This window comes from Apodemus sylvaticus, chromosome 8 (genome assembly GCF_947179515.1).
Source record: "Apodemus sylvaticus chromosome 8, mApoSyl1.1, whole genome shotgun sequence".
NCBI classification, from domain to species: Eukaryota; Metazoa; Chordata; class Mammalia; order Rodentia; family Muridae; genus Apodemus; species Apodemus sylvaticus.
In genome coordinates, this window is record NC_067479.1 from 57382009 (window position 1) to 57521076 (window position 139068).

At 50.2% G+C, this 139068-nt stretch overlaps 5 protein-coding genes and 1 long non-coding RNA gene across 73 annotated transcripts in view; 3 read left to right on the plus strand and 3 right to left on the minus strand.

The window, feature by feature from the left end:
- The first annotated feature begins 3382 nt into the window (after positions 1-3382).
- On the plus strand, positions 3383-8844 carry C8H8orf58 (chromosome 8 C8orf58 homolog). 4 transcript variants are annotated; one of them, XM_052191084.1, is made up of 7 exons: positions 3383-4373; positions 5848-6323; positions 6685-6825; positions 6918-7068; positions 7211-7326; positions 7552-7655; positions 8143-8844. In XM_052191084.1, the coding sequence occupies exons 1-7, from the start codon at positions 4325-4327 to the stop codon at positions 8249-8251; spliced, it is 1146 nt and encodes a 381-aa protein (XP_052047044.1). In that variant the 5' UTR covers positions 3383-4324; the 3' UTR covers positions 8252-8844. The 4 variants fall into 4 exon arrangements, with proteins under 4 accessions (XP_052047044.1, XP_052047047.1, XP_052047043.1 ...); XM_052191087.1 differs by having other exon boundaries at positions 3384-4373; positions 6966-7068; XM_052191083.1 differs by having other exon boundaries at positions 3387-4373; positions 7549-7655.
- A 688-nt stretch (positions 8845-9532) lies between these two features.
- Ccar2 (cell cycle and apoptosis regulator 2) lies at positions 9533-25568 on the plus strand. 4 transcript variants are annotated; one of them, XM_052191028.1, is made up of 21 exons: positions 9533-9756; positions 10621-10714; positions 10915-11006; positions 11372-11463; positions 11672-11786; positions 11949-12078; positions 12260-12356; positions 17945-18064; positions 19895-20117; positions 20193-20306; positions 20599-20762; positions 21162-21333; positions 21534-21761; positions 21868-22104; positions 22706-22850; positions 23190-23269; positions 23604-23750; positions 23868-23979; positions 24064-24252; positions 24369-24574; positions 24800-25568. In XM_052191028.1, exons 2-21 carry the CDS (start codon positions 10657-10659, stop codon positions 24842-24844), a joined length of 2766 nt encoding a protein of 921 aa, XP_052046988.1. In that variant the 5' UTR covers positions 9533-9756; positions 10621-10656; the 3' UTR covers positions 24845-25568. The 4 variants fall into 4 exon arrangements, with proteins under 4 accessions (XP_052046988.1, XP_052046990.1, XP_052046986.1 ...); XM_052191030.1 differs by having other exon boundaries at positions 9534-9756; positions 23187-23269; positions 24091-24252; XM_052191026.1 differs by having other exon boundaries at positions 9536-9756; positions 23187-23269.
- Positions 25569-25769: 201 nt separating this feature from the next.
- On the minus strand, positions 25770-65100 carry Bin3 (bridging integrator 3). Of its 50 annotated transcripts, XM_052191031.1 has the most exons (15): positions 64997-65100; positions 47211-47259; positions 41173-41213; positions 40798-40859; positions 36200-36336; positions 35648-35688; positions 30749-30890; positions 30464-30598; positions 27872-27955; positions 27702-27830; positions 27368-27494; positions 27282-27324; positions 26991-27117; positions 26780-26949; positions 25770-26652 (listed from the first exon to the last, which is right to left on the minus strand). In XM_052191031.1, the coding sequence occupies exons 1-15, from the start codon at positions 65002-65004 to the stop codon at positions 26463-26465; spliced, it is 1485 nt and encodes a 494-aa protein (XP_052046991.1). In that variant the 5' UTR covers positions 65005-65100; the 3' UTR covers positions 25770-26462. The 50 variants fall into 50 exon arrangements, with proteins under 50 accessions (XP_052046991.1, XP_052046992.1, XP_052046993.1 ...); XM_052191032.1 differs by lacking the exon at positions 27872-27955 and having other exon boundaries at positions 26780-27117; positions 27702-27744; positions 27788-27871; XM_052191033.1 differs by having other exon boundaries at positions 26780-27117; positions 27702-27744.
- Positions 26612-28521, plus strand: LOC127691348 (uncharacterized). 11 transcript variants are annotated; one of them, XR_007979244.1, is made up of 9 exons: positions 26826-26923; positions 27006-27091; positions 27133-27255; positions 27342-27511; positions 27553-27675; positions 27762-27888; positions 27971-28056; positions 28098-28138; positions 28266-28306. It is a non-coding gene; the product is annotated as an uncharacterized LOC127691348 (long non-coding RNA). The 11 variants fall into 11 exon arrangements; XR_007979248.1 differs by lacking the exons at positions 27971-28056; positions 28098-28138; positions 28266-28306 and adding an exon at positions 28436-28521 and having other exon boundaries at positions 27553-27634; positions 27762-27804; positions 27846-27929; XR_007979243.1 differs by lacking the exon at positions 28266-28306 and having other exon boundaries at positions 28098-28184.
- Positions 65101-83401: 18301 nt separating the features above from the next.
- On the minus strand, positions 83402-89069 carry Egr3 (early growth response 3). Of its 2 annotated transcripts, XM_052191089.1 has the most exons (3): positions 88398-88483; positions 87922-87974; positions 83402-87100 (listed from the first exon to the last, which is right to left on the minus strand). In XM_052191089.1, exons 2-3 carry the CDS (start codon positions 87959-87961, stop codon positions 86091-86093), a joined length of 1050 nt encoding a protein of 349 aa, XP_052047049.1. In that variant the 5' UTR covers positions 87962-87974; positions 88398-88483; the 3' UTR covers positions 83402-86090. The 2 variants fall into 2 exon arrangements, with proteins under 2 accessions (XP_052047049.1, XP_052047048.1); XM_052191088.1 differs by lacking the exon at positions 87922-87974 and having other exon boundaries at positions 88398-89069.
- A 16099-nt stretch (positions 89070-105168) lies between these two features.
- The window catches only part of Pebp4 (phosphatidylethanolamine binding protein 4), a 216183-nt gene continuing 182283 nt past the window's right edge, over positions 105169-139068 (minus strand). The window contains exons 4-6 of one of the 2 annotated variants that reach the window (XM_052191092.1): positions 118519-118564; positions 116026-116139; positions 105169-105479 (exon numbers count right to left, since the gene is read on the minus strand). In XM_052191092.1, coding sequence (XP_052047052.1) covers positions 105334-105479; positions 116026-116139; positions 118519-118564 — 306 coding nt within the window. In that variant the 3' untranslated portion in view covers positions 105169-105333. The remainder of the gene's footprint in view (positions 105480-116025; positions 116140-118518; positions 118565-139068) is intronic. The other variant, XM_052191091.1, reaches the window with a different exon arrangement.

Here is a 139068-nt window from a genome sequence, read left to right on the forward strand (position 1 = left end):
TTAGCACGCTCTGTCACTCACTTCTTCTAAGTTGGGGCTCTATGCTTCCTTAACTCTTCTGTAAAGGCACTCCTTTAAAAAAAATGGTTACTCATGTTTGGAGGGAGGGGATTTCTTCTCTGAAGCGGGGAGAGACACACAGAGGACCAGGGAAGAGCTTCCTGGCAAGACAGCCAAACATCCCATAAAACTAAACTGTGGGCAGAGCTGGACTGGGGCTCGACCCTCACTCAGTTGGATGTTACCAACCTCACTGATTACCAGTGTACCCAGATGGGCAGGACTGACAAGAAGGGGTCTCCAGTGATGGTATGGGCGTGGGTGGAGGAACTCGGTCCTTCAAGCTGCTTGCTCCATTTGGAACAGTGATCCATCAACCAAAGATAATCTTGGACCAGAGCTGAAGGGTGGCCTTGCTCAGGAAGGTCTACAGATGGAGTTCCAGGACAGCCAGGACTACACAGAGAAACCCTGTCTGAAAAACAGACAAACAAACAGACAGAACATCTTTGAGGAGCTGGTCTTCTCCTTTTACCACGGGTTCTGAGGATGGTACTGAGGCTGCCAGGCTTGTGTGGCAAAGTATTTTCAGCCAATGAAACCATCAGCTGGCCTATGAGAGGTCCTAGTCAAGTGTTTGTGCATGTGTATGTTAGACTGAGACAGTCCAATAGAGTACTCAATCCAAGGTACTACCCACCACCCACCCAGAGTTGGGTCTCAGGCAGGCTGGTCTGCTCATACTCACACCTTTTGATCTGCTGCTTTCATTGATTAGAAGGAAATACAACAGGTATGTGTCTGGTGTTCAACATCCTGCCCCGTGTGGAGTGCATTTGGACAGAGGGGGGGTAGGGAACAGTAGTCCTCTGCAGACCTTTAATTTTTGGTCTGATTTATCAGCCACCCTTAGGTTCAATCTCAGAAGATATTTCAGAACATCTTCAGGTGGCGGTGTGTGTCCACAGGGAATGGGACTCATGTGAACTTTACTTTCACCAGTGATCAAAGCTAGCTTTGGAGGGTGGGTTCCTGATGGCAGTCTTTGCTAACTGGCTTTGGGAAAGTAATCTTGGCAGAGACTGTGTTGCCTTCTTAGACACCTATGAATGTAATTTATACCTTGATTCAGTCACCTCACCTTTTGCCTGGATGCCTGCCTGAAGATGTGTTTGTATTTTTATAGAAAAGATCAAGGCTGGGCTGGCTGGGGAGTCTGGCTGAGCTGCTGGTTAGAAAACAGGAGTCTCTTTGGTGTCATCTAGTGTTCAGTGATCCCACTGCAGGGAAACTGCTCACAGGAAGAACTCATTGGCATTTGGGCTTCTGCACAGTGGGCAGGTAGAAGGATTAAACACCCCCTCCACACACACTTTCCTGTAGATAGCTGCCGTGGGGCTGGCATCATAAAACACAGTAGCTGTTAAGGCTGTCCCGGAACACACAAGGGGTTGCTCTGTGTATTCAAAGCTGTGGCCCTCTGAACGAGGACTGGTGCTGTGTCAAGAGCTGGGTGACTGCCAGTGACAACACTCAGCTTAGAGCAGTGGCAGCTGGGAAACCCGCACTAGGGTCGAATGGGATAGGAACTTCACCTGGAGTCTTTGGGATGCTTAAAAAAATCACTTGACACAGTGACAGGTTGGAAAGGGTGAGTTGGATTATTGGTATGGTTAGATCCGCACCTGCAACAAACCCATATGGGCTAAAATGCGCCACAAGGAGTGAAGGGGGACCCGGCAGGCTCTGGTTCGCCCTCACCCTCACCGTAAACCAGCAGCACATCCTTTCCGAGTCACTGTCTATTTCCTCCTGCGTTTTTAGAGAGTAAGTTCAAAAATGACAGATTTGTTAAGTGGCCTGAGCATCTAATGAGCCTCCCTTCAAAGAGCTGGGAGAGTGCTGCTCGAAGTCACACGGTTGGATAATGGTGGCTGAGGCTCTAGGGCAGTGGTTCTCAGCCTCCCGGATGAATGCTGCGGCCCTTTAACACAGTCCTTCATGTGTGGTAACCGCCAACCAAAAAATTATTCTCATTGCTACTTCATAACGGAAATTTTGCTACTTTTAGGAATCCTAACATGAATATTTGCAGGCTATCTGATGTGGGACCCCACAGCGGCAGAGACCCGCAGGTTGATGCTCTGGTGCATTCTGCATGTACTAGGGATGCTTGAGACATTGTGTCTGCATCCTCACAGCTCGGAGGCAAGTACTGCTGGCACCCACTCTACAGATGAAGGGACTGTGGACAGGGAGGACTTCTAGTTAGTAAGGGGAGGGAGTCAGGAAAGGAATCAGACCAGAGCCTGTTGTTTTGGGGTGCTTGATCTCCCTCCCTTCACTTGATGCTTTAAGGAAGCCAGCTTCTTGAATCTGGGGCTTCCCCGCTGGAGGCAGAATGACCACAGCCACGGAGGGACTGCCGGAAGCAGCCACAAACAGTAGGGCTGTGATGCTTCTTGCAGTTCACTCCAAGGGGGTGTGATTTTCCAGGTGGAGGTGGCTGAGAAAAGAGACCTAGGCAATGGTAGGTACTGCAGGGACATAACAGGCCTCTGGGTAAGGAAGGACTGGTTGGGTTCTGAGTTAGCTCCAATCAGGACATTAGATGCAGAAGGAAGTCTAGCCCACCACATCAGGTCCAGTTCCCATGAAGGCTGTGACAGCTCAGACCTGGCCCAGCCTTGCACAAAGGGGTGGGGCCCTATCTGGGAGGGAGTATGTGTTGGGGAGTGTACTTAGTGGGGTGTGTGTGGGTTCTTTGTGCTGAGACACTGCATTCCTGCTGGCCTGACTTCCTGTTTCTAGATGCATTCCTGCCCTAGTCACCACAGATACTGCTGCTTGGAATCTGGGCCCCACATTTTCTAAATTCAGGGAGAAATCAGGCAAAGGATACCCCTGTATTACTTCCCTACAGTTCCACCTTGGGGGCGGGAGTCGTCTGGCCTGGCTGGAAAGCGCTTGCTTCTCTGAGTCTTCTTGGACTTGGAGAAGGCAGTTCTGCGAGGCCCAGCATCCTGTTTCCCTCATTATATTTGAAGGACAGGCATGGGGGTAGGGTGGGGTGGGGCAGCTGGCAACCCTGGGAACTCACGCTGCAGGAAAAGGGCTTGACCTAAACGTCAAGGTTCTGAAGATGACAGAGGACTGCAACTCAGCTTTCATCTTGCAACGGGGGTGGGGGTGGGGCGAGGAGGTGAGGGGTGGGGCGAGGAGGTGAGGGGTGGGGAGTGGAGGGATGCGGTGGGGAGTGGGGGAGGTTGTTCTCAGTTTCCCAACTTCATAGTACTGAAATTTGGTTGTTGGTGGCTCTCTAACAAGGGATTTAGTTGAGAGTTTTTGAGGATGGAATCTAGGAAGAAGCAAGGAGAGGGGCCGAAGACTTCAGTGACTTCCCATCCCTCCTCTAGGCCACCCTTATTTGCCTCTCGGGCGATTGAGACCAGCTGAGATTTTCCAGTCCTTACTGGCTTCTGAAAGGGGATACTTCCCTAGAAGCCCCAGTACCATTATCTGGTCACCAGGTAGTTGGCCATCAGCTGCGACCTGGGCTCCTTCCTTTTTAGAGTGGGGTTGGGGTGGAACGGAACCGGACTAAGGGTGGTGGCTCCTAGGGTCAGGGAAACATTTAAACTTCTGCTTAGCCTCCAGGCTGTGGCTCACCTCTGGCCCACACCCTGCAGACCCAGCCAACCACACGCCTACAGCAGCACCCAGATAAGACAGAGGCTTGGGCTGGGTAAGGGGTTCTTAAGTAGCTCTGGACAGGGCTACAGAACCTGTTCCCCTTTCTGACAGGCTGAGGGACCTGCCCTCAAGTCATACAGCTGTGAGACCGGATGCAGTCCTAGTCTGCCTTCTTCCCTCCGCCAGCACTGTGGGGTTCCATTTCCTTCCGGGCTGTGCAGTGCAGCTCCGCACTAGTAAGGTTCCCAGCTGCAGTAGCAGGAAAACAGGCAACCAGAGCAGAGTGTGTGTGTCTCCGGACGGGGAGCGATGACCCCGCGCAGCCAGCCGGCTAGAGTCCTCGAGTGGGTACACTCTCCTCCAAGAGCACTTAATTGGGGCACTTCTGCTGCCAGGGCTGGGGATACGATGCCTAGGGAAAGCTGTCCCCAGACTGACGGGTGCCTGGGTCAGCGCCCTCCACCTGCTTGCCCTGCCCCGCCCAGGCCCACCCCCTGCGGGGAGTGTCCTGGAACCACGCCCATCTGGGCAGGGATGGGCTAGCAGAGCCGCTCAGGCGCAACTAGGGACTTGGGGGACGCCGGGGATCACTCCGGTGCTGCTGCAGCGGTTTCCACGTCTGGAACGCGCCATGCTGAGCCGGCGCCGCGTCTTTGCCGTGGAGCGACTTGGCGGCCGGGGTGAGTCGCGTTGCCTCCCACCCTGGGGACGTCTCCTATTCTCCAGCCCCGCTCAAGCGGCGTCCTCCGGCCGCGCCCCCTCGCTTCCTTGCTTTGAAGGAGTCGAGTGAATAGGCTTGGGACGCCATACACAGTGCAGATCCTCCGGCATTTGCAGGTCAATCACCCACCACCCACATTCTACTGGTCCGTGGCCTCCTTTCCCCCTAATTCCCATTGTGGAAGCTTCTTCTGAGGTTGGGTGACTTCGATATCCTTGCCCCAGCCAGCAGTCCTGCAAGCCCTTTGGTGGCCACAAACCCATTTCTCCGGGATGGTTGCCGACATAGGCTTCCTGGTACACTTCCTGATCCAGAGGGGACGGGCTGGCATCCTCTTCCCGCCAAAGCAGCTCAAGATTCTGACCGATTCCAGTAGACTACCCAGACCATAATAACCCCTGGCATAAAGGTGCTAATAAATGGATACTAGTCAAAGGGGCGAGGAGATTTGATTCGTGCCTATAATCCCAGCACTTGGGAGGCTGAGGCAGGATTCCCGGGCAGTTTAGGATTCAGAGTAAAACACTATTTCAAAAACAAAAGAAAAGTCAGTTTCCTTGTTTTACTTAAGTTTATATTTAAAGGTTTGTTGTTGTAGTTTAACATTTGGACTTTTGGCTGTTTTACCTGTATGGACTGGCCAAGGAAGTCAAAATAGGGGCTCAGACTCAGATCCCTTGGAACTGGAGTTAGGAACATCCATGTAGGTGCTGGGAACCCAGTGCCCACCCGACGCCTGTCTTCTGGAAAAGTAGTATTGTAAAATACTTAATCATCAAACCAACTCCAAAAACGTCCTCCATTTGTCACATGATCGTCTTTTCTTGCTTAAAAAGGCATTATCCTGTCTAAAGACATTAAAAAGACATGATTATAATTGCTATTGTTTTTGCTGCTGCTGCTGCTATTTCTGTTTTGCAGCGTGAGGACCCAGTGCCTTGCGCATGCTCTGAAAGCTCTCACAGTGTCACGTCCCAGCCCCCGCTGCTGTCATTTTTACCAGTGTCCTCATAAACTGCAGGAGGTACTTCATCCTGCTTCCTGGTGTGCCAGGGACTCCAGATAGCACTGCGTAGCCCATCCCTTTCCTTGATCTTTATCCCTCCCAGATCCGAGAAGTCCAAGGCACTCAGACTTGATCCTTTCAGGTGAACTTTAGTTAAGGGTCTATTAAGCTATCTGCATCACTGATTGTCATGACTTGCAAGGACTTTGCCTACCACATGCTCAAAGAGTAGGTTTCTGTCAGCTGTCAACAATTGTTATAAAAACCCTATCTAGACATCTTCCAAGCAAGGGTGGAACTTTATCCCAGTGGAGATGTGGATGTCCTGTGTCCTTGTTCACCACTGGTACAGGAATGCTGCCAGTTGCTAGGAATGCTGGGGGCGTTGAGGGCATCCTGCCCAGCTTGATACAGATTCTCCTTACAGATGGGGCCTTTGAAGACCTGGCACAAGGCTGTGTGGTGCCAGGAGTCACTTGCACATACAGACGGATACCAGACAAAACTCACGGGTGTTCATTGGACTTCAGGGAGGGACAGAATGAACTGAGAGGTCTGGAGAGACAGATGCCACTTCTGAAATTGGCTTCCCAGGACTCAGGCATGGAGATGGTGGTTGGGGACAGCTCCTTGGCTACCTTATCAGGACTTTCTCAAGATTCTCTAAACCTTGAGCCCATGGGGAGCCCTGAGCTGCCTCCTGCCCAGCTAGACCGACTGCTGGCCAGACAGAAGCTGGAACAGGTGCTGGAGAGATCTCGAGAGTTTCCCAGCTTGTCTGGGCGGCGTGGCCCCCTGCAGCTGCTGAACAGGCCTGTAGGTGGAGTGCCCGTCTTTGTAGGAGAACAGGAGTCCACGGAGGCAGACACTGAGTTAGAGGCTGGTCTGGAAGAAGCAAAGGAGGCGAGTATTCATCTTGGCTAAAGTGGAGTGAAGTGTGGTGGGGTGGAGAAAGTCCTGAGGTGTGGCTCGTGGGGACCCTTCCCCCCATTTTCCCTGGAGCTCTCTCGGGGTGGGGCGTTCCTTGCCCCTAATTGATGGTTGTGTCATTGCTTTTTGTCTCACCTCGCACCTGGCAGTATGTAGCCACCCCCACAGAGGCAGGCAGGTATGGGTGCTGTGCTCAGCTGGCCACGGGGGAAGCCAGCCAAGTGTGTCTTTCTTGGCTTGTCTGCTGTGTCCCATTTTGTTGGCACAGCCAGACTACCCAGAATAGGAGTTTTGGCTGGCTCTGAAGGGCTTCCTCCCGTAATGTGTCCCACAGGTTGGTAACATGGAGTCTGGAGCCTGTACCTGCCTTCCAGGTCAGGGATTGCGTTACCTGGAACACCTGTGCCTTGTGCTGGAGCAGATGGCGAGGCTCCAGCAGCTATACCTGCAGCTGCAGAGCCAGAGACCCTCTAGGGTGAGTGATGGACAGGGGCAGGTGGTCAGGTCAGTTAGGGAGGGAGGGAGGGGACGGGTGGAACCCCTGGAGCATGAATGCCTTCTGAACAGCCTCGGCTTTCGAGTGAGTCTCTGCTTGCACCATCTCGCCTGTCTCAGGAGCCTGAGGAGGAAGAACTGGCTCCAGCTCTTTCATCATCGCATATCCCAGACAATAAGGTCCAGGGGCACAGAGAAGAGCTGAGCCAGACGAAGGACCCAGGTAAGGGGCCATTGTGTCTTCCTCTGCATTCTGCTGCCTACGTGCCTGCCCAGGGTCCCATCAGCAGACCCCGGAACTGTAGCTTAGTGGGCTTGCTTCCTGCTTGTTTCTGGCCCCAGATGATGTAGTTCTCTTCTTTCAGAAGGTGCAGAGGCAGCTTCGTTCCCGGAGGTGGGGGTGATTGTCGCCAGCCCCTCCGGCCTGCCAGAGGCCTTGCTGGAACCAACCCACATCCTTCCTCCATCCCAGGGACACAAGGTAGTGATGGATCTATGTGGAGCGGGTGGTAGAATGGTGCAGGGTGGGGGAACATGGGGATGTGTAAGTGCTGCCCCCCCACCCCCAATCAGAGCTTTAGGGAAATGACAGGATTCCTGTTTGGAGCAGGTGATTTGCTCAGGCGTTGAAGTCCCTGGCAGCTTCGTTAGGGATGTGTAGACTGTGGATGCTTTGTATGAAGAGCCCTTATTCTCTCTTCAGCAGGATCTTTCCCACTGGGATAAGGTCAAGGTTCTGCTCAACCGCATCCGCTGGAGGAGCCCTCGACTTCCCGAGCCTCCTGTTCCCCCTGATAGTTCTAGACCCAGGTGAGTCTTGTGTCTGATTCGGGGAGCGACTGATGGTCCAGGATGTTGACATTGTCCTGTCTCGGCAGTTGTCGTCTTAGTCCCTGTGGAATTGGTGAGACAAAGTATAGGAGAGGCTCCAAGTAACAACAGTTAAGATGCCATTTGTTGGTGACGAGGGGAAGGCCTCAGGAGACTGGGGACAGTGGCTTTCCTGAAGCCACAGCCAGATTGTGGGCAGTATCTTCATCATCTTGTGTCAAGCCTCATCCCTTTTTTTTTTGGACTTGGTTTTTTCGAGACAGGGTTTCTCTGTGTAGCCCTGGCTGCCCTGGAACTCACTCTGTAGACCAGGCTGGCCTCGAACTCAGAAATATGCCTGCCTCTGCCTCCCAAGTGCTGGGATTACAGGCATGTGCCACCACCGCCCGGCTATGCCTGTTTTTTTGTTTGTTTGTTTTGTTTTGTTTTTCTTCTTCCAGTCTAACTTTCCTTCGCTTTTCTATAGGATGGAGTTCAGGACCCTCTCTGAAAGGACTCCGTGCCATTCCCAGCGGAAGACCTTTATTCCAACATTGGTGGTTAAGAAGCCACGAGTGAAAAATCTTTCTGTATGACGGCTTGGTGTGCCTGGTGACCTTGGGTGGACGGGATTTGCCAAGAAGTCCTTCACATTTTGGCTCACTGCTGCTTCTCTGCACTGCCAGGAAACGCTATTGGTGCTTGCTCCTCTTCAAGGTGAAGGCCGAGTCCTTCTCTAAGCATGGAGGCCAGGAGCCCTGGTTCCCCAAGAGGCCCTTGAGTGCAGCTCCAATGCTCTGCAAGGGCTCTTCCTCCTCGTCAGAAATCTCTGGGCTTAGGCAATGTGAACTGACTTATTTACCAGATGCTCACAGAGCATGTTTAGTATGGGAATGTGTCATCATGTTGCGGATGTATGTTTATACAGTCTTTGTCGGACTTTCGACTGCCCAGATTTAACCATTGGATGGAATCATTCGTCCAAAGGGTTGGTGTGTCGGGTGTCGCTGGGAGGATGGCACTCACCTGCATTCCACAATGAACAGTTACTGATGTGGATTTCTAATTTCTTCCTCATACCTGAGAAGGCAGCCCTAGGACGAAGAACAACACTGCCTCGGGTACCTTTGTAGTGAGTCACGGCTCTGGAGCACAGTCCTTGAAGGCTGAATGAGGAATTGGGGGGGGTCGGGGAGGAATCAAGAACATTGTGAGCAACAACAAATAACTTGCAAGGTCAACTCTAAGATGCCGTGTTCCATCCTGGAGTTGAGACCATCGCGACGTCTCTTAATTTCTGAGCCACAGCTTCCTACTTGGGATGATGCCTACCTTACCTACCTCATAAGCTTGTTAGGAGGATAAAGTAACATTAAATGTTCTCAATGTGTGCTGTGACTGTTAAGTGAACTGGAAAGGGTGTGCTGCTGGAGGAGTGGGGAGATGGGAGGCCAGAGGTTAAAGAAGGGGGGGTGGCCACTGTTAATAGTTGTGAAAATAGCCATATTTCTGGCAAGATTTTGGATAAGCCATTTCATTGAGATCAAAAGGCCATTTACATTTCATATTTGAGAGTTTGGGTACAGATTTCGGATATGCTTACCCCTTGCTGGTGGTGCAGTCAATAGAAGGGCAGGAATAGGGATGGGGGATGGGGTGGGTGGTCAGAATATCAGCTTTAGTCAGAATATCCCCTGGAAATGGACCTTGAGTAGGCATGCTTCTCCTCCAGCCAATAGAGGCGCTGCTTCCTTGCGTTGGAGGGAGGGGTCTAGTTCCAGTCATTTTGAGACCAGGAACCAATAGTTCGAGCCTACTTTTCTGATGGGACGCTTGAGAGTGGACACCACTGAGCTCAGCTTCCGAAGGCATTATCGGATCTGGGAAGGCGCACTTCCGTTCTACAGTTGGAGCGGGATGGCAGGCTGGTGTGGGGGAAGGGAGAGGTCGATGGAGAAGAGGGAGGTACCATATCCGGGAGAGTGGCAGCTTCCGACCAGTGGTCGCTCTTCCGGAGAGGCGTTTCCGGTGGTGGTGGCAGCAGCAGCTGCGGTGGTTCCGGGTGTCTTTGTCCCCCTGGTGTCGTGGCCCTGGCCCGCAGGTGGGTTGGGGGCCTCCCGCTGCGCCTCTGCCTCACGGTCTCCCTCGGGTGGCGAGGCCGTGGGGGTCCGAACAGCGAAGATGCGCCAGTCGTGGAAAGAGCCGAGCCCCCTCTGGACTGCAAGCTCCGTCTCCCTGGCAACGGCCTCGGCCCTGGGGGCGGGCGGGAGGAGGAGAAACCTCGCGCCGTGGTCCTCCCACGGTGGCCTCTCGGTGGCCCGGCCCGGAAGGCTCTGCGCAGGCGGCTGCGGAGGCCGGAGCCTAGGGTCGGGACCTAGGAGGAGGGATCGATCGGCGTGCAGGCCGCTTGGCGAGGGCCGGCTGGACAGCTCCTTTCCCACCAGCCGGTCCGAAAGGACGCCTGGCGGGCTTCCGGGGAGAGGGCCCGCATCACCAACCCGCTACTCGCACCTTTATTTTTTTGCCCCGGCCCTGCGTGGAGTGTTTTGGCGGATGTTTTTGAATGAATGAATGTCACCGGAGCTCTTCCAGCCCCTCACTCCGCCAGCCTTTCTAAGGGTGTCAGTGGCATAGTGAAAGGAGTGCTAAATTGTTGGGAGACCTGGGTGTGAGTCCCACTCTGTCACTACCTGGTTTTGTGGCCTTGGGCAAGTCTCCTGATCTCAAAGCTCCAGTTTCCTTGTCTATAAATCAGCATGTCACTAATACCCACCATTAGGCTATTGTGAGAACAAACTGGAGTAATGTAATTACCTATTTCATACCCTTTCCATCCCTCCATTTTAGGACTCACCTCTTCATTGTAAAAGCTTTACTTCATTAAGATTTTCTATTCCCCCACACCCCCGTAATAGATGGAAGTTTTCCATTCGAGCTGTTAACTTCTTTCTTTTTTTGATTGAAGGTTTCCCCCCAAGACCTTGAAAGGACAGTATTCCAAATGTCCCAGTTTAAGCGCCAGAGGATCAACCCACTTCCAGGGGGACGGAACTTCTCAGGTGCTTACCTCCTAACTGGTTTACACTCAGGATATGCTCTAGACTCAGTTTCCAAAAATATGGCTCTTGGGTGTTTCCTTAAATGTCTGAGTAGCAGGTTGGAGCCACCTAGACCTCTGGGTTTACAAGATCCTCTGACTATCTTCTAGTGCTTAGAGTAGTCGGTACAGTTCCTGGAGAGTGCTTCTCTGTCCCCATAGGCGCTGCTTCAACATCTCTTCTGGGCCCTCCTCCTGGTCTGCTTACTCCTCCTGTGGCCACAGACTTGTCCCAAAATGCCAGGCATCTTCAGGTATGTTGGGTGCCCTTTCTAGTGAGTTTCCCTTTGGGGCCACCCTGGTATGTTTGGATGTCTGGTGTGTGTTGTTTCTTGTGTTACAATGGCTATGTTTATTAGGTTGGTTTGGTTTTGTCCTGGTAATAGGCCAGTGTTGGGGAACTCAGACAACTCTTAGGTTGGGGAATCTTGAATATCTGGCTCCAGAGAGATCTTTTGGATGAACGTCAAGAATTAGCTTCTCTCCTCTTCATAGATAGGCCGTGCCCACTGTGTTTTTTTCTGTGTGAATTTTCCTCTAACATCATGAGGTCCTAGTGGCATAGCATGGTTTTGTTCAGGTTGCTCCGTCTTGCTTTTGACTTACCCTTCTCTTGCAGAGTGGGGAGAAGCAGCGCGTCTTCACTGGCATTGTTACCAGCTTGCATGACTACTTTGGGGTGGTAGATGAAGAAGTCTTTTTTCAGCTAAGGTAGGCTTGAGGCTAGTTTTTTTTTTCTGGGAGTGGTTGTGGCATTCAGTTCTGTCTCAGTGCTGGTGGGCCCCCTCTTTAAAGCCATTGCTTTGCTATTTTACTGCAAGGTATGAGAAATTTTGATGGAGAAGGTCTTCCTGGGGGCAGTCAGGAAAACTTGTTCAGGATGCCTCCTGATGGGGCCTCCTGGTTTGTGTGCTGACAGTGTGGTGAAGGGCCGACTACCCCAGCTGGGTGAGAAGGTGCTGGTGAAGGCTGCATATAACCCAGGCCAGGCAGTACCCTGGAATGCTGTCAAGGTGCAGACGCTCTCCAACCAGGTATTTCCCTCTTTAGCATGTCCTCTGCAATGGGAAGGAGAGGACGAAGACCTGTGGCCTGACTTCTGGGCACACTTCTTCTTTTTGTTGAGGGGTGGGATAGATGTCTTTTTATGGTATCAACCTTGGGATCCCCTGAACTTGCCTGCTGTTTTCCTTTAGCCCTTACTGAAGTCGCCAGCACCTCCCCTTCTTCATGTGGCAGCTCTGGGCCAGAAGCAAGGGATCCTGGGAGCTCAGCCCCAGCTGATCTTTCAGCCTCACCGAATTCCCCCACTTTTCCCTCAGAAGCGTGAGTACTGGTGGCATGCAAGTTGGGGTGTGGCTTTGTGGGGTAGTCTGGAGGAAAGGACTTGTTCCTTTCATATAGATGCTCTTAGAACAGAAGGGGGTACTTCTCTACACAGGAAGAGGAGGAGGAAGCTGGACGGGGTTTTAGGGCTTTTGAGTCACCGGCCATTTCCTTTCTTCAGCTCTGAGTCTCTTCCAGACATCCCACACACTTCACCTGAGCCACCTGAACAGATTTCCTGCTCGGGGTCCGCATGGAAGGCTGGACCAGGGCCGAAGGTAAGAGATGAACAGGCATTACACGTCCTTCCGGGGCCATGCTCCACCTTTGACACCTGTTGACACTAATAGCTCTTTCTGTGGGCAGAGTCTAGTCCCTTTTCTTTGAAAGACAGACACACTGAAACATACTTAACAAATATAGTAACTTTATACACTACCTCTGCAAAGCTGAGATAATACAGTTTATATTTCAAAATGTCACATTGACAGTTTTTGTTGTTTTGCTCTTTTGAGACAGCATCTCACTGTGTAGCACAGCCTGCCCTCTTGGAGATTCTCCTTCCTGCCTAGTGCTTGGCTGCACTTGCCCAGCTCAAATACTTTATTTTGAATCAAGTCTTATTTAGCTTAGGCTGGCCTTGAACTCAGAATGTAGCTAAGGTTGACTTTGAACTCCTGATCCTCCTCCTCCTACCTCCCAGTAAAGTGCTGGGTTCACAGGTGTGTGGCATCATACCTAGCTTGCTTATGCATTCATTTATTCATTCATTTCTTTGTTAAGCTTTCTGGTTTTGAGATACTTTGTGTGTGCATGTGTATGTGTGTGTGTGTGCTATGAATTTGTATCAAGGTTTGTGAAGAGCCAGGAGGTTGATGCTAAGTGTCTTCTGATGTACTCTGCTGGTTTTTGTTTGCTTTAGTCAGAGATTGAGTCTCACTGGAGCTTGCCATTTTGGCTATGTTGACTGGTCAGCAAGGTCTGGAGATCCTCCAGGCTGCCCCTTCCACGGCTGAGGTCACAGACTGTCAGCTGTGACATGGTGCTGGGATCCTTATTATAGCAAGCAACTTTTCTCACTGAGCCAGCTCCTCAGCCCCAGATAGTTAAAAAGTATATAATTTCCACTTTGTTTCTAGTATTTAACAGAGATACCAAGAATTGTTACAAGAAAATGGCAACATCAAAGAAGGGATTGGTGCAAAATGTTTTAGTTCCTAAGATGGCTTCTTTGTGTCTACTTTGTGTAACAGTGTTACAACACAGAGGCTACAATGTGTTCAGTAGATCGGGATTCCTCCTGGGCCAACACTGTTCTTGGCCTTACTGTGGGGGCAAGCATGGTCTATTCAGGTACTTGAAACATCCTGTGGTCCTTTATCATCTGCAAATTTGGGGAATTTCCAGGAGCATGCTCACTGAGTCTCACTTTCACATCTCCTTCGTGCTCACTGTCCTTGAGGGTGTTCGTTTGGCTTCTTAGAATAGAAAATTCAATATATGCAAAGGAAGTGGAAAAAGAAAACGAATCTTCAAGCCATTACCTGATTTCTACAAGCATCATTACCTGCCTTCTTTTTTATTCCTAGTCTACCTTTATCTCCTTGTAGCCTTGAACTTGTTTTGTTTTGGGTTTTTGATAAAAATCTTGAAGTGAAACTGAATTAGATTGAAATGTCAGAATCTTGATTATACATTTTTGATCTCATAGCATTCTACCTTTGTAAGATCACCGTAAAGTTCCCTTATGCTGTGATTTCTTTGAAATAACTACAGAAAGGGAACCACTGTTTCCCACATGCTGATAAGACCCAAGAAGCAGTTCAGTAGGAAACACTTGGAGTAAGCATGGCGTAACCTTAGGACGGTCGAGGGGAGGTGACGGAGCCAGGCCCCGTGCAGAAGCTAGTGCTTGTTCTCTGGGAAAGGCTGCTGTGGATCCCATGCAGATCAGCCTGGCGTTGTTCTCTACCCCTTCACGTCCGAACCCTCTGTTCCCGTCTTTCCTAAACTCATGCACAGCTTGCTCCTGTAACGCTTGCCTAGTGCATCTTCCTGGGCTTCTCCATTCTGTGAGCTTATGAAAGCCTCCAGGGCAGGAGCAGAGCAAGAACCTTGCGGGTTTATGTTAGCTGGGTGGAAACCATTGACTGTGGACCCGCTGCTTTCAGTTGAAATTCCAGTGGTGGCCACCAGTTGCATTTGATAGCTAGGCCCTGGTGCACTACCTGCAGTGTATTAGGCCAAGGTGCTTCAGGGTTACAGCTTTTAGAGAACATGTTGAGTAGGAAGAGGGGCATCAGGAATCAATTACTCTGAGGAAAATTTGCCAGTTTAGAAAGGATTTGACCACATGGGTGGCTCGCCCATTAGCTCAGCTTTGTGTTAAACTCCCAGCTCTGGGTGCAGAATAACATTGCCATCGGACTGCTTGTGAGCAGCTGAGGTCTTTAGACAGGCCAGGTTTCTGCTCCCACCACTAATGTGTTTCCTGCCAGCTCTGTGGGTCACAGGTGATTAGGAAGAATGTAAGGCCAGCCCAAGCTACTTAAGACCTTGTCTCAAAACAAAAGACTAACAGAATGGCAACATTGAAAGCTAGCCTTCTTTGATGTCCTATTGTTGAAGGTAAGAGTTTGGGAAGTGGGGGGCTGGAGAGATTAAGCGCACTGACTGCTTCCAAAGGTCCTGAGTTCAATTTCCAGCAACCACATGGTGGCATGCAACCATCTCTAATGAGATCTGGTGCCCTCTTCTGGCATACATGCAGGCAGAATGCTGTATACATAATAAATAAATCTTTAAAAAAAAGTTTGGGAAGTGGTTTTTGCACAGGAAAACCGTTCCTGTTGTACCTTCCTGTGAGAATGCTAGTTTCTGTCTAAATAGTACATGGTCTGTGATATTCAACATATTTGTGTCTGTTTAGACATTTCCCCACACTGTAGCATGATCTTCTTTAAAGGTTTATTCTCTCATACCTGTCACGTGTCTGAGCACACTTTGATTACATCCCTATTGGGTTCCTGTCCTCCTGCCCTGAACGTTCTCCCCCCCACACACTTATTTATTTATTTATTTATTTATTTATTTATTTATTTATTTAATAAATGCATGTGAGTACACTATCACTCTCTTCAGACACACCAGAAGGTGTCAGATTCCATTATAGATGGTTGTGAACCACCATGTGGTCACTGGGAATTGAACTCAGGACCTCTGGAAGAACAAACAGTGCTCTTACTGAGCCATCTCTCCAACCCCCCCCCCCCACTCCATCTCTTTTAAAAAAAAAAGAATATTCTACATTTTCCCTGACAGTCTCATGATGCATATATGTATCTCAATCATACTACTCCAGCCTCTCCCCTCCTCCCACCTCCTTAACATTACCTGCTTATCTTCACAGTCTTGTTTGGTTTTGTTTTAACCTACCGAGTTCCAGTAATGCTACCTGAATGCTACAGGTATGGGCCATCCACCGGAGCACAGGCCCTACTGGAGAACACCCCCACAGAAAAAGCGCTTCCTCTCCCAATTCTGCCTTCATGTCCTTTGCTTGGCTCACTGCATTACTTAGTTTGCTATTTAGGGCTGCTTACATGACCAGAGCGAGTGTTATTTACTGGAGCAAGCTCAGCCTACCAGCGGCTACACTACTGAAGACCAGGACTCTCCTGAAGCACCATCTTGGTGACGGCCTTAGGGATTAAATCATTATTACAGTCACTAAATTCAGTTGTCAGTGAGGATGCATGAACTCCATTCTATGACTTGGTAGTTTTGCTTTATACTGCTCCCCACACCCCAATTTCATGGAATAGCTTTTCAAGGGTAGAATTACTGCAGCAAAAGGTATTGTCTTCTTTTCCCCTCCTTTTTATCCAGTTAAAAATATTTATTTTTATTCTTTAAAAAATTTGAGTTGTGCACTGTGGCACACTCCTTTTTTTGTTTGTTTGTTTTGTTTTTTGTTTTTTTGTTTTTTGGATTGGTTTTTTTGAGACAGGGTTTCTCTGTATAGCCCTGGCTGTCCTGGAACTCACTCTGTAGACCAGGCTGGCCTCGAACTCAGAAATCTGCCTGCCTCTGCCTCCCAGAGTTCTGGGATTACAGGGCACACGCCTTTAATTTCAGCATTTAGGAGGCAGAAACAGGTGGGTCTCTGTGAGTTTGAAGTTAGCCTGGTCTACAAAGTAAGTTCCAGGACAGTCAAGGATACACATAGAAACCCTGTGTTGAGAAAACCAAAATAAAATAAAAATTATTTTAAGTCAGGATTGGTGGTGTATGTCTTTAATCCCAATACTTGGGAGCAGAGGCTACAGGATTGATGGCCATGAGTTCAAGGCTAGCCTGGGCTACATGGTGAATTTGAGACCAGCCTGGGCTACAGAGTAGAAGACTGTCTCAAAAATTCTAAAACATGGGCTGGAGAGATGGCTCAGCAGGGAAATGCACCTGTCACTAAACCTGATGACCTGAGTTTGATCCCTGGGACCCAATAAGTGAAGGAGAAACCACTTTCCACATGTGTGTTGTGGTGTGCTTGTGCACATGCATAAACATAGAATCTCAACACGAAGCCTGCAGGGTGCTCAGCAGGGAGAGGCTCTGGAGCCGTCTCTAGCCGTGCTACTTAAATTAAAAAAAATTACATTTATTTATTGTTGCATGTGTATGTGTGGAGATCAGATGACTTGCAGAGATTAGGTCTTTCCTCCCAGCATGGGGGTTCTGGGATCAAACTGAGGTCACTAAGCTCCTTGGCAAGCGCCTTTATCTGCTGAGCCGTCTCGCTGGCTCATCTTGCAGTCTCTTAAAGCTGTTCTTTCTTATAAGCTGTTCTTAGCCTTTTGTATATATGCTGTACCTTGAAAAAAATATATTCACTTTTTAGAATCATTTATTTTATGTATATGAGTACACTGTAGCTGTCTTCAGACATACCAGAAGAGGTTGCTGGGAACTGAACTCAGGACCTCTGGAAGAGTAGCCAGTGCTTTTAACCTCTGAGCCATCTCTCCAGCCCTCATATTATTAAATTATTAGAGTTAGCTTACTATCTTAATGTCTTGAATAATCTGTCACACATTTGCTAGCATGGCTGCTTTTTGTATTTGTTTGTGTTTCTGGACTTGAACCCAGGGCCTCCCATAAGGTAAACAAGTGTTCTACCACTGTGCTACCCATATTTCTTTCTTTTTTTTTTTAAGATTTATTTATGTATATGAGTGCTCTATCTGTATGTATACCTGTGTGCCAGAAGAGGGGCATCAGATAATATTATAGATGGTTATGAGCTACCAGGAGGTTGCTGGGAATTGAACTCAGTACCTCTGGAAGAGCAGCCAGTGCTCCTAACCACTGAGCCATCTCTCTAGCCCCTGTGCCCCTGTATCCATTTCTTTCTTTCTTTCTTTCTTTCTTTCTTTCTTTCTTTCTTTCTTTCTTTCTTTCTTTCTTTCTTTCTTTCCTTCCTTCCTTCCTTTCCTTCCTTCCTTCCTTCCTTCCTTCCGTCCTTCCTTCCTTCCTTCCTTCCTTCCTTCCTTCCTTCCTTCCTTCCTTTCTTCCTTTCTTTCTTTTTTTGTTTTTTGTTTTTTTGGGTTTGTTTTTTTTTCCGAGACAGGGTTTCTCTGTGTAGCCCTGGCTATCCTGGAACTCACTCTGTAGACCAGGCTGGCCTCGAACTCAGAAATCCGCCTGCCTCTGCCTCCCAGAGTGTTGGGATTAAAGGCGTGTGCCACCACTGCCGGCCCTGTATTCATTTCTTAATGTTGAAGACTCTGGTGTTTTCTAGTTCTTTATATACTGAATCCATGTGTAACAATATGGCTTCTTATTTCTGGTGATGGGTCAACTCCAGCGATGACTATGACTCGAAGAAACGCAAACAGCGGGCTGGCGGAGAGCCTTGGGGTGCTAAGAAACCTAGACATGACCTGCCTCCTTACCGAGTTCATCTCACTCCCTATACTGTGGACAGGTAAGTGGAGGCTGGGAAGTGCTGTAGACTTGCACAAAGGTTTCTAGGGTAAATGAGATAAGGGCCATTTGGACGCATGAGAATGTGTGTAGTCTGGTGGCCTCTCTTAACTGACCAATCTGTGGGAACCTGCCATACATGGTTTGGTGTATTTTTGAGTAGGTTCTGGGCTAATGCATATTAGTAAGTCTTATTCAGTGTGTATGCATGTACATTTTGTTCATGCGTGTGGATTCACATGTGTGTTTGGGTGCATGTGTGGAGGCCAGCAGTTTTTCTTTTTCAGTGTTGGGTTAAAGGTGAAGGCAAGTCCACCACACCGGGCCTGCTTTCTAATTTTGATAGCTATTTCTAGTTCTCTTCAGAGGCTGTGTCCACTTACACAGTCACCATGGTGCAGGGCACAAAGTCCTTGTTTCCTCTCCCTTTGCCAACACTTTTTATACACTTTTCTTTTGATTTTGTTTTTCTAGACAGGGTTTCTCTGTGTAGCCCTGGCTGTCCTGGGGCTCACACTGGAGACCAGGCTGGTCTTGAACTGAGAGATCCACCTGCTTCTGCCTCCGACTGCTGGGATTAACCCTGTGCCTTCATGTGCCTTTTCAGTGTAGTTCTGCTGGAACAGTGCTGTTCTGACGTCCATTTCTAATGGGCAGTGAGTCCGACACTCTATGAAGGGTTTCCATTTATTATTTTTCATGAGAATGTGCTCCTGTGTGGGGGCTGCCGTGTGAGGGCAGGGGGAACTTCGGGGAGTTGGTTCTCTTCTGGCTCCATGTTGGTTCCAGGGACTGAGTTCGGCTGACAGGATCCTTTTCCTAGGCACATGTCACATGTGTTTATGTTTCTGGGAAGGACTTGTCATGTGAGGTACCTGAGGTTTTTTGTTACTGACTAGTCCATTTCTGGGGCTTGAGAGATGGCTCAGTGATTAGGGGTTTACACTGCTCTTCTAGAGAACATGGGTGTAGTTCCAGCACCTACCTGAAGCAGCTAACAATTGCCTATGATTGACCTCCAGCCCCAGAGGAATCTGATGCCTCTGGCCTCTGGAAACCTTCACACACATGTCTGTGCCCATACACAGATATACATAATTAAAGTAAACCTTAAAAAAAAAGGCCATGACTATTGCTGTATCATGTATTGTGATTTCTTCTTTCTTTCCCAGTTTGGCTTTCTTTGTTAAGGGGATTTATAAATCAAATGGTCACACAGGATCCATCCTTACCCCTTGGGAGATCCCTCATTAGAGTCTTTATTTCTCAAGCTGAATAAAATGCTGTTGTAGTCTTTTGCTGTTTTGCTTATTAGTTCATTCATTCATTAATCCATTCATTCCGTGTGTCAGTGTATTTGGTGGTGGTGGTGAGAGGTAGCACAGGTACCTGTCAGTGCAGGTATGTGAATCAGAGAACTCTAAAGTCAATTCTTCCTTTCTAAGTTTGCATGGGCTTTGGGGATGAATAGGCGTACACAGCAAATACCTTTACTCACTATAAGCCGTTCTGCTGGCCCTGCAGATCTGTTAAAAAAAAAAATCAAACACAAAACTTTTTTTTAAAAGTCAATGTGTATAAGTCTTTTGCCTACTTGTATATATGTAAGTGTACCACATGTATGCTTGGCACTCACAGAGGTCAGAAGAGGGTGTCAGATCCTCTAGGGCTGGAGTTGCAGATAACCGTGAGCCGCCACAGGCTCTGAGAACTATCTATGCCTAGCTCCTCTGTCCCGGCAGCAAGTGCTCCTGAGCTCTGAGCTGTCTCTCCCGCCCCTCCTTTAATGCTGAGTGTTTGCTCAGTGGATCCTCTTGCTGTCTTCCTACAGTCCCACCTGTGACTTCCTAGAACTGCAGCGACGTTACCGCAGCCTGTTGGTCCCCTCAGATTTTCTTTCCGTTCACTTGAGCTGGCTGTCAGCCTTCCCTCTGGGCCAGCCCTTTTCCCTCCACCACCCGAGTCGGATCCAGGTTTCTTCAGAGAAGGAGGCAGCTCCAGACACTGGTGCTGAGCCCAGCCCTGAAGACAGTGACCCCACTTACAGTTCCAAGGTCAGTTGACTGGGCTCTTGTGACTTGTCACCTTACTAGGACAGAATGTGGCTGAGCACCGTGTCCTCTCCACAGGTGCTGCTGCTCTCCTCCCCGGGCCTGGAGGAGTTCTATCGCTGCTGCATGCTGTTTGTGGATGACATGGCTGAGCCCAGGGAGACACCAGAGCATCCTCTGAAGCAGCTAAAGGTAAGCAGTGGCTTATGGAGGCGACGTGCTGGCTGGTCAATCTGCCACATTTTCACCAGCTAGGCTTCTGTGCATTAACATAGGAGCTCGGCGTTTCAGAGCTGAAGGCCCTAACTTTATACAGGAGGACAGTATAGAGCTGCTTCCTCTGAAGAGGAGTCAGGTGGCTGGTTTGAGTGAACGGCCCTAGAGCCCTATGTGGTGGTGGCCTTACCTACTTCTTGCTGGGCAGCAGCCTTGCCTCACTGTGGGAGACGCAGGCTATTTTTCGTTATTCCCAATCTCTCTGCAGTTTTTGCTGGGCCGGAAAGAAGAAGAGGCAGTGCTGGTTGGGGGTGAGTGGTCTCCTTCCCTGGATGGCCTCGACCCCCAGGCAGACCCGCAGGTGCTGGTGCGCACAGCCATCCGCTGTGCGCAAGCCCAGACTGGCATTGACTTGAGCACCTGCACCAAATGGTGAGTGGCCTTCCCCAGGTGGCCAGCTCGCTGTGGGGTGTCAGGAGCCTGGCTTCTGCCCTCTAGGTTCTCTCCTGCCACAGCTCATGCCTGCCCACTCCTAACTGCTCCTAGGTGACTGAGAGCCCAGGGCTGTGAGCATTGATGGTGGCTGACCCCCCAGGGCCACACTCAGTACTCTCCTCAATGCCTTAGTGTTCCTTTGTGCTCTCTGCTTACTGCGTCTCCCTGTTGCCTAACCACTGAGGCTTCGGTGTGTGGCTTTATGTCTGTGCTCCCGGCTGGGCATGCAGCACGTGTGCATGGAGTGCTGACTGCAAACAGAGGCACTTGTCTTTGAGTGCGACACCGGTAAATATGTCACCCTTGAGGGCTTTCTTTTCCTTTTGCTGTGACCAGGTGGCGCTTTGCAGAGTTTCAGTACTTGCAGCCGGGGCCACCCCGGCAATTACACACAGTAGTGGTATACCTGCCAGACGTGTGGACCATCATGCCCACTTTGGAGGAGTGGGAGGCACTGTGCCAACAGAAAGCCACAGAGGCAGCTTCCCAACCACAGGAGGCATCAGGGGTAAGGCTGGGCCTTGTGACAATGCAGGGAAGCTGGGCACGGTGGCACAGGCCTGTAACTCACAGACTGGGGAGTTGGAGGCAGGAAGACCCAGAGTCCAAAGTTGATCTGAGGTTAGCCTCAGCTACATGAGCCCCTGTCTCAAAAGTATGTGCCCTGATCCCAGGGCCCAGAGGGTCACACCTGAGCTATTGTCATAGGAAGCCGAGGCTACCGAACAGGCTCCTGATGGGTCAGAGCAAGCAGACACTTCTAAACAGAACACAGAGACAACGGAGGCCACCACACAGCAAGATGTGGACACTGATCTCCCAGAGGCCCCTCCGCCTCCTCTAGAACCTGCTGTGATAGCACGACCTGGCTGTGTCAACCTGTCTCTCTATGGAATTGTGGAGGACCGGAGGCCAAAAGAAAGGATCTCTTTTGAGGCAAGTGCAGGAGGGAGCTCACGAGAATGACGAAGGGGTAGTGTAGCATACTTGTCCTTCCCTGATGTCCTTCCCTGATGCCACGGTCCCCGCGGTTTTCTAACAGGTGGTAGTGCTGGCTGAGCTGTTTGTAGAGATGCTACAGAGGGATTTCGGCTATAGAATTTATAAGATGCTGCTGAGCCTTCCAGAAAAAGTTGTGTCTCCTCCTGAACCTGAGAAGGAGGAGGCAGCCAAGGAGGAGGCGGTCAAAGAGGAGGAGGCTGTCAGAGAGGAGGCAGAGAAGGTGTCCAAGGATGAGGTACAGAATGAGGGCACAGCTGGCGAGGCAGACAGCCCACTGGTGAGTACTACTCTCAGCCCTGGGCTGGACCAAGGCCCACATTGTCTTATTAATTAGTAGGCTTCCAGCCCCTTGTGTGTCAGGCTCCATTCTAGGCACTTTGCATGTCTAGTTGCATTGCTTCTTTATGTTTCTCAGTCTTTGAGGATGGGCTGAAGCCCAGGAACATGAATCTCTGCATGTGGCTATGCAGCTGGTATGTCCAGGGTGAGGGAAGTGACCCCAGAGAGGGAGGGAGGTGTGTCTGATAAGCCATGGCAGCATAGAAATGCCCGTCAGAACCCTCAGGAGTTAGGACTACCTGATAGTTAGGTGGACAAACTGTCTTTTAGCCATTTCTACATTGTAACTTGGCTTGTTGACCAAATATGTCACGTACGTGTAATTGCTTAGTTATGTGCACAGCTAAGACTGCTCCTGAGAAATACCTCAGGCGTCTGCATGTGCTGACCTGAATCCTGGTGTGGTTAACCCATGAGCACATGGTGGGACACAGTGGCCACCAGTGTCCAGCACTGGGTGCCCGACTGATACTTGAGTGTTTGCAACTGTTAGCATTATGAGTCCTGCTCCTCCTCACCACCTTGCTCTGCTTCTCTAGAAGGAGGACGGACTTCTGTCCAAACAGCCCTCTTCAGGGGGAGAAGAGGAGGAGAAGGCCCGGGGTGAGGCAGCTGAGGACCTCTGTGAGATGGCCTTGGATGCAGACCTGCTGCTTCTGAGGGATGATGGAGAGGAGGAATTTGGTGTGTCTGGGGGTAGTGGCTCTCTGCGGCTGGCTGTGGTAGCTTCCTCTTAGACAGTTGTTCTCAACTTTCCTAATACTGAGTCCTTTAATTAGCTCCTCATGTTGCGGTGACCCTCCCCATTCCCTAAAATTACGTTTGTTGCTATTTCATTACTGTAATTTTGCTACTGTTATGAACTGAGATGCAAGCATCTGCTAGCAGGATAGCTAACATGCAGTCCCTGTGAAACAGTTGTCTGAGCCCCAGCAGGTTTACAAACTGCAGGCTGAGAACCACTGTCTTAGGGGTGTAGACCATCACTCCCACGATATGCTGAGCTTGGGGTTTCTATAGCAGGAGCAAAGCTAGAGGAAACGGAGGTTCGTTCTGTTGCCTCAAACCAGTCGGAGATGGAATATTCTTCTCTTCAGGACATGGTGAGACATTGTCTCCTGTACCTGGTGGTGGGAAGCTTGGCCCTTCCTGGGTGAGGGTTGCCTACCAATGACCTCTTCCCTAGACGAGAGACCAACTGTGGTTCTTGACCCATGGAGAGCACTCCACTTCCCCTGTCAGGGTGGATGAGAGAAAGATCTCATCAGGGGACACACCGTGCTCTGGGCATGTGTCCACAGAAGCCGGCTGCCCCAGCTCCGGGCGTCCACTTAGGAGGTCCACCTGCTGCCCTTTCCCCACCACCACCACCTGGCTGTGTGTACTGTGCCCTTTAGCCTTGAGAACTGTTTGTAAAGCCTGTTTCTTTCTTTGTAGCCTAAGGAGCTGGATCCCTCTGCTGTGCTCCCCCTGGACTGCCTTCTGGCTTTTGTGTTTTTTGATGCCAACTGGTGTGGCTACTTGCACAGGCGAGACCTGGAGAGGGTCCTTCTCACACTGGGGATCCGGCTCAGTGCAGAGCAGGTAGTTTCTCTTGTGTCTCGCCTGTCCTTCTGAAGGGCCTTTCCAGAGCTCTCACAGGCTTCTGGTCTCCTCGAGGCAGGCGTGTGGCCAGTAGGTGTCCTGCTGTGTTTTCTGTAGGCCAAACAGCTGGTTAGTAGAGTGGTGGCCCAGAACCTCTGTCAGTACCGGAGCCTTCAGTACAGCCGTGCTGAGGTGCTGGATGGCGGCCTTCCTGAAGACGTGCTCTTTGGTATGTCTTGTGCTTTGTGGTGGGCCAGCGGCAGGGAATGGACCATGGTGGGCACTCTCCTGAGATCATGCACGTCTTCTCTAGGAAACCTGGATCTCCTGCCTCCTTCAGGAAAAAACATGAAGCCAGGTGCTGCCCCCACAGAGCACAAAGGCCTGGTGCCCCACAATGGTAGCCTCATCAATGTGGGAAGCCTGTTACAGCGTGCGGAACAGCAAGACAGTGGCCGCCTGTACCTGGAGAACAAGATTCACACACTGGAACTGAAGCTGGGTGAGTGTGATGTCACAGCCACTAAGGGGACACCACTCTTCAGGCCTCGGGCTTCTGTCCCAATGCTCCAGCTGACTGACCAGAGTCTTCATGCCATGTCGTCACCTACCTTTCAGAGGAGAGCCATAACCGTTTCTCAGCCACTGAAGTGACGAATAAGACACTGGCAGCAGAGATGCAGGAGCTGCGGGCCCGGCTGGCCGAGGCGGAGGAGACAGCCCGGACAGCGGAACGGCAGAAGAGCCAGCTCCAGCGTCAGATGCAGGACTTCCGCAGGCGCCTGACCCCACTGCACCTTGAGATGCAGCGGATTGTCGAAAAGGTAGGATGGCTAAAGGGTGGCCACAATTCCTTTGGTGAAGCCACGGGACCGGAGTGGAGCTAGCCCGTGTGGAGAGGCCTGGGAGACTGATGGCCAGCCTTTGCTTGCTGGCTGGCCCTCCACGCACTGGGCTCTTTGGAGGCTTAGCTGCCCCAGTGCTCTGGACTCTGGTGGCAGGACATGGGGGAAGCCTTGTTCTCACCACTGCTACATGTGCTCACACAGGCTGACAGCTGGGTGGAGAAAGAGGAGCCAACGCCCAGCAACTGAGTGGCTGTCTAGTGAGGTGTGTGATGGAGCCTGATGACATTAGAGCCCTTTTGGTACCAGACAGCAGTTGGAGCAGGGCCCGGGAGCCACAGCAGGGTGGCTTGAGTTCTGTGCTCAGCCTCTGCAGGGGACATGAGACTGTCAGTATGGGGTTTGTGCTATGTGGATGGATGTGTAAGGAACCCCAGTTCCAGCTACAACTAAATACAACATCTTTTGCACCCCTAGAATGTCATTTTTGCCCTCAATCTCGGAATTTCTCCCAGGGCCCTTGTAGTCTTGTGCTGTCTCCTGTCCTCGTCCATTTTAGAGCAAGACGGGAGGAAAGGCTTCTCGAGCCCAGAACAAGGTCTAATGCCAATAAATGGGAGGAATGGGCAGAGTCGATGCAGCCAAGAATGTCCGTCCTCTGGGTGGCACGAGTCCCGCAGGCTCCTGGGTCTGTTAGGTGACAGAGCCCATTCGAGGAAGCACTTGGGGTTGGGTCAAGGTTGCCAGTAGAACACTGTGTCCCAGCTGCCCCACCTTGCCAGAAGAACCAGCACTTCTCTCTCTAGCTCTTATGTTCAGAACGTGGTATTGGCCCTGGCCCAGCCCTTTTCCATCGCCCATAATTCTTGCCTCTTTCCATAATCCACGGTTTCAGTTTGACTTTGTATATAAAGTTGTTTGTTGGTATTTTTTTTCTTTTTGTTTTTTAAATAAACCAAAGTGAAAAAACAAACCAAGTGTGAGTCTTTGTAGCTCTCCTCCTCTCTCAAGCTGCCTGGACCTCCCTGGTGGCCAGTCCTCAGTTCTCTCTAGAAGGCGGGCAGGCAGTGAGTGCCACAGGTTGTGACTGAGTGAGGGCCCTCTTGTCAAGGTGGCGTGGTGTGGTGGGGCGGGGCTGTGGCAGCTCCCTCTTGGTGTCAGTTAAAGTACACTATTGTTTTACTGGAAAACTTTACTTGAAAATAAAATTCCAATAACAAGTGAAAATAAAATTCCAGTAATACAGGTGAGACAGAAGCCTTGCTTTGAGGGCTGCCGTTCAACATGTAACATTTTCTAGTGAACAGCTAGAGACAAAGTCCCAGTTCAAGGAAGGGCAAGCTAAACACCTGGGGTTTGTCCCCATGCTGGACCTGTAGGGGACCAGCTTTCCTTGTGTCGGCATAAAGGGCCCACAGAGGCTGAGAGACCAGAGTCTGCTGCCCAGGGCACTGGGCCGCACCCAACAAACAATCTAAAGAGTCCTGAGGGGACGGTGGCTTCCCTAGAGTAGGTCCTCTGGAGGTAGACAGCTAAGGCCTCAAGTTTCACAGGAAGCACAGGCCCGTCCAAAGGCTCCCACTGGCCAGACACTATAGCACATCCTGGACGGTTCTGGAAGTAAAAAGGGCCCCAGGGTTTTTCTACATTGCTTATCAGCACTGGACACAGGGAAACCATAGCCAGTGAGGCTCCTTGTATCAGGCTCAAGGAAATGGAGACATTTAAGTCAGACAACTGGCAGGGTAGAATAGTGTCTCCAACTGCCTGGCCATTGGGAGGTCCATGAATCCATGTCTGCTAGGAGCAAAGCCTATAGAGATGTCATCCGTGTCCCAAAGAATCTAAGGGCTCCTGAGGGACAGGCTCAGTCATCCGCCACAATGGAGAGGGCTCGGAGTTCACTTAGTTTGGTCTCATTTTCCCGCTCTCGCTGCTCATCTGAGTGGCCTGGCTGCTCAAGCTGCTGGGTCAGGTCTCCAAAGATCTTGTGCATTTCTGAGTAGTATATGACCTGGGAGGAGGCAAGAGGTGTGCATTTCTGAGTAGTATATGACCTGGGAGGAGGCAAGAGGCGTGCATTTCTGAGTAGTATATAACCTGGGAGGAGGCAAGGTGTGAATTTCTGAGTAGTATATGACCTGGGGGGAGGCAAGAGGTGTGCATTTCTGAGTAGTATATAACCTGGGAGGAGGCAAGAGGTGTGCATTTCTGAGTAGTATATGACCTGGGAGGAGGCAAGAGGTGTGCATTTCTGAGTAGTATATAACCTGGGAGGAGGCAAGGTGTGCATTTCTGAGTAGTATATGACCTGGGAGGAGGCAAGAGGTGTGCATTTCTGAGTAGTATATAACCTGGGAGGAGGCAAGGTGTGCATTTCTGAGTAGTATATGACCTGGGAGGAGGCAAGGTGTGCATTTCTGAGTAGTATATGACCTGGGAGGAGGCAAGAGGTGTGCATTTCTGAGTAGTATATGACCTGGGAGGAGGCAAGAGGTGTGCATTTCTGAGTAGTATATGACCTGGGAGGAGGCAAGGTGTGCATTTCTGAGTAGTATATAACCTGGGAGGAGGCAAGGTGTGAATTTCTGAGTAGTATATGACCTGGGAGGAGGCAAGGTGTGAATTTCTGAGTAGTATATAACCTGGGAGGAGGCAAGGTGTGAATTTCTGAGTAGTATATGACCTGGGAGGAGGCAAGAGGTGTGCATTTCTGAGTAGTATATAACCTGGGAGGAGGCAAGAGGTGTGCATTTCTGAGTAGTATATGACCTGGGAGGAGGCAAGAGGTGTGCATTTCTGAGTAGTATATAACCTGGGAGGAGGCAAGGTGTGCATTTCTGAGTAGTATATGACCTGGGAGGAGGCAAGAGGTGTGCATTTCTGAGTAGTATATGACCTGGGAGGAGGCAAGAGGTGTGCATTTCTGAGTAGTATATGACCTGGGAGGAGGCAAGGTGTGCATTTCTGAGTAGTATATAACCTGGGAGGAGGCAAGGTGTGCATTTCTGAGTAGTATATGACCTGGGAGGAGGCAAGGTGTGAATTTCTGAGTAGTATATAACCTGGGAGGAGGCAAGGTGTGAATTTCTGAGTAGTATATGACCTGGGAGGAGGCAAGAGGTGTGCATTTCTGAGTAGTATATAACCTGGGAGGAGGCAAGAGGTGTGCATTTCTGAGTAGTATATGACCTGGGAGGAGGCAAGAGGTGTGCATTTCTGAGTAGTATATAACCTGGGAGGAGGCAAGGTGTGCATTTCTGAGTAGTATATGACCTGGGAGGAGGCAAGAGGTGTGCATTTCTGAGTAGTATATAACCTGGGAGGAGGCAAGGTGTGCATTTCTGAGTAGTATATGACCTGGGAGGAGGCAAGGTGTGCATTTCTGAGTAGTATATGACCTGGGAGGAGGCAAGAGGTGTGCATTTCTGAGTAGTATATGACCTGGGAGGAGGCAAGAGGTGTGCATTTCTGAGTAGTATATGACCTGGGAGGAGGCAAGGTGTGCATTTCTGAGTAGTATATAACCTGGGAGGAGGCAAGGTGTGAATTTCTGAGTAGTATATGACCTGGGAGGAGGCAAGGTGTGAATTTCTGAGTAGTATATGACCTGGGAGGAGGCAAGAGGTGTGCATTTCTGAGTAGTATATAACCTGGGAGGAGGCAAGAGGTGTGTATTTCTGAGTAGTATATGACCTGGGAGGAGGCAAGAGATGTGCATTTCTGAGTAGTATATGACCTGGGAGGAGGCAAGAGGTATGCATTTCTGAGTAGTATATAACCTGGGAGGAGGCAAGGTGTGCATTTCTGAGTAGTATATGACCTGGGAGGAGGCAAGAGGTGTGCATTTCTGAGTAGTATATGACCTGGGAGGAGGCAAGAGGTGTGCATTTCTGAGTAGTATATGACCTGGGAGGAGGCAAAAGGTGTTGGCAAGAACCGGACTCCATGTCTACACAGCACTCAGTCAGCAAAGCAGACGAGAGGCACAAGCAGGGCCTGGTTCTGGGTCTACGGGTTGCTCTGGCTGAAGGGGGTGGGGTGTGTCTCTCCCTTGCTCCATCGCTGCCTCTCAGATTTCATCCTATCCCTCAGCAACCTAGGGATGGGGGAACCACATCTGGGGCTTTTGGAAATATATATACTGCCGAGAAAGGTTTATCAAGATCAAAATGGCTAGCTAGATTGGGCAGGGAGACTGCATCTGAGGGTGCCAGAGGGCAGGCTGTGGGCAAGGGCGGCTCTGGTCCTACTGCTTTTTCTAAGCGGGGAGAGGAGTCGGGGACTTTTGGTTATGGAAAAAGAACACGGCAGACACTGACTCCCCAAGTCTTGGAACTGGTTCTAGAAGTCCAGTTAAGGGAGGTGTCAGCCCCCCCCCCCAGACTGCACCCCTTCCCAGTCTTGCTAATTATCGCACCCAGGTTAAGTTGTCTGGAAGAAAAGTAGCACTGATGCTTAAAAGAGCACAACATGTGGGAGTGACAGTGTGAGAGGCGGGAGGCAGGGCCAAGAGCGGTGGGGTTTCTCAATGTGATAGATGGTGACTTTTCCATAGAGGTCAGAGGCCATTTCTGCCTCAGTTTCCACTTCCTGACATGACACATCCCCATCAGAGTGTTCCACATTCTTCCAGCACCTCAACTTTGAGATGTCTCTAGCATTCTTCCATCTGAGAATCCAGACGATGGGGGCTGGGAGGGTGGCTGTGCAGCAGGGGCCAGTGGGAAGTGGTATCCTAGGAGGTCTCTTCAGAACTCCCAGCTAGGCTGCACTGGGCCAAGTACTGGGGGCCCCCACGTCCTTGTCTGGGACACAGTGCCTGGTGAGTCACCAGGAATGCTCACTTCTCTAGTGACAAATAGCAGCAGCCGCTGGGGGAGAAGGTGGCTGGCACAGGGAGAGGTGGTAAACAACTCTGGCTACCCCGCTGCTTGGTTACAGGGTACCCCATAGCCTGGGCACCCTGCAGCTTCCTCTGAGGATCTGAGGGTGGGGATGGGGTATGTGGCTCACTGAAAGCAGAGGTAGGCGTCAGCAATAGAGAGCAGGCCAAGATCTTCCCTCATCCAAACAGGATGGAGTGGCTGGAAGATGGCCCTCACCTGCAGGGACAACAGGAGAGCAACCCCCCCCACACACACACACCCCTGTCGTCTGTCTCACTCTCTAGAGACCACCGAACTGAAAACAAGGACCACCAGCAAGCCCAGGCTCCGTCCAATGGGATAGTCATTCTCCACGGCTTTGGGTGTCCTTCCAGATGAAGGCTGGGAAGCACCACGAAAGCAACAAGGAATGATGGTGACCACTGGAGGGCAGCAGAGGTGCAGCTAAAACAAGCGGGGCAGGCAGAACTTGGGGACAAGAAGCCTTAGCTTGGTGGTCAGTGAGTGTTGGAGATGGAAGTGATCAGTGTGTGTGATCAGCGAGGATGTCTGTGTGGAGAGGCCCTGCTCCTGGCTCCAGTACCATAGCTAAACATTGCCTGACGATGAACAGTGAGGGGAGCGCAGGAGTTGCATGCCATTCCCATGGGACGCTGGGCTCTGACCTGTGTCTTACCCTCTTTCTGGCTGCCACCCCCATACTGGCCTGCACTCCCACTTATCTTCCACTAGGGGGCACTTCATATCTAGCAGCCAGCATTTCAGAGCCCATTCAGGACCTCCCCCTAGGACACTGAAAGTTAAGACTCCTGTGGTCTCTAGCTAATGGAATTCTCCTGTTGGGTTCACAAGCAGCCACCTCTACTGGCCTCTCAACACCACATGAGGCACTGCTGTCTGTGCAGAGCATGGCTACATCTAATGGGAACTGGGTTCCTACAAAGATGACTGACTCTCCAAGGGAAGAGCCCTCTCTCACCTGTGCCCGGATCAGGGACTCAAAGCTGGGCTGGAAATAGTCGAGTCGGCTGCCATAGAACCGTGGCATCTCATCCAGGAGTTGTTTGTTCTTGGCCTCAAAGTCTTCCCGTACAGGCCGTAGCTCCTCTCGGGCCTGGGGAACAAGATCTCGGGGTGAGGGTGTCACTGAAGGGGAGGGGGCAGGGTGTGGGTAGGAAGAGCTAGTGTCCTGGAAGGAGGGCCCCGTGGCAACGGTTGCTCTGCTTACCCTGTTGCTTCTTCCCCACCCCTCCCCACCCCGCACCTGGTGGAGCTTGGCCAGCACGGGACCAGTCTTCTCCTTTTCCTCGTACTTCTCCACCTTGGCCTGCAGCCTCCCGTAGTCTTGCAAGGCCTGCTCCCGCCGTTTGACCGCCATGTTGAGGCTTGGGAATATGCTGCTGAACCTGTTGGGCACAGCCTGGTTGGAAACAGCTTCTCACGTGGGGGCGTATCCAACAGCCGCTACTTACTCAAAGACACATGCGGCACACCTACTATGTGCCAGTCTCATAAGGCTCTGAGGCTTTGGGGCTTGTACAGGTAGGATGACATGAGTAGCAGACAGTACTGAGGGCTCTCCTCAGACCCAAATGCTAGGCTGTGACTGACGGTGCTCCTTGCCCTGCTGCTGAAGCTCATCATGAGGTCAGCAGGGCTGGGATCCGCCAGTATATACCAAAGACTAAACCAAACCAACAGGGCAGCCAGGGCCACGACCAGGCAGTGATGGTCTGGAAAGGACTATGAGTATCCAAGTTTACCAACACCTTTTCTACTAAGTCACAATGCCACTGACAGGTGACAAAAAAGAAAGATCCTGGCTAAGGGTTCCTTTACACTGCGAGGAAACACAAAGGAAATGGTTCTCCTACTAAAAGAACAAATGGAAAAACACATTTTAGAAAGATGGTCCCAGCTCCTCCTACCGGACGTGACTGAACAACATGGCCACTCAGGGAACCACGCAGGGAAGGCTGCGTTTGAAATGTTTTGGCATTTGAGTGTTACCATCAAGGCCCCCCTTCCCCCATGAAAGGCCATACGGTCTTGGACAGGCCAGGGGAGAGACACTTTTGGGGGGCCCAGGCAAGAGTAAATGTTCTTCTTGACACAGATGAGGAGCGGAGGTGACTCTGCAGGCAGGTCTCTTGGGAGTGAGGCAATGGGGCAGCTCCCCTGACTGCGAAGCTGCGAGGACATGTAGCTGGCCTTAGTGCTGCACAAGGCTCTCCTACCATACCATGTGGTGCCCATTGCACCAGCCAGGAGTTCTGACAGCCTGATATGACATAGACAAGCAACCAAGAGAATCAACGCCTCTGGCCACTCAGGCGGAGAGACATAGCTGGTGACCTAGGACCGTAAGAGTCAGCTTATCTAGGCGGAACCCAGAGCGTGACAAAGCAAGCAAATGGAGCATCTTTTTACTGGCACAGCAGTCAGGCTGAGGCCAGCCTTTCACATGCCCCAGAGCTGAGAGAACATCTGAGCCCTAAGGTTGTCTTCAGTAGGGTCACGTACCACAGGAGGCACGGATCCCAACCTTTGCTTCTCACAGGGCGTGGTCATCAGTTCAGTACTGAAAAGCCTCAACAAGCCAGGGACACACAGATGGGAGCAATGGATACTCCCGCTAGAGCAGAGAGAATATAAACTTGGCCAGGCATCAGGTGAAATGTACAAAATAGACGTGGGGACCAGGCACCATCAGGTCACCCTGGGAAGAGCCGGTCACACTGCCTATGTCAAGACAGCTGTAGCTAGTGATTCAGCCGCTCTGGAGCTGCTGCCCCTTCCTGGGCAGCTGGGCAGTGTGGCTCAAGGGAACAGGTGCCTCGAGCCTGAGAACCTACCATCCTGCCCCTCCCTCTATCCCAAGAGGACAAAGGACCCGGGGCCAGGCTCAGAGAGAGGGTCAGGATGGGAGACAGGCAGGAGGCAGAGGTGGAGCATTTTCCTGTCCAGGCCTCACAATCTCCCTTTGCTCATTGGAATTCACCTATGGTGGGGGGGGTGGTGGTGGTGTGCATCACAAGGAACAAAACAGTCTGTGAAGGGTCTCCTGCAGGTGTGAAATGGCCCTGGTGCAGCGTTAGTTGGTCATGCAGCCCTAGATACATGCTAGTCTCAGAAAAACAGACCTTAGCTCATGGTCCCGGCCCCTTTCCATGGGTGTCATCTTCAAGACCACGTCACACCTCCCAGGAACACTAATGCTGACGTGTCATGGCCAGCTCGTGAAGGGCACAGTGGGGCGAGTGTACACAGAAGTGCAGAGCTGGGAGACCAAGGCTACCACAGACCAGGGCTTGCAGCTTTGGGGAGTGAAGTGTCTACACAGCCAAGAGCACTACCCTCTGCAGGTGCAGCGGGCTCTGCTGCCCCCTGCTAGCGGCTCCTGACTCTTGGGGACTCGCAGGTCTTCCTTAGATCTTGTCTCCTACAGCAGTACTTCTCAATCAGATTAAGATTTGATTGAGATCTGAGCTTCCTCAGCAGCTCAGTAACTGTAGACGAATCACTAACAACGGGGAATCTGGGTAGCTTTGGACCTGGGACTGGGAGCCCCTGAGTCAAGGGACAGGTGTCATATTCTTTTCATCTGAGGGGACTATTAATGTCACTCACAGGAAGAGTACCTGCCTATTCTAAGGGATGGGGGAAGGAATTCCTGTTCACTTATTTTCTTCTCAGCTGTGGACAGGTCTTGCCAGGTACCTGATAGCAGGATGCACTCTACATGGGGACTAGCTAGGGGTGGGGGGCTGGTGCAGGAGGCTAAGATAGGTACAGGTGGTCCTCTCTGTCTGGACTTTCCCGGGCTCCTGCTGACCTCCCGGCAAGGATGACACATGGGCCCAGCTCTCCTTAGAGAACAAAGCGTACATTTTCTACTGTCTTCTCCAAAGGCACATGGTGGAAAAGTCCAATCCCTGCAAGTCTCAGCTGTCCCTTTAGAATTAGTGGTAAGAGGAGGGCCATCCTCTGTCCCTGGCCCTGCTCAAATCATACATCCGCCTGCTCCACGCACTCTTAGCTCACCCAGCCCTGCTTTTAGGTACCAGCTCTACCACACCAAGCAATCAGCTTGGCTTTCTTTCCACAGAGGAAACGTACTCAGGCCAGCGTGAGTGGGACACTCCGGCTCAATATGGCAGCACGCACACCCGGCCCGCCTCCCGGAGTTCCAAGTCTGTGAGGGCCTCAATCTGATTCACAGTGATTTTCAAAGATGGGAGGTGGGCCTAGGTACACATCAGGGGTCCAGGGAGCCCCACCTAGGAGGCGCCCGTTTCTTGCCTGCCATAGGATTGAACACCAAGCTCGCTCCCCAGGGAGATGAAGCGTGGGGTGAAGAGAGAGTGGGGAGGGAAAGAGGCCGGCTGGGAGGTGGGCTGGGAGCAGCCGGCCTGGTGGGGATGCCTGCCATTCCTCATCTGTGCCCACACAGCCGGGATCTTCCACCCACCAGGAAAGGGAAATTGAAAGCATCCCCATCCGACATGTGAACAACCAGGGACTGGGGGATTAGAGACCGAGCCCCCTTTGCGGGGGATACCGGGGGCGACAGGGTGGCCATGATCTTCATTAGAGGACAGGAAAGCTGCAGTTTCCTGTTTCCGGTGCTGGGGTCCCTGGGAGCTCCTCTCCTGGCACAAGGAAGCCAGCAGGGAGGAGGGAACAGGCAGCGGTGGTTTATGTGGTCATGGGGGATTGTATGCCGGCTGTGGGTTGCAGAAGCCAGCCAGGCAGCCAGGCCTGAGGCTCATACAGAGGTCAGCGGATCCATGGCGGAGATGGTGGCCGCCCCCTCTGCCACGCCCCCACCTTCCTGGCAGGTGGTGGGTCTCTAGCTAGCATGGTGGGAAGCAGCCGGGGTTTCTCTCTACTTGGCTGAAGAAGCCAGGGATCCGATTTCAATGCCGCCTCGTTGGTTGTGAAATCGAGAAGGTAGTCAACCCCCTAGTTCTCTGAGCTGGCAGTCCTGCCATATTCTGCCAACTCTGGGTGCCTGTGGCTGCATCTCAAGCACACCAGAGTTCTGTGTGCAGAGGCGCTTCCCTCTGAGATCCTCCTATCCAGCTCTGAGACCAGACCAGATGGACAGCTCCTCCGCACTCAGGTCCCCATGCAGGGTTCTCTGGTTGGGAGATGAACTCTGACCCAGAGGCAGGGGCAGGCGAGCCCAGGCCTGGCCTACGGCTGCAGGTGCTCTAAGTGTTCAGTGATGGGGAGGAACATTGAGAAAGCTCGGAGGGCTTTTCCTAATCCCACCTCTGGTCCCAAACAGGGAAGGGATAACTCAGCACTCCCCAACACCCAAAGACTGTAGGATCAAAAACCTCTTTCTTCATCTTCCTCCAGCTTGATCTTGGCCTAATGATAATGAAACAGAGGCTCATTGCCCAGCCCTGGCAAGGCAGCTGCCAGGGACCACCACGGACGAGGTAATAAAGTGCAGCTGGCGCGGAGAGGGAGCCTTTCTAGGTCAGAGCAGGCTGGGAGAGGCCAGGAGAGAGGAAGCACTTGAGAGCTTCAAGGCAAGGCTTGGGCCAGCCTCCTCCCCTGGGGACCCACAGGACAAACCTGTCTGATCCTTGACCAGGGCCTGCAGGTCTAGAAAATGAGTCCTCCAGAATTCCTTGCTCTCACAGGTCATGAGTGAGGGGACCTTCCCAAGCAGGATGCGGCGGCAGCGGCGGCTGCTGCTGCGCCCTTCCCCGTGTGCGGCCACCCCCACGTTTCCAACACAAAGTGCTGCAGGCAGCTGTGTCCCAGGCCGGCTGTGAGATGAAAGGCCTTGCTCATGTCTGTTGAGTGCAGGCCAGAATCTCTACAAGTTGAAATCAGCCAGCACTGGGCCTCCCAGGGGCCCAACCAGAGGCAAAAGGGGAAGGGGCCAAACGACCACCAGGGCAGTGTCTGGCACCACAGAAATGAGTAGTTCCCTGCTCCTAGATTGTGACTAGGCAGTGCTGGTGTCCTGGAACAAACAGGAGCCCCAACCACAGGACAGGCTGTATGTCTGGTGTCCCCGTTGTTCCTTGTCATGGGAAGCTGTGGCCACACTGCTAGACATGCTCTTTGGTTTCCAAGGGGCTAGCTGATCTGCTGTCCCCACAAGTACCTTGAGGCCCATTTCCCTGGATGACTTACTCACTTTTTCAGGGGTTCAATCACTGTCTTTTGGATCTGGTTCACCTGTGAAAAGAAAAACAGTGTCAGCCTCTTCCTAGAAGAGGAGGTCCCGGGTTCCTCAGAGGCCACACTGCTAGACATGCTACTTGGTTTCCAAGTGGCTAGCTGATCTGCTGTCCCCTGAGAACCGGGCAAGAGGGAATGGAGTGGGACAGGCTGTATAGTATCCATATTCTGCTGCCAGAGGAGGCGGGGAGGCCACCAGGAGTCCTGAGGGCCACACCTAGGGCTGGGTCTGGTTTCAGGCTAACACATTTCCTATCATGGCTATGGGCAAAGGTTTGTAATAATTTTGCTCCGTGTGGAAGGCTGGAGCGGCCCTGCAGAGCACAGCTGCAGAGCACAGGAGACATGGCCATCTGTCCAGGCTGGTTTGGGAAGAGCTGGGCTTGAGGCGATCGGGCTTTAGAAGGCTGAAGCCCAGTACCACTTTCAACCTATGGTCACTGCATCCAGCCATGTCTGAGGGAAAGGGGGTGAGAAGCATAGGCCACTGGCAGCAAGACCTGGTCACCTTCTCCTGGTTGAAGGCATCCATCCGCTTCATGGCTGTGTCTAGGGCTGTCACCATGCGCAGAAAGTCCTGGTCCTGCTCACACAGTGGGTTGGACAGTAGGTCCAGGGATATCTTCACAGCAGATTTGGACATGGCTGTGAAGAAGTTAAAAGCTCTGTGAGCTCCCAGAGTGACAGGGTTGAAGGTCTCCTTAGTGTTTGTTCCTTGACCTCAGCACCTCTGCCTATGTTATAGCTACCAGAACAAGGTTCCAAAAAGCCACACGACATGGTCCTCAGTGTTTCCCACAGTACTCCCACACATGCAATACTGTATCACTGAATAGCAAAACTCCTGGGTTGTTCTAGGACCAGGAGGATGGTAAGCTACACGAACGACACATTTCTGCTCCAAAGATGCTAACTCAATAATTCCAGAATACAAGAACCTGTATTGTAGGAGAGCTGTCTGCCCACTTGGGACTCTCTATAGTCTACTTATCACACCTGGGCAGAGGGTGACTACTTGAGGTCCTGTGGGCTGTCTGGAAGTCACAGGCAGCACCAAGGGGGATGGAGACCCGGTGGGAGCTCTGAGGTTCTTGATCTGGGGCTCACTCCATATTCGCTCATGGAAGAGCAGGCAGAGGGCCTAGAGAAGGACCTGACCTGACATGGTGCACATCAGTTTCTGAACACATCTGGCTGAGTATCAGAGCAGAAGACAAGTTTTGCAAATGATTTTAAGCAAAAAGACAGAAGCAGTAGAAGACAGATGTCTTTGTTATTGTTGTTTTAAATGCCACTGGGCGATACAGTACAGGTTGGCCTTGTTATGTGGCCCAGATGGACCTCCAGTCTGCAGTGATCTTCTGTCTCAGCCTCCTCAGTGGTGGCATTGCAGGCATGCCTGGCCACACTTGGCTGGGATTTATTTACTTGAGTGCACAGCATTTAAGATGCTATTGGTTTTAAGTCACACTGTTACTGTATAAACCACTGAGAAAGGAAAAAAAAAAAAAAAGCCAACCATCAAGCCACCATATTAGCAAGTGTGACAGAGCTGTGGTTGCAAGGACACTAACTTGCAAACGTGTCTTAGAATGGATGCAGTGAGACCCACCTCCAGCTGGTTACAGGTGGGGTCTCCCTTGCCATCCCATGAGTGGAACAGTCAGCCCATGCCCAATGCCAGCTCCTAGAGAAGGGCCTTGTGGGAGAGGAGTAGCCCAGGCCCCGCTCTGTCCCCATCATGGTAGAGGGTTACAGTTACCAAGCAAAGAAAGCCTGCTGTGTGAGGGGACTAGAAAGGTAAACTTGTCAGAAATATTGTAAGAAACAGTTCTGAAATGATTTCAAACAACAGGATCAAAAGAAAATAAAAGTCTGCACAGAACTGGAAACATGTCTGAAAATGTCTTCTATTATTAATCTTTCCTCAGTATTTAAAAAGAAACAAAACAAAACAGCCAAAAACAAACAACAACAACAAACCCAAAACCTTAACCGTCACTGGCCAGTAGGCTTTCTTCCCACCTATCCTAACACTCGCACGTTCTCGGGCCTCGTCCTGCTGGAACCACACGAAGCCAAGGTGCCGCACTCGCTTGGGCACGGCCAGGTCTGAAGTACAACACAGACACCGTCCTGGATCCCAGTCCCAGGCCACAGCCTTTTTGCCCTGCAGGAACTGTGTAGGGATGGCCCACATGGCCGTCTACCTGGTACTGGCAGTCTTTAAACTTGGGGAAACTAAGGATCTCCGACCTCCCCTTGTGTTTCTAAGGTTCCCATACAGCTTTCAGATGAAGCCCCAAAGCCTTCAGAAACTGCACTCTGAAAACTCCCGAAGTCTAATCATTTTACCAAATGGAAGCTCCTCTTTTCAGAGCAGCAGGGAGGATTCGGGGGCCTGTCTGGGAACCTGGGAGAATCTGAGGTCAGAAAGGCAGAGTTCACTTTCCTCAACTGTTGGGTCAGTGGCTCTCAGCTTGTTCCCAGTCCCACTGTTCCAGTGCCACAATGTGTCACAGATATCCCAGGCCTTGTTCTGGACCCCAGAATGCTAAAGTCAGGCTTGGTATCGCTGGTCCTCTCGTGACCCTGTTGTCACCCACGGGCCAGAGCCTGAATGCACACAGTGTGCTCAAGGAAGCTGCCCTGCAGAAGGGTGCTCTGCTCCCTGCTCCGGACCCAGTGGTCCTAGGCTTGCTTCAGTGGTCACCCCTCGGGCTCCATTTTACTGCTGGACAACAGACTTCTCATTAGGAAACAAAATCCTTTGCTCCATTTCCACGGATTCTACAGCTCTCTGGAGAGCAGGCCCCAGCCACTCGCCCGATGAAAGGCAGTGAGGAGCGACGTAAAGGCCTTCCATAGAAGTCAGACACGAAAGCCATTTCACAGCTCAGTTCCCAGACCTGACGCACAGCTCAGGACATGCCAGTCTGCAGACAGGAGGGGCCGGAAGTGAGGTCATGTGCAGACTGTCCTGTATCCTCGGGGTTGGCAAGAAAGCTCAGTGTCACGGACAAGGGAGAGGACTTTCCTGAACACTGGACGGTGGTTCTGCCAGGCTTTTGGCACAGCTGCTCCTGGGAAGGCATTTCTCTTTCTGATCAGAAGCTGTTCAAAGTGTTCACTGAATGAATAAAGGTGTAACTAACCAGCCAAGTACTAGTACCTGGCCAACACGGGCAACTCCAAGTCTGTGGGCCCTAGTCACCGCATGGCAAGTGGAATCAAAATAGACTCCCAAGCCACCCTGTGCTGCCCACTAGCCTGTGACCTTTCAGATGGCATCTGGACACTATGGTGCTACCCAAACTGGGATTCTACTCCTGGGGCAGCTGGTCAAACAGTGAGACAGGCCTGGTCACTGCAGTGAAGACTCCCTTGGCTGCTTTCTAGCCTAGAGTAAGCAGGAGAACAGGCAAGGCATGGGCAGGTGGGTAGGAAAGATGGCTCAGTGGTTAAGAACACTTGCTGCTCTTCGAGGAGCCAAGCGTAGCCCGCAGCATGCCCACTCACGTGCACACATACCCACACGAACACACGAATAATCTACAAAATAAAGAAAAAAGGAGGTTTAAAAACAAATCCAAAAATCCCTCTGCCCCCAAACAGGTGACTGACAAAGCGAGCCCCTCCTTTTTAAAGGTGGACATTTCGCATGCTCTGCCACCTTGAATTCAGAACATGCAGGAGGTGGGATGCCTCTGAGGCTGTACAAACCCCATGACCACCACAGACCTCATTATGTGGAGTGGCTGAAGGAGCCACAGATGGGCTCTCAATCCTCCCTCTGCCTTCAGGCTAGCAAGCACGACCCCTGGGTAAGGCCAAATTCCTTCTCGGGGCCTTTGCTGAAGTGTTCCCCAGGCACGCCTACACAGAGTACTCCCTTTTCTCTTCAGTTACAGGGCACCTCAGGAGAGAGGCCTCCCTGTTCACCCCATAAAGCAGCAGTCTTCTACCCTCCATCCCGTTGTGTTCCTTCATTGCACAGGCCTTTGCATGGGGCTGTAATACCTCTGTCCTGGTTCCTCACATCCCTGTCCAGGGATGGAGGCTCCTGTCTTGACTGACTACTGGATCCCAGGCACTGAGATGTGTGCCTGGAACAAGTTGCTTCTCAACCAGCATTTGTCAAAAGAGAGATGGTGGTTTCCCCTGGTCAAACCTGTCTCTCTCAGGTCCCTATTAAAAAGTGACATGCAGACACATCCCTCTCTCTGCCTCTCTGGAGTCTATGCAGAAGATGCTGAGGGTACTCGGCAGGAGCCGTGGTGTGGCAACTTGTGCTGCAGATGCTGGTGGTGGTGGTACTGTTGCTCGTAGTAGAAGCACGCTGGCGACCATGCTGCTCTCAGGGCTTTACACCAACACACAACTTTACCATTACAGCAAGCCACAGGCTGAGGCCCAGCAAATGTGGGTACTTTTCAGATAAGTGCAGTGAGGTTAAAGGGCAGGGCTGGGTTAGCGACTGTTAGGGCAGTGCTTGGTGGGGACAGTATGGGACAGCTCTCCTCTGTTCTGTCACACCATGACACAGCCTCTTGGCGCTCCCTGACCTGAGCTGCCTCAATTACTGGGCCCCTGCGCCTAGTTCTTCCTGAACAAGTCTCTTCAGCCAAGAGCCCTCCTTAGGCCTGGCTGTTGGCTGGCACCTGCTGGTTCCTCACCACTGTGTCCTCAGCAATGACAGAATGATCCTGAACTTTTCCTGGCTCTGTGTTAGCTGACTTTCCTGCTCAGCTGCATAGCCCCCTCGCATACTGTTGCCATGGGAAAGCCACGTTGCCGACTCTGCCCGGAAGGCCATGCTGTCTTTTCTCTCTGGCCCTGACCCCAAGGCAGAAAAGGCCCTTGCCATAGAGGCTTCTGCTGGCTGCAGAACTATCCTGACAGGAACCTGGGAGCATCTGTTTTCCTGCTGGACTAAGCTGGAGAGCGGCATGAGCCTGTGGGAGGTGGTGATCTGATGAGAGAGAGATGATGCAGGCCTCCTCTTAGGGGTAGCACTCGGTGTTTTCCGAGCACAGTGACTTCTGCGTTAGCCCTTGAGGGTCTGTGTCTCCCGCTGCCTTGGTGGGCACAGGGAGGGCCACTCACCCAGGTCTGCGTCAGTGCTCTTCTTCATGTCCTTCTGCAGGCGCTTGGTCTGCTCTTCCAGCCTGAAAGAGAGGGCGGATGGACACTCACCCTCCAGTACTCAGGCAAGCCCAGCAGGGAGGGCTTGACCCAGAGACTGCAGTGACGACCTTCCTATGGCCAGTCACCCATGGGAGCTGTCTTCTATTCCTAACTGTAAATGGACAAAGGGCACAGGAAGGGCTCCCTGGCTGGGCCTGAGCTAGCCAGGAGGAGGCAGGGCAGGGCAGGGCAGGGCAGGGCAGGGCAGGGCAGGGCAGGGCAGGGACCAAGACCTGGCAAGAAGCATGTGCCCCCAGCTATCTCCCATCTCCCCGCCCTGGCTTAGACACTCACTGCTGCAGTTTTCCATACTCTCTCTCAAAGTCTCTCTCCACCTGTAAGGCAAGCGATAGCTCAGTCAGTGGGGCAATGACAACACGGTGGAAAAAATCTCCCTGCTTACTGAAACTCGTTCCACACCCTCCCCCAGCCCGCAGCAACAGTGCTGTCCAGTCCCTACACGCTCCAGCAGATCGCTAACAACAGTGTCCCTGTGTTCCCAAACTAATGAAGTGTTTGACTTAGGAGAAGGCCTCTCCTTCCAGAGGACCAACCAGGCAAGTTGGCAAGTCTCAGCTCTGTCATTCCAGAATGAGGCACTGCTTAGTGCCCTTCCTCATCCTAGCTCTGGTGGCAGCCAAGGTGATCTGACAGGACTGGACCCCACCTAGGAGTCAGCTGGGCACCAGGGAAGAGGCGGGTCTGAATGGGGGGGGGGCAGTTCTGCCACGTGCCAGCTGTGAGGCCTGAGCAGGTGACTTCCCTTCTCAGCCATAGCTTCCTCACAGGGCCTATTTGTCTGCTGTGGGGTCTGGGTTACATCAAAAAAGATCTTGTGTGGGAGCAGGCGCAGGCGGGAGCTTGATTTCCCTGTTCCTGAACCTTCGAGGTATGCACTTCCAGGGCCGTTCAACTTGTGGCCTGCATGCAAGGCTAGCTATGAATATAGCTCAACACAGAACTGTAAGCTCATGAAATCATGAAATACTTTTGTAATGAAAAATAAATTTATTATTACTATCATTATTGTGCCTACAAGGGCAGGCACGGGATATCTGTGGAGCGTGGAGGACAACTTTCAGGAATCCGGTCCACTGTGGGGTTGGTAATCAGAGGTTGCCAAGCCTGCAGAGTAAGCGCTCTTCCCCACTGAATCAACACAGTGGCCCGCACTTTTTTTTTAGGGGGAAAGCAGTAACTTAATTGTGTGGTTCTTGAAAGGGAACACTGAAGATGACAGTGCCATCCATCTTCAAAAGGTTGGACCAGCCTAGTTATTCCTCCAGCACGTGCTGCAGTAAGGCAGTAGAGAGGAGTGAACAGCGGCGGGAGAGAGAGTTCTCATGCTAATAGCGTCTAGTATCTTTTTTTTTAAAAAAAGGTTTATTTATTTTATTTATATGAGTACACTGTGGCTGTCTTCAGACACACCAGAAGATCTCATTACAGATGGTTGTGAGCTACCGTGTGGTTGCTGGGAATTGAACTCAGGACCTCTGGAAGAGTAATCTATGCTCTTAACCGCTGAGCCATCTCTCCAGACCCTGCTTCTAGCATCTTCAAGCACAGTGATTTCCTTTGGTCATCGCTCCTTAAGGGAAGGTACCAATAGCGAGGTACCCAGCGCACAATGGTGATTACAGAGCATACACTTGCATTCCTTCCGGCCTGCTGGGTTCTGGAGGGCCACAGCAGCCAGGAGGCGCAGACAGGGATGCAGGGAGCAGCAGCCAGAACTACTTGGGAAATGGCAGCTGTGTAAGCCCCGATGTAGCCAAGCATGAAACCTCACACTAGGCAGGCAGCATCACCGTGCGGCGGCCTTCAAAACCCAGAGGATGTGGCTGCTGAGTGTCTTACTTTTCTTCATATTAGCATCTACTTCCAAAAGGACAAAATGAAAACTAAGAATTCCTTGGCCCAAATCAAACTCTCCTGCAGGCACACCCCTGCGCTTGCTCTTCGGGTGGTGGGGGCTGAGCCCCCCGTGCTGCTGCTGCTGCCTTTGGCCCCCAGCCTTCTCTTTTGCAATGCCTGAGTGTGCTGATGTGGGGGATGTCAGAGAGCACCTGGTCTGCCTGGCTGGGGACTGCTTGGACTTGCTCAGCGGGGCCTTCGAGCTCCCAGCCAGGTGGAGCTGTTCTGAGGGAGGAGAAGCTCGCAGTCTCACCCTGGGGTGGGCACTCGCTCTTGCTTGATGCCTCTTAAGGCTGCCTCACAGGAACTGGGAAGCACCACCTCCCCTGCTTCCAGGAGCCATGGTCAGGGGTCCCTCATCTTTCTCCCCAGAAGACGGAGCCACTTGGGGGGTAGGACCAGAATTCCAAGCCCTCAGATGATGGCTGATAGAATAAAGAGACCCATTGAAGGCACATTCCAAGGTACATGTCTTCTGAGGGAAAGGGCCAAGTGGAAAAGATCTGAACATTTCTGAATGCTTGATGCCTTTGCCAAAAGGCAACTGGAGGCCAGTCAACAATGCAAGTGTAAACACATGTGCACGCACTGTCAGGGGACTGGGCTGGGCCAGGCTGCTGCAGGCAGCACGGGGAGAATCAAGCCCCAGATAAAGCTCCCTACACTCTCCTGGGCCCGGGGAGCCAGGGCAGTGCCTAGGCCAGCCTGCCCAGCATAGCTCGGCATTTGCCAAGTGAGTGAACGAGCTGAGTTCCTTCCCAGCCCAAATTCCTGGGAAAGGGGAAAGGGAGGCCGCAGGCAGGGCTGGGGCGCTGATGCCAGGACTAAGGTGTGTCAGGTCAAAGTGAGGCAGAGAAGGCATTCTGAGAGCCACCACATGCTCCAGGGCCAAGGAGGATTGGAGAGGCCAAAGCCTGACACTTAACTTCTGCTGGAGAGGCTCAGGGTGGCCACTTGTCTTTGCCCTGGTTTTGTAAGGAACCTACCTAGTTAGGAACCCAGGCTTGTGATTTCCTATGTACCCAAGACCTAGGGAAACCTTGTGTGTGTGTATGTGTGTATGTGTGTGTGCGTGCGCGCGCGCGCACGCACACACACATGCATGTGATATATAAGTAGGTGCATGTAGTATGTGTATATGTGTGTGTGATATGTATGGTATGTGTATGTGCATGTGTGGTGAGTGTGTCTGTATATATGTGTGTGGTGTGTATGTGCGTGTGTCTGTATGTGATATGACGTGTGTTTCTACGTCTACGTCTGTGCTCTTTCTCCATGTTAAGGTGATCTGAGGTTCCGGAGGGAACTGACAAAAGCTGGGTCAGGAGGTGGAAGCTGTGGTCCTGGCCTCAGTGCCAATGGTCAGCCCCGCGGAGAGCATGCCATTCCTGCCCCGGCCTCAACGGTCATGGAATGCATGTTGGTAACCTGAGTACAGGCAAGCCGTGAGAGCAAGGCACCCTGAGCCAAAACCTCCTGAAAAATCCATGCATATAACATGAACATTTCTTCCCATGACAGGGCTGCCATGACTTCTAATAACCTGGGCAGCCACCTCTGTTCCTACCCCAGCGTGTGTCACCAGTGTCCGGGGACAGTTGCCAGAGATCTGGAGACATCTGCATAGCCCAGGCCTGTGTTGGGGGTAGAGAGGTGAGCAAGAACCATCCAGAAAAGGTGGGGTCCCACTACCTACGCCTAAACAGCCCCCAGGGAACAGAAAGGCAGGGTCCCACTACCTACACCTAAACACCCCCCAGGGAACAGAAAGGCAGGGTCCCACTACCTACGCCTAAACACCCCCCAGGGAACAGAAAGGCAGGGTCCCACTACCTACGCCTAAACACCCCCCAGGGAACAGAAAGGCAGGGTCCCACTACCTACGCCTAAACACCCCCCAGGGAACAGAAAGGCAGGGTCCCACTACCTACACCTAAACACCCCCCAGGGAACAGAAAGGCAGGGTCCCACTACCTACACCTAAACACCCCCCAGGGAACAGAAAGGCAGGGTCCCACTACCTACGCCTAAACACCCCCCAGGGAACAGAAAGGCAGGGTCCCACTACCTACGCCTAAACACCCCCCAGGGAACAGAAAGGCAGGGTCCCACTACCTATGCCTAAACACCCCCCAGGGAACAGAAAGGCAGGGTCCCACTACCTATGCCTAAACACCCCCCAGGGAACAGAAAGGCAGGGTCCCACTACCTATGCCTAAACACCCCCCAGGGAACAGAAAGGCAGGGTCCCACTACCTACGCCTAAACACCCCCCAGGGAACAGAAAGGCAGGGTCCCACACTACCTATGTCTAAACACCCTCCAAGGAACTGAAGGGAACAGGGTGTGTAGACACAAACTCCATTCTAAGCCACCCGTCTGCCTTGACTGCTGGTGGAAGATCAAAGGCCCAGCCTCCTACTCCACTGAACTGGGGATGGAGCTCTCGGGCAGGCTGAGTCCTTGATGGCTTTGGTGGAAGCGGTCACTGAGGGTTTCTTATAGAGCAGACATGGACTACGTGTCTGATACACACTGGTTTGTGTGAGACTCTTCATGTGTGTGACATAGGTACTAGGGTTAAGCCTTACCTTACACATGGGGAAACTAAGGGTCAGACAGGCTAAGGTATGTGCCAAAGTCTCAGATAACAGGTAGAGCCAGGCAGGAGTTCGGGAAGCCAGTCTCTTACCTCACTCCTTAAAAACTACAGCATACTTGCTCAATTTGGGGGAAAGGGACACCACAGACTAAAGGATGATAAGTCCCCAGCAAGGACTTAGACAGGTGTGTAGGGAGGGGACAAGGGAAGCTATGGGGCAGGGTGTGGTGTGGGGAGATTTGATCTTCCCTGGAAGTCTTTGCTATTCCTCAAGGTAAAGGATTTAGGATCCCCTACCATGGTGGATTGAGACACCTGGAACCATAAGCTAAAATAAATAATTCCTTCTCTGAAAAAACACCCTCAGGAACCAAGACTTTTCTACCAACAGACTCTGGCAAGGAGCTGGAAAGTGCACTGTAGCCCGTCCTGCTACGGTGTGGGGTCAAAGCCCACCGATGAAAGATGAAAGTCATGGTGGAGGGAGGGATTTCTGTCTTCTTGTTTGTGGTTGTGAACAAAGGGGGAAAAAGACCCTTTTCAAAACCACTTTTCTTTTGAATCTGCTGAGATTACTCTCTGGAGGCTTAAAGCCACACCCTCTCACTTCTTAGAGCCCAGCATTTGTAGACCCAGACTTTCTGGGGCTTAGCAGAGAGGCTCCACAGATGGTCAGCTGTGGAGGCGACACTGTGTCTGTTACAACCTGCCATTGCATGAGGCCGAGGGCGACTCTTTTAAGTTGAGCCCAGCTTTTTTCCTGTGACCTAACTTTGGACTTCCTGAAGATGGAGACATTGGTCAGATGTGCTGAACTTCCTGCCAAGCCAAAACAGGATCTTCCCTCTAGCTCTGGCGGCTGAGCCAAGGCGAGAAGGGGGGAGACAAGGACCTCAGAGGATAGACACAGGGGCCTCGACTGCGTGGACAGTGCTGAAACTTGAGCTGTCACCATGGGGTTTGGACTTTACATGTAGGATCATTCCTGTTAAAACCCGAAGCCTCATCTGTGTGTGAGGAGCTGGGGAGGCTACCCTGGACAGACAGGGCTACAGTGGGAACAGCACAAAGCAAAGATGGTGTAATGAGTAGGACCACAGACCAAGTGCAGACTCCAGCTCTCCAGAGAGGACTATCAGATCCAACATCTCCACAACGCTATGGAAAAACCAGACAGTGAGGCCAGACAAGGTCCACGGGCTTCAAGCTCTAACGTTCTGGGATCTGTGGCTCTTCTCCCATTTCAAACACAAGACAGGGATAAATATCGTGGGTTCAAAGGTGTTACCATTGCACAGAGTGACTGGATCATGGCAGAGCCTCACCTCACTGTGCAAACAAAAAGAAGTGAGCCACCAGGAGAACCTGCCTGGTCTTTGATGTAGTTGAGGTGGCCAGAAATGAAGGCCTTCAGCACTACTATGAGGTGTGTGTGCAAGGGGAGGTGTGTATATGCAGATGCTCCAGAGCTCTCCCAGGACAGGACCGTTGGGATGGAGAGGACCTACAGCTGTCCAAAGTTGGGCAAACAACCAACTGGACCCAGGACAGAGGCCCCTGTAAACCGCAGGTTCTACAGCCAACGACTGGGGATAAGGCTCAGGGTTCTGACCTTCCAGCTCCCAAATGTGCACTGTCCATGCTCAGGTTCTGCCCTGGGAAGGTAGCTCACACCTGGGAAGACAGAGCCCAGTATGTACAATGTCCTGGTTCAATCTCCAGTATTGAGAGAAAAGACCAGAAGGCTGAGGTTCCACACACAGGTCATATGAGACACGACTGAGTCTCAGGGCATAAGAACTAGGTTACTCACTGTTTTGGAAACAATCTGTTTCTTGGGCTGCCCGATCTTAAAAGGAATCCTGTAAGAGGAAGAGACAGAGAGATGCTGTGAGACACGGGGTAGGCTGGGCTGTAGGAGTGGATGCACAGAGGGGAGCAGCACATGGTTCCTAGTTCTCATGTCTGAGCACATGTGATCCTATAGCACCCAGTGGGGTTCTGGGACAGATCATGTGCCATGCAGGATCTTGGTGGCTCCTGCCTGATGAAAACATCATTCCTATCAATGGTCTGTCACTTAAACACATGGGAAGTGGGGGGAGGGACACACCTTGAGGATCTGTAAATCTTGTGTGAGGAATTACTAAGTGTGAGACATGGCTCCCTATTCTTAAAAACACATCCTTTTATAAAAGCCCACAACATTCCTCATCCTCTACAAGAGGTACTCAGTTTCCCTATAGGGGCTACAATGTATCTTGTGAGGTTTCTGAGCATGCTAAGGGAAGGCAGCATATTAAGGAACATTTATGACTAGTTAAAACCAGATGAGATCAAATGTGGCTTACTGGGTAAAGGAGCTGCCTAAGCCTGTCTTGAACTTGCTAAGAAGCTCTGTTTACCAAGTTCCCGTGCTCATCTGGAAGTAGGTGGACCTAACAGAAGATCTTAGGGGAGGGCTCAGGAGGGGAGCCACAGGCCAGCTTCCACCTACTTTAGCAGGCTGCCTAAGGCCCAGGAGGCTGCCCGCCCCCCCACACCCTTTCCGGCTCTCCAGAGTGAGTGGATTGACACAGGCAATTGAAAGATGTCTTTCAGGTGCTGACAACGTGGCCCCTGTTAGCCCACACTGTTGGTCAGGGGTAAGCATTTAACACAGCTCGTCCTTGTGGTAACAGAAATAGTAACATGCCTCCCCTGCCTTTCCTGTCTCCAGGTGGGACGTGAATCTAGGGTCCTGCTCTGGGAAGAAGCCCAAAGCCAACCTGTCAATACCCCCCTCTGACAGACCAATGTGCCAGTGCTGTTATCACCAACCCATAGGCTCCACTCCCATCCTTTCCTTTAGCCATTCTCCCGCACCCGCCTCCACCTGGCCCAAGCTGACCAACACTGTGCTAACCCCAACAGTATAATTAACCACCGATAATAACCCCCAGACAGCGATCTGGTTGAGGGGATGGGCCGGCCTGAGTCACAGCGGTTTAAATTTAATTTCTGGAGGACATCCTGTTTATTGTTAACCCAGCCCCATAATTTGGGAGAGTTAACCCTTTGGGCGCTGGCTGAAAACAAAGTATCTTGAGCTGTATCAACATTAGATGGGAAAAGGTGTGCTGTGAAACTGAAAAGGGGAGAAAGGGAAGCTGTTGCTTCTTTCTCAGGCCTAAAGGCCCAGGTGGAGCTGGGTTTTCTGTCCCAGTCCCCATAATGCTTTCCCTCCCAGTTGGAGACTGGGGCTGATGACTGATGAGTGTGAACCCTGAAGAACACTCTGGGGGCAGCTGAGGTGCTGGGGCAATCCATCACTCGGGGTTCTCTGGGAAGGAAACTGTGTTAAGCAGGACAAGCTCTACCCAGGAAGTAGACCCAGTCTCTGCCTCACTGGTCTGGCCATTCATTGAAAAAAGCAAGTCTCTCTGAAACCCAGTTTCTTCAGCTCTGAAGCCAGTGGGATGAGATGGCCCTCTTGCTCACCCACAAAAAATTTACACCCCAAGAATGTGGGGAGTGGGCTGAGGATCCTGACGAATCCTCAGAGCGGTCTCAGTGTGAAATGACAGACTACAGCCAAGGAAGCGAACTCTGGCGGACGTTGCCTGCAGAGCCACAGCCTTGCTAAAGCTCAGCTTGGAATCCCAGGCCTTTTAGAGCAGCTGGGAATGAGGGGACAGTTTTGCCACTTTGACCTTCTGTCACTCTGCAGGAAGGAAACAGATCTTAAAGGAGGACAGGCTCAGCAGCACTGTGTTGCTTCCCCAGGGCCCCTGACTTCTCTCTGCCACTCACGTGAGGGTTCTTCTCAAGAGCTGTGCTAGGTACTTGATGCCTGGAGTCTGTGGGATGGGGATGGACTAATGGCTGAGAGCCTGAAAACAAAGGTTTGCCTGTGTGGAAAAGTGTGCTGCAGCACAAAGGAAAACCGGTTACACACAGGCAGCCGGGTCTCCCCCGTAGTTACTGATGATCAGACAGGATTTTATCAGACTATCTGGATTAGTTTTCAACTTGCTCGCTCCAAAGCCACATCTACCTGCTACAACACCTTTTTTTTTTGGATTTGGTTTTTTTCGAGACAAGGTTTCTCTGTGTAGCCCTGGCTGTCCTGGAATTCACTCTGTAGACCAGGCTGGCCTCCAACTCAGAAATCCACCTGCCTCTGCCTCCCAGAGTGCTGGGATTACAGGCATGCGCCACCAACGCCCGGCTGCTACAACACCTTTTAAGTAAAATAAACATTTTTTTTTATTCTAGATTTTCAGAAAATTTGTGAAGTATCATAATTACTATGCCTCCCTGCCCTGTTCCCTCTTATGAACATCCTACATTAGTATGGTCCATTAGTCATGATTAATAAACATGGAATGACATAATAAAATCTGTGGCTTGTTCAGATGGCCTTAGTTTCTCTTCAGTGTCCTTTGCAGAACCAGGAACCCATGCAGTCTGCCACACTACATTTGGTCCCTAAGTGCCTCTTGTGTGACAGTGTTAGACTTCCCTGGCTTTGAGGACACTGACAGTTTTAACGGGCACTGATCAGATGGCTTACGGCTAGAATGTCTCCTCACACCCTTTGGGATTTGAGGGCTAAATAAGTAAATAACTGAGGTGGCTCAGTGGGTTAAGAGAACTGGTTGCTCTTTCAGAGGGCCAGAGTTCAGTTCCCATCACCCACATGAGGCAGCTCACAGCCACTTACAACTCCAGCTCCAGGGCATCTGACGCCTTCCTCTGGCCTACATACATGCACCACGCATTCACACAGTCACAGAAGTAAAAATAAATTCTATAAAACAGCAACAACAAAAACCCCATTCTTGTCACGTCTCCTCACGGATATACTACAGACATGATACATTCCTGCTGTCCCCACCGAGCCACAGGCTGAGGAAGTGCTTCAAAAGTTCCCCCACTGTGGTCCCTCCTCTCCTCCTTTCCACTAGGGAGTCACTATTTGTTTTACTTATTTAGGCCATCATTGATATCAGTGTGAGCACATAGATATTTTATATGTGGGTTCATAATCCAATACTGCTTTATTTTGACACTCAAAACTGCTTCAGTCCGGCCACTGAGAGAGTTACAGGTGGCTCTGTACATGTCCGCATCGGTGCATGGGCACATGCGGGAGTCAAGTCCTACCTCCTTTAATACAAGACAGACCAGGCTCACCGGGAGCCTCCTTCAGCCACAGGGCCATTTCCGACTTTCTCTGAATCTATACTCATTATTTTCTGTCCCAAATTTAAGCAGTCAGCACCACTTGGATGGCACAGGGAAATGAGGCACACAGCTACACCCGATGGAGCCTCCCCACTTCCTGCCTCACTAGGAGGTGCTCTTAAGTCTGAAGCTTTGCTTATTTAGAATGGTTCAAGAAAAATTCAAGAAAAGGGTGAGAAAGAAAAAAAGACCCCCTGCTAGCCATTATCTCTGCCCAAGGTTACTGTTTCAGTAGTATTAATTATGTATATTTTTCTTGGGCTGAAAGAAAAACAGCTGAGGCAAATCATGCTGGCAGTGTCAGTCCTGGGTGAGAGAATGTGGCTGCTGTTCTCTTCTTTGCACTTGTTGTAATTCTTCAAGTAAGAAAAAAAAAACCCAAACAATCAAACAAAAACAAAAAACAAACAAACAACAACAAAAAAAAACCAAGAAACCAACCAAACAAACAAAGACCCCCAACCCTTCAGTTCTTAACTGCAAAAACAGCACCTGACTAGTGTTAGAAACTTAGAAGACACGGAGAAATACAAATGATGAGGAACACAACACCCGAATGCTCACACTGCAGAGGGAAAAACCGAGCCGTGAGATGCTGAATTACTGTACGGACACGCATCTGCACACATGTATACATGCACACATGGATTGATAATAACCTTTCAAAATAAAAGAAAATGTACATAACATGAATGTTTTGATATGTCAACATAATTTTGGAGTCTAGTATTTAAAAATGTACTAATTTAGCAGACCAAGTAACAGGCTTCCTCACGCATGGCCACCCATCTGTAAGGAAACACTTTCCCTCCTCTCAGCCGTTCCCTTCTCCCCGAGGTTTGCTTCAGTTTTCCTGGTATGTGGAGCCCAGCTCTCCTCTCCGTTTCCCACATCCCCTAAGTTCTCTTCCTTTCATGATCCCTTTTCTAATTTTGCGATACACACACACCCTTTTAAATTTAGCTTCTGCAAGAGGAAAAACACACATGGGATTTGTCTTTTGGAGTCTGGCTTATTTTGTTTAACATAATGACTTCCAGTTGCAACCATTTTTCCCCCTACAAATGTCATGATTTCATTTTTCTTGATGGCTGCAAAAAAAGTTCCCTTGTGCCTATGTTCCATGTTTTCATTATCCATCTATTTGTTGATAGACTCATAGGTTAAATGCATGCTTGGTTTATGTGACTAGTACAGCTATTAGCATGGATGTACAGGTATTGCTCTGGTGCACTGACCCAAGAAGCGAGTGGTTGACTAATATAGAAGTTCTAGTTTCAGTTTTCTGAGGAACCCCCATACTGATTCCCACAGCGGTGGTACAAGTTCACACTCCTACCAGCAGTGGACACAGGCTCTCCTTTCCCCACATTCCCACCAGCATGTATTACTATTCATTTTCATGTAATATACCAATATGGTTTTCATCATTGATTTAAAAAAAATTATACATTTACTTATTGTGTATATGCATTCGTGTGAATGCTATGGTACATGTGTGGAGGTCAAAGGACAACTTGCCCAAGTCAGCTCTCTCTACTCTGTGGGTCTCAGGGATGGAATGCGGGTTGTCAGGCATGGAGGTGGGATAGGGCCCACGGGCCCACGCCATCAGTGTCTATTTTGCTGGCTGCTTTCTGAGACAGGGTTTCTCTATGGAGCACTGGCTGTCCTAGAACTTGCTCTGCAGATCAGGCTGGCCTCGAACTCACAAAGATCCACCTGCCTCTGCCTCCTGAGTGCTGGAATTAAAGGCATATGCCACCATGCCTGGCTAGATGGAGTTTTAAGTCAGGGTTTCTCTATTTTCCCAGGTATGACCCTCTTGCCTCATCCTCTGAGTCTGGGATTATAGGTGTGTCACATGCCTGGACAACATTTTTTTGAATTTCAAAGGTATTACTTTTTCATCTTCCAACATCCCAGGAAGTATGAAGTCTCCATGAAATCAGACGCCACCCTGATTTCTACCTTTTTTTTTTTAATGGGTCTATATTTCTCACTTTCTCATTTTTTTTCTCGAAAAACAACAGCCTTTTTGCAAGTCCAAAGGACAGTGGGTTTGCCATGCTGTTTCATAACAGTATACATCCTGGGTCTGTCTTCCTCTGCTGTGCTGGCTTCTACTGGGCAGCTGGCATCTTAGACTCGATCGGCATTCACTTTCCTGCAATCTTGCTGGGCCCTTTCAGTTTCTGATCTGCTTTTCAACATTTTCTTAATTTTATTTTCTAATTATTTGTGCATTTCTGCTATCAGGTTTTACTTAGTTTCATGACTTTAATCCCAGGGACATGATTTTAATTTAGTGTGTTTTGCAAAAAGAAATCCAATTGTTAATAATAATAACAACTTATAAAACATCTGACCACCACCACCAGCTCAGTGCTGAGGCTGGAGCCCAGGGTTTCTTCCGCAGTTTTCCCGCTTACGTATTTTTAATCTCAGAGTTTGACTTTTGGGCTGTCCTTTGTGGTGGTGTTTTGATTTCCCAGATGGCTCTGTGGATTGTAACAACAGCCTAAAGTTTCTTCTCCCTTTCCAATCTCTTTCTTTCTAGTCTTTATGGATTGGCCTGACATGTCTTCCTTGGACGCCTCACATATATGACTTGGGGACAAAAGACAATTCTGAGGCACACAGGATGTGGGTTGATCATGAAGAGCCATCTGACTAACATTTTTGTGGAGATCTTCTTGACATGTTTTTTCTCTTGGGAAGGGAAGAGCACACCAGTCTCCTGCACTGGGAATAAAGGCCACCCTGCTCAGCATTCTGGGAAGCTGGTGGGTGGAGCCGGGTGTGTGTGCCGCAGTGCGCTGGCAGGGAGGGGCATGTCTTGGCACTTGGCTGTGGACGTGCATTTCACCCTCCTGACTTGACTGCGGTCCTCTTTCCCTTGACTGTTCAATCTCTCAGAGATGGTTAGGGATTTGTAGACCAGTGAGTATAGAAATTTGCATTCATTTTTAAAGAAAATAAAAATAGGTGTGAAAGTGAAATCTTAAGTGCAGAAAAAGGCTTCAAAAATAAAATTTTAAAGTAAACAAATGAAGCCGGGTGGTGGCACATTCCTTTAATCCCAGCACTTGGGAGGCAGAGGCAGATGGATTTCTGAGTTTGAGGCCAACCTGGTCTACAGAGTAAGTTCCAGGTCAGCCAGGGCTATACAGAGAAACCGTGTCTCGAAAAAACCAAAAGCAAAACAAAAAACAAATAAAGTAAACAAATGAAAGGAAAACATCAAGGACAACCCTGCTCATCTGCCTGACACACTTCTGCATTTTTATTCCCCTTCTTTGGCTGTCAGTCTTTGTCTTTTCACGTGACAGAGTCAGGATCAGTATCTCAAGGGAAAAAGAGAATTCAGTTTTTTTCTCTAGTAGAGTTGACTGAATTTGTTTTCTTCTACTTACAATTTTGTTTCCCTGCTAACTCATAATGCATAAATATAAAATTTAATATTGCTGTAAAATTTTAGGAAAATCCCACCTTTTTTTTTGTAAATAAACTGTAAGGCTTCAGGGCACAGTGCAAGTGTGTGACAGTTACTATTCTGTCACTGATGTCCTTGTAGGAGACACATCATGAGCTCTGTTTTCTTTGTTGTGTCTTTCAGGATAAATCCGCCAGAAATTCCTGTGTCTTATCCATGTGTTCATGTGACTTGCTCCTGTTTACCAAATGGATTCTCAAAACAGTTATCATTAATATTTAAAATTGATTTTGTCTCCTTACTGATGACTAGTTTTGGATACAAACTGAAAATACTGTTATTTATTTAATTTTTCATTGCTGTAATTGCTCACCTTACTTTATCATTTCTATCTCATTCATTGTTAAAGCCAACTGCCTCTCATTTTTTGTAGTGCTGGGGGTTGAACCCAGGCTTACCAGGTAAGCATTTTACCAGTGAGTTACGGTCCTCAGTTTCTCTTTTAATTTTAATATTGAAAGGTAATCCCAGAGGTACTTTTTGTATACTTCAAACTCAGAGCTAGTCATTTTTCACTTGTTTTATTAAAAAGTCCAAAAATGCCTTTACAAATGGCAGGTTAAACAGTATAACCTCAACTCAATCTTCCAGTCCCACCCGAATAAAGGCACAGGCTATGTCAGAGCTGAGTGACATGAGGAGTTAAAACAAGACAAAGTGAGAAGACAGAGGTTTAAGCAAGCAATAAAGATTAAGTATGGTAGAAACGCGTTCAGTTTAGAAAAACAGGACCACATGACCACGAGGCCATGGTTTAGAAAGAGGCTAGGGTTCTTTCTAAAGGGGCTGGACAACAGTCATGCAAGTCAGGGTTCCTGAGGTGAGGTTTTCATTAGTTTCACAGAGTAAATCCACCTGTAAGTACCCTAGTGTAGAGTTCTCTTAAGAAGGGGAACCCTTTGGGCTGGAGAGATGGCTCAGTGGTTAAGAGCACTGACTGCTCTTCCAAAAGTCCTGAGTTCAAATCCTAGCAACCACATGGTGATTCACAACTTTAACACCCAGTAAAATGAATTCCTTTTCATTGCATGACTTTCCAGGTAATATTTAGGGCTATTTTTGTTTTATTATTCAAGATGAATCATCTGCTATGTCCTCCCTCCACACTAAAGCCCTATAAATATATATTTAATATCATTAGAGATGTATCATACTTTAAGTGTGTGAAGAACCTACATCCATAGACCCATAAGTCTATACCTAGTGCGTACACCTAGGGTGGTAATATTTCCATCTGCTCATTCAAGTCCTTTTCTTGTGTCCCTCAGTCATAAGACTTGATTCTTTGTTTCTTTTCCATTATTCTCTCTCCCACCCCATCCCTCCCTTTATTTCTTAAATAGGGCCTCTACATTTATTTAGTTGGCTATTAAGAGCCCAGAGTAATATTTAAATGTAAAATTTTTAGCTCTATATGGAATGTTCCATAATGGTTATTATTATTTTTTAATCCCATGAAATGGGAATCTTTTTTGTTTTATCTTGCTAGACACATTTACCTTGCAACCACCCACCACACTACCATATCTATATGTTCAACCTGTATAGCTCAAGAAATTCAACTGGGCTGGAGAATTAAGAGCATTGACTGCTCTTTCAGAGGTCCTGAGTTCAAATCCCAGCAACCACACGGTGGCTTACAACCATTTGTACTGAGATCAGATGCCCTCTTCTGGTGTGTCTGAAAACAGCTACAGTGTATTTACATATAATAAATAAATACATCTTTAAGAAAAAAAGGAATTCAACTGCAGAAGGGAGAATTATTAAGGTTTCCAAATAGATATAGGAAAATAATGATAAAATATTCCTTGTCTTTATGAATACCTGAACCTATGCTTACTTCTCATCTAGTTACTGTGTTAACTAGAAACAGCCTTTTTTTTTTTTCTAAGAATAAGATGGCTTTGCATGTGCTCTTTCATTAAGAAATATGAAGGGAATCACTGACTTCAGCCAGAAAGCCTGCGAACAGGAAGGAGGTAGCTTTCTGTTCCTGGATTACTAAAAGACACAAAGACTGCATTTTTGGCAAGTCCGTGTCTTGGCAGCGTGCATCTGGGTGAGCCATTTACTCTCCTGTGATGTACCACTGTGATAAAGTGAGCAAATACGTTTCCTAATATTGAACTCTCCTATCATTACTGAGGTGTTCTGCTTGGTAAAGGGTACAAGTTAATTACCTTCTATGTATCTACATCTTGCTTTCTGACCATGATACATAGCTTATCAGGGACAAAGGCTGAATGCTTTTCTTCTTTGCAACCCTGGCAGGTATTGTTTTAGGTACAGTGCAATTCCGGTAAACGTTCACTACATCCTTACTAAGGGCCAAGTGTTATGCTAGGGTCTGGAAACATTAGGACAAATAAGGAAAACCCGTGCCATGATGTCATGGACCTTTTGTGTCATCCCACAGTGATGAATGATTAAGTGAATGAGCAAAAAGAATGCACTGTTCCACACTCAGGTCCTACAGAATACTATACTATACTATGACTTGGAATTCCTGACAAAAATACAAGCAAGGCCTGCCCCCACCCCCACCCTTAGACAAAGGTATATAAAGAACAAAAAGGTAACAACAGCTTTTGGGTTCCTAATCTGATGTGTGATCAAAGTAAATCGACAAGGAATGCCAACAGCCAGCTGCCTTTGTCTGGAGAAGTTACCAGAGCTTGAGTCAAGAGAATATATCATTTTTATTTTATGCGTGTGAGTGCTACGCCTGCATGTGTGCATGTGTACATTGTGCCTGTTGACCAGAAGACAGTGTCAGATATCTGGAAGTCATGCTACAGATGTGGTTAGTCACTATTCCAGCACTGAGAATTGAACTCGGTTCCTCTGCAAGAGCAGCAGTTGCTCTTAATGACTGAGCCATCTCTCCAGTTCCCAAGGCAATTTATGCTAAAGAGCTTTTGAGGATACTAGGAAGGGAGTCTTTCGGTTTAGTTTTTTTATATAACCCTGTTGTGCCCAGGAAATAAGTAGAAACCAGGGGCAGATGGGATGCTCCTTGGCACTGATACGGGACATACTCTCAGTGGGCAGAGGAAAGTGGCAGGGAGGGGACAAGAGGAAAGCTGTAGCCTAGCCACATGTCGCCAGCCGGGCTCTCTGCTTCTCCTTCCCTGTGGCTGGCAGGCTAGGAGAGGCTGCTGCTCTGGGAGGTAGCACTGAGTTGTTCCTTCTGACCCAGCTTTTTTCCTGTCCTCCCCTGGGGACTAGAGGGACAAGCAGAAGCCTAGAGAGAAAGCAGGGTTTGCTACCCAGAAAACCTCTATGTTCTGGAAGCAATCACATTGAATCATAAGAGAGACTTATGGTTCCCTCTCTGAAAAGTCAGGCACTTCTCAGTTCTGCTGGTCACTCTACAAACATGAGCTCCAGGGGGCCGGGGGGGGGGGGAGGGGGGAAGGGATATTTCCGTCTCAGTAACAAAACGGAGAAAACAGCCCTCAACCTCCAACATGCCTCACCTCGGAAAGAGAGAAAACAAAAAACAAATTCCGTGTATACAGAAGGGAAAGGATTCTATTTTTTTTTCACAATAAAGAAAAGTCAACAGGATGTTCTCCGAAGCTACAAATATACTTCTTTCAAACAGTAAATATCTCTATTAGCAACACGATGCCAGTTGGCTAATTCTGTCTGTCTCAGTAAAACCTTCCAAAAAAGTTCCTGCTCTTGTGTAACATCTATTTACAAAACGGGTATTTGCATTCTCGATTTGCTAGGTTTCTCAATCTTTTGTTTCCTCACCCACCCCTACTGCAGGGACAGAGATAAGAGGCTGACCCAGATGGTGGTTGGGTGGGGATCCCCTGAGTCACCCCAGCACAACACTCTATTCCTGCCTCCTTGGGAGCATCCCCCTGCACTCACATACGCAATGGCTGGGAGTTCAAACCTCTGTATGCTCTCGGCTTCACCTGCCTTTGCAAAATGTGTTTCTAGAAACTAGGAATCTAGGCTGTGGGCAGAGAGAACCCCAGAATGATTTAGGCTCCCTGGATATCTCCAGCTGCGCAAGAGACTCACAGTGCAGGGTAGGGGTTAGAAGAAAGGAAGGCTAGGCAGGAGTGGGCGGTGGTTGATAGTGGCTGGAACCCTGGCTCCCCAGGGAGTGGTCTGGCTTGAGTCACTGTCTCTGCAAGAGAGGAAGGTGGGCGTGAGGCAGCAGCTTCTCCAGTAGACTAGGACTGGCCCTGCCCCCATCTTTCAGTCACTGTCTTTGGAGTCCTGCCTGCTCTGGTCTACAGTCCACAAGGCCTGCCACTTAAACAATCACACAAGCAGAGGACCACGGCCTGGGTCCCCGCCAGGCAGGGTTTATAGAGTCATGTGGCACTGCTGGAACAGGTGCTCAATGGATCTCTTTTCTAGCTTCTATGCTCAAGGCCAGAGAGAGGTCAGCCTGAGAAAGGGAAGGACAGACATCCTTAGAGGGTAACAGCCAGGGCTGAAATCATTCACCTCAGTTATCCATGACCACTGCTTCCCGCCCTGGCTATGCTAGATATGAATGACCTGCATCCCAAATCAGAGAACTTGGAACATGACTGACCCCTGACCTCTTCATTAGAAGAGGGTGTGTGCATAATTAAAAATAAAAAGCATGACTCTGTGACTTGGCTGACTTGACCAGGACAATCTACCAGCTCATCTGTGATCCCTCCTTCCCGCTGATCTCCAAGCTGCCCTCTGAAGGGAAGACAGAATGAACCACATGGGGTTAGGGTCATGTAAACAAGGGCGCCACCGAATTCAAGTGAGCATTTATTAAGCATCTACTGTGGCCAGATTCTGTGTGAGGTGCTTCTGATATGTCCACTGACTCATAGGGAAGTGCACTACTCCTGCATTTCACAGGGATGGCACTGGGGGGTCTGGTGTCAGAATGCTGGGGTTCAGATCCTGGCTGTGCCCACCACCAGCTGTGATATTCACACAAGTCACCTCAACTTCCTCAGTTTCCTTACCTATAAAATAGGGCAAACCGTCTGCTTAGCCTATAGGGCTGCTTATGTAAGTCTAATACTTGAAACAGCTCCGGATGAGCGAGCGGTAAGTGGTCAGGAGAACTCTGCTGTGATGGTGGCAGCAGTACTGTGATGAAGACCAAACTGAAGCCTAGGGGGAGAGCTGCAAAGTGACAGAAGTAACATGGGAGGAGTGGATCGAAAACTTCTGTGGAAGCAAGTGGCTGTCCTGTAGCAGACTGAATCACATCCAGGGCCAAGCTACTCCCCAGCTTACAACCCAGAGAGGATTTCTCCCTAAACAGTGTGAGGACTTGTGCTAGCAGCTTGGAGGCTGGCATGTGATTAAAAGCCAAGAAATGAGTAGACAGAAAATTCAAGGTGCTTGGTGATGACTTCTGAACTCTAGTGCTTGATACCGTCCATGCTCATTCTAATCAGTCAGCAAGACCGGAAGACATAGAGGGTGGATGCTGCTGGAGCTCCAAGCCAGAGTCCGGTCCTTTTTGTTATCCTAGGATCCTCCCCTCCCCTCTCCCCCCCTCTCTTCCCCCTCTCCTTCTCTCCCTCCTTTCCTCTCCCCCTCTCCAGGGTTTTTCTGTGTAGCCCTGGCTGTCCTGGAACTTGTTCTGTGGACCAGGCTGGCCTCTAGCTCATAGAGACCTCTGCCTCTACCTCCCAAGTGCTGGGATTACAGGCGTGCGCCACCACGTCCGGCTCCTCATATTTTTACTACACGTGTCCATAAGCAAACCCTAGTATCATTTTTCTGGTCTAGACTTTATGCAAGCAGCACAAAGTCACCGAGATACTAGCTTTTACACTCAGCTGTATATGTCCAAAACTCGTCTATGTCCACATACAGACTTATACTTCGCTTAATGTATTTTTTTGAGACAGAATCTCAATCTGTAGCCCAGGCTGTTATCTTTCTGCCTCAATATTCCAAATATATGCCATTATGCCTGGCTACGTCACTCATTTAACATGTCACTTCACTGTGTGTGTGTGAGACGTGTGTGTGTGTCATGTGTGTGTAAGACGTGTGTGTGTGTGTGTGTGAGTATATGAGATGTGTGTGAGACATGTGTGTGTGTATGTGTGTGTGTGAGTATATGAGACATGTGTATGAGACGTGTGTGTGTGTGTATGTGTGTATGTGTGTGTGTGTGAGAGAGAGAGATATATGTGTGAGATGTGTGTGTGTGTGTATGTGTGTGTGTGTGTGTGTGTGTGAGAGAGAGAGATATGTGTGAGATGTGTGTGTGTGTGTGTGTGTGTGTGTGTCATAGTTGCTGGACGTCCACAGGGACAAAGCTGGCTTTTGGGATGTGGTTTATCTGGGGTCCTGCTGTGGCTCCACTGTCTCAGGTCCACAGAACCCAATCTGCCCCTTCAGCCCCCAACACCCCAGTGGGCTCCCATAACTCCTCCCCCCCCAGACACTTCTTGCCCCCATGCCAGCTGTGAGATGGCACTGGTCTGTTTGCCTGAAATCTGCTGTCTCTGTCTCTCTTTTGGTACTGGGGGTTGAACCTACAGCTTTTGACATGCTAAGCAAGTGTTCTACCACTCACTGATTTACATCCCTAGTACCACCCTTTAAAAAACTGTATTTTTGTCAACATAGCAAAACCAGCCAAATAAACACCATATTCACACTGCTGCAGTGACAAGTGCTAGTTTGTAGTTTGAATATTTGTGGCCATACTCCTGCACAGTCAATTTTCAAACTGCAATCCATGCAAAATACTTATCAAATTTCTTTTTGGGATGCTGGGTTCTAACCCAGGACATATAGATCAATTTAAATTGTGATACATTATATATACACATGTTATATTTATATATACACATATATGTAAATTATAGATACATATATTAGATATACATATATAAATAATATGATAAAATATAATATTACATGTATACTGGGACCCAGTCTCAAAAAACAAGGTGAGGGTTACCTGAGAAGCAACAAGATTGACCTCTCTACATTCATGCACATCACACACACACACACACACACACACACCACAAATTGCAATGAAACTCTTGGGAAGATATCATCCAACACAGCCTTCATGACGTTCTCTTTTCCGAGCTTTGCAGGCCACAGCCACAATAATCTAGATCATTGCTTTTGCTATACTGCCTCTTTGCTTAAAAGCCCTTCATTTTCCAAAGGCCAGGCTCAATTTCAACTCCTCAGCAGGGCCCTGACAGCAGTACAAAAACTGGCTCCAAAGCAGAGTGCCGAGCCCTCATGGCCCTTATCTGGAACTGCCCGGCAGCATGTCCTGTGCCTGCCTGCCTGCCTGCCTGCCTGCCTCCCTCCCTCCCTCCCTCCCTCCCTCGCACCCCCCCCCCCATGCACCTCTCCGACCACTTTTCCCACAGGCTTCTTTTCACCTTCATCTCAGTCTCAGTTCTCCATGGAAACGGTAGGTACTTCCTAGGTCAAAGTTCAATTAAAATCTGCTTGGAATTGTTCCTGACATCATCCTGACATGTAATTTCCAGTACTTTCCAGGCACTTCCTGAAGGCAAGCGTTGATTCTTATAGCCTTCCAAATGTCCCTGAACATTCAGCACCTTTGTAATGTTTAACAGCATTTAATCCACAAATACTAGTTGATTATCATCTGTGGGTGTCACATGGTACAAGCCCCATAAACCCATCAGAAATGAAAAAGGTCTTAAGAGGAAAAGACACCTAACTTACCAGACACCCTGCCTGTGAGACAACAGTTGTTCACCTTCCAAACACACTGCTGAGTCTGAGGACTATCACTACCTAAGAAGGCCACCAGTGAGAAGAAGCCCACACGTCACAAAGGGGCACACGGTCTTCATGTGGACCAGCAGAGTCCTGTGGCAGAGCGTCTTCTGGGATTATCTTGTCCATGTTACAGAGAGAGAAAACAAGGCCTGGAAAGGCTGGCCAGCCACCCTGTGAGACAGAACCTGGCTTTGAATGGAGTCCTTGGATTCTAGTCCAGTGTTACCCCTATTACCTTCAACCCCTTTCCTTCTCAAATGACCTGACACCTCCAGCACCCCACCCCCATCCTGTCATTTAAACCTCAGATTATCGAGGTACATGGATCCCGAGATAGCTAGATTAAAGTCACTGTTCTTTGTTTTTGATACAAGGTCTCACTGTGTATCTCTGATTGGTCTGGAAATTACTTTGTAGATCAGTTTGGCCTTGAACTCTCGGAGATCCCCAGTGCTAGGATTAAAGGTATGTGCCACCACGCCTGGCAATTACTCCTAGTTGTAGTTCCTTTTCACTACATACCACATGGAACACATGTTTATGCAGAAACAGGTGGAGCAGGGGTGAGGACAAAGTGGGGGGCATTTGATTTGGGGCCAGAGGTGAATGAGAGCTCTGACAGACAGACAAATATCCAATGCTTTCCTCCAAATAGGACAGACCCCTGGGTTGCCTTGCTGGAAGGCTAATGGGTGGATGGGTGGGTGGCCGGTAGTGCAGGTACTCACTAAGTAAACAGGGGTTATGCAGGCTGCCTGCACAGTGAAAGAAACAAACAAAGGCCTCTTACTCTTCATGCAAAGTCCACAGTGTGCAAAGGGCATCAATATTGGACATTTCTCACTGTGACATTTTGAAAGTACAGCCTAGTCCAGAACAATGGGTACCCTTTGGGCACCATGGGCTGCGGCGGCCTCAGGCCTTATTTAACTATGCTTGGCACAGTCCATGTACTTGGTGAACTTGACCTTGGGCATCAGCCTCCCATGATGGCTCTACGTCACTCTGGTCTCTTCCCCTAGTGAAAATTCCAGTCCCAGATGAATGGAGGAATTCATTCTGGGGGCAGGAAAACCACACTGCGAGTGAATCAGAAGGACCCAACCCTGGTTCCCTTGCCAGCCATTGAGCTAGGAACTGAGTACGATTGTGTGCCCAGGCACTGGTGTTGGTCCCCTCTCTGGGAGAGAGGGTCAGGGTCCACGCAAGAGATGACGTGGAAGCCCTCGAAGCAGGAAGAGAAAAGAATCTCTTCCTTCAGGGACAAAGCCATGCTTTTGGCTGTGACCCTCCGTCCAAAGAGGTACTAAGATGTGCTTGTACTGGTAAATTAGCTCATGACAGCCGCAGCCCTGCTAGTTGCTGCCAGCTCCAACTCTCTCCAACCTGATGGGCTGAAAAATGGTTTTAAAAAAATGCTAGTTTTTCACAAAAGGAGGAGTAAAGGAGGAAGAGGAAGGAATCTTTCTGAAAGACAGATGAAAACTTGCCTCAGCTCATCCAGAGAACGGACACCTCTAGTGATCTCTGTTCCACTTACTCTTTTTTGTTGTTTTTAATTATGTCAGTCTAAAGCACACGTACTTTCTAATATTTTTATTTAAAAAAATTAGAAAGATTCAAAGATTCAAGGTGCATAAACCAAGATGATGTCTAGCATCATGAAGCTGGTGGCACACAGGCTGATACTTAAAAAGAATCAATTCTGCTTTAAGGAGATTTCCCTTTAGGAAGGGGAATTGAAGAAGTGCCCCTTGACCTGTCACTAGCTAAGCTGTAACAAGATGGGGAAGTTAGCTTTGAGGGGTTCCAGCTTTCTGTTGGCCTCTTGGAGCAAGAGGGTGAGGGGAAATGAGGATCTCCTGCTGGGGCTTATTAGAGCGTCGCAGGGGGCTTCCCTCCACTGCTTCTCCAGCTGTCTGACATTTGTCCACCAATTAATCTCAGTCTGAGAAGCAGGTGGAGGAGCGGGCAGAAGTGGTTTACACTGTACATTAGAAAGCTATCTTTGACATTGACTGACATTAGCTGCTTGTGGCTAAAGCTTGGTCTCCACTGGTGGTCAAGCGTGAAAGCCTTCTCAGAGGGTGTCTAGCTAATTTCATTCATTCATAGCTGATTATCATGCCCTTATTTTGCATAACAGGCTGGGCTCTGGGCAAGTACGGCCCCTACATTAATGCACCTTGGGATCTAAAAGGGGCTGATTAATCTCATACTTCTTTGGAGGCCAATGTATTCATACAAATGCACCGTAAATAGATGGAGTTTGTGAGAGTGGGGACTGGACACCCAGGCTCTTGGGCCTAATGGTAAAGTCTTTGACATGGGCAGCCTTTAAAGAAACCCTAGGAAGATAGAAAATTTATGACTTTTCCCCTCTGCACATTAAAAAAAAAAATCCAGAACAAATAAGGACTAACTTTTGTGAAAAGAGGACCTTCCACAATAGCTAATCACAAACATTAGGAAGTATCCGCTGTGAGCTCCCTACCACCTGCAGCTGTGACACTCCAACTCTATGGCTCCTTGGTTTGCCGATCCCCATAAAGTTTAAGCGATGTCTATCTTAGAGAGAGGGCATTGGGGTGACAGCCCTGGAAAGATTTAAACAGTCCAATCACACATTAAAAAGGTGTGTGTGTGTGGTGTAATTCTGATCCCTTCCGTGTGAGAATTAACTTTTAAATTAAGAAGAATTTCGTCTTTTGAGGACTGTTAGGTGATGCTCCTCCAGTTGCCCGAAAGCAGCTGCTTTTTGATCACAAGAACTGTGCCTAGACTGCCTCGGCGAGAAAGACAGCTCCGAAGCAGATAAGCGCGGTGTAGAGATACCCACGGGAGCGAAGGAGGACACTGACTTCACCTCAATGGATAGCTGAGAGAAGAGGGAAGAGGGACTCCTCACGCCAAGGAGCTGAAAGGAAATTCGACGGGAGAAAAGGCAGGCAACAGGATCAGACGCGAGGTCCTAGGCTAAGGGATCCTCGGGAGTCTGGCCGAGAGATGGAGCCTCCGGGAGAGCACCGAGGAGGCTCCCGGAACCGCTTAGGAGCAGGGCTGTCAGGCCGCCCTGGCTCCAGCCGACGCCATCCGGCCTCACTCACCAACTCATGGTTCTAAACCCACGCCGACTGCCGGGGTCCTCTGTAGAAAAGTAGGCTCTCGAGAATCACTTCCGGATTCGGCCAGTCTCCAGGAAGTGATGTAGAACACGCCCCCTTTGCCCGGAAGAGGCGGGAGGGAGGCGGGCCCATGCGTTAACCCTTTGTTCTCTAGCTGTTTGAGGCGGAGTTTTCTTTGCCGGACATGGTTGCTCCCGGGCCCAGCTCTAATGCTCTGTGCATAGAGCCCTTTACAGGCTAGTCACTGCAGTTTCTCCGTCTGATACGGGGTTTTTAACTCAGAGACACAAGCAGCGACTGTCGTGGGGAAGGAGCTAGAGGAGACATAGTAGACGGGAAGCTTGCGTTTTGCTCTACACATTTTCTAAACTGAAAATGTCTCACATACATCACTTGTTACAAAGGTCCCCTACCCCCCTCTTCAAGAAGGTTCGGGGTTCGAATGGAAGCAGAGTAAGTGCTTTTCAGGGTAGAATTTTCTGTGAAGCTATTCAATGAGGGAAGACTCAGAGAGCCCGGTGTGATGACAGGTACCTGTAATCTCAGCATTCTGGAGGTTGAGGCAGGGAGGGATCATGAGTTCGAGGCTAATGCCTACAACATGGCCCATCTGGGCTTCACAATCATTCCAGTCTCAAGAGAAAACAATACACCAAAGCCTAGCAAACAAAACAACAGCAACAACAAAAAAGTAGAAGTCCTCAGCAATGTTAGGAAACATCCCAAGTTCTATTTATTCGTTTAACAAAAATGTGCTAGGTACTGTAGTAACCTGGAAGGGGATGGGGATACAGCCTTGAAAAAGAGTATTGATCTTGTCCCTGTGCCCTTCAAGAGCTACTGTCTTTCAGGAAAAGGTAACAACAATATTAATAATAATGGATGAGGCAGAACAAGTTTCTGGACAGGTTGTTAGGGGGCCCTGGAGCTGTATATAGGGTAACAGCTTGTCTTTGGCCTTAGAATTCGGAGCCCCAGTGTACCACAAACTACATAGAGTTTTACACTGAATTGAGTTTCTCTGCCCAAGTTCCTGTTTTAGAAGAGAGAAACTCAAGCCATGAGAACTACTCCAAACCTATCCCCTGACCTCTCTTGGAATTTGCTTTCTTCAAATGGACCTTGAGGGTTGTAGGCACAGCCTGGAGAGCAGCAAAGTCCCTATGACCTAGAGCAGAGGTATATACAATGTGTCCCAAATTCCCAGGGCACAGGGGCTCAAGCAGGAGGAACAGGGACGGCTTTTAGTTTTAAAAGGCTTTCCGATAGGAGGTGGTTCCCTCGAGACCTCTCACAGACCACCACCATGCAATTTCTTCAGGAAATAAGTAAATAGGACCACAGGAGCAGTCTTGAAAGAGGATAGAAGACCCAGAATCCTTGAAGAACAGCTCAGGCAGAGAGCATAGGGTGTGGAAGCCTTGCAGCTTTGTATGGGGTAAGATGAACAGAAATGGGTGGTGTTTGATTGTGAGTCTCTTGGTGTTCCAGTACCTGTGCATGACTCTGCCGCATTTCCCCCCTGCCCCATACTCAGCCTCCCTCCGACATTAGCCGTGGTGATAAATATTTTCAAAAGTTTTAGCCTAGGCCACTGCGTACATTGAGAGAAGTCTGTTTGGGGGCTGTTGGTTGGAGTAGCTGACACATTTTGCAGGACAAGAATAGATGAGATCTGGACCAAGAGAAGAACTCAGGGCTCTAGTCCTGTCTTTGACAGCATGACCAGTTTCACAAAAGTCACATCCCTTCTCTGGGCCTTGACTTCTCATCTGTCAGAAGTGGGGATGGATAACACTGCTGCTGAGGTCCCCCTCAGTCGATGTCCAAGTGCACCGTTACACTGGCTCTCAACCTTCCTACTACTTCGACTCTTTAATACAGTTCCTCAGGTTGTGGTGATTCCCCCCCCCCCCTTGTTGTTATTTCCAAACTGTAATTTTGCTACTGTTATGCGTTGCAATGTAAATGTCTGATATGCAGGACCTGTAAAGGGGTCATGACCCATCATAGCTTAAGAACCACTGATCTAGAGGATCTTGGGAAATGGGACAGAGAAGACAGAACCTGAATAGAGAGACTAATCCAGAGGAATGAGCAGGTCTGAGCAATTATTGATGTCTGAGGGTAAAGCTAAATATGAATCTTCAGGGAGAAAAGGATTCAGTCTGAGGCCTAAGTGGGGCTGTTTGTTTATCTGACACCTCAGACTTTTTACATCATCAGCAAGATCGTCTAGGTTACTGGGGAGAATGCTGGCTTCAGGGTTTATCTGGAAAATGTCTGGAAGTCTCTGAGCTTAGCATGGTCTTTCTTCCTTTCAGCAAGCAGGGCCTTGGGCTCAGGGTGGATGGTCAGGCTTCTTCCCGTTCTGTACACTTCGAAGCTTCTCTCTGTAAACCTCCCTGCCAGTGGTGTCCATCCCCAGCTATCTGTGCACAGGAATGCACACACGTTCTGCAGGACTAGAAGCTATGTCTTGCCTTTCTATATCCAAAGGACAGTACAATGCAGGTTGACCCCGCCTCCTCAGGGATGGAAAGGAGCAGGGTCCACTGAGGGTGGAAGGGCTTCAGGTAGAGGCGGTGGTCCTGACTGCCAGCCTGGTAAATATTGCTTCTTCCCCAGATGTCAGATGGCAGAGGTCTATTTAATGAACAAAGCTACTGAAGAACTGATCTACTGTTGCTCTGACTTCTTCCCCAGAGTCTTTACCTCAGAAACTTACATACAAGTGCTCCCTATGGGGCCTTGTCTCACAATATGTTACATCTTGCTTTGTCCCAGCCTTTCCCATATGAAGTTTAGGGCTGGCCTAACTCTTTCATGAAGCCTCATGGAGATTCCTGAAATAGACCAAGATCCAGGCCTTCAATGTTCTCCGTGGGTTTTTCATCTTGCTTTGCCATTGCTTTTCACTTGCTTAGAAGGGGTGCCACTAAATCAGGGTCCCCAGAAGCCAAGAGCCAAGGGCATGGAGTGGCAAGCCAGGGCGGCAGAATATAAGGATGTCAGAGTAAAAATTTGTGGAGGATGAAAAGCCCTATTGACTACTTAAAAGTCAGGGTGTTAATCCCAACACTTGGGAGGCAGAGGCAGGTGGATTTCTGGGTTTGAGGCCAGCCTGGTCTACATAGTGATTTCCAGGACAGCCAGGGCTACACAGAGAAACCCTGTCTCAGAAAAACAAAACAAAACAAAAGGCATGGTGAAGGGTCATATGTGAAGCCAGGCTGACAAACAGCAATCTGGACTAGGAAGGCCTACTAGGCCCTGGCTCTGCCTCCAAGGGGTTGAGAGTTACTTGTTTCCGCCAATGGCTTCATCTTCCTTGACTACAATGTGAAGAGCCCAGTCTAGGTTTGGCAAATGAGTACCATTCCCTATGTCAATTTTGACTGTTTATTATTAACTGTCTAGAATACTATATTGAGGATTCTGGGGACTCACCCTATGAGTCTGGTGAAGACATTCTGTGATGGATTAGTAATGTCTGCCATGAATGAGCAAAGGGGTTAAGATGGGATGTGTGTCATCTTATTTTGTTATTTTGACAAATAGTTAATAATCAACTATACATTCCATGCCATATGTTATTCTAGGTAACTAATATTTAATCCTTACAACAATGCTATGGGGTAGGTGATGCTGTCACTGATGTCATCTTACAGGTCTCAAGCACAGCCATGGAGTGATAAAGGAGAATCCCAACCTGGGCAGCCTATCTCTGATTCTGCCTTTTTAACCACTTGTATCAGCCTATCACCTCTCCTTAATGACTTCCAAAGTTCTTGCCATCTCTGACTGTCGAGGTGCAGTAGGCTCTCAGGCCAGCATTTGGATCCAGAAGGAGTCAGTACCGATGGGCCAGCCCGTTACCCAAGAACACTTTAATATGCTTCCTGCCCTTTGGAAAGCTGGCACCAGCAGATGGCAGCACCTGGCAGGGCCAGAGCAAAGGGCACCTCCTGACTCAGCCTGGAAGACCTTCAGGGAGCCCATAACCCAGATGTCAAGGGAGGCCAGGGCAAACAAGGGTGCAGAGGAAGCTTAGCCAGGCCACCAAGGAGTCGGGCGGCAGACCTTCCATCTGCAGGGAGCCCCTGCAGCCAGTGCTTTGATTCTGCCCCACAGTGCCTCTCAGCTTGCATTTCACGGTGCTTTGCTGTGGGCTCCCCACCTCCCTTCCTCCACTCTGGAAGAATGACTAAGTTTAAGGACTAAAAAAAAAGTGTTTTGATTACACTGCCTTTTCACCAACTGGGAGCATTAGTCACCCAGGATTGCTGCAGATAACGGGGAAGGCGAGCAGCGTCCCCCTCCTCCCCCTCCTGCTCTCCAATTAGCTCACAGGCCCAGGGAAGAGATGAGAGAGAGAGAGAGAGAGAGAGAGAGAGAGAGAATACCAGGAGCAAAACAATACCCTCTGGATGATCCCCAGGCACTGGGTGTGAGGTCAGGGGAGACCCCTGAGGTAGGGCTCAACCCACAGTAGTAGGTTCTCACTGTAGACAGCTATCGGGAGGGTATTAAACCATATCCAGCGGGCCTTGAGTGGCCTATTTCCCCAGGTAGGTCTAGAGTACACTGGGAATGGAAGATGGAGATAAACCATTAAAGACAGGTCTTCTGAGGTGGGGACCCTGGTGAGAATTCTGTTAAGGTGACACACAGTAAGACTAACTGTCCCTGGATGGGGCCCTGAGGTCTTCATCTGGAGCTGGAATTTGCTGTGAGAAGAGGCAGTACTCACATACTATTCTCCAGAACAGCACCCTCCTGCCTCTGCTCCCAAGGATCAATATCTGCTGTTTGGCTGGTTTTACCTGAGTGTTTCCTGCCCGTACCTTGTTGCTAAGACATTCTCTTGGTCTGGCCTATCGGTCCAGGGGAGCAGCTTTGGGCCTTGTGGTAAGGGCCTTTCATCAGGGATTGGCTGACTTTGGGGATCCTGGCCTCTTGGCATAGATTCGTAGCCCATCCCTCCTGTTCTGAAAAGAAGCAGTTCTGAGTGCCCCTTCACATAGTAGGGCTATGGATACTTGTGTGAAGAATTTTAAATACTTGGATACACATCATTTTAAGTGCTAAAAATCCTGGGAAAGGCAGAAACAGGACATTGGTTCACCTTCTCCCAGGAGCAGGGTTTCCGCTGCACATTGCAAATATGGATTCGTTTTTGGACATTTCACATCCACAAGTGTTAGGTACACTCTGGCCTCCAGAGCTTACAAGGCACTGTTTTGGAGTGAATAGGGTTGAGAGAGATAGAAGCAGGTTTTCTCAGAACAGTGATTCTCACCCTTCCTAATGCTGTGACCCTTTAATACAGTTCCTCATGTTATGGCAAACCCCCAGCTATAAAATTATCTTTGTTGCTATTTTATGACTGTAATTTTGCTACTGTCTTGAACTGATGTAAATGTCTGATATGCAAGATACAGGATGTTCAACCCCTGTGAAAGGGTTTGCTTGGCCTACAGAGGCATAGTGACCCACAGGTTGAGAGTCACTGTGTTACCAGGCAGTGTCCAGGAATCTCTCCTGGTTTTGCTTTTTTGAGTCTTTAGGCTGGTATACAAAAGCCTACCAGCCCTTGCTCTATGGCGTAAGGGCTGTGGAGGTGGGGAAGTATTTCTTCCCCTTGCTGTGCCTTCTACACTTCCTAGTAACCAGCATTACCATTGTGGAGTCTTGGTAGCACCAGGCAACGAAATCATTCTATATGTACTGGATAATATACCTTGCATAGCAGTTCAGCAATGCACTTCTTCTATCTCTTTTTTTATATAGATGGAGAAACTGAGATTAAAGTAGTTATCTAAGGCTATAGACTTGGCCACGAGGACATGCATTTACTAAATCACCTTGGATTACAATAAAAATATAGCAAATGGCGTTTGTGGGAGATTCACTCTCAAACACTAAGCCTTGCTAGCATCCTGATGAAGGTGGGCTGACAGTCGAGGTAAGCTCCTCTTAGTTGGTGACTCTCCCTCCCATTGACCAGCTTGTAGATGGAGCTCCCTGATTATCAGAAGACAGCTTGTGTTTTGGGCTGATAATAGTAGAATGAATTAGTTCTAGGACTTTTGTCCCTGACCAGGGCCCCGGTGTCCCTCAGATGAAGCCATTGGATGTTTCTGGTGAACTCAAAGGCATGTAGATTTCCTAGGGAATCCTTGCAGGTCCCCTGAGAAGCAAGCTGACCAGGATGTGGGCAGGAGTGCCCTAACCTGACCTTGCTACAGGCCTGGCTACCCCATGTCTGCCTGCTGTTGCTGTGGACGAGACAGCCCCCAGACACTGGCAGGACAGGTGGCAATTATCCCTGGGCACTGATTACACCACAGGGCCAGCAGGGCCTCAAATAGCCCAGCAACACAGCCTGGTGCTAGGAGTGGGGGAGGAGAAGGGTCCTGCTAGAGAGAAAGGGGCAGGCCAGTGCGGGGCATGGGTGCAGGTGTGTCAGGAAAGCCTGTGGAGGTGGGGAAGTATTTTTCCTCCAGGCCTCTGTCTTTTGGGTGGTCTAGAACTATCAGAGAAAGGGATGAGGTTTTAACGAAGCAGGCTGATTCTGAGTAACTGGACAGGACACAAGTCACTCAGTCTGATCAAAATGGAAAAGTTGTGCCTTAGATGAGGGACAGGTGGAAAAGGTCTCACTCTTCTAAATCGTCAGATGTTACCCCATACCTGTACCGATCTTCCCCATGGAAGATATGTAGCTTGGAGGAAGAGAGTCCAAGCTAGGATGAGGAGGGTGCCGAGAACTCCTAGTCCTCCACTTTGGGAGGATCAGGCCAAGGTACTGCAGTCCTCAAGCAGTCCTCTCTCAGTCCCAGCCCCTCCCCCCCCCCAGGGGTCTTGTGTGGGATTGTAACTGCCCAGCTCCAAGAAGCCTTTCTCAGGGTTCCTTTCAGATTGAGGCTAAGCTACTAAGCTTCAGGCATCAGGGACACCAGGGGACAGGGTGGTGGCTGGGGCCACAACATGTTGGACAGATCATCTTGTAGGAGGGTGTTTAGGGTAGGGAGGTCTGGCATGTCACACCCCTCACTCCTGTTTTTTAGTTGTTCTACCCTCTGCAAAATATGCCTGTTCCTGTCCTTGTACCTCAGTTTCCCTAAGCTGTCAGAGAGGCCTGGAATTCTGTCCATTGGCACCTCTACATGGAGAACAGGAGAGGCAGGAGCCCAGTGAGGCTCAGTAGAGTGGCCTTTGGGTGACACTAGCGAGGTTCCTTTGGGGAACCCATCCTGAAGCTGGCTTTCTTTTGAGACCTGTTTTTTTTTTTTTTTTTTTTTTTTTTTTTTTTTAATAAGCAGCATGGATTTCTAGCATGGCAGTACACAGGAGATGCTGGGACAGACAAAAAAATAAAAAAGAGAAGCCCCTTCATGATATGCTCCTCACTTCCCCCAACATAAGCACAGATTCCTACACATCGACCCCTCTAACGAAGAGTCTGCACCTGTGGCAGTTTCCCACCCTATATTCCAAGGGAGGGTCTCAGCCATTGGACCCCATGACCTTAAACAAGCTGCAGACAAACAGGCCAGGGGCTGTCCTTATACTCCACAAGCTGGAGACCAGGCAGGACCGATTCTGGTTCCCCAAACACCACTGAGAAGGTAGCAGAGATCCGTGGAGACTGAGGCTGTATTCTTTCCCTTCCATCCCCAGGACTCTACCCAACAGGTACACCTCCTCAAGTGCCACCTGTAAGTTTGGGAACCCAGGGCCAAAGCAGGAGGCTGTCAGTGGCTCCAAACCACCTCTCCTAGCGGCCCTGCTAATCCAAATAAGATAGGGGGAAGGCAGTGGGAGGAAATGATAGTTTCATGGTTATTTTCAGAAAGGAAAGAAAAAAAAATGCAAACAGGAGCACACCCTGCATTTTGGTACAGAATCTAGGAGTCTCGTGGAAAAGAACCCACAGTTCTTCCTTCCTCTTGTCCTTCTCACCAGATGCTGGGGAGAGGTGGCTGGGTTGTGGGGGCTTTAGGCTGCTCCCCTCCCCCACTCAAGGAAAGGGAGATGAGGGGCTGCGGTAGACAGGTCTGGGAGAAGCCAATAAGGGAGGTCGGAGGAAGAGGAGGAAGAGGCATGTTTGTTTTGTGGACCTCCCGGGGCCCACCCTTTTGGGGGTGGAGGAAGCCAGAGCAGGTTCTAGAGCTGAGGCTTGTGGGAGCACACAGTGGCAGGGGTGGGATTGGTGGGTTGGGAGGGTGTGTCTTGGAGGCACAGTGCAGAGAGAGGAGAGAGGGGGAGGAAGAGCGGGAGCTGCCGAGTGCATGTGTGTGCAGGGCGTGAGCAGAGATGGGGGCTGCGTGCGCCTGGGATGCATGCAGAGGGCATTGCCAAGGGAGGGCCTTGCCATCTCCAAGGCGCTGGGTCTAGTCTCTTGTCCCCAAAAGGGGTTTGGGCTTTTCTGTCTAATCTGTGTGTTATCCTAGTCAGGACATGGCTGGGTGAAGAAGGAAGCAGGGCCCGGGGTCTGGGGGAACTTTGCTTGAAGGACTGTTTGGTGGGTGTCACCCTTGCTGAGATTCCTACAGGGATCCTGAGAATAGAATGTGAATGGAAAGGAGGGCTTGCAGGCTTGCAGCATGGATACTAAAGATGCGTTGAGCTTGGCAGTGGTGGCGCACGCCTTTCATCCCAGCACTACGGAGGCAGAGGCAGGCAGATTTCTGAGTTTGAGGCCAGCCTGGTCTACAAAGTGGGTTTTGGGACAACCAGGACTACACAGAGAAACCCTGTCTCAGAAAGAAAGAAAGAAAGAAAGAAAGAAAGAAAGAAAGAAAGAAAGAAAGAAAGAAAGAGAGAGAGAGAGAGAGAGAGAGAGAGAGAGAGAGAGAGAGAGAGAGAGAGAGAGAGAGAGAGAAAGAAAGAAAGAAAGAAAGAAAGAAAGAAAGAAAGAAAGAAAGAAAGAAAGAAAGAAAGAGAAAGAAAGAAAGAAAGAAAGAAAAAGGAAAAAAATAGATGCTCCCTCCCCCCACTCAAGGAAAGGAGATGCGCCGCATAGATTTCTAGCATGGCAGTACACAGGAGATGCTGGGACAGACAAAAAATGAAAAAAGAAGACCCCTTCATGATATAAGCACAGATTCCTACACATCAACTCCTCTAACTTGAAGAATCTGTACCTGTTGAAGCCTGGTGTAGTGGTGCACACCATTAATTCCAGCACTCAGAGGGAACAGGCAGGCAGATTTTAGAGTTTGAGGCCAGCCTGTTCTACAGAACAAGTTCCAGGACAGCTGGGGATACACAGAGAACCCCTGTCTCAAACAGAACAGAACAAAACAAACAAGCAAACAAGATGCATTGGACTAGGACTCCTACGTGTTCATGGATAAAGTATTCTTAGAGCAAGAGGGAAGGATGCACAAACCAAGATTAGCAAGCATATGAGACTGGCAAGAAGGTCCTGGGAACTAAGATGACCCAGTGTTCTGCCCCGAGGCAGGAGGACAATTATCCCCATTTTATAGATGTGTCATCCAAGGCTGAGGTTTATGGCTAGCTCCAAGTTTCCATGACTTGTCAAAGAAAGAGGTGAGTGAGGAGACTGAAGGAGAACAAACTCAGGTGTGTTGTTGAATGGTCTGAATGGTGAAAGCTGCTATTCCAGGAAAAACCAAATGAGGCTGACTGTCAGGAAGACACTCTGGTCCTGGGAGGCTCCCAGGCTTAGAAGCAGAGAGACACAGAGGTGGAAGCCTGCTGAACCAGCCCAACCCTGGGACCTGGGAGGGCTGGGAGGAGGAGGAGGAGGTAATGACTCAACCTGTCCGACACTGGCTTGACCTAGGGATGTTGAGTAACCCAGCAGACGCCACAGCGGGGTAAGGATGGAATACATGGCTGATGCTGGAGATAAGGGCATGAGGGTGTGCCAGCAGGGAGGGACCACTGGCTCCTGGCAGCTGCCATTGGGAGGAGCACACTTGGACTTTGGGGATGAGAAGCATTGAGGTTTCCAGACCTTTGTGAGAGGCAGAATCTTTGGTGTTGGTTGGGAGTTAACAACTATCTCAGAGGGCTTTCAGCAGTAGGGAACAAATGATGGCTGTGAGATAGAGGTTCTGAGCCTTCCAGGTCCCTGCTGTTCCCTTTGGGGCCCTTCTGAGGCAGATCTGATCAGGGCATTATTGAACGTTTCTCGCCTAGGTTTGAATGTGACCTCAGATTAGAGATTATAACTCCACATCCGTTTCTATATATTTTCAAGAAAATATAAGTGGAAAGGGGGTTATAAACACATTCCAAGAAGCAGGTGCAGACTAGAACAAGGCCTAAAGAATTCTTAGTCAGGGAGCTGGATGCCAGGACTCAGAGCCCCAGGAAGCCAGCAGAGCCCCAGACCATTCACAGAGGACAGGGTGGTATTTCAGAGCAGAGGGAAGAGAAGTATTGAGTTTGAGCCTTGCCTTATGTTGCTGAGCCCGAGCTTAGCTCTAGATGTGAGATAGAAAGGGGGAGGGTCTTGTGTATGGTGTGACCATCCTAGGACTTGCAGGTGGTAGTCAACGGGTTAATTGCTATGGTAGCCTTTCCGATGAGGCCTTCAAGACCCAGAGGACTGTGACTCTGCAAATGTCATACATCTTTGCCCCAGTGTCTGAGCCAGGAGGAGAAGCCAGGTTTCCTAACTCCTGAGGTAGTGGAGCTCAGAGGTACAGACCTGTTACATGAAACACCTTCTTATTGGATGGAAATTTCGGTGCCCTAACACCCAGGAGATGCATTTCTACAGAGAAGCAGGATTGTTCCCAGGTTTGTCACCTCTGAGCCATCTGGAGCCTATGTGGCTTGTTTGCCTGACCTGCTTAAAGTTAGACCTGGCTTCTAGAATATTCACCCACTGCCAGAGAAGTGTCCCTATTTGCCTCTCCCAGTGGCCTTCAGGCTTCTGACCCAGGATAGTTTATTTTTGTTTGTTTGTTTGTTTGTTTGTTTGTAATCTTACATTACAGCAGATCTTCTCTATCAACAACCAGCCTTATGGACAGGGATCCTGGCTAAGCCAAGTGAAGAGACTAGGTTCCAGTGGGACAGTTTTGTCTTTTGGTAGGGAGGCCTGCTCTCATCACCAGCATCAAAGGAAGAAAAAAAAGAGAGGTTGAATGGTCTCTCCCCTCCTTGGGTCCCACATGGAAGAGGCTTCCACAACCCAGAGAGATGTTCTGCTTGTCCCAAGCAAATCTGAAGGCAGTGTGATCTTCTCAGCCCTCTCCTAGCCCCAGAAGTCTTCTCTGTAGCTAGAAGAAGCCATCAGAAGAAGCAATCAGAAGTCATCTGGGTTGGACAACCTCCACAAGCCAGCTGTCTGTACTCTAGAGATGCCCGGCTCTGTCTTGCCATCCTGGAGCCCAGAGCCACTGGGGTTTTTCTTCCCCCCAATGGACAAAAAGAGTGAGCTACCCACAGGCCACCACAAAAGGGTCCTCACTCCCTGGAGTGCAGTGGGATAGTTCAAGTGGTATCCTCAGCCCAACATATGGCATGTAGGAGATGCTCTGTAGGATTCAGTTTTGTACTATGGGAGACCTAGGAGAGGACTTTCTGAGATCCTCCAGAAATTCCTCTCCCCTTCACAGCTTCCCCACCACTTGCCTTCCTACTTCCTATTAGATTCTGACTTTGGTGTCTCCCTACTGGGGACCACCAGTGCCAATCTGTTGAGATCATCTGCTTATCTCTGTCTGCCTCCCCTCTATCCCCAGTAAATCCTGCAAGGCAGAGACAGATGTCTCTTTGTAGTGTGGCTTCCTTCTTCCCCCAAGAGATATGAATCCTATATGGTTTAATAAGTTTTTTATAAGTGAATAGATGAATGAATGAACTGTGAAGCCCTTCTGATGGCACTGCCCTGCCAGGGAAAGGTGGAGACTTCAGGAGAGGCATGAAATAGAAGACCCCAAACAGCCAGGGATGAAATTATTATAAAAGCTATAGAAATGAGTCCACAAGACTGAGGTTTACAAGAATCCAGGTACATAGCAAGGGAATCCAGGGAAGATCAATCTAATGGTAGAGCAAGTTCTTTTAGGGATGTCCCACATAACATGTTCAGAGATGACAGAGATATACAAGAGTATGCCTAGCTTTTAGAGCCTGGCCATCTGCCAGCTTTGGGCCAAGGCAGGAACATGTTACTCCAGCCACAGATGAGTTGACTTTGCAGGACCCATTTATGACTGAGGTTCATTCCTTCTCTAGGCTGGGGAGTAAGAAGAGGAATTATCTATCCTACTAGGAACTTGGTACCCTGGTAAATGTCAACAAGAGGATGGAATACTCTTGACTTGGAGTTCTCAAGGGAGCCACGTCTGATTCCCCTTAACAATGCTGCCGTGTACAGATCACCAGGGAACTGCCACCTCTCAGACAGGAAAAGGAAACTAAGAAGGTCAGAATCAGAAAATCTGAAGACCAGTGGGGTCTTTGGAGGTGGAAGGGGGGGGGAACTCAGGGAGAAGAAGCCAATTGACATTTGGCTTAGCAGTCCCAGTGTATGTTGGGACTGTTTAGGACTCTCAAGATTTTTTTGTCCTCTCAATTTTTTTTTTGGGGGGGGGGAGAGACTTCTTGTGGATGTATGCATTTCTTTTAAGAAGCTGCAATGATTTGGCCGCACATTGCCTCTCTGACGTCACTTCTTATAGCGTGGCTGGTTTTCTTTCTCTAGGCACTCTGGCTCCCAGAATTCCTTTGAACATTCTAAGGCATCATCTCCTCAGGACCCTTGCACTTGTGTGTCCTGTTGCTGGGTCTGCCTGCTCACTCCATCACTTCTTGGGCCTGTGCTTACAGGCCCCCTCCTTGTGAGGCAGTCCTAGACCACCCATCAAGCAGTAAATCCCTCCCTCCAGCGTTCCCCATTCTTTTTATAAGCCCGCTCTGTTTTCACTCCGTACCTCATATCACAGTCAGCCACAACACATATTTGCTTGTTTGTGTTTTACCTGTCTCTGCCATGGAGAAGATGAGCTTTGAAAATTCAGGGCCTTTTGCTCCATTGTGAAAGCCTTGAGGCCTAGAATGTGTTGCAAATATTTGCTAGCTTAGAGAGGGCGTGGATGCTAGTTCACTGAGACTCTCTACTGACCAGAAGAGCAAATGGCCTCAGTCCTTACTAGCTGCATCAGGACAGATCTCAAATTTTTGCAACTTTTGTTTCCTCACCTAAGAAAAGAGCACGTTCAGTTAAATGATTACGAATTTAAGAGCACCTACCCCAAGAGGTAGGAGGAGAGAAGGGCCTTGATGCCTGTGGTTCAGAGGAAACCAAGCCTTAGGAATTTATTCTACTCCCAAACTGGGGCTGGGTGAGGGGCAATCCCAGCAGACTTGTAGCTGGAAGCTAAGAGCTGACTTCAAGGGTGGATGACTAAGAACACTGCTGGTATCAAGGGTGAGTGATGGACAGCTCAGAACTGGACCAGCTACGTTTTATTTAAATCCTTGATAAGAATCGGGAAGCAGGCAACAGCCCAATGACACATTAATTGACTTCGAAGGTGATACTGGATCAGGAAGGTGTTATATACACACATCTTGGTTAAAGAGAGGACAATAGAACCAAGGAGGGGGGTCAGGAACCAGGCCAGGAAATGACAATGGTTAACCTCATCTTTAGCCCAAAGGGAAAAGAACCTGTACTCTCTCTGGGTGGATGAAGGGTTTCGGGGAGTGCAGATGACCTATGTCGTCTGTCGGTAACTCCCACGTGAGCAGTGGATGGCCAGAGCTGGTGAGGCCTACACTGTCTTCTCCGTGTTTGAAGTAATGTGCAAATTCCAGGTTGGACATAGAGCAGTTTTACTCGCAGTGATGTTTAGAAGGTTGAGACATGGGACAGAACTCAGACAAGACTAACACTGAAAGGGCATCTTCAATGAGCCAGCAATCTATAGATGACCTTGCACAAACTCCACAACAGCTGTGAAAAGACAGGCAAACCCTAAGCTTCACAAAGACAAGAATGTGGTCTGGGTATACAGCACAGAGGTAGAATACCTGAGTAGAATGAGAGACTTGGACTCCATTCCCGGCACTACAAAGTAAACAGTAACATCTGTGGATAGTCATGCTACAATGAAATGGCTGAGTTGAGATTTGAATCTTGGATGGAGGTCACAATTCCAAAGCAGGCTAAGAGAGGAGAGATGCGCGGTGGTGCATGCCTTTAATCCCAGCACTTGGGAGGCAGAGGCAGGAGGATTTATGAATTTGAGGCCAGCCTGTTCTACAGAGTGAATTCCAGGATAGCTGGAGCTACACAGAGAAACCCTCTCTTAAAAAACAAAAAAACAAACAAACAAAAAAATAGCTTCTGGATTGTCACGTGACCTACTAAATTTTGAATTGAGATCTGAACAAGAGTGCCTCAGAGGAGACTTTTCTTGGGACTCTGAGACCCTGTGGGTCAACTGAGGTTTTGTTGGGATGAACTGATTTTCCTAAGCAGTGGGGGTTGGGGGAGGGAAGGAAGCAAGGAGCAATGAAAAACTGTGAGAATCTACAAGACAGAGAGGCAAAAAATGCTAATTGTTGAGCAACCCAGAGCTCTTTTGAGAAGATGCCAAAGGACTTAGAATCATAGTTCTGCTCTGGTCACTAGTCTGACACTTTGGTAGGGACAAGGACTGATGGATCTGGTTGATGGACAGCACCCAATGGAGTATGCCAATCAAAGGATACAGGCCCAGGGATAAGGACCGTGTTCTCTGGGGAAGGATGTGGGGCAACCCCGCTCTCAAGAGCAACCAGCTTTTTTTTTCCTTTAGGGAGGTAAGAGGTGGAAGACTTTCTGAGGTGACAGGGAACTCAGCAGATGTCACAAAGGACAGTCACATTGGCCGTTGAGCAGTGTATGTCTGTATGGTTCATGATGCCAACATTGAAAAGTTCAAGACAGTGGGCCTGGACAAGCAAGGCAAGAAAAGCCAGCCTGAATGATTGGTGACTGTGCTTCCTGTGAATTACCAAGGCCGAGAACACCAGTGGATCAGTGAGAGAGGGGAGAGAAGGGTGGACTAACCAGGGTTCCCGTCACAGAGTGAAGGAAGAGGTGATAGAGAGAGGTGGAGGCCTACTGTCTGAGAAGACATCTTTGAGACCTACAGAAAGGGCATTTTCCACTAGACCATGTGTCCTGACCCTGAATGTTCTGAGGATCTTATGAAGGGGTGGCCAGGAAACAGGTTAGGCCATGTTGGCCTTGTTTACAGCTTTGCGGCCATGTTTTATCAGTGCCTTGCTGAGATTGCTGACAAAACTTTCAGTTATCTGTTAGTTGGAAGGAAATGGTGTGTCTACCCTAGACTCAGGGTCCCCCTAACAGGTGGGTGGTAGGAACTAGAGAGAAGCCAGGGCCATGTCTAGGAGAGTAACATTCAGGGATACATTAGAGCCATTACTACTAATGGGGAAAAACCTTATCACACTGAGTAGCTACTGGGCACAGATGTCCTCCTGGCCTCTGCATTTGATGGATGGGTGAGACTATGTCCTCTGGGGAACCTAGGGACAATCTGGCTGAGGGTCTCTAAACTATTCCTTTTTTTCTCTTTTCTCTGTACAAAGACTGAACTTTTTGAGATTACCTCTTTGGGGGGGGGGCATGTCTAGGATGATATCCTAATTTTATAACTCTATGGTACCTTTTAGAAGCCACATTTCCTCTGCTGGTCACTAGGGTCTTGCCAGTATGATTGCTAGCCTTTGGAACACTCAGAGGACTCTTGTTTTCCTTACGCTTATCAATCAGGAACACTAGGGAAGTTCATGAGGGCCAGCAGTGGCAGTTCACAGTTCTCTCATCTATGCAGGTAAACCCTGAACTATCAAAGAGGGAACACTAACAACTATCCAGAAGCTAATGCCTGTATTCACCAAAATCCACCCTGTGGTTCCCTTTTTACATACTTGTAAATGTGCACACGTGTTCACAAACACACATGTACTTCAGTACCATACAAAAATATACTGCTCACAAATTCTTTATCTCATTTATGCCTAATCACTAAGAGTTTACCGTGTTCACTGAGTAAACTTTTGCAGCACCGGTTGCGTGCCACACCACATGTGGTGCCTGTGTCCATATGTCCCTCACTCTTTTCCAGAGTCAACTGTTGTTTGGAACAAGCCATAGCACTGCCTATGCCTTTATGCCTCATTATGTCCATTTTGTCTTTCAGTTTCAGGCTGGGAAGCTCTTCATTACTTACAAAACCTAGGCAGGTTGGGTAGCCAGTTTGATGATATCTGGGGCAGCCTTATCTAGCTAGCTACAAAGTTTGAATCAGTGATTACACCACACTGGGTTGGTGCCAGCCAGGCGGGCTGCCATACTGCCAAGTAACCCAGTGGTTGAACTAGGTTAGGTTGAGTAATAGCCACCAATGGGAAGTGAGTTTATTAGTCATGCAGCATAGTACATTGTTGATGAGCGCATGACTTTGAAGGCCTAGTCTGGTTGGAGAAGATACAGGTGGGGCGGGATGCTAACTATGAAGACATCCAGAGATAATATCTTCAGCTCTGATAAAATTCACCTGAAAAACCATACAAATCTGGAAGGAAACGTCTAGCTCAGCAAAGAGCTGGTCTATAGGTTCAATCACTGAGACTTTCAGCCACCTTGTTCTCCTTCTGGCTAGGAGGAGGATAGCTCCATGTGGTAGTATATAAACGCTGGAGTTTGGAATTATTAGTTTCAAAAGGGGAGAGAAAGGAATTCAAGATGGCAGTTAATGAGTGACCTAGAACTGTGTGGGTGCGAGAATTTAAGATTGCATGTTGCATTCTCTGTATTCATCTCACTTCAGAAACATTCTTTTCTAGGACTACAGTGCCTACACTACCCCTCCACCCAGCTCTGGCCTTATACTGGTAACTATAGCCAACCTGAAATCACATTCTTATTCCTTAGTGTGACAGGCCTGCATTAATATGTGGTTGCAATAATAATAAGACTGGTTTCTCTGACGCTGGGCTGGCTGTGTGTGTGTGCGTGTATGTGTGTGTGTGTATGTATGTGTGTGTGTGTATGTGTGTGTATGTATGTGTGTATGTATGTGTGTGTGCGCGCGCGTGTGCGTGTATGTGTGTGTGTAGCCAAGACACTGACTCCCCATTACAACCTGGTGCTCTGTTTCCATAACCCAGAACAGATTACATGCCAGACAGTATTTTCTATAGGGCAGGCAAGATAGGGAAGGAGGGGAAACTGAGTCTTCTAAAGACTGGTCTAGAATTAGAAAACATCCTGAGGAAAAGCAGAAAGGAAGAGAGGGATATAGACAAAAGCAAAAAACAAATATTCTCATAATAGCAATGGCAAAAATCCTAGGTTAGCCAGGGAAGTCAGTTAAGGATGAGGGAGATAGCTCATAGGGCATGGAAATCACTGTTTTCACTGGAGATAGAAATCAAGAGATGCATGGTCTGATACTAAACAAACTTTCCCTGTTCTGTGTAACTGTGTGTGCTCTGAATCTCAGAAGTCCTTTCTCCCTTAACAGCATCAAATTGGGGCTGGAGAGATGGCTCAGTGATTCAGACCAGACTGCTCATCCAGAGGTCCTGAGTTCAATTCCCAGCAACCACATGGTGGCTCACAACCACCTGTAGTGGAAACCTATACCCTCTTCTGGTGTGTCTGAAGAGAGCGACAGTGTACTCACATACATAAATCTTTAAAAAAAAAAAAAAAAAAACTAACTCAACAACAACAAGGCATTAAATCTTTGACCCCATAAGACTTTCTAAGGATTTTCTTAGACATTGACTAATATTAATGAGGACTCTGGAAAGCCTGTTCAAGTGGGATTAATGCTGGAGAACTTTAAAACCAGACTCCCCTCTTCCCATTATCTGAGCACAGAAAAGCTGCCAGCCTCCCTGGCTATCTTGCCAACCCTGAAGAACCCCTGTCAAGTCTCCACCTGTCAAGTCTCAGGCTTCAAAAGCTTAAGCAAGAGAATTTCTGGGTGCTGTTCCAGAGGCCTTTCAGGGTCTTGTCCTAAGTAAGACCAACGAGAAATACTTTACCAATCAGGAGATTTACCCATGGAAACCACAGAGAAGGTTCTAGATTTAAATCACTGCTCTGGCTCCTGTGAATTTAGTTTATCTGTCCTGTTCATCTAATCGATTGGATAGTCTAAGAATCCCGGAAGGGTAGAGTGGAATCCTCTTAGAATCAAGACTCAAAACTGGATTAGAAACACCAGAACCCACACAGAATTCTGAGCCCCATCCAGGGTCATTAGTTCTGTTCTGAGAATTTTCAGAGCAAGCAGCATGAATCCAAGCACTACAACTTGTCCACCAGACCTCCAAAGCCCCAAAGAAAACAAGACAAAAGGACCCAGGCCAAACTAAAACTTTATACCATGAAAACAAGAAATGAAATGAGATTTAAAGCCCGGCTGATTGTCAGCAAACACAATATATTTACTGTATTGGCATTTGCTCACAGGGCAAATGGTACAACATTACACCGTTTCAATATTTGCTTTTAAAAATGCTGTTTTCATTAACTATATTATATTGGCATAACAATGTGACAAGAAGTAAATGAAATGTTGGTGAAGAATCTCACCTTTTCACAATATCAAGCATTTTTTAACCTTAGTATAAGGTACTATAAATCCAAGAAATAAAAACATCCACAAAATATATTACATCTGGTTTGTCTTTTTCTAAGTACTCAACTGTATACAAAAGTCTTTCAAAAAATATCATTCCCCATAGGTTTTCCTGTTTAAAACCTGATTTTTTTTCTCTCAGTTCACATAAGTTAGAGTGCATTTTCTTTTGTTTTTTGTTTTTTTAACATGCAGACATAAAAAAATCGGGATAGCACGACCTTTTGGCAACAAAGTTTTTTTTTCCTCTTAGTTTAGCTTAAATGTCTGAGAACAGTTTTATTAAAACAAAGGAAAAGTCAGAGTTATCATGCAATGACATGCATATTCCAGAAGGAGGAAGAAAAAATATTAAAGGATATTTGATTCCTCCTTCCAGCTTTGAACTGACCAAATTTTGTGTGTGTTTTTTAAATAATCATCACATTATAAAAAGTATTCAGCAAAATACTGTCTCTGCAAAGAAAGATTTTACCCTTCGGCTGAAAAAATATGGGCCCTCCTGGCAAACTTCTCCTTCTACAAAAAGCCCGAGTACCTGGAAATTCACAATCCCCCATAATCCCCAACAATCCCCGCTCTTCGAGTTTTTCCTCCCTTGCACTAGAGTCCGTTTAGTATTATTTATCCACCACCAAAAGACGGTGCTTTTTTAACTAAAAAAAAAAAAAAACAAAAACAAAAAACAAAAACAAAAACAAACTGGGAAACGCATAAAGTGACTTTAAAAACAGACATTCTGTAAACTCCAGACCTTTGTCGCTTCTCCCTGGGCAGCTTACCGGCCACAGGAGAAATGACGCTAATAGGGAACAGTACATTCAGTCAAGACTGTGCTGGAAGCTGTGTCAGAGAGCACCCTTCTCTAAGTCTCCACTTCAAAAGGGCCACCCTGTGTGAGGAGGGGCTGGACAGGACAGCTGGGATAGAGGGCTCCTGAGAAGAGGTGAGGTAGGGCGGGGAGCTGCGATGGGGCCATGAAAGCAACACAGATTAATGCAAAAATCCCCATCTATTTTTTTTGAGGAAAATTTGAACAGAATGTGTATGCATATATACACGTGTGCACATATATCCACACACATACACAGGTAGATATAATCTCATCAGTTAACATTTTCATAAAAATAAATCATTTAAGCTGTATATGCCTACAAATTCTCTTTATTCCAGTGCACTGCACTGGATAACCAAATGCCTTAGATTTGATTTTGCTAGGAATACGGTGTTATGTAAATATATGTGTATAAAGAAACACACACATACACCTACATACACATGCTAACATCATATACACACACTTCACTTCTATCTGTTGTGGTGATCACAGAGGGCAAATGAATAGAGCCAGCCTTCCCAGGAATGGGGAATGGGTATGTGACAGAGACAAACTCTTGGGTGGTTGATTGAGGCCTGCCTTTCTGGGTATAAGATCTTCAGAGACCCAGTGAGAACCTGAGAGGGGAAAAAAGGAGAAGATGGGAGAGAGAGGCAGAGGGCAAGTTTAAGAACACAGATTTTGGAAAGTGGGGCTGAGCAAATGATTTTTTTTAAAGGTGGCTCTTTCTCCCCCAAATATCAAAATGCCTTAGGGCCTAAGAGGGAAGCGCTCGGAAAGGTAGGGAGGCTCTAAAAGGCCGGCGGCAGCAGCACCTAGCAGCTGCAGCATCCGAGGCATTTCTGTAAGAAACATTAAGGAGCAGATGGAAGACCATCTCCTCCGGTCACATGCAGGTCCTTAGCTTGGGACATCTCCCAACGGCTTGGGGACCCTATGTGAAGAAGAGTTTAGGGGTAGACACAGCCCAGTTCAGCTCAAGAGTCTCACACACGCGCGCGCGCGTTCACACACCACACTCACACATACACACGCACACTACACACAGGCGAGCACGCACACTCGCGCGCATCACCAGCACGCAAGCGCGCGTGCGTGCGGCGGGCAGCAAGCTCTGCGCTTTGGTGCGCTCCTTACCCCCTCCCCCTCTCGGGTGTTCGAGGGGGAACACAGGGAGACACTGGAGGGGGAAACAGTGAGGTGCTTGGGTCTGGCGAAGGTTGGATGGGCCCCGCCTTCAGTCCCCCGCAGGTCCTTGGCGTGGCCCAGCGGCCCCTGGATCAAGGCGATCCTAACTGAACAAAGCGGGCTAGACGCCACCTTTCCGCCCCCACGCCTTGGCTAAGAGGGGGCAGCCAGGAGAAAGTGCCTCCAGCCCTAGCCCCCAACCGCCGGCCGGTGTGAAAGGGTGGAAATGGGGGGGGCGTCGAAGGGGAGGCAAGGGGGCCGCACGTCCAGGGCGAGATCAGGGCGCGGCCCCTGCGCCTCGGTGACTGGCTTTCCCCGCTGCTTTCAGGCGACCAGCCAGGAGGCACTGGAAGGGAAAAGAAGGGATCTGGGTGCCCGATCCTCAGGCGCAGGTGGTGACCACAGGGGCCAGGGACACGGTGGGCGCCGAGGATGCAGAGGGCGCACCCCCTTTCTCCGACTTCTTTTCCTTTTGCTTGAGGTGGATCTTAGCGTGGCGCTTGCGCTCGTCGCTGCGCGCAAACTTGCGCCCACAGAACTCACAGGCAAAGGGCTTCTCCCCGGTGTGCGTGCGGATGTGAGTGGTGAGGTGGTCGCTGCGGCTGAAGCTGCGCATGCAGATCCGACACTGGAAGGGCTTGTGGCCCGTGTGGATGCGCAGGTGCCGGGTCAGCTCGTCCGAGCGGCTGAAACGGCGGTCACAGCCTTCCGCAGGACACGCGTGGGGCCGCTCGTGGAGCGGGGTCTTGCTAGGCCGATTGGGGTACTTGCGGGGCCGGATGGGTTTGAGAGTGAGCGGCGGTTGGGGCAGGCTGCCGAAGCCCGGATGGATCTGCTTGTCTTTGAAGGCCTTGATGGTCTCCAGAGGAGTAATTGGGGGCGGGTTGACCCGGATGGGGTCCATACCCTGGAAGGGCTTGTGTTCCGGAATGGAGCCCATGTCGTTGGGATGGTGGTACAGGTTGTAGTCAGGAATCATGGGGAAAAGATTGCTGTCCAAAGCCGGCTTGGCCGATTGGTAATCCTGTGGGGAATAGGCGAGCCCAGGGTTTCCCTGGGGGTCGTGGAAAGACACGGGCTCCGAGTAGAGATCGCCGCAGTTGGAATAAGGGGGCAGCGCCGGATACATGGCCTCCACGTCGCCCTGAGGAGGCTGCACCATGCTAGCCGTGGACGTCTGCGTACTGAGCGCCCCTGAGGCAGGGGGCACCCCCAAGATGCCGGCACTCATGAGGCTAATGATGTTGTCCTGGCACCAGTTGGAAGGAGAGTCGAAAGCGAACTTTCCCAAGTAGGTCACGGTCTTGTTGCCGGGGGCTGGCTGGAAAGAGCCCGAATAAGAGAGTTCCGGATTGGGCTTCTCGTTGGTCAGACCGATGTCCATCACATTCTCTGCGGAGAGCGGGGGAGAGAGGGGAGGGGTGAGTGAAGCCGAGCCGGCTCCCGGCCGCGGCGCCCAGGTCCTTGCCCCCGGAGTAGAGGGTGCGGCCGGCTGGAGTGCGCAGCGCGTGGGGTAAGAGGAACGCCGAGCCCGGCGCAAAGCGGGCGGTGCCGCGCTCCCCGGCGCAACCTGGATACAGCAAAATACTACGGATCGGGGTGTGGAGTGGCTCCGGCACACACACCGCACACGCCGCGCACACACTCACGTACCACACACATACACGCACGCGCGCCAGAGAGCATTGTTGTTCTTCCCGAGGTGGGGCGGACAGGTAGCTGCAGCTACAGGTAGTTTCAGACCCGGAGCGCGCCCGGCTCTCGCTCTCCAGCACACACAACTCGGCCTCTTCCCCCGGCCCTGTCTACTCCAAGACGCCGCGCCTTCATGCCCCAAGCGATGTCCCCCTACGCGCGCTGAGCCCGGGTGGCCGACCCAAAAGAGCTTCGACGCTTTTGTCCTCGGAGCGCAGAAGGGTGCCGCCCGTAAAGGGAGCCTCTCTCGGCCCCAGTCTCCTCCCGGCCTGAAGGAGGTTTCTGCTCCGGCTGGAGGGGAAAAACCTAAGCCCAGCTAAGGAGAGTGGAGAGCGGTGGAAAACCGGCCCATGTCTCCATGGCGGGAGCGGCCGCCGTTCCCAAGCTCCCGGGTCCCAGGATCGCCCCCGGTGGCAAACCCTTTCCCCCGCCCCGTGGGTGAGCCCCCTCCCTCTCCCCACCGTCCCCACACCCCCAATGGCTTTGCTGAACGCCCCGGAAAGGCAGCGTCGCAGTACCTCTCCCACCGTGGGGACTCCACGCCGCACATGGCTCCATCCCGGGTGGGAGGCTGAGGGAGTAAGGGGGGGAGAGCGCGGGTGAAAAAGACGCTGGGCTCCTCCCGAGAAAGGGGGCTACAGCACCACGCCTTGCGCGCAGCCCAGCGATCGGGCCCCCTGCCTGGGGAGGGAGAACCCCAGAGCTGCTCGCACCTACCTCCCTCCGGTCGGCGGCTGCCCCCACCCGGGAGAACCGAAGCCTCAACCGTGGCGTCTCCAACCAAGCCTTCCCGATCTCGGAGGGCGGGAGGAGTGGGTGGGAAAAGCAACTCGCCCCCCAGAAAATTCCCAGCGCGCCCCCCATCTTTCCATCCGTCTCTCCATCCATCCATTTCTGCATCCACCGATCTATGCATCCATCGCTAGCTCGCTCCCTCCTCCTCGTCCTCCCCCTTTCCTTCCTCGCTGCCTCGCCGCCTCACCGCCACCCTTACCTGTAGCCATCTGATTGTAATGGGCTACCGAGTCGCTGCTGCTGGAGAAGAGGTTGAGCGCGCTGGGGATCTCCTCGGGGTACAGATTGTCAGGCAATTGATTTAGCAAACTGCTCATGGTCACCGGCAGCTTCTCGGCGAGTTTGCCGGTCATAGCACTCCCGAGCTACAGCCGCCGCCACCGCCGCCGCCGCCGCCTGTTCCTAACGCAGCTTCCAGGCTAGCGGCATCCGAGAGGCGATCCGTGGTGCAGGGGAAAAGCATGCGAGAGGGAAAGTTCGGGGGGAGGGGGGAGTGAAAAGGGGAAGGGGTGGGTCAGGGGACGGGATCTATTCTTTTTGGGGGGGGTGGGAGAGGGGCAAAGAGGGTAATCCTCTCGGGTGCCTCAGCTGGTGCGGTGCGACGCTGGGTCGTGGGGGTGGGGTGGGGCGTGTGCGGGGAGTGGGGTGGGGGCTGGGCTGGGGGGGATCTAGGCTCCAGGGGGGTCAGACGCGGCTTCAGTATTGATCTCACAGACACGCGCCTGCCGACCCCCCCACCCCCCCGATCTGCCACAGCCACCGCCGCCGCTGCCGCCGCCACCTCCTCTGCTGCTGCTGCTGCCGCCGCTGCTACCACCACCAACCAGCCCCGCCGCTTCCTAGCTAGCTCACTGCTGCCCAAAAGCTCCCAGCCAGGGAACTCCACCAGTCTATTTATCTGAGCCCCGGGAAAGCTCCGTGACGTAGCTGCCCATATATGGACAGACAAAGCCCAGCCGAAGGGGCGCGACGTCACAATGGAAGCTCCTCACAATGGAACATTAGAAAGCAGGAAGCGGGCCGCAGCCAACGTGCAGCGCCCGCACCGCTCGCCGTTCTTAAAAAAAAAAAAGTCATTTAGAAGATTAGAAAGAAGGAACGCGAGAGGAGAAAAGAAAGATGACGAAGATGAATGCAAAGCGCGCGACGCGCAGTGCACAGTCGAAAACCCTGAAACTAAAACATGTAGTTTTTTATTTGAGGGTTGCATTAGAGGCAGAATTCAGCAGCGGTTGGAGGAGTGGAGTGGTTTGCAATTGGCCTTCAGCACTCCCAGCAGGAAGAAAGAGCTCAGTACACCAGGGGACAGGTCCCTTAGTAGTCTGGGAATTGTTGGGAAAGGGGGAGGTGACCGCTTCAACCCAGATTCCCTCAGACAACCCCTGCCTTTCCTTCAGCACCCTATCCTTGACTGGACTCAGATGGAGAGAGGAAGTATTTCCCTTTGGGGAAGGGGTTCTAATGTCCCAAAGCTCCTTAGTCTAGGACACCTAGAACTTTCGAGCCGACTTTATTCTGATTCACCGCCCACAGCTCCGGCCCCTCCCTTGGGGCTCCTGACCCCGCGCTGACTCTCAGTTGAGCCCAGCGGCCCGGGAATGTGTAGCGGATTAGTTAGTTGCGCAGTGGGTAGAGCTCCACACTTTTAGGGGTGAGGGCATGAGTGTTTGGTGGAGACTAGGAAAGAGTGAAGTTTAGGGGGATAGAAAACACGTGCACCAAACAAATAATTCTCAGATAAATTCCCTCACGGTTCTAAAGCAAACCCCTTTGGCCACAGGATGGCAGGAGGGCCCAGCACGCCGGGGCACAGTCGCTATCTACTACAGCTGGCGAAGGGCTTGCGGCTGAGTTGCAGCAGGAAGATGTGAAACCCACAGCTTCTAAGCCACCAAGGCGGTCTCCTCTAGTCTGTACCCTCTGTCTCCTGCGGGGTTGTCCTCAATGCTGCCTGAGGGTGCCTTGCAGTCAAGGGCGGCCCCCTGTGCCAACCCAGGGTGCTGTCACCTCGACAGCAGATCCCGGGGGTGGGTGATGTGTTCCCCGAGGCCTGCTCCTGAAGCGCGCAGCCTGGCTGAGAGCGAGGGGGAGGAGAGGGAGGGAGCACGGAGGCGCGACCCCGAATCACACTGGGTTGGCGGGGGAGGATTCCCTCCTCAGTGGCCGCGTAGGCGCGGTGAATCCCGCGTCCTCCGCTGGAGAGTCGGGGTTGGGGGAACTTGCATCTCTCAGGGGGAGTGGGAGTGTTGACAAGGAGGAAGAGAGGATCCCCGGGCCTCACGCCGTGGGAGGTCCATGCGGGGCCGGGGGACGCGTGGGAGGAACTCCCGAGCTGCGCATTGTGATGGGGGTGGATGACAACCTCACTCCCTCTTCCCTCCCCTCAGTTTGGGGAACATTGGGTGGAAGGGCCCAGACTCCCCCGGATCTCCTCTAGCACTTAGGGAAGGAGGGATTCCCGCCGCCCGTGAGCCCCCATCTCTGCCACCCCCACCTTCTCTCCCTCCAGGCTACCCATTCCTGTGCTCTAGAGGCATTGCGCCCCCGGGTTCTCCTCCGCCCGCGCGGCGCGGGGAGACTGCGCGCTGCAGCGGCCCCGGGCTTCGGCCGGAATCAGGGCATGCAGCGCTTCCCGCCCCCGGCTCCATCCCTGGAGGGGGGAGCGGCTGGTCAGGGGCGTGGGCGGCGGTGTGAGCCTGGCTGGGTGCGGGAGGGGCCTCCGCGGCTGCAGGGAGGGTCGCGGGGCAGCGGGCCAAGCCGGGAAGAGCCATACAAGGAGCGGATCCGGTGACGCGCCGGCCGCGCCCCTTCTCCTGCTCTATTTGGCTGCAGATTCCGGTCCCCGGATTTGCATATTTTGGCATCCAGTGGAAAAGGGAAGAACGGAACCCGCAGCCTTTAAAGGAACCGCACAAACTGTAGCGTCATCTAGGGAGGCGGTCTTGGGGTGGGGGGCGTGAAAAATTAGCCTCGAGCCCTGGCCTCTGGCCGGAGAGCAAGGCAAATGGGGCGGGGAAGGGGTGCCCAGGGTACCCGCAAGTTTTGGGCGCGCCTCTGCATTGCTTCCTGCTGCGCGTGCGAGCAGAGGCTGGCGGGCTGCGATGGGAGGGGCGGGGTGTCTCGGTGGGTTCCTGCCTTCTGCCCGGACTTGCCGAGAGGTTCTCGGCCCTGGACCAAGCACAAGTCTAAGATTGACTGCAGTGCCCGTGTCTCCCCGCGTGAGGCAGAGATCAGCCTGAGAGTGGTGGTGTGAAGCAATGGCAGGCCTTAGGCAGCCCAGCTCAACTAGCAAGGACCCTAGCACCATCCACTTTCCACCTGTTGAACTCTCTCCATAGAAGGAGCTGGTGGTCCTGTTCTTTTTGCATATGGGCCTATGGTGGCAGCATTTGGGATACTCGAAGGCTTTCTGGTTCCAGTGTCAGTTATTGCTTCTCCAAGGATGGCTGGGAACACTTTCGAGGATAGTTAGCTTGTTCCTAAGAGGAAAAGCACGCATCTGGGCCTGATGGCTTGTACCAGGTCCTTGTTACTTACCAGACAAGACCAGAAAGGCTGTCAGCCTCTTTCTTATTAGTTCTAATTGAATGGAAGTTTTCCGTTCACTTAATATATTTATCGGAGCCTCATTGTGACAAGGGGAACTACTGAGCTTCTTATCTATTGCTTGAACTAACAATACAGACCTCGTAGGAAGAATGAAATCAGAGAATTTTCAGAGAGCATCTATACCAGACTTCTAGCAAGAGCTCAATAAACAGCACTTACTACCACTAAACTATATTCTCTCCCTCCTGCTGCGTGATGGACCTGCTCCTTGCCCTTGTGTGCCCCAGGGATGCATTTAGACAATGCAGCTGATAGAAAGTGCCCTGTGGGGGAAGCTACCCCTTCCAGCTCCTCATGTAACAGAAATACTGTTTATTTACAGAGAAAAGTAAATTACTATTTGGGTGCCTGATACCTGTGTCCATCTGGGGGTGCTTTTGGGAATGGTCCCCTTTCTGCCCGAGCCAAGACATAGATTAAGATCGCAACAGTTGGTGGTGACAGGAGGCAGGTTATCATGTTCCTGAATCATTTTTCTAACCCCTTGGAGTGCCTGTGGCTCCCAGGATGGCGTGGAGGATTCTGGGGCCTTTTTGTTGCCATGAAAAGAGCCTACGAGCCTAGGCCCTTAATCACTACTTTCTATTCAGGTTGTAGTGCCAGCAGATGCCTTCTGTCACCCTGGATGATGACCATAGGTGGAAGCTATGACTCTGTGACAGTAGACACAACTAGAAACTTGCAACAGCAAGGAGTGTTTACAGTGGTGGTTTTGAGGATTTCTATAGTTCCCTGGTTTTTAGGGGTGGAATTCAGTGTAGAAAAAAGTTTTTCTCCTTCCCTGTTTTCCCTTCCCTGAGCGTTTCCTTTTTTCCTCTTGGAGAGGGGCTAAGGGTGTTTGTTTCAGGTTTATTGGCGGGTTCTAAAGAGATTGCCAAGAGCCTAATTACCTGAACCCTAAGCCCTGAGGTTGTAGGGAGCTAGTAGGCACAGGTTCAGGGAGTCCTCCCCTGGAGCTGGTGAAAGATAGGCAGGCCATCCCTGTGTAAAAGAACCAACGCTGCTGCCTCCCACGGAGGGGGAATGGGTGTTTTTGTGTTTGGGTGAGGAGAAGGAATATGCAGTCCTGGGAATCCACTGCAGTAACAGGCACAATTCTGTCCTGGACTTTTGCTCCAGAAGTCTGTGGACTTCAGTTTTCCTTTTTATTAATCAGGCTTCTGTTTTCCAGGAGTTCCTTCTTTCCCTCATTAAAATCATTTCAACTTAGGATGTTAGCCATTTAATGCTTTACTGATCTTAGGGGGCATTGGCGCTTACATTTATTTGTTTTGATGTGGGTGGGTGTCTCTTAGGCTCTTCTGTGTACAGATGCCTTAAGAAGCCATCAGGTCCCCCAGGAGCTACAGACCATTGTGAGCCTCCCTGTGGGAGCTGGGAATCTGGCCCCCTCTGCAAGAGCAGCCTGTTCTCTGAACTGATGAGCCACTGTTCCAGTCATAAGGGAATTTGTGTTTTAAGTAAAAATGTTTAGGATTTGGGACGTAGCTCAGCTATGAGAGTACTTGTGTATTGTGGAGCCTGGTCGAGGCCTGTAGTTTTTGTTTTGTTTTTGGTGTATATGTTATTTGTATATGTCTGTGTTCATGTGCACACACTGTGTGTGTGTGTTTCTCAATTGCTCTCCATATTATTTTTGAGATAGGGTCTTATTAAACCTGGATTTCACTGGTTGATCAAGACTAGCTGGAGATCGAGCCCCAGAAATCCTCCTATTTCTCAGTACTAGCATTTCAGCTGCGTGCCAACGTGCTGCACTTTTACACGGGTGCTGGCGATCTGAACTCAGAACTCAGGTCTTCCTGGCAGCACCCAGTGTTCTAAGTCACCTCCCTATTCTTTTTTTTTTTTTTATGAGCTTTTTAAATTTAGCTGAGAATGGCCTTCACCTCTTGCCTCTGTCTCCCAAACGCTGGGATTATTGATGTGTGGCTTCACTACCTAGCATTTGGGGTGGGGGTGCAGATTACTTAACAAGGGTTACTAATAAATCCTGAAGATATTAAGCACAATACTCAGGCTGTCACCTGCAGCATGGAGGCGCTCACCAACGCTGCTGGGATGGAAGTCTGGCTGTAGGATATCAGGAATGGGGTTGTTCAAATCACACCGAGAATCTGTGTAGAGGGCCTGCCCTGGTGGCATTGCTCCTGAATACCAGCTATTAGGTGTTTTCCACTCGGGTGCCACCAGTAGGGTCACTGGAGTCCTACTGCTCCTCAGTGAAATCTCTAGAGGTCACTGCTGATTCTTTGGTAATGGCAGCCAGCTTGAAGGAGAGTCCAGGTAGAAATTTCCTGGAAGTTTGAAGAAAGTCTTGGTAGGGTCAGTGGGCTTCATGAGGGGGGGGGAAGGGTAGGGTAGGTGGGGCGGGGGCATGCTGGTGCCCCTGGTGAATGCTATATCTCCAGAAGATTGGGCTGCTGATATTAGAATTACAGATGTTAGCCATCACATCATGGGATTGGGATTGGGGGTGGGGTGGGGTGGAGCATGTAGGGGGACTGAATTCTCCTCCTCCTTATAATAAATGCTTTTATTCACTAAACCATCTCTCTCTCTCTCTCTCTCTCTCTCTCTCTCTCTCTCTCTCTCTCTGTGTGTGTGTGTGTGTGTGTGTCACACATGCGTGCACTTGTGTGTTTGGCCCCTACAGGTGTCCTTGGTGATCAGGAGAGAATGTAGGTCTCTGGAATTGGAGCTATAGGTGATTCTAAGCCATATGGGATGATGGGAAACAAACCCTGGTCCTCTGCTAGAGCATCAAGCACTGCTGAGCCATCTCTCCAGCCCTCTTAGTCAGTCTGAAGTGCGTTGATTTGGCAAAGCTGGCTAGCCAGCCAGTGAGCTCCGTAGTCTGCCCGTCTCTGCATCCGTCTTTCTACATCTAAAGTGACAGGTACACACTGAGACTCGCCCAGCTGTTTACATCAGTCCTAGTGATCTAAACTCAGATAGATACTCTTACTCGCCTGGCAGGTTCTTTATCAACTGAGCCTTCTTTCCAGCTGGACACACTTTCCTTCTAAAATCTATTCGTCTAAATTAAAATAAACTTATTCAAACCATGTAGAAACGGGATATTTGGGATCATGCTTTTAATAATTTCAGAGTGTCTGATAACCAAAGGGAAAAACCGTTTTGTTACAAAGTACCGCTTGCTGGGAGTGTGGGAGTAGTCACCAAATTTGTAAATTGTTGATCCTACAGAGCTCTCCCAAGACCTGAGTGAGTCCTTAGAACTCATTAATTGCCCTGGGGAATCCAGAGGATGAGCAGTCAGCTGGGGGAAGGGGGGAAGGGCACTGTTAAAAGTCAGAATTGAGAAAAGTGTACATTGTGGCTAAGTGTCAAACACTAGCCAAGGCGTGGGGATCAAGGGTTCTGATTTCTTTGATACAACTACCTGTGCATGACTTCGGCTATGATTAGTCTTATTTGTAGGCTTCAAGAGAGCTGGAATTTAATTTCAGCTCTGAGTTTTGTCAGCTCATGGGTGTCTGAATGAACTTCTAAGGCTGGGGGTTGGTTAGGGGAGAAGGAGAGAGCATGAATGAGCCAGGCCTCTTTCCCAGCTCTCTGGGTTTCTGTCGAAAGCAGGTTTGGGAGAAATGTATTTAAGTTCCTAGTTACAGTTAGAGGTTCTAGAGGGAGGGCCTGAGCTCCTTGGCAGGGGTGGGGTGTGTGTGTGTGTGTGTGTGTGTGTGTGTTGGGGTGAGTGGGTCAGGGCATGAGGGCTTGTAATGGGAACTTTGCTGTCTTAGCTAGGGGCTTATAAAAGGTAAATGGAGTCATGTGCTCTAAGGGCCTGCGGCTCCCCTGGGACCCTGGTGGGGTAACCCCTTCTCAAGAGGGATGGTGTCTGCAGAAAGGGCTCTCAGGGGATGGTGCTTTTTGGAAAGAGGAACTTCACGATTAGAAATGAAGAGCAGAAAAGGTGTGAGTGGGGGGGGGAGGGGCCCTGGAGAAGGCAGCTGGGGAGAGGAAGGAGCAGGAGGGACCGTGGGTAAGCTCTGGTCTCCGTGGGTTGCTGTGGACCTGCCTTTTCAGAACAGGCTTTATTCATAAGGCAGGTGCTGATTCCTAGGTTTTAGAGGGGGGTCATGGGCTTTGAACCCTTGTCTCAGTCCCAGACTCTTAATCCCTTTGTCACATCCACCCCAGGGAGAATCGAGAGGCTTGCCTTCAGCTTTTTTGCTATGGTGTGCATCTAGTCAAACTGGATTCAGGGAAGCCCTTAAAGTCTCCAGAGAGCTCTCTGCATTAGTGTTCTACTCTGAACAGCCCAGGAGGGGCTTCCTGCCTCTGCAGGGCTGGCTGAAACAAATCTTTGGGGAGATAGGGTCTCACTGGGTAGCCTAAGTTGGGTTTGAACTCTTAATCCTCCTGCCTCAGCCTACTGAGTACTGTGGTTACAAGTGTGAGCTCACAACTCCATCCATCCTTTAACCCACACCAGCGGCCTCATCAGAGACTCCACAAAACCTTGTTCAAGATGGAATATCTTAAATACTCTACCGGTTCTAATTTTGAAGGAGAGGTGCTAATTACCAGTGTGAAACCAGGAAAGGGGGAGTATGAGAATGGGGGACCCAGAAACAGTCCATCAGGGAACCACTTTATGATCCCAGGTTGGGGGCAGGGATGCAGTGGAGTCATCCAACACAATCTCAAGAGGTAATAACCCCGTTAATTGGGAGGTAATGATCCTTGGCATTTTCATCTTCAAAGCCAGGAACAAACTGTAATTAATGCTCCTACCACCCGGGGGCAGGGTGGAGTGTAGGGAACCTTGAACCACTGCTACTCAGGGAAACTGAGGCACTGGCAGAAAGTCTTTAGGAAAAAGGATTGGAGTCAAGCACAGCTGGAATCTTTGGGGAGCTTGGAACACAGCAGAGCATTGCCCTCTCCAAAACCTGACAGTGGGGAAGCCAAGATGGCTCAGAGGATGGGAAAACCTGAAGACCTATATAGGCCTCGACACAGCTGGTAGTAGGGTAACTGCATTTGCCAGGTGCTGGCCCAGTCTCAGGACATCCTGCTCAGACTGTGCCTAGTTTCCCATAGCAGGGCCTAGAGTGCTCCAGGGGTGGATTTGCAGCTTCCCTACCCCGACTCCAGTGTGCTGCCATCTCTGTAGAGTGGAGAGAGAGAGAGAGAGAGAGAGAGAGAGAGAGAGAGAGAGAAGATGCAGAAGTCCTTCGCGCCCAGAGGCAGGCGGACTCCCAGCACATTCAGAGTGACTCATCGGTGACTCCAAATGCCTCCCGGTTTCTTCATCTCAGTCTGGCTGCCCCAAGCCCGGAGGGAGTTTTTCATTAGCGTGATTATCCTGCTGTTGTTAAAAGCTGGTAAATCTCACCCAGGGACCAAGGCCAGGAGCTGCTTCTGAATTGTAATCTGAGTTCATAGGTCCCCTGCTGTGGGACAACGGCACCAACTCCATCTCTCCTGTTCAAACCCAGATGTCCCCAGTACCAGGGACAAGACCCATAGGCTTTATGCGGTCTCAGGGACTTGTGTCCCATTGTAGTCATGGTGTAGTGTCCGTGGTACTTACCGCCTCCCGCGCTCCCAGCCCACAGGGCCACTCCACTGGCCAAATTCTGTATATCACTCTAAAGGACAAGGCAGGGCTTCACGCCTTTACCCCTCAGCCAGCCCTTCTTGGAGGGAATGCTGTAGAGATGCCTTGCCCACCCGCTTTCTTACTCCTCCCCCCCCACACTTGTGCAATCCTTTGATAAATGTGCCCCTTCAACAAGTGCAGAAGTGTAACTTCTGATTTTGTGTAGGTTACCATTGCATCCCTAATCTTCCTGCCCCTCCCGGGCCTCCCTTCCCCCCCCCCCCCGCCCCACCTGATCACCATCCACTTGACACCAGCATCTGATGTCTCATAGATCTTTGCCTTGTTTTGAATTAATAAGTCTTCAGGGAGTAATAGAACTGTTTAATGACCTCTTGTCCCACCATTCCCTCCCTACCGGTCATCTGGAGGTTATTCATTGTGTGCCCACTGCAGGGGTCACGCATGGGATAAGGGAAGAAAGTAGCTCAGGTCTTTGCAGTGGGGGAAATGAAGGTTCTATGAGGTTTCAGGGTGGTCAGGGAGAGTAAACAAATCAAGTTGATTTGGTGGTAAGGAGTATGGGTAAACATAAATCAGGAAGGAGGCGAGGAGTGGTGTGGCTTATCTTGGCATTGACTCTCGACCCCTTGCCTTTGGAGATATGGCTGGGTCTGCTGGCCTGTCTATCAAAATGCTGGGCCCCAGTACATGGGTCGGAGTTTTAGTCCAGTTACGTCCTGGCTCACTAGATGCTCTGAAAAATTCCGCATGAAGGGGATCTTTGTTTTGTTTTGTTTTGTTTAAACCTCATCAAAGGTCTAGTGAGATGGCTTGTCAGGATGGCTTGGAATGTTGCTAATCCCAACAACATGAGTCTGACCCAAGTGAACTAACCCTGAAAGCCGTCCTCTGGCTCCATGCGCGTACCACAGCACATGTCTACCGGTGCGGACACACATACACAAACACATACATGAGGGCGCATGTGTGTACGCATGCACACACACACACACACAAATCACACAGAAGCACATTAGGGACACTCAGATTCTGAAAGCAATTACCACTTGTTCCCTGTCCCAGGAATCAACCCCTCTTCTTCTAGATTAGTTTCTTGCTCTTCTACCAGATGGCCTGAGGGGAAAAAAATTCCACGGTGTTGTGGTAGGGTCCTTTTCAGGGTCCTAGTCCTTCTTAGGCTGGTGGGAGTGGGGGGCCAGGGGGGAATATAACAGGGCAGCAGATTATTGGTGATGGTAGCTTTTGGGTAGCCCCAAATCTTGGGATCTGTTGGACTTTGGGGGGTGCAGGGGAAGGGAGAAGGTGGAGCAGCTTCTTCTAGACCCCAAATGAAAGAAAAAGTAGTCATGATGGAAACTCAAACAAATTCTTCCCCATTACCCTACTTCCCTCCCGTGGTCACACTTCCGTCTGCCACCACAGGGTATTTTAGGCTCAAAAACAAAAAGCATCAGACCTATTTGAGCAACTTTTGTTCCATCGGAGTAGAAGCCCAGGGGCCTGTGGCCGACCTGGGCTAGGCCACTTCCCCAGGGAACTGACGTGTTTCCCCTTTGCTGCCAAGGTTCAATTTAGCAACTCAGTCTGGCCAATTTTGGCTTCTCCTTTCCCTGACTGGGCACTGCACAGGCAAAGGGCCAGATGTGGGGCTGCTAGAAGGACGGTATGTGTTTGGAGGCCTTCCTCATGAACTTCAGGGGAAAGCCTGGTTCCCTTCTGCTAGCACCTCCCCTCCCGTCTTCCTTCCCCAATCACACACAAGAAACCTCCACTGTATCATCAAAGCTCCAACTGCAGTGGCAGGTGATTGCAAAGTGAGATTTGTGGTTAGGTCAAGTCTGATCCTCAGTCTCATACAAAGAGTGGTGTTTTTTCTGCATTAGTGGTAGGCTTTGAGTGAGAGTGTACCGAGGTTCAACAAGGTAATCACAAATACAACTTGTCTAGCATGTCTAGAAAGAGGTTGGTGGAGCTGATACCCCTTAGTGTCTATTGGCTGTGTACACCATGTGATTTTGTGTGGGATGCTGTGTTGACAGTATGCACGTGCAGGTTGCATATAGGAGGTGTGTGTGTGTGTGTGTGTGTGTGAGTGTGAGTGTGAGTGTGAGTGTGAATGCTCGTGCTTGTTTTTGTGTGGATGGGCAGGGGCATGGCTGGTAAGAAGCTGGAAGACACTTGCCTTCCCGGCAGCAGTGGCCAGTGTCCATGTGGGTAAAGTTGTAGATCAGTGGTTCTCAACCTGTCGGTTGCTTCACAAGGGTTGCCAATCAACAACCATCCTTCTGATCAGATTTTTACGTTACGATTCATAGCAGTAGCAAAATTACAGTTTTGGTTTGGGGGTGGGTCACCACAACAGGAGGAACTATATTAAAGGGCTGAGCATTGGGAAGGCTGAGGACTGCCGCTGTAGATGATATTTACAGCTATGGCTCAGGTAGTACCAGCCAGGGTTGGGCCGCTATTGGAGCTCATAGGTACCTTGATCTCCACCTCTCTTCCTCTTAATCTCCATCTTTCTTCCCTCTCCCTTCTGTCCTTACGGACTCTAGCATCCCCTCCCGGCACGCATGCGTGCATGCTCCTCTCTTGTGAGCCTGTCTTCCAGCTGCTCTCTTCTGAGGCTAAACTCTGATGGGCTTCACAATCACACAAATTGGACTGGAGTAGTGACGGTGGCACCTCTAAGTCATGGGTGTGGATGCACACACGGAAATGCCTCTGTTTCTGTGGACAGGAGATGGCCTTGGGAAGCAGAGAGCTGTGGGCTAGTAGGCTGCTACTCAGGCCCTGCAGGAAGTACGCTTACCTGCTTTCACCATGAGACTGGACGGGAAAGTGGGAACCCAGGGCAGCTGAGTCCCTTTCTGACAGATTGTCTCTTTCCTTTCAGCCTGTTACTCCAGACTCAAGATTCGAGTTCGTGATTCTGTGTTGCCCTGTGTCCCTGAAGTGAATACGAGGGTTCCTCTGTTTGAGTTTTGTCTGACTTGATTCTAAAATGAATGTTGCCTGTGGGAGATCCCAGGATCCTCAGCTCCCTACATCTGAAAACTCATCTTTAACCCGAGCGCCCCGCTAGAATTTTCCAGCTTCTGTAGATAACTGTGCTTGGCTCCTCTTCATTCGTAATCATGAAAAAACGCTCATTCTACACTGTTGTGTGCTTTCTCTACTGCTTCCCAAAAGAACCGTACAGAACTGTACAATATGGAAGAGCAGGGGACCTTATGGGAAAAAGTACTTGACTTATGAAGAAACTGAAGCCAAGAGAGGGTGGCTGACTTGCCTAGGCGAAGAGAGCAGTGAATGGCACAGAAGGACTGCCCATCAGCATCTTTATTCATACAACAGAACACACGGCGGTGTCTTTTTCTATTCCCTTTGATTCCTAATTCTTTCCTGGCCTCAGAAGCTGAGAGCACGTGTGTGTGTGTGTGTGTGTGTGTGTGCATACACATCTCATGTGTCTTTTAGCAGTTACAGGGTAGGGGAGCACAGAGGCAAAGGAACTGTATTCTGGAATCATTACTATTAGACTGGCTAGGACAGTGGGGTAAGGTCCCAGAGGTGGATGGCTCTGTGTTCCATTCCTGCAAACCAGATCAGATACCTGGGGAGGCTGGGGAGGCTGGGGGGGGGGTAGTATTCTGAGTGATGGGTCTTTGTCTTTACAGGAAAATGCTTGCTAGTTGCTAAGGAACTGGGTGTCTTTCCTGATCCAAGCTTCTCATCTTTTTGCTCAGTTTGGAGGAGGATTCTGGGCGGGGGCTCAAGGCATCCTAGCTAGCCGGCTCTGTCCCTGGGCTGCTGAGACTCTTATGGGTCTGCTAGAAAAGACACTTCTTTGGAGGTGGTGGCTCCTTGGCCTGAGCCTCATTGCTTATTTCAGAGGAGCTGGGTAGGACAGGCGAAGTGGAGGCAGGGAGGAAGAGGAAATCTTGTATTTGTTGAACAGCCCGCATGCCAGACACCGTGCTTGAATGTCTCTGCTCTGCTATCTCATTTAACTGTGGCAATACACCCTAGAAGGAGGTCACATTATACTCTCTCCTGCATTTGAAATGGAGGTCTGAAACACTTAAGCTGTCAAGTGGCAGAAGTCTATGTGAATTTAGGTTTTTGGAGGCAGGGTGGACTGGGCTTTCTTTCTATTTCATGGCTACTTAGCTCTAACACCCAGATACACCACCATCAGTAGCACCACCTCCATCAACATCACCACCACCACCACCACCACCACCACCACCACCATCACCATCACCACCACCACCACCTCCATCAACATCACCACCACCACCACCACCACCACCACCACCACCACCATCACCACCACCACCACCTCCATCAACATCACCACCACCACCACCACCACCACCACTATTACCACCATTCTTGAGTCCTCTCCAGATAGCTTTCCCTCCTTTTCCACCTTTCACCTTTTCTGGGAGTAGCCATCACACAGATATGTGTGGGAAAAACAGAAGGGAGACTCAGTTAACTGAAGTAGTGGAATAGTTGCCATTGACAGGGAGGGAGTGGTGATGATTTTTCTTTTCCTGGGCTAGCCTGCTTACCTTGAGTACTCGGAGGCTCTAGCCTTCTCCACAAAGATCCCAGATGGCTGAGACTATTGTCTCAGCCCTTCCTTCTTCAGACCTGTCCAGCTCTTTAGTGAATAAAAGACCTGGCCTTTATTGATTGATTGATTGCCCAGCGAGTAAAATTAGAGCATTGTTTCCCTCCAAATAGTGTGGTGAGAGGCTTTAACTTAATACCATCTTCTGCTATTGCTTTTCATGAATCAGAGAGTAGGGACTCTGGTACCCGTCCGTGAGTCCGCTGAGACCTGCACCATTAGGCTGTTGTGGTGTGTAAAGCAGAGGACACGCACCAAGCCCCAGTAAGGTTGTGAATCGGTGTGGGAACCTGATAAGTGAAACATCACATGTAAAGAAAGCGCTTGGTGTAGTGCGTGGTTTGCAGAAAGTGTCCAGTAAGTGACATCTGACGGTGAAGGCGACCACAATGATGATTTAAAAAAAAGTCTGTTTCTTTCGTGTGTAAAGGGTCACATTGCAGTCCCTTATTTGCTCTTGCCTTCTCCTGGAGGAGCTAATGAAATGGGGTGTGAGGCCCACTGAGTTCTGCAGGTGTGAACCCCGAGTCAAGGGTGGGCGCCCCACGGCTGGCTTTCACGGACCCCAGGCTTTCTCTCTACCCTGGACTTTTCGCTGTGGTTGTAGCAAGGCTGGCTGTAGCCTAGGGCCCAGGCCAACTCCTTTCTTTGTCACTTTTTTTGGGACCTGAACAATGGAGGTCCCTCATGGGGCTGAACTCAAAGCCTATAAAACGCTAGGGCAAAAGAAAGGCGGGATGAAAAAAAAAGGGGGAAAGAAAGCAAGCTGATAATTTCCTCGAAGTGTAAACATCCGATTTTTTTCCTTACCCCAAAATAAACACGCTAGCCACAAGGAATTAAAAGCAGAAGAGGGAGGATGTCTCAATTTGGAGTTGTTCTAGCAAGCTGACCTTCTATTTATCCTAGTCCTGGGCACCAATTGGAGCTGCCAATTACACTCTGCCCCTGGCATGGTGAGGGTTTTGGAGAGACAGTTCCAGGGAACAGGAACCCAAAAAGTCCCTTCTCGTGGCTGTCTTCCATGACACTGCAAATGGAAACTTCCTTTTGTTCCTTATTTTAGATCTGCTCACAGGCTTGCCTGGCTGGGGAGAGGGAGCGGGAGGTTCCTTTTGCCCTGGGCTGGCATCAGATGTGATGCTAGAACGTAAACATTTGTTCCTATTCTTTTGGGCAGGGATCTGAACCTAGCAATGGAAGGGGGGGCAGTATCCTACTCTCCCCTCCCCATGGCCCAGACTCAGTACCCCACATTCTTTACATCCAGTCGTGAAAATTAACTAATGAGTTGAGTGTGTTTCACAGGGCGAAAGGTCAACTGGGGCTCTTCTACTTTGTAGCCGTCGTGGGACATGCCTCTAAGAAGGTAATAGCTTCATGCCTAGCTTCAGCCTGCCCCTTTCATCTGGAGATCTCAAAGCTCTCTGTAGATGAGTCACCAGTGACGCTGTGTCCCAGCCAAGGTCTCAATGTCTTGTTAAATTGTGGAGGGAAACTGATCTAGGGGACCTTGAGAGGAGTAGAAAGGACCAGGGTGGAGGTAACACATCTGAGGGGCTACGGTTCACACTGCACATGAGAACAGCGGAGATGCATTTTCAGGGGGTCCTTGAGGCATGCAAGGGAACCCAAGGACCTCAGATGATGAAAACCCTCTCCCCATGTACACCATGGAGCCTCCTCATACATTCTTAAAAGCACACATCTGATTATCATACCAGTCTTTCTCCAATCTCCAATTCCATTCTTTCTCCAATTCATCATTCCATAGGTTGTTATTATTTTTTTTATAGATTCGATTAAAAACTATAGCATGGTTATGAGGCCTGGCCTGGCCTTGGCCCTACCTATTCAGCCAACATTCACACCTCATTCCAGCCCCTTTATTGGCCTTTCATTTTCAGCAAGATGCTACATTTGTTCCTGCCAGCTGCTCAGTGAAATTCCAAGGAAGTCTCTGCCTCTGTTGCTCCTCACTGAATTAATCTCTACCCCACATTCCAGCCCCAACTTCAAATACCTTCTTCCAAGAGGCCTTGCCTCTTCCACAACTGCCAGAAACCAAGGCCCCCTTCACAGCCTCAGAGCACACGTCAGTTTGTTAAAACTTGATTGTGACTCTGATGATGAACGGCCCCTCTCCATGCTCCCCCGACTGTTAAGCTCCACTAGAATAGCACCTCTCTCTCTGTCTGCCCTGGGTCTGTCGTGGAACAGGTGCCAGCTGAACTCACTGAATGAAGGTTGTTGTCTGTTGGAGCTGGAAGGGTCCATGGTTCAAAAACCCCATTTCTGCTATCATCTCTTCCTTCCTCACTGCCATGGCTGGAGAGGTGGGGCTTTGGGATGATTGACTTGGCAGCTCGGGGCCCTGGGACCTGGTCTTCTTCCAGCTCCTGGCCTGACTCACTTGCATTTCTAAGAAATCCTCAAATCTAGGTCTAGACCTCAAATCTGGTCCATTCTTCTTTATTGCTTTTTTTTTCTCTCTTCCTCTTTCTTCTTTCTCTTCCTTCTGTGTGTGCATGCTCACGTGAGTGAGTTTGCATACACACGTGTTTGCATATGGAGCTTGAGAGCAGAGAGACCCCTCAACCATTGCTATTTTCAGGCACATTCAACATGTTGTTTAAGGCAGAGCGTGTGTCTCCCTGTTCCCCCCTTTCTCTTTCATTTTTTGAGACAGGGTTGTTGTTGTTGTTGTTGTTGTTTCCTGTGCAGCCCTGGCTGTCCTGGAACTCACTCTACAGCAGACTGTCCTTGAACTATGATATCAACCTGCCTCCGCCTCCTAAGTGCTGGGATTAAAGGTGTGTACCGCCATTGCCTGGCTAAGACAGAGTTTCTTATTGGCCCAGTTGTTGAAGTTGTCTAGACCATTGGCCAGTGAGCTTTGGAGATCTGTTTGCCTCTGATTCTCATTTTCCCATAACTGGGCTTTTTACATGGGTTCTGGATGTCCTAACTCAGTTCTTAATGCTTGCAAGGCAAGCTCTTTATTGACTGAGCCATCTCCTCACTCCTTTCCCTCGCTGTTTTTCAAAGTAATATACAGGTTAGAGAGCAAATTACTGAGCCCTGGGTGAGTGGTTTTTGTTTGTTTGTTTTGTTTTTTGTTTTTTGTTTTTGTTTTGTATTTTTGTTTGATTGATTTATTTTTTATTTATTTATTTATTTTATTTGGAAGATGCCAAGAGGAGATTTCATCCCCAGACCATCGGTAGTGGATTACATGACGTGAGCACACACCTGGAAGGTCGAAGTTTCAGCTTAGTGAACAGTTAGTTATTTTTGGTTCAATTGATCTTGGTCGTCATTAATTCTACCAAAACCTGATGGCAATTCCCCATCAAACTGCGTCATGAACTGGGTGCTTGCGTCGGCATCTTTCAGCCCGTATTGCTGCAGAAACTTTTCCAGATTCCAAGCACCTAGAAATCAGACAGACCACAGAGAAACAGTAAGAGATAACCATTGACCTGAGCTGGCCTGACAGGGAGAAGTCATCTATGAGTGGGTAGAGTTACCCTTGATCGTTTGGTTAGGCAGTATATATTGCATGGGGGAGTCTTCTGGGTCCTAGCTTTAGGAGGGTCCGGATGATTGGAGAGTCCCTAAGTTAGGTGGCTGCTTGCTAGCAGATGATGGAACGTGGCTCAGTGAGTTAAAGTCACCTTGGGCTTCTTGCAATATACATTACTGCCTTCTCACCCATGGAGATCATCATATGATCATCAAATGGATGCTGACTCTTCCCATGCCCTCTTCTTGAAGGTCTTTGGACTTCTGACATGATAGAGGCTTGGACACTTCCTCTCCTCACACCTGCTTACCCTAGCTGTTGGGGCTGGGATTGGTGGGAGCCTATTGTTGCCCTTCTAGTACCCCCTCCCCCTAACAGAGCCCCAAGCACCCCATGAAACATGAGTTCTCCTTGAGAGAAGGGAGAAGGGTTGCACTTAGACTCTCAATTGGGATCAAATTTGGGAGCCATTTCCCCTGTCTGGTGCTGGAGAATCCTAGTCAGTGCCTAGGCTAGCAGGCTCTCTTCTCAGGGGGGACAACCCAACAAGGTACACCTTCTGTGATGAGAGTGAACAGGTCTTGTGACAGGGAATTAAGTGTGTATATATGTGGTCCTAGGCACTGCAGAAAGTTGAAGAAAGTGGTCTGAGGTACATTCCCCATTCCTTTCTGAAATCCTAAGCTCTGAGGCACCCTGGGTAGAGAGGGATGCCAGGAATATTCAGGAAGAGCTGGTAGGTCTGAATTTCAGATAACAACTAATTTGCTGTATACCTTCCCCACCTACTTCATGGAGTACCCTTATACTAATTCCTTTCTTTTCCTGTTGTATTTGAATAACTGTATCCTGTGGTGTTTTATTCTTTTAGGGGTGGCTAACTCTAGCAGTCAGTCTTCCTTGGGTGGGAGAGCACCTGGGGAAGGCCTTTCCCAGAGCACAGAGAAGCAGTGGCCGATATGCTGTGGTTTGTGGAGACCGCTCATCACTGGGATACAGACGGAAGAAAGTCAACATGAGGCCGGCAGCCTGGAAGTCTCAGCAGAGCCTCACCTTAGAGTCATAGGCCATGGGTGGCCTCCAGTTACAGCCACAACTGCCTTTATAATGAGGATGAGAGGAAGTCCACCCACCCACCCACATTTCTTTTACAACTTACCTCCCCTCCCCACCACATAACACTCATGTTTCAATGATCTTCTCAAGGGTCGGACAGTTTATGACTACCAGCTCCCGAAAGCTGTAACGATGATACAGACACAGCAAGAAGAACAGCAAAGCCACACAGCCCTGTAGCATTTCCTAACAGCCAGCTGTTGTCACAGGAGCGTTGTGTGTATTACTTCGTGTCATTGCTAATGTGGAGAACTTGTGGGCTTGGGAGGGGGGTAGGACATGGTAACCAGCTGGGGATACAAGGCATTTCCAGGACTCTTCTACCCCATCTGACCAATTAACTGTGAGTCTCACCTCACCTCAAGGGCTGTAGAGTTAGAACTTATGGGACTGTGTTGGGAAGGCTGCTGAGATGCTGACTGCTTGGCCCATAGATAGGTGCTGACTACCTTGGGCAAGTCCGTGGTGCTGCTTTGTGTCACTTTTGTGGACTTTGCACCTAGTTAGAACCTGTGGGACTCAGGGACCTGGGTTTGCTGAAAAGAAATGTTGGTAATCTGGCCCCTGGAAAGCACGGGCATGCATGCCCTTACCCCCACCAGTGTATGTGTGCATGTGTGTGCGTGTGTGCGCATGCTTGTGTGTTGTGTACATGTATGTGCACACACACGCATGTGTGTTTGAGACAGGATCTTGGGAGAAGTAGTATGTGGCAGGTAAGAGACAAGGTGACTTTCTCCTTTCCTCACTGAGTATGACAGGAAGGAGCTTCAGTGTCAATGAGGGAATTGAAACCCATCACGAGATCAGAGAAAGCTGGTGGAAAGAAATCCCCTATGTCCCGAGAGAGGCCTGGCTCCCCTCACACAGAGCTGGCCGTCCCCAAGTCCTTGGTTTGAGCTCGGGGTGTCCTGAGGTACTTAGGCTCCTTCTGGCTACATTTCTAAAAAAAACCCCACAGTTTCAGCAACTTGGGCAGCAGCTCCGCAAAGCCAGGACCTGGGCTGGTTGGTCTCCTCCTGCCTCTTCCTTTGGCTCAGCAGGGACTCCTTACACCCCCCCCCCCCACTTGTTTCCTGCCACAGAGGGCAGGAGGAACTGACCCAGAGCAAGCTCTAGAAGGAAGACGGGTGAGTCAGGCCCTCAGGGCCATGTGGAGAGAAATGGAGAGCTGTGGCTTCTGTGGTCACTGCTAGGAGGAAAGCCCCTTCCTGTGTGGCTCTGCTCTGTCTCTGCACTGCAGGAAGAGGGCGGGACCACTACCCTGGTAGCCATCAGGATGGAAGGAGGTATTTAGACTCTGGTGTTTATACCCTGAACTGCCCCAGGGAGCAGCACAGAGGCTGGTGCTCCCGCAGCAGGGCCACACAGATCACACGCAGTCTGGTCTCCACACAACCCAGAGAGGCTCCTTTCATCCTACAGAAGCAGCCCTGGCAGCCTTGCCAAGAGGCCACTGTTTCTAAGAGCTGATGGGGAAGAGGTTGGCCAGAGTGCTGATGTTAATCCGGCTGTGGAAGGGGTTGAAGGGCCCGTGAGGAGCACTACCTAAAGGCCTGGAGGAAATTGAACCACACTGTGTGCCTAACCCCACATTAGGCACCAGGGATATGAAAAGATGAAGGATCCTCTCTTCAGCATCCAGGAGAGGGACTGTCTCTCTTGAGTTTCACTCCCTGTGAATGCCATGGCTAGCAGGTTTGGAATGGCCTAATGGTGTTAGATGTTGATGGTTGTTTTTTCCATTCTGGGCCCTGAGTCCAAAGGCCGCCATTTGCAGTTTGGAAGTGGCAGTTGTGTGCACGAATATCATTTGCAGGCCTCAGACAGGGATGAGATGGACGGTTCCTCTCCTAGAATGTGTGCACTCTGAGCTTGAGTGGTTCTCTGTGCTTGTGCCTTTTATGTAACCTTGGCAGGGCCTCCCCTGGGCCTCTCTTAGGCACAAGTGGTGGTAGCTGCTTTATCTAGCATCCTTCCTGACCTCAGCGAGTTTCTTATATTACCCAACTTACACTGGAAGAAAAATCTGCTAGTGTTGGTCAGGGGGGAGCCTTGTCCAGTAGTTACAGCTTTGTTGCTGGCTCCTGACTGAGGCTCACAGATCCTTCTGCAAGCCCACTTCCAGATTTCCAGCCAGCACAGCCTGGTGCTGTCTGGCCTGGCTCGGGTGGAAGCCAATTTTCATTGGACTTTCCATTTGGTCCTTGGCTTAGGGATGCAGGGCTGGGAGGCAAGTGCCACTCAGGTAAGGCGGGAGGTTCTTAGCTACTGACTTTGGCCTCCTGCCTGAGGCAGTTTGTGCAGGGGACCTAGGCGCCTGGCTCTTAAGCTGCCTGAGCCTCAAGGCGAGGGACTTGTATCTAACTAAGGTATTCAGCCTCTCCCCTGGCCTTGGCCTTTTGGGAGAGCAGGGGATGGTGGCTCTGAAGAAAACATCACAAATTCAAGTCCAACCTAATAACCACCCCATGGAGAGCCCAGCTCAGGTCTGTAATTTGTTTGGCTCGCCAGGGCTGGACTAGGTGATAGAAGTGCTGATACCTCTCCGCAGAGATTAATGATGTCCTGGCAGTGGTAGGCGGGAGGCCTGAGCCTTTTATTTTTTTGTGCCATTAAATGACATCCAGCGACTTTCACTCAGGAGCTGAAAAGCCCTCGTTCCATCACATCCAATTACTTCTGGAGAGTATTTGCTGAGTGGCTGATCCGGCTGGCTTGAGAGGCTTTGGGACAGAGGGGCCACTGGGACCTGGGACTTTGGCCCAAATGGACAGCAGAGGGATAGGCCAAATAGTGGTGAGGAGCTGTCTCTCTCTGCCCTCTGTAGAAAAGAACCCAGGAGAAGTGCGGAGCAAGAGGGGGGTTTCTAGTTGTTCAGCCTTGGGGCACTGGGGCCTCCTTCCATCTTGTAACTGGGAAAGGTGATGATAGAGAAGCCCCTACCTGTTCCTGTATTTGGTAGAAGTAGTGACTGGCTGGAACTTGGGAGTTATCTCTGGGTTCTCTATGATCTATGAGTCGTCTTTTGCTTTGAGTGGTCCATGTTTAGCCTGGCTGAGGCACATTTCTCCTAGAGACCTCCCATCAGCCTACAGAAATCTCAGGTAGTTCCTGGACAGGATATCTGGCTATGTGCTGCCTAGGGTCTTTCCAGCTGGGTGCCTGCCAGGAACCCAGTGGTACCAAGTTCTGCCAGGTGGGTGGGGCCCTATGGAGGCAAAAGAGAACTCACAGTGGGATGTGATCAGGGGCTAGGCCCTGAGGGATTCTGGGACCAGGCCAGACGAACCACTGTGGGAGGTCATGGGGGGTTGGGCTGAGCAGTTTTACAGCGGGGGCGGGGGGGGGGGGGCTGTGTGTGTTTGTGTCTGTCTGTGTGTATGTGCTGGAGGGTGGCAGTTTGAGGGTGGGGCTGTTCTTCAGATAGGACCTCTTTTCTTTTTGAGCCTCTTCCCTGTATACTCCCCAACTTTCTCTGAGCTTTAGATTTTGCCCACAGGCCTATGAGGTCTCTCCTAGTTTGTTCCTGAAGGTCACCACAGTTTTTGCTCTCGGGCTCTGGTGATTTCATGCCTGTGACCCCACAGTGGCCCTGCCCCACTCACCCAGAGAGCCCTGCAGGTGTTCAGATCCATAAGCAAGACTTAGAAGCCATTGTGTGGCAGGCCCATGCCTGTTCTTCTTCTTCGACCCTGGAGTCCAGATGTCTGTGTGCTGGGGAGCGCTTTACAGCTGTCTAGCTTCAAACCCTTACCATCCTTCTTCCTTGCTATTTTCATCCCATTTTGCAACAACTAACCTTTCCCATTGGAGGCCCCTGAGGTGGTGGCTCTCACAATGGCCTCATCCTGTACTTGTGGTCTTTGAGTGGTTTCTGGAGCAACTGGTGGCCTGTCACCATCTGTCACCTCATAGGACATAGATCATGGAGAACTCCACAGATACTCCACAAATCCCAGCCAGCCATTGCTACTGCCAAATGACGGCCAAGTCTTTTTCCTACTCTCTTCCGTCCCCACACACAAGAGGAGCATGATACTGTCTTGTGACATCTGAAGGCCAGTGGCTTAGATGTAGAATAGTGCAAACCATAGCTGTCTAGGTGCTTGAGGCTTAGTCAAAGACAACAAGGGGGTATTGTGTAAGATGATCACCTTAAGACGAGATATGGCTGCTTCTTGCCTGTCCCTACACCAGAACCCTGAAACCCGGTGGTCTGGAGGAGAGAGAGGTGTTGAGTGACTTAATTCCAGCGTTAGGAGCTCTTTGCCAGGAGGTTGGTCTGCTGTTACCTGCGGATCTACCTCTGTTTCATCATGGACTTCAGTTTCCCTCAGTCATACAAGGGATGTCAGCCACTGTCCTGCCTCCTGACATGGCAGGGCAAAGGAAAATACCATGGAGTACAGGGCAGCTGGCAGAGAGGGAGGCCTGCTGGCCTGGGGTTGGACAGGGACAATGTGGACGTAGAGATTGTCATTTGAGGACATAAGTACTCATGGAGGTGGCTGCCTCTTCAGGTGTTGAAGGATGTTGACGTGGTGTGTATGGGAACCTGGGGGTGTGAGAACAAGCAGATCTGTGTGTAAATGGTTTGCAAATGTGTGCCTGTGGCTGTATCACATATACACACACTTGGTGACTGACAGGCCACAGTAGGCTGGGCACAGTGACAGATACACAAAGGAAGGACCTCTTCTCTCATCGTCTCATGATGGAAACAGGGTGGGTGTGAATGGAGCAGTACATACGAAGAGACCCAGGCAGAAGCCTGGGCACAACAGAACACCAGGAGAGCTGGCACAGTGGTGGGGACACTGATGGGAGCATGTGAGGCAAGGCTGAGCTGAGGTGGGGCAGCCTGGATGACTTGGGAATAGTCCAGACTGGGGGAGGGGAACAGTTGGCCCTTCTAGATTGTCAGACAGGGATGGGTGAATGAATCAGTTGTTTTGGCAACATGTGAGGCTCCTAGGAATGAATCCCCCCCACCCCCCCGTGTCTGTATGTGTGTGTGTGTGTGTGTGTGTGTGTGTGTGTGGTATGGAGGGAGGGCTACTATGGGGTCAGCTGTTTCCTCTAGAATATAGAAGTGGAAATGCCACAATCAAGACTGCTGCTAGGAAAAGATATAGAGAAACCACGGAGAATCACAGATTAGCTGAGGCTATGTCTCAGGCTTCAGGTGCACGTGTGTGTGTGTGTGTGTGTGTGTGTGTGTATGTGTGTGTGTGTAGATAGGATAGGACCAGACCACTGGGGAGCAGAGAGTGCATCCTGGGCCAGAATCACCTCTAGCTCCAAGTCTGGGCAAAGCATGGCCTTTGGGATACTATCTGTGAACTGTGGCCAGCCCTTGTCAGAGGCAGTGACTTCAGGGGTCCTAGAGATACTTCACATATTTGCATATCTTCTCCAAAGTAATCTGTGTGTTCCACATAGGCTCCAGCGGGGTGACACACACATCCGAGGGAACAGAAACTTGCACTTCTCTTTTGTCCCATCAGCACTAGGCATGGTGCTGTGGACAACTTAGCATTGTCCCAGGGGGCGCAGAGTGCGTTGGGTGGTCATAATAAGAGAGGAAGGGGTTGTGGCACAGAAGTGGCATCAGGGCACCACAGGACTTCCTAACTAGATCAGGGTAGCTTGAGCCCCTCTGGGTCCTCCCTGTGGAAACCCCACTTAGAAATGTCTAGGGCTGGCCCCTTCAGGGAAACATGGCGGAACTCAGGAAGGAAGAGCACAGGAAGTGAACTTAGGAGCGTGTCACTCCAGCAGGGCATCCACTGTAGAATAACCTGCTCCATTTTGATGAGATAGACGTCAAGGTGCCTGGGTGTGAGGTGGCCTATTCGAGGTCACACAGTGATTGAGAGTATGAATGTCAAGATGTCCTTATTCTCTGAGTACATGTATGTATCCCGAGTCACAGGACAGAGCAGGACCCCGAGAAGGGTTTCACTTTCTTGCCTTTGAACAATGACACCTGACACTCGTCATCAGTCATGGCTGGTTCAATGACGATTCAGCCTATCACATACACATGAGTCCCCAAGAGGACAAGGCCCTGAATAGACGGTGCAATCGAACACAATTGGTCCTACATTATTATTATTTTTAAACGGGCTGTACCTTGGGTCACACGGGAGACCTTTAGATTACTTTAGTTTCAAAACAGCCTTGCAAACATTTCTTATAACTGTCTAGCGCATTGGCTCAGCTGTCTGTTTTGGATGTCCCTTTGCCTAACTCTGAGAGTGTCACCTTTCCCCTTCAGCCTCTGGAAGCTGTCCTTGCCTGTTCCCCCTGGGGTGGGGGTGGGGGAATACTGCGACTGGTGCTAGCATACCTGCATCTCTCAGGGCTCTAATCCTATGGGCAGAAAACTAGATCATGGCAAGACCTGGGGCTTGTGTTCGTTGGCGGGGACCTGCGCCCTGACCTGAGTGTTGGTTTGGCCTAGGGCGCCATGAGTCCCTAAACACAGTGTACCAAGCTCTCAACACTCTGAAGTTACGCAAGGACCACGGCAGTCTCTGCTTTTGCAATTGCCCTGGGTCCATCTCTGCTGGCCTCTTACCGCCTTACACCAGCACATCTCTGGCGGACTTCTGCCCCTCTCTCTGATTCATTCAGTTTGCTTGCCTCTAAGGGTGCTTTCGTGTGCTGCCTACAAACAATCTCTACTGGCTCCTTACGGTTTACCCACTAGCGCAACACTTCTGGTGGGTGAGCTTTCTCCTGCTTATCCTCTATTTCCTTTTCTTCCTTCCTTCCCTCCTTCCTTCCTTCTCCTCTTTCTTTCTTTCTTTCTTTCTTTCTTTCTTTCTTTCTTTCTTTCTTTCTTTCTTTCTTTCTTTCTTTCTTTCTTTCTTTCTTTCTTTCTTTCTCTTTTCTTCCTTCCTTCCTTTTCTTTCTTTCTTTTTTCCAGATGGGGTTTCTCTGCAAAGCCCTGGATGTCCTGAAATTTGCCCTGAAGACCAGACTAGCCTTGAATGTATAGAAGTCTGTGTACCCCCACCACCCAGCTTGCTTTCAATTTTCTTACTTGAAAACAAGCAAGCAGGCAAGGAAGCAAGCAGACTAACTTTGCGTCTCTAGTTTCCAGAACCAAGAGCCCGCTCATTCTGACATTCAGACTTTCTTCTCCTGTAGGGCCTAATCTATATTCTACTCCTCCATGAAGCCCAGGGCAAGACGCCTGTAGGTTGGCTGCCAAACTCATCTTTCTAGTGAGGAAACTGAGGCCCCTGAGAGGATTATCACCAGCTAGAAAGTGGAAGCAAGATTTTCTAACCCTCAGAAAGATGTTTTTGTTCTCTACCTGGATGAAGAGGGGTACTGTCCTGGAGAGAAAGAGACCCCAGGGAGGTAAGAGATATATTCCCCATCCACTTGGTTCTATTCTGTCTTTGCCACCAGAACAACACAATTAAAGACTTAATTATAAGCTGGTCTGCACTGTTGATTAATCAGTTCCAAATGAGACTGTCAGCTCCTTGAGGGCAGGGAAAATCCTGTGGGCTCAGGAACTGTTTCCTTTTAGCACAAGGCTGGGCACATGGAAGGTACCCCCTGGTACGACCAGAACCTTTGGCAGCAGAGAAAGCTATAGGAACCCCACTCTGCTCGGATGCACACAAGATGCCCGTGTGAGTGTGTGAGGATTGACGGTTCTGGTGAAGATCCAAGGTGGCTAACAATGGTTCCCGGATCCCACAGTTGGGCAGTTTTCTTGCCTTGCTGTCTGACCTAGGAGGGGAGGCAGCCTCGGTTGAGTACTTGAGTGAATTCAATCAGTGAGTTTCATGGCTGTGCGGCCTGGACATATATCAGGAACCCTGTCTCAGGAGAGAAAGGCAATGTCTTGGGCGTACGCTGCCCCCTTCCTGTCCTGCCCTGGTTGCTGTTCTTCCTGGCGTCCTCTAATGCTCGCTCTCACTTCCATCCTGTCGTAAGAAAGCCAGCTTCTTAGCATGAGCTCATTCGGAGCATTTCCCTACTCCAGGCACTGGCCTGAGGATCCTGGGGTCTGAGCCTGAGGGCTGGGCTACCTACTGCCTTATTCTACCAGCAGCTCATAGAATGGCTGGGGACTATGCAGAAGGCTTCAGCTCCTGGTACCCACCCAGTAGCTACTGAACCTCGGCAGCTTCCGGTCATTTGGGTGAGATTGGTACCCAGGAAGCTAGGGATGCAGAAGACTTATTTTGATCTGGTCAAGGTGCATTCTTTTTCCCTTTCTTTACCCTTGATGTCCAGATTTAAAAGTGTGTCCTTGGCAGAGCTTGCTGTATGTCGGCAAGGCCCCGAAGGCACCTGGGAGGGTTCATAGGTGGAAAGGCGGCCCTGTTTTGGCTCCAGGGACTGAGTCTTTTGTGACTGATGCATCCCCACCCCCACCTTTGCTTGGCACACATCTAAAGGACACCACCGGCATGCCAGTCCCTTTTCTGGGCTTCAGCTCCTTACCTCTGGAGCCTCAGGCACAGGGGATGTGACAATACCTGTGCTGGCTTCCCAGTGGGTGGAAGTTAGTTGGGGTCACTGGGGGAGAGGAAAATGGCTGCTCACTGCTGTCTTGCCACTCACCTTTGCACAGCCTGGGGCATGCGTGTTTATGTACCCTCACCCTGACCCCTGCGACTCCTGCAGAACCTTCCCTTTCCAAACCTGGGAGGTGACAGAGTGCATGGGGAACACTGCATTCCCATTTTTCTCCAAAAGAAATCTAAGGCTCATAGAGTGAGTTACCTGCAGCCTGCCTGGGGGGGGGGAGCAGCCTCACCTGTCACCCCAGCCTTGCCGGTATGGTAGACGGAGGCCAAGCAGGCTAGGTTCGCCATGAGAAGACTGTGGAAATGTGCCCTCTCCAGTGTCTGAGGAGGAGTGCTCAGAGAAGCTTGGGGGAGGGGCGTGGCTGGGGACATCTTTTGCCCCATCGCTGAGATGGCAAGGCAGATCAAGCAATTAACCACCAATGAAGACAGACCAGCAGGATGGCATTCCAGGGTACTCTTGCCCAGATTGGCCTCAATTATAGGGCACAATTACTTGCTGAGGTATTGTAGTGCAGTTGCCTGTACATGCCATGCAATGTTTTGGGGGTGCTCTTTGGCTGATGTGTTTATTTCTGGGAGACCACATCTGAAGCCAAAACCTCCTTTAGAACATTCATCCCAATCACTCACAAGAAATACTGCCCTTTGGCCCCAGCCTCTGAGGCTCATGGGTAGAAGTCAAAGTTCTGATTTTTCTGGTGAAGACACACAGCTTTGGTCCTGCCCCCAGAATCTACCCTAGCTTCTGTGGAAAGGGCTGCAAGGCCTCACCTCGGTCCAGGCTTCCTCCGTCTGGGATAGAAATGTCTCTGTCTCCCTGAAGGTAGACAAAGAACTGGTAACGGTGTAGACCAGTGGTTGGCGGTGGGGTAGGAGGCTGGTATGCTGTAGGAAAAGGGACAAGAGACGTGGGTGGGTTCACCTCCATGCTTGCAGCATCTCCTGGAAGCTCTTAAAAAACAAATCACCTTTGCCTTTCCATCCCTGGTGACCTCCCTAGGGTCATCCAAATGAAGTCACACCCACTGCACTCCTCCCTCCCCCCATTAGGACTTACACTTGGGGGGGGGATCTTGCTTTCAGTGTTTTATTTAAGGTGTATGTTTGGGATAAGTAGGGGTGTTGTTGGGAGTGAGGCTCCAAGTTGGCATAAAGGGTTGAGGCTCCCAGGCCTTTCTGGGCCAGTAGATGAGTGTTGGTGGGGTCTGGTTTGGGTTTTAGTCTATCCAGATGGGTTTTCTGTCTCAAGAGAAAACCCATCTTCCTCTATGAGTGTGTTTGGCAGTGGGTTTTAATTTTTTTTTTTTCAGCATTTCCTTATGAAGTCAGTCCCTAAAGAGGCCAGTTTCTTGGCTGGTTTGGAAGGATCTGGAAATGGTTACTAGGGTGGGTGGGACTGGGTTCAAAAGGTTTGATCACAGGCACTGTAGAATCTGGGAATCTCAGGGCACTGAGGAGAAGACTCCTTCCCTTTCACTCTGCCTCTTGGAGGCTGGCTGTTCTGGAGGGTAAGGTCAGAGGGTGAAGAGAGCCATCCTCCTTGCCCCATGCCTATGCAGCAACTAGGGACTTGGTTGGCCTGGCCTAAGTCTTCTAGGCCGGAACTCCTTTCAGTGTTGTTTTGCCCCTTCCCACTGTGCTCTCTCCATTTCCATTCTTGAGGAGGATACACAAGCTGGAGCCAAGAGTCTTCCTGTGTTGTGGGGGTGTGGGGTGGGGAGTAAGGGGAGGTGGTCAGGGGAGGGAAGGGGTGATTGCAAGGAGGGGTTAGTGGGTGGGAATGCTGTCTGCTCATGGCCCTCCTTCTCCTTTCCTTTCTTAACCGTGAAACAAAAGAAGGAGTGACCGTTTGGCACCGTTGGAAGTGTTTCTCATAGAGTTGCTTCCAGCCACTGGGCCACCAGCACACTGAGAGCCAGGGGATTTCCTGACTGTTCATCTTACCCATCACAGATCAGATTGTGTGTGTGTGTGTGTGTGTGTGTGTGTGTGTGCACTGAGGGAAAGGAAAAGGGTGTGCCTAGAGAAAACGTGCATTTGTGTGGCTCAGGGTCTACAAGGGAGCAGGTGACGGCAGACCAATACTCTGAGGTTATTTTGGAGCTTCTGAATGTAGGTAAATCAGGGGATTCCTCTCAAATGCTTCTAGGGCTTAGAAAGACTTCTGAGCATGGGGTGTAAAAAGACTGTCACTTCTTATAAATGGGTGTGTGGAAGGCAGATGAGTCTGGTGGGCTTCTGGTTAAGCTGGTGGGCTCGGGGTATATTTCTCATGGTCAAAGACAGGTGGCCAATCCTCCATGGACAAGACTGCAATTAGAATGAAGGATTTGATCTCAGGGGAGATGGGGGGAGTTTACCCCTCTGACTAGGGATTTCCTGAAGACACCCTCATTCAAAACCTCCCGAAATAAAGTTTTGGGAGTGGGGAGTGGCTGCCTCACATGTTGGCTAGGTGTATAGTGGGCAGCTTCTTTCCACCCAGGTCCATTTTTTTTTATGATGAGGAAACTGAAATTAAAAAGTAAAACGGCCTATAGGAAGTGCAGCTGAGATGGACCTGTGTGACACCAGCCTATGCTGCTTCCCAGACTGTGGGGGACCCTTTGTACTCAGTCTTTTGTCTGTGGCCAACTCACCACCTAAGCATCCAGGGCACACGTTGGGGGTGGGGATCTCAGAGGGAAGAGGTCTGGGGGTCTGAGGGATTTGGTCATGAGTGCCCTACTAGGCAGTTAGACCCTTGGCTGGCCTCTTGTTTTCCCAGTTACATGCATGATAAGGGAAACCCTCCCTTCACCCCTAATCCCCACTTCAGCTTCTTGAGAATTAGACCCTGGGGCTGGAGGTCTGGCTCAGCTGGTAGAGCACTTGTTTAGCATGCTTGAAGTCCTGGGTTCCATCCCCTGCTTGGCATAAACCAAGCATGATGGCGCATGCCTGTAATCCCAGAACCCAGAAGGCAGAGACAAGAGGATCATTCTCAAACTGTGTCAAATTTGAGACCATCTTAGAATACATGAGACCCTGAGTGTATTCAAAGAAAAAAAAAAAAAAAAAAAAAAAAAAAAAAAAAAAAAGAAAGAAAGAAAGAAAAGAAAAAGACCTGGTAGTTGTGATTGTGATGCAATGACATCAGAACCTACAGGGGACCTCTATAGCTGGCATTTGCACACTGTGAATCAGTGTTATGGATGGTTACTCTTTCTTACATCTGTCATTGATATCCTGTCTAGAGAAGGGGTGCTGGAGGAACCCACTTACGTGATATTACATTGCCACGAATACTCCCACTTTTCATGTCAGCACCCTAAAAGGAGAGACAGGAAAGACCGTGGATTACTTCCTGGGCGGTGATGGAAAAGGCTGAGTCTTGCTTCAGCAACCCGCTGGGTCCTTAGCGGCTGACCTTTCTTGGGGAGCAGGATGGAAGAGGGGTGTGGCTGCCTCTAGGAGAGGACTTTGGAGATGGAAAGCTTCAGGGAGCCCGAGGGAGAGGAGACTGATGCAGGGTGTCAAGGGATGGGAGGTGTCCTGGAGGCTGAGAACTGAAACCTGACCTCTGAGGGATCCTGGATGGAACCTTCCCCAAGGGCTGCCTTAGGAGTGACATCTGCACCTGAGATTGGGTGCAGGGGGTAACTGTGGGGTGCTTGGTCGGGCTGTCCTTAGCAGCTGGCTGGTAAACTCGGTTTTGTTGGAGGGAGAACTATGCCCTCTCCGGACCGTTTATGCCTATGAGGCAAGGAAACCAAGGGAGGTCAGAGGGGAGAGTGGACTGTCTTAACTAGACTCAGCCACAGCTCTGGGCAGTCTTTTTAGCCCCAGTTTCTCCCGGTTTCCCTCTGCCCTCCTTCTTGCACTCCTTGTCTGTGGGATAATGTGTTGCTCCTGGAGGCGGGTAACTAATTATTGTTTTTGCAGGACTGGTGGATGCTTAGATGAAAGAGACTGGAACCAGGCCCCTGGGTCTGTGCCACAGCTCGGGGCCCCAGGCCATGCCAGGGAGCCCTGCGGCCCCTAGGTGTGGGGTTTTATAGCCTTAATGATGGTGATTAGTGTGGTTCTTAATTGGTTCTGCCGACACCTAACTGTGCCCTGGCCCCCTTTCCACCCAGTCCTTCCTGGGGCAGTCTATGCCTCTCACTCCCTGAAAGTGAAGGCAGGATGGAGGAGTGGTGGGGGAAGGGAGGGCTGTACCCTGGTTAGCCGAGTGCCCATTCTAGGATCAAGACAGGACACTGATGAGGGTGGGGTGGCAGGGACCTAATGTCTTTGGCGTTAGGTTGTGCTTGTCCACTGTTCGCTGTGGGTCTCCTTGGCCCTTGTACCTTCCTTAGGCTCAACTGTAAGGGTCTAGATCATCTTCAGTTGGGAGAACCGGCAGCAGAATCCACCATAAGTCCACTGCATTTGATTTTCTCCATCCTCTTCCTCCTCTTCCTATCCTTTGTGTGTTTGTGTGTGTGTGTGTGTGTGTGTGTGTGTGCGCATGTATCTCCCTCCCTCCTTTCTTTCTCTCCCCCCTTCCTCCCTTCCTTTCCCCCTCTCTCCCTCTATTCCTGCAGACTCTGCCACCCATGGGTAGCCTTGCAGTGGTGCCCGTGGCAGCCTGCCTGGCGCGTCTCTCAGTGCAATCTCTTAGCTCCTCCACTTTGGCCTGGCATCAGACCCAGATGTGACCAGAAGCTGAGAGGCTGAGGTTGAGGTGGGAGAGGGTGAAGGTAGGAGGTTTGGAGCCTGGAGGCTTTTCTCTTCAATGCCTGGCCCTTCCAGAAGGGGAGGTCAGGACCTAACAGAAGCCTGGAAGCACTCTCCTAAAATAGCTCTCTTGACTATCCTTAACAAGGTGGGGAGGAGGCAGGGAAGCCTGGCCCCACAGCCTGCTCTCTTTTCTCTGGCCTCCCCCTCAGTCCTCTTCAAGGCAACGCAGGCAGTAGTTTGTTTAAACCAAACAATAGCAACCTAGTCGTCCATTTCTTTTCAATTCCCTATGGGCTTGGGTCCCACCCAGAGCAATAAACAGGCTTCTCTCCTCCAGAGAGGGCAAGGGGGCAGTAAGGGTGGGGGCTGAGCCTTAAGGGCCAGGAAACTTCTGTTGTGGAATCAGAACTGAACCCAAGTGGAAAGTCTGACTTGAAGCCTTGCTCAGACCCTGGGAGTATCTCCTTACTAGCTAGGGTTTCTTTGCAAAAACTAAATGTAAGCCCTTGGGTTGGGCTTACAGAATCATGCTTTCTGCCCTTCCTGCCTGCCTGCCTCGTTGCCTTTCTGTGCCTGTGTTGCTCTGGGTGTTAAGGACATTTAGCCCAAGTTGGTCCTGCAGACAGAAGCCAGTCTTGCTGACAGGAAGGGTAGATAGTGGGAGGACTCATATTCAGTGAATGGAGAGAGTGACTTACTCAGGTTGGGTGAAGATGGATAAGTATCCTTAGGCTGTAATCCCTCCTCAGGTTAGTCCTGGAGGGGCTGACATTCCTACCTTGGGATCAACACTCTTGGGGAAGCTGAACTCCAAATGCTGAGAAAATTGGAGCCCAGAGAGGCTAAATGAACAGTCCCAAGCCATTTCAGCAATGAGTGGGGGTGTGCCAGAATGGTCAGGGACCGATGGGGTCCTGGGACTCCCAAGGCTGACTGATGGAGGACTCACACCTTTTAGCCCATATTGCTGCCTCGTGCCTTTTCATGAAGTCTCAACAACCCCATTGCTCCACTGGCAAGCATTGTTTTTCAACCAACCATTATTAGACATGCTGGCCTTGGATGAGGGTGTGGCTTAATAGAACGGGGTACTTAGCGTGTGTGGGGAGTTGGGCTTAATACTAACCCATACCAAATAGTATATGGAGGCCTGGGGCTATGATGGAAATGGCTCCCACCCCACCCCACCCCATCCCATCCCAGCTTTCCTTAAATATCATGGTAGAAAATCACATCCAGCCTGGAAAGCTGGGATGTTGGAGAATGGTCCAGACTCAGTAGGAGACTATGAGTGGGATACTGAGAAAGGCCTCTGCCTTAGAGACCGGGCCAAGAAAGGACCCTGATGGGGGTGGTGCAGACTCTACACCTGTGCTTTTGAAGGAGGACCTATAAGAGGCCAGGGAGCACCGACAGCCCCCAACATCTTTAGCCTTTTTCTGATAACCCTAACCAGCTGGCTTCACCCACTCTGGCAGACCCCAGGTGTTCTTGGTCTTCGAGACCCAGCAAACCCAGCCCAAACCGCCTTTCCCTTTTCCTACCTGAAGACAGATTGGAATTCTTAAAAGAACTTTTCTAAATGCTTAGTTATAAAAAAAAATCACAATTATAGAAATTACAAATATCATAGATGCGGGTGGCTTTCTGACCCTCAGGAAGTCAAGATAGGCTTTTCAGAGTGTCAGGACTAGGATCCCTTTAGGTGAGTTTGTGTTACACACTTGGGAGGACACTCGGGAGCTCTCTGGGGGAGGGGAATCTATTATCTGTGGGTATCCAAGGTGGAAGGAGCTGTGGCAAACTGCTCTGTAGGGCAGACCCTTTGTATGTGTATATGTGTGCACATGCTTATGTGAATGCATACATGTGTATGCCATTGGGTGCAGGGTATACACATGGCTATTTGGCATAGGAATTCATACAAATAATAGTAAGGATAGACCAAGGCCATGTGCACTCTAGGCAAGCACTTTGTAACTGGACAACACTCCAGCCCTAGCACAAAGGATTCTAATTGCAGAGAAGGATCTGGACTCTGGGAGCCCATGGGTCTCTCTGTATTTGTAGACATGAGGTTTCCTTTTGCTCGCTTCCCTCTCTGTATTCATTGTATCCCTGTTGAGCTAGCTTAGAACTTGGAGATATTTAGGGAAAGTTGGGGCTTGACTGAGAGAGAGCCTCAGGAACCAAGAAGACTTAAAACATCTTAAAATACTTCTTCTGGATGATTTGCCTCAGGTTAAAAAGCATGGTGCTAGAAGTGTGTGTGTGTGTGTGTGTGCACACATGCTCGCTCATGTCTCCCTCCCCACCCCCCACGTGCTTGAGTGTGTATGTCTGCCTGCCTGTCTGTCTGTCAGCCTCCAGGGCAGGGACCATTTCTTGCTGCTTCAACTTTGGATGCTCCCCTGTGATGTCTTGCACAGTGGGTGGGCAGGGATGTTGCTTCTCTGCCCTTTGCTGCCCTAGTCAGGTCTGCTTCTCATCTACACCCCTGTTTCCTCTCTGGGGACACTTGTGTGCGATCCTCTATGAGGCCTGTCACTTACCCGACTCAGAAAGTCTACCAGAGAAAGGCCCAGGCTCTTGATTTGGTTATGAATGGGTGGGTGTGGAAGGGGGCCTGGCTGTGGCCGGTCCCAGCAGGTTTGCTGTCCCGCTGGCCTCATTCCTCTGCAATTACCAACAGGCAACTAGCCACCCACTCGGGGACCCTTTCAAAGCTCCAAGACCTCGGGCTACCTGACCTCCAGGGAGAGGGTCACACACATTTCCTCTGGCGCTCAGGAGATGATTTAATCTCTTCACCCACCTCTTCCCATTTACACGGAGGATTCAATCACTTCTGCCTCACTAGGGTTCCCTCTGGCAGAGAGGGAAGTTTCATTCTTTTTCCATTTCAGGGAGAGTTGGGAGGGGGCCCTCAAAAGAGCCCCAAGTTTGAAAGGCAAGGCACAGAGAGATCAGGAAGTGTAGTAGGAGAAATGGAATACTTGGGTAGGAAATGAAGAAAGACAAACCCTCCAAACAAATAAACAAAACAAAAACAAAAGCAAAAACAAGAACAAAAAAAGCACACCAAGAAACCAAAAAACACAACAACAACAACAACAACAACAAAAGAAACAGAAAAAGGGAAACTAGAGACCGAGTGCAGGCTCGCTGACACTGGCACGGAATGAGAAAGCTCCTTGCTGTTTTGCACAGCTGCCTGCAAGCTGCCAAGTGGCAAAGAAGCCAGGAAAAGGCCCAGCACTGGAAAGTGCTACCCAGCAATCTGTGTATTCTGCAATTAACAAGGGCTAAGTGAGTGGAAGGCATTGACAGCTCCCAGGCTCTGCGATCCCCAGGGGCTGTGGCTGCCAGGCCACCAAATGGCAGCCTGGAGGAGACCCAGCTCTGGAGACCGTGCCTACTCTAAGGGAAAGCCTTCCAGTCAATTAACCCCATGGCCTGCTCCTGCCCTGGGGCTTGGTCACTGGGGCGGGTGGAATGAAGCCCGTGGGAAACGGTAGGATGCAGGCACACAGATCTGAGGCCTCCTGTCAACTGAGTGCTTCTAGACCCCAGGGTGTAAGATGGCCAATTATTTTGCACACCTGTTTCCTTCAACATATGTCAAGATCAAAGACTTGTCAGGTCTTTCACCTGCTGCCCTCATTGGCAGTAGAGACTGGATGGTGAATACTGTATTTAGAAGAGACCAATGGACGGACAGCAGATCCTGGTACCTTGACACCAGTTGACAGTAGGGGCCCTGGGTTTTGATTCTGAGCCAGCTAGGTTTCAAATCTAGGTCTTCAGATATTATGGTAGGCTGGGTGGGGTGTAGCTGAAGGAGGATGATTTACTTCTTCCAGGAAGTAGTAGCTGAGGACATGGGGAACATCACCCAAAGCTTAACCACCCTTTATCACACTGGGTTAATATGCAAATTTCCCAAGGCCACGGTCAAGGTTGTCTGTGGCTTGAAAAGTATAGGTAGCCCAGGCCCTGTGCTCCAGGTCGTGCGAGGTGTAAGTGGGGTCTCAGCAAGTCCTGCTCCCTTGACACTGACTGTGCATGATGGGGTTGAGCCTGTGGGATGAGGGCTGGAGAGATGGGGGAAGATGGTTAGATAATGAGATACTCTGTGTTGGACACAAGACACAGTCCCTGGTGTTCTGGAGCCCGTCGTCCAGAGGGGCAGAGAGATTAACTAAGGAACGCCTGTGGTGGTCGAGGCCTAAGGCAGTGCTCAGATGGTAGAAGATACAAATAGTAGGGGGGAGAAGAGCGTGATCCGAGAAAGCTATGGCGAGACTAGTCTTTGGGCATTGAAGGCTGTGTGGTAGTGTTTTGTCAGTGGCCAAAACAAGGAAGGGAAGGAGAGCTCATGCTGAGAAATCTGCCTGCCATTTTTTAGATCTGCAATGTCCCCCACAGGCTGTGTGACTGAACATACAGTCCCTGGATAATGATGCTCCTTTGGGAGACTGTGGAGCTCTTGGGGCATGGTACCTAGCTGGTGCCTGTGAGCTGCCGGGGGTGAGCCTTGAAACTTCTATGTGCTTCATTTCTGGTCTGTTTTTTTTCTGAGGACCTACCTGTAGCCTCCTTTAGATCTTCCCTAACCACCATGCCTCCCCTACCATGACAGACTATTCCCTCTGAAACCGCCTGCTAAGACAAATCCCTCCCTCAAGGTGTTTCTGTGAGAGCGATCGGGAGAGTAAGTAACATACGATTTGAGCAGTGTGGGAGCATGGAAGGGGCAGGGAAGGTGGAATTCGACCGGGCCATGGGTTAGAGTCAGCCACCAGTATACATGCCTGAGACTCAAGAGGAGACGGGACGTCAAGGGAGAGGCCAGGCTACGATGGCAGGAAATACATCAGATTGCGGAAGGCCAAAGGCATCAGCATGTTGAACCTTGACTTCACAGGTCCTAGGCAAAGCCTTTCTGTTTTCCAGAGACTCAGCTGCCATCCCAGAAGGGTTATCAGAGATAGCTGGCTAAGCTGCCTCTCAGGACAAGAGGGGATATGGGTTAGGTTGGGTTTTGGTTCCCCGCCTTGCCAAAGGTCAAAAGGGAAGCACCTGGAAAACATTATCAGTGGCTTTCCTCTGAGCATGTGACCTTGGGACCTGGGACCCCAAACATCTCTCTTCTACAAACAGTAAATTTTTCTTTTGAAGGCTACAAAAGGACTCAACGTTTATTTCATTTTAGCTTTGTGCATATGTGTATGTGTGTGTACATGTGTGTGTGTGTACATGTGTGTGTGTGTGCGCGTGCACACGTGTGTATGTGTGTGTTTGGTTGGATACATGTATGTGTACGCATTGAGACCAAGGGACAGGCTCAGTGGGGCAGACTTCTCTTCAGGGCTTCTGCATGAGTTAATTCGCTTCAGTTCCCACTTTCCAGAAACTTCTCCCTGAAGTGCAGTGAGGCCCCGAGAGAACCTGCTTGGAGGGGAAAGGCCTACCACCCTGCTTATGGGGCCGTGCTTTCTGCTCTGGCTCCCGGAAGTTGCAAGACTGAGAAAATGGAGACATCCAGTTGACAGGTGACTCAGGCATCCAACATGACTGTGCTACAGGGCCAGCCAGACTTCTGCCCAATGTCATTGCCAATTAGCTACGTGCCTTTGAGGAGCCGCTCAGTTTTCCAAAGGTCTCAGCGTCCATACCTCTGAGTAGTGATGGTAATGTCCAGCTGAGGTTTCTCACGGAGTTACTGTGTAGTTGTAATTAGGAAATGGAGCCCCGAAGCCCCCACAGTGCTGCCCAAGTGTAAGAGTCATTACGGAGCTCCTCTCTCTGCTGAAAGGCTGGGGAGGGGGGCAGGGCGGAGCTCTGTGGCCGCCTGTGCTCCTTGATTGTGACAGGCCCAAGAAGTGTCTGGGTCAGGTCAGGCTCACAAGGCTAATGGTTGTGCCTAGGGCTCAGAGGTTACCCAACTGTGACTGTGGCCTGTCCTGCTGGGCCTGCGCCTCCCTCAGGCCTGTGGAGCAAGCGGTATATGATGTTTATTAATAGGCCTTGATGAGGGGCATTAGTATCTCTTAATGACACCATCTGAGCCTGGTCCTTTTTCTTCTCTTATTCCTTGTTCTTTTGGCCCATCCCCCATTCCATAGAGCTGCACACTGTAACACGCAGGAGAACGCAGAGGTGCCATCAGGCAGCCAGGTCTGGAGGAGTCTCACACCAGAGGGCCAAGGCAGTTGTCTGAGAGGGCTTTGTTGTTGGGGATGGGTGGGAGGTTCAGCTTCAGGGGTCAGAGGGAGGGTCCCAGTGGACAACAAGGCAAGTTAATGGAAACTTGGCCAGAAATGGCTCAATGACGGAAGGGAAGTGGAGCAGTGACAAGACTTTTTAAAGAGTCAGTAGAAATGGGTATGGACGGGCAGAGTGGAAGCCACAGAGAGTGGACTTCCTTGAAGGGAGCGGCTGGGGGTGAATGGGCCAGGGTAGGGCTGAGGAGGCCATCAGGTCCCACTGGGACTGGGTCTGAGAGTGACAGAGGAGAGACAGTCACAGACAAAGAGAATGGTCACAGATGCATGCACGCACACACATGTACACATACATAGACCTATGCCACACATATGCACTCATAGTCACGATGTTTTCTCATACTCAATACACTCACATATGTGCTCATATGCACCTACGTACACCCATATATCCACATATAATGTACAGATACACAGTGTGCTCATACACATATGCACATGTGCTCACATATACACACATATACTCTATATACACTTACACTTCCATGTTCACATATTCACTCACTTTTATGCACACTCACACACACATATAAATGCTCACCCAGCAGGCCCACTTACAACTTACTAACATATTTAACATGCATAGAACACTCATATGTACTTACAGGTTTGCATTGATTATACACATTCTCTCACACACATATACAGACACACACACAGACCCACATAGACACACATACACATATATAGAGGCAACTAATCACACTTATCCACTGATGCTTACCTCCCACAAATGTAACATTCAGAAACATGCATACTTAATATGCTCATTTCATACACATTACTGAGGTGCTCACATATATACATGTTCACAGACCTGAACACAGCAAATGCAATATGCTCACCCGTACACTATGTTCATACATCCATATATGTTCACACATGACCGCGGCACACAATCTCTCATACACTTGCCTCTAAATTTACATACATGCAGACACATGGTCAGGAACATATGTATGTGCAAACATGCACACCCACACATACACACACGCTTACATACACCAGCATGCTCATACTCAGACGTCTATGCTTCCATTCTCACTGGTACATAGATATGTGACCTTCGCTCCCACACTCCTCTCCCAGACAGCCTGTCACCGGTGGTACAGTAGGAGTTTCAGCATAATGGAAGGAGCTGGGCAGGTGCCTAGGCTAGAGGCTGGGTGATAGGAATTGGGAAAATGACAAGGAGTGTGGGCAAACAAACTGACTGATAGAGAGGTCTGTGGGTAGTCCCAGAGCTGGCCGGCTGCTCTGGGGTCTAAGGGCTGGTAAGCCTCGTTTGGGAGATGCAGAGCGTATAGGGGGCAGTCTGCTGGGAGTCTAGTCCTTCTTGGCTTTCCTACCTGGGTGCTTGCAGGAGGCTGCAGGGATACTGGCTCCAGCAGTAATTAGGAAAGGAGTGCAGTTAATCCCTAAAACAAACAGGGCTTGAGAACAGGCAGCCCAACCAGATCTGGAGGGAGCTGCAGGACTCACTCTTCAGCCCGGGCCCTTGTCAGGCTTCATCTCTCACCTGAAGAACCCCGTCTCCCTGGCTGCTGACTGCACCCCATACCTAACACCCCCTTCCTGCCCTGAGTTGTGTAGAGCGCTTAGCTAAGGGGGAACCCAAACGCTGGGAGGAGGTGACCCTACTAGACTTTCGCTTCCTATTTCATAGCAGACCCCTCTGGGAGTGACACCTAGCCAGGCTGATGTCTAGAATGCCACACCCCAACTCAGGAGGTTCCTGCAGCGGTTGTGATTGCTTCCTGGGGGCTTGCATCTGCAGAGCTTCTGACCCCATAGTCTCCATCTGTCCGTCTGTCCGTAATCCCCGCTAATCTTGTGTCCTCCTTCATTTGGCTCAGGCCTTCTCCATTCCTCACCCCAATCCATCCACTCCCTTTCAGACGCCAGCCAGAAACTGTCAACCACCTCTGGGTTACTGTCCCCTCCCCTTCCTTTAATAGCTGAGGGGGACTCTGAAGTTGGGTCACACAGGCTGGGCTAGGGCATAGAGCTGGGTGAGAAGCCTTACAGTTAAGAGCTGTTTACTGTGGCCTCAGAGACAGGGATGGGGGAACCAGAGCAGTAGGAACTGGACTCTTGGGTTCCTGTCTCTGCTTTGTCTGCCTTCTTTGGCCCATTTGATGAGCCCATGTGAGCACCTATTTCCTAGTTGGCAGTAGAGAGCAGATGTGTGAGCGTAGAGGGCCAGGCAACAGAAGGACCAGAAGCAGGAGGACAGGCAGGGCCAAGGGCTGCTTGGCAACTCTGGTGGGAAAAGAAAGTGTAACCCGGGGTCTTTTGAGCCTCTTCCTATCAATGGAGTCAGGCCTGGGTCTGCCCTGTGAGCAGGGAGGGAAGGGAGGAGGCAGGGAGAGAGGGAAGGAAGGAAGGAAGGAAGGAAGGAAGGAAGGAAGGAAGGAAGGAAGGAAGGAAGGAAGAAAGGAAGAAAGAAAGAAAGAAAGAAAGAAAGAAAGAAAGAAAGAAAGAAAGAAAGAAAGAAAGAAAGAAAGAAAGAAAGAAAGAAAGAAAGAAAGAGGGAGCTCAGGGAAGAAAGATCAAGAGCTTTCTGAAGGAAATGTAGGCAAAGGTTTGTGGCTCTGGGAAAGGGATACTCATGAGAAAGTAGGACAGTGAGCAGAGACTGTCTACGTCCCATTAAAGTCTCAACTGTGTTCATTCCCAAAGACCTGACAGTGCACGGTCTCAGCCGCCTGCCTGGGGTGGGAACTCTTTAGAAAACACAGCATCTGGGGTTCCACTCTAGGCTTAGTTAATCCCAGAGCTTCTCTGAATAAGAACCGGAGGTGAGAGCTGGTCCCAGCAACATAGGAGGATCACAAGTTGACCATTAGACTGAGTTCACAGCCAGGCTGGGCGACTTAGTTTCAGAAGTTTTCAAAGGTGGAGAAGGTGGGGTGGGTTGCTAGGAGTGTATGTAGCTCAGTGCTGGAAGGCTTGCCTGCCTGCTGGAGGCAAGGCCTTAGGCTCAATTTCCAGTGTGGTCAAAAGGAACAAACAACCTGAGCTGATATATACACATCATACACATACATGTCAACCTGGATACTACCTGCCACAGAGTCCTGATTCCCTAAGTGTCCCTTAGGGACCCAGGAAGTGGGGTCTGATTCTTCAGCAGACATCTGGGGCCAGCAATGGGAACCCTCTATGTTCTGGTCCTGGATGGGTTCCACATTCCTGTCTTTTTCGGGCTCTGGCCCCCTGGAACTGGAAGCCTTTCCTTGATAGACCCTGGTTGGCCTTCAGGTCTTAAGGTGCCCTGCTTTCAAGTAAGTCTGTTTAAACAGGGTGGGACAACCAGTAGAAGGTTGGCCACCTCACTTGGAAACAGGGGGGCTTTGAGTCTTTAAAGCCTTGGGGGTCACTTTAAAGCCTTGGTCACCCCATTTGGTAGGCAAATGAAGGTATCTGTGGGCTTTTGACCACACCCCCGTAATCCTTCCTCAGACAGTACTCTCTGCAACTCTATGTGACAGATGTGGGGTGTTTCTGTTCTCTGTGGATGGGACCTTAGAGACCAATGTGGGAGGGAAGCCCTGGGAAAGTGGGGACCTATAGACTGGAGGAGCTATGGGTGCAAGGGTTAGGGGAGGCGCTTGACTCTGAGGACCATGATCCTCTCTGGGGCTCTGGTGGCAACAGGAGGACTGTTGCCCGCTTCCTTGTTCAGTTCTCATTCATTCCTCCCAGATGTCCAAGGTGCCCTCCCTGACCAGATACCACAGTACCCTTCTATTCCTTAGCTGTGCTGGGACCTGTGTGGTGGGCCTTCAAGTCTCTGCCTGCCTGTGACAAACCAGATGTTTGTTAGACCCAGGGGATTATGAATGGGGCCCACCAGGGCCCAGCCAGGGGCTGGGGCCATGCAGTCTCTCTCCCGTCAGGCCCCGGGCTTGCTCTCACTCCATTGTGTCATCTCTTAACAGTGCCCAGCGGGCAAATGCCAACCTCAGGAGCTTGGCAATTACAATGAGAAAAACAACCCAGGCTAAGGTAGCAAACTCCACCCTGACCTCACAGTTGGTCTTGTAGGTCTCTGGAATGGTTGGGGACTGACATGACCTCAGGGAGAGGGGGTGCTCCTGTGAGAACCTAGGGGGGACATTTCTTAAGGGCTACTCAGTGTCGGGGGTCCTTGGGAAGGTGCATATGAAGAGGTCTCTGGCTGCATCTTGGCAAGCAGAGGAGTGGGGGGCAGGGCGGCTTGTAGGGTTTGGCAACCAGCCCCTGTGTGGAGCATCCTCAGTCTCAATGTGTTGAAATGAATCTTTGCACAACTTTGAGGAGGGCCTGGCCTTTCCAGGTGATGGTGCCAAGGGCCATGGGGAGATGGGAGGAAAGGGGACCAGGTGACAGCAGAGAACTCCAAAGGGGGTCAAGGGACATCTGCTGACTCTTTAATCTACCTTTTGCCAATCAAAGCCCATTGTGATTAGTCCAGGATATGTCCCACCTCTGCAGAGCAGCCTGGGAGTTTGGATACCTAGGCCTCAGAAAACTGAGACAAAAGCCTCTGCAGTGACTTACACATTGTCTGAGGCAGCAGTGCACAAAGGCAGAGGGGTCTCTAATGAGTGCAAATGACAACTGATTAATCTTCCGGGCTCTTCTCTGTGGGCTGTGGCCACGCTCCATCCAGCCCGAATGGCTTGCGCCAGTGGGGTGGCCTTCAACTTGCTGATACAGGCTTCCCATCTCCTCCAGTTCCTTGGGACTGAGGTGCTGTGGAATGTCTTTAGAAGGTGGATCTTCACCCACTCAGGCTTTCATATCGATGTTCCCTTATTATGGGTTCTGGTGCAAAGTTTTTGGGTTCAATTGCAAAGGGAAGGACAGCTACCCACTCAACGGGACTCCCAGAAAGGAGGTAAATGTAGCAGGAGCAGGGCACCTGCTAGGTTGGGCACGCAGCTTGCTTTCAGTCCCCTGCGAGCTAAGGCCTCGAAAAGGCAGTCAGGCCACTAAGACCTTTCCTGTGACAATAGGCAGCAAGAGGAATTGGGGGTAGGACAGTGTCCTCTTTCTGGCTAGGCCTACATGCCCTCTGTCCTGGCTCCTGGCTCCTGACGACCCAACTCTAAAGTACCTCCAGTGTCTGGATACAGTGTCCTGTTTGAAATAGCTCATAGTGTCACAGGGACTTGAGGACACAGAGGTGTGACCGTGACCAGAGCTAAGAAGGGGACATACAGAGGACAGAGTGGAGATAAGGAAGCTTCCTGGGGGAGGAAGCCATGTCAGTCTGTCCGTGGTGCTCCATACATGAAGGTGGACAGGGTTGAGTGCTGGGGTGGCAGTGCTCTCTTGTGCCAGACTGCAGCTGCACTCCTCAGCCTTCACCAGGACCCCGGCTACAAGCAGCCAGGGGTCCCTCTGACGCCCTCCCTCCACATGCAGCTGGAGGTTGGTGAGATGGAGGGGCATTGAGAGGCAGGCCTGAGACTGAGGCTTACATCAGTAAGCCTTGGCTGGACATCTTCTTAGGAGGGAGAAGCAGTACTCCCTTTGGGGGAGAAACCCCCCCAGTTTCTACTGCCGTAAAGAAAGGACCAGAGCTCTCACTGCGGCTTCTAATGATGGGGTTGGGGTGTAATGAATATTTCTGTTCTCATAAAACAGGCTAATGACGGCCCTCATTTCGTGGACCCCTTTTAATCTCGCTGTTCCCAAACTAGAAGGGACTATCTGGTGTGTGTGTGTGTGTGTGTGTGTGTGTGTGTGTGTGTTTGTGTGCGTTGACCCTTGAGCCTGATGGCAGCCACAGACCCTAGATAGAGTTGGGGGCCCAGGAGGACTGCCGATCTGGGAGATGGCCTGTCGCTCCTCCATCCCTTACCTGGTACAAACAGCCTAAGGAATTTGGGTCGATGGCTGAGAATGCTCAGCCTGAGGAACTGGGCAGGGATTATGAAAGGAGGACAGAACTTACACCCTGATTCCTAAGAACAGAACCCGTGGACCCAATAGGGACCCAGAAAGCACGTGAGTGCCCAGAGGCGGCACCACACCCTCTTCCTCTGGCTGGGTACGGATAGGGGTTCACTGAATCATGCCAATCTCCGTCCAACACCTGAGAAGAACTAGACTCCGGGAGGGAGGGGCTGGCCTGCTGAATCACCAGCAACACCTGTGTTTTGCTTGGGAGGTCTCCTGCTCCTAGACCAGCCAAGCCTGACCCTGCTTGGCTTCCTGGAGTTTGGTGAGATCACAGCCTAGGGTGTTATGGCTCCAGGCCAGTGCGACCTGCTCTGCAGGGAGGATTTTTAAAGAGATACTTGCCTCTGTGTTCCCAGGACTAGTTCAATGAGAGAGAAAGAGAGAGAGAGAGAGAGAGAGAGAGAGAGAGAGAGAGAGAGTCAGAGGGAGATAGAGATAGAGAGACAAAGACAGAGACAGAGAGATGCGCGCGCACATAAACACACACACACACACACACACACACACACACACACACACACGACTGTTCTGTGAATCCATGCCCCCATGAGGTAGTAGAAATTGGTCACTGAATATAAAATCTCCCAGAATATGCCATGAAGTGGAAAGCCATCCCACCCACTTACTGCAGATAAATACCTAGGGGTGCCTTAGTATGGCCTTAGTAAGCCATAGCCCCTGAGGGAGATAGGATAGACAACACCAAAGCTCCCACAGCCTTTGAGGATGGAAAGAAGATTCTGGGACTGCCTAACTGAGGTCTTCTGGTCACAGTCTGGTAAAGGTCTACAGGCCACCATGGACAGAGTCTATAGCAAGTAACAAGGGTCATTTCTGACTCAGTCAGCAGCCTCAATGTGACCATGCAGGCCTAATCCTGCTTCCAGGTGACCATGGAGTCAGCAGAGGGCAGAGGATCACAGGAATTCAAGTTCCCTGTGCCCTAAGCCAGCCTTCCCTTTCTATGACCTCTTCCTTCTAAAGTGGGGCCAACAAAGCACCTGTAGGTCTCACTTGGCCTCTGCAGGGCATAGAGGCCCTCAACCCCAAGGGTTCTGGTCCCTGTGTGCCCCTGTGTGCTATGCTCCCCTTCAGGAAGTTGTTTGACCACAGTTAGCTAGTCCCAATGGGCAGGAGAACTGGGAGTGGAATCCAAGTATTCGCGCTCATGTTCGTCTCCTGAGTCACGGCCCCAGGTGCTTCAGCTTTCATCTTGTAACCCCCCTCCCACATTGGGGGGTCTTTATAAAGAGAACCAGTTCTGACGGGAGGCCTGGCTTCTCCTCTCTTTGCTGGAGTCTCCCTGGCAACCTTGGGAGGAAAGGTGGTTGGGTCAGAGCTTTCTACACCTGTCCCGTATCATGCCGGGCCCAGGGACAGAGTTTCCAGACAGGGAATGTTCATTCTTTTTGTAATGCTTGTTTAATTTAGGGGTCTCTAGTGTCATGGGCTGAGAGGGGTGCGGATATACTGAATCAGCTGCTCTCTACCCTTGTAATCTGACTGGAGACAGACTCTTGACTGGAGTCCTGTGGAGATGTGGGTTAGGCTTGGTGAGTGAATGGGGGTAGGGTTTCTCCATGCAAGCCTGAGTGAGCGTCCTTTGTCTGACTTGACCAGGAAGAGCTAATTAATGAGTTACTGTTCGGTTTGAAGTGCGGGCTCTCTGACTTGAGTGTCCTGCTTCTTTCCGTTCCACACAGCTTCCTCTAGGAAGCCCTTCCTAAACTGTCCTTTACCTAAACTCCTTCACCCTCTGTGCTGGTCTCTACCAACAGTTCCTTCTGCCTCTTTTCTATGGATGACCTGCGACAGGCCATCACCCTGTGGTCAACCTTCCACCCTTGTGGAACGCATGGGCTGGAGGGCCCGCTCTACCTGCGAGTTCTATGTCCACTGGAGCCATTCATAATCATCACAGCCCTGCTTATTAGTGAGGGGGGCCAAGGCCGGCGAGGACAGGGCCTGTTCACGGCATTAGGTGGGGAAGTGTGGGTGAAAGCTAGGCTCCGATGACATGGGTGATGCTCTGTGTCCAGCTTAGTGGTGACTTTCAAGCGTTTGCTTAGAAAGATTGCCAAAAGAAGTGGCAAAATGAGCTGCTGACCTGTCCCTGTGATGGAGCTGTGGTGCCCTCCTCTTTGGGAAGTGTAGTCAGTTTGTAGCAGGAGAAGGGTTTTTTTTGTTGTTGTTGTTAAAAAGGTTTAAAGATTTCACGCAAACACACATACATTCTATAGTCCGGAGACAGCGTGAGTCACTCCGGGGCCGGGGCCAGGGCCAGTTGGTGCAGCCATGGATGTCGGCTCTTGAGAGTGGTTTCCTCAGCTCTTCCTGGCCTGTCTCCACTCTCATTTCCCCTACTCTGCCACCCTCTACCTCTCTTGGTCTTCCCTTTCTCTCCCTCTCTTCTGCCACATCCTCCTGTTCTTCTTTTGTGGCACCCGGAGCCCATCAGCATCATCTCCCCACCACCACCCCAGCCTAGGAAGAGATCCTTCAGGTAACTCGGTTTCCTACTCCCCTCCCTCCAGGTCAACCTTGCCCTTTGCAGTGCTCTAGCATGGTGACAAGGTGTGTGAGAAGGCACAAAGGTGCCTTCCTACAGAGCAGCTGTGGCCCTGTGTTCTCAGCCAGCACTGTCCAGGGAGCTAGAGCTACCCAGGAGGGGACTTAGGGCAACGAAGACTCCATTTTACTTCATCTAAATGGAAGGAGTCACTTGGAGCCAGTGTGTGTGTGTGTGTGTGTGTGTGGTTGCTGGTACCAATCCTTAGACTCCAGAGACATTCTGGGAAGGCCTTCTACACTGTCCAGGTTATATACCCCACCCCAGTGTCTTTCTCTGGCTCTCTCTCTGAACCCAGGACTCATGAGAGGATGCAGAGTCTAGGTGCTGGCCTTGGTAATGGATGGCCTTGGCTAAGTCACTTGATCTGTGCGTTTACGTGTGGTTTTTCTACCCAGGCCTGCCTCACCAAGCAGCATGAGTCTAGGAAGTGGACTGAAAGTCTACAGAGCTAGTGAGAGGGTTGTGACCTGACTTCACTCCTGACGGGCATCTGCAGGTTCCCTGGCCTGGGCTGTTTGCTTCACAGTGCTCAGACTTCCTCTTTAACCATAAATGTCTTCCGGAAAGCCTTCCCGAAGAGGCCTCAGGGGCTTTCTCAGGGAATATGTGAGTGTGTGTACACAGTCATTGAGTATGCCATCTCAAAGAGCCATGACCTAGTGCTAAGGGTGTGTGGGGGGGGACGTGCGCGCACATGCATGCACATCCAAGTTTGGGTTAAGGGTTCTAATATGTGGGATCCTAGCTTTATGAAATACTTAAGTCCCAAGTCAGTTTGAACAACTGAGGACAAGTATACATGTACCCCTACAGATATGCATGTACTTTATGTAGAGAGGTATAGGAAAGGGAGATAATTATCCTTTGCTGCTATACCATTTTTTTTCAAAGCCTCTGCCCTTAGGTCCTCCCAGACTCGGAAGAAGGATGGTGGTCCCTGACAGAGAGCTGTGGTCAGGCTGCTTAGGTGTGAGGCATGTTCCCAGTCTAGGGCTGAGGTCTGATGAACCACTGAGGGGAGGTCCCTATGTTAGGGGAGAAAGTCCCAGAAATCAGCCTTAAATGGAACATGGCCAGAGTCTGGACAGCAACAGAGGCCTCTCTCTTCCTCTCAGAGATAGTGTCTAGGCCTCTGGTTTCCTATGTCATAGAACCTGCCTGTCAGAGTGTTGCGTCAGAGTGAAACTGTGCTAGATGCCTCAGGGGAATAGGCAGTGAGGGCTTGTGAGCCTAAGTTTCCAACCTTGAGGTGCTCAGGGTCAAGTCCTTGGCCTCAGCCGGCTCTTTTCTGAACCTCCAACGATACTCCCCTAGACCTTACATAGATGGAAGGGGTCTCAAGGGGGCATGTGAGAGCCGAGGTGTGAGTCAGAAATGACCAGGAGTTCATCAGCCCTGACTCAGAGGGAAGGCAGTGGGGGCGGGGGGGGGGGGTTGGGAGGGGGGAATGGTTGTAGACAGTCTTGTGGTTCCCTAGGAACAAAAGCATCCTGAGGTAACCAAGGCCTTCTTTCTGCAAGGTCCAAGGTTCCTGCTGTGTTCGGATATTCAGGTCATTCCCACACACCCCAGAACAGGACAGGCCACTGAACGCCTGAGTGGCTTAGGAGAAGGGCTACCTGGGGGTAGGGAAGGAAGGTGGGTCCCTTGGGTTCCGTGAACTCTGTGATTCTATGCATTGGCCTCTTGGTATCAATGCTTCTTTGCCCTGTGGACCCAGACCTTCTTCTGACTGAGAGTGGAGATGGTTTCTTGTTGTGACTAGGGGAATAACAGGCTGTGGGCAGGAGACTAAGATGGATAAGTGCATCTCCCAGAATCCTCTTACAGTGTCTTTATTTGCCCCATGTTTTTCTTTCCTTCCTTCCTTCCTTCTTTCCTTCCTTCCTTCCTGTCTCCCTCCCTCCCACTCCCTCTCTCTCTCTTTCTTTCTTTCTTTCTTTCTTTCTTTCTTTCTTTCTTTCTTTCTCTCAAGTAGAAAGGCACGGGAATGGTTTGGGGTTATGTAGGGTATTTATAAGAAAGCTACGGGGTGTGGTTCCTTTTTCAAAGCTGCCAGTCTTGATATCATCTGATACAGTGAGCTCGAGGACTGGTTGGTTGGTACCTCCGTCTAGGTCTCTATAGCCCCCTCTGTTACTCTTCCTGCTTTCCATCCAAATGTGAGAAGTTCCCATCCGTGTCACGGCAGCACAAATATCACAGCTACCTGTTGGAACTGGAGAGCCACAGGCCTTACTTAACTCTAGCTGTCTCCCTACCCAGAAGTGTCATCACCCGAGGTTACAGCCATGCATCAACATGGCGTGTAGACCAACTTTTTCCAGGTGGCTTCTATTTGTAGTCTGAACACTGCCTCCCCTCCCCTCCCCTTGAGTAGATCCCCCCCGCCCCCATCTAGGTAAGTTGCTGTAGGCAGCTGTGCAGGCCCAGTTGAGTAGTGAACAATAGCCCCATGGTGTTTGAGGGCCATAACTGATGGTCTAGGGCCACCCCTGCATTCAACAAAGGGACACATTCATGACTCAGGCATCGAAGGACCAGATGCCCATAGTAGAGAGGAACTAGAACCTAGATCTCCTGACCTCCCCACTTGGTTTGATAATCTTTAATAAGACAATACTTTGAGTGGAATGGTGTCTTTCCAAAGCCACTGGGCCCAGGGCTGCTCTTTAGTAAATGTTTGCCAATGGACTGGCATCTCTTGGGGGACTCCTTTGTCATCGTGGCTGTTCTCATCCTTGTCACTGCCACTCTTTGAGGGAGTTTAGCTAGAAGTGAGGATGGCAGGCAAGTCACTCCTCCATATCTTGGGTCACAAACCCTATCTTAGCTACACTTGGTCCTGAGACCTGACCAAAGCAGTGGGTCTGTGTAGTGTTGCCTCCGTGACTAACAACTGTTGAGAAATAAACAAGATGCTATTGTGCCAGAAAGAGAGGAGTTACATCAAAAGTATCTCACAAAGGAAGAAAGCCAATTTGTGTGTGTGTGTGTGTGTGTGTGTGTGCATGCGTGCCCCTTATGTGAGATGCATGGATAGGGGGAGAGAGGGAAAAAATGCCTGGGTAATTAACTTAATAGGTTTCTTAAAGAATGCCCTTGTGAGTGATGTTCAACACATTCAAGTGTTGACAAGAAGGCATTGAACTCGACGCCCACGCAGCGGGCAGAAGCATGCTCTCGGCTCCGACACACCTTCATCTGAAACGTGTAGTAAACTCGGTGCTGGGTTGTGAAATTAGTCCCCGGGAACCCATGCTGTAGGGGCTCTGAGGCCAAGGTCCCTGCTCCCAGGTGGGTCAAGGTGGCCACCCTGGACCGAGATCCTATGAGTAAGATAACAGAGGTGGAGAACCTTGACTCAGAAGCCTCGGGATATCACTGTACCTGCTTGACACTGTACTCTGGGGGATGGCCAGAATTGAAGCCCTTGTCACTGCCTTCCCAGGCCCAGTTGCCTTGACATGAGTCTGACACCCAGGGACATCCTCGAGACCCTAGAACTTCCCTATCTTGAAGAATTATTCGAAGAATCCAGGTGGATGCGTGCCTATGGGTTTTCCCTTGCTATGAAATATAGAGTGGAGAGAGAGGCTGCCAACCATAGAAATGTTGCTTTGGAAGAGGTGTGTGTGTGTGTGTGTGTGTGTGTGTGTGTGTGTGATGAACACTGGTTGATCTTAGTTGAAGCCGTAGAAGGATCACAAGTCGTCTGATCCCTCACATTTGCTAAGCAGCCTACTTCCAAGGCCTTAAATAAGGACGAGCCTGGGCCTTTGTGCCTACTTAGTACCTGTCAGCTCCCTTCCTGCTTGTCTGTCATCCGGTCCTCCTGTCATCCGTGATGATTCTTTCTGTGACAGGAGACTCTGACTTATCAGATTAAACATTTCAGGCTGAGACCTGAGTGGCGAGGGACTCCATCACAAAGATGGTGGCCAAATTTGTAAAGTGAGGAAAAGGTGACATGAACAACTCGTGTGAAAGACGTTCCTTCTTCTGCTCTCTCCCCATCCCTTGTCCCTCCTTCTCTCCCTTCCTCTACCCCCCTTTTCTCCTTCCTTCTCCTTCTTCATGAGACAGGCTCTCCCATGGTCAGAATGCTTAAATTATTTGTGTAGCTGAGGATGACTTTGAAAATCTAACTCTTCTCTACCTCATGGGTGTTGGGGGTTACCGGCATGTGCCTGCCACCACACCTGGATTGTGTGGTGCTGGGAATCGAACCAAGGGCCTTTGTGTATGGTATACACATATTCTATTAACTGAGTCACACCTCAAGTCATCCCCCAA

Coding starts and splice junctions, on each gene's coding strand:
- C8H8orf58 (XM_052191083.1), top strand. CDS start 4,325: ATGCTGAGCCGGCGCCGCGTCTTTGCCGTGGAGCGACTTGGCGGCCGG. Junction 7,069..7,210: donor GAGCCAGACGAAGGACCCAG/GTAAGGGGCCAT, acceptor CTCTTCTTTCAG/AAGGTGCAGAGGCAGCTTCG. Junction 7,656..8,142: donor CCTGATAGTTCTAGACCCAG/GTGAGTCTTGTG, acceptor GCTTTTCTATAG/GATGGAGTTCAGGACCCTCT.
- Ccar2 (XM_052191026.1), top strand. CDS start 10,657: ATGTCCCAGTTTAAGCGCCAGAGGATCAACCCACTTCCAGGGGGACGG. Junction 20,307..20,598: donor ATCCTCTGAAGCAGCTAAAG/GTAAGCAGTGGC, acceptor ATCTCTCTGCAG/TTTTTGCTGGGCCGGAAAGA. Junction 20,763..21,161: donor TTGAGCACCTGCACCAAATG/GTGAGTGGCCTT, acceptor TGCTGTGACCAG/GTGGCGCTTTGCAGAGTTTC.
- Bin3 (XM_052191031.1), bottom strand. Junction 27,118..27,281: donor CACCTCTTGCCTCCTCCCAG/GTCATATACTAC, acceptor GCCTCCTCCCAG/GTCATATACTACTCAGAAAT. Junction 26,653..26,779: donor CACCTCTTGCCTCCTCCCAG/GTTATATACTAC, acceptor GCCTCCTCCCAG/GTCATATACTACTCAGAAAT.
- Egr3 (XM_052191088.1), bottom strand. CDS start 88,551: ATGACCGGCAAACTCGCCGAGAAGCTGCCGGTGACCATGAGCAGTTTG. Junction 87,101..88,397: donor TTACAATCAGATGGCTACAG/GTAAGGGTGGCG, acceptor CGCTCTCCGCAG/AGAATGTGATGGACATCGGT.